This window comes from Erithacus rubecula (genome assembly GCF_903797595.1).
Source record: "Erithacus rubecula genome assembly, contig: SUPER_Z_unloc_4, whole genome shotgun sequence".
In the NCBI taxonomy this organism is placed as follows: domain Eukaryota; kingdom Metazoa; phylum Chordata; class Aves; order Passeriformes; family Muscicapidae; genus Erithacus; species Erithacus rubecula.
In genome coordinates, this window is record NW_027635670.1 from 1,948,104 (window position 1) to 2,092,282 (window position 144,179).

At 40.2% G+C, this 144,179-nt stretch overlaps 4 protein-coding genes and 1 long non-coding RNA gene across 6 annotated transcripts in view; 2 read left to right on the top strand and 3 right to left on the bottom strand.

The window, feature by feature from the left end:
• The first annotated feature begins 1,830 nt into the window (after positions 1–1,830).
• Positions 1,831–16,418, top strand: KLF9 (KLF transcription factor 9). Its single transcript, XM_079331542.1, has 2 exons — positions 1,831–2,916; positions 12,820–16,418. Exons 1-2 carry the CDS (start codon positions 2,448–2,450, stop codon positions 13,050–13,052), a joined length of 702 nt encoding a protein of 233 aa, XP_079187668.1. The 5' UTR covers positions 1,831–2,447; the 3' UTR covers positions 13,053–16,418.
• A 5,371-nt stretch (positions 16,419–21,789) lies between these two features.
• SMC5 (structural maintenance of chromosomes 5) lies at positions 21,790–58,602 on the bottom strand. Its single transcript, XM_079331471.1, has 24 exons — positions 58,481–58,602; positions 57,042–57,183; positions 55,914–55,966; positions 53,643–53,805; positions 52,320–52,454; positions 51,578–51,718; positions 47,540–47,701; positions 43,211–43,282; positions 42,185–42,440; positions 40,874–41,028; positions 38,708–38,821; positions 37,626–37,720; positions 37,300–37,432; positions 36,267–36,440; positions 35,964–36,133; positions 34,969–35,092; positions 33,769–33,891; positions 30,839–30,964; positions 30,122–30,217; positions 29,656–29,760; positions 29,322–29,441; positions 26,384–26,563; positions 26,202–26,297; positions 21,790–23,495 (listed from the first exon to the last, which is right to left on the bottom strand). Exons 1-24 carry the CDS (start codon positions 58,591–58,593, stop codon positions 23,358–23,360), a joined length of 3,186 nt encoding a protein of 1,061 aa, XP_079187597.1. The 5' UTR covers positions 58,594–58,602; the 3' UTR covers positions 21,790–23,357.
• A 306-nt stretch (positions 58,603–58,908) lies between these two features.
• Positions 58,909–60,365, top strand: LOC306814987. The gene is made up of 2 exons (XR_013777296.1): positions 58,909–59,419; positions 59,961–60,365. It is a non-coding gene; the product is annotated as an uncharacterized lncRNA (long non-coding RNA).
• A 1,047-nt stretch (positions 60,366–61,412) lies between these two features.
• MAMDC2 (MAM domain containing 2) lies at positions 61,413–115,965 on the bottom strand. 2 transcript variants are annotated; one of them, XM_079331472.1, is made up of 14 exons: positions 115,569–115,965; positions 115,370–115,483; positions 87,841–88,106; positions 87,079–87,163; positions 86,008–86,145; positions 83,484–83,740; positions 80,784–80,877; positions 78,089–78,235; positions 76,969–77,234; positions 67,360–67,453; positions 65,540–65,692; positions 63,557–63,816; positions 62,656–62,740; positions 61,413–62,359 (listed from the first exon to the last, which is right to left on the bottom strand). In XM_079331472.1, exons 1-14 carry the CDS (start codon positions 115,948–115,950, stop codon positions 62,298–62,300), a joined length of 2,403 nt encoding a protein of 800 aa, XP_079187598.1. In that variant the 5' UTR covers positions 115,951–115,965; the 3' UTR covers positions 61,413–62,297. The 2 variants fall into 2 exon arrangements, with proteins under 2 accessions (XP_079187598.1, XP_079187599.1); XM_079331473.1 differs by lacking the exons at positions 61,413–62,359; positions 62,656–62,740 and having other exon boundaries at positions 63,667–63,816; positions 65,544–65,692.
• Positions 115,966–135,870: 19,905 nt separating this feature from the next.
• Positions 135,871–144,179, bottom strand: part of ATG12 (autophagy related 12) — a 307,791-nt gene continuing 299,482 nt past the window's right edge. The window contains exon 4 of the mRNA XM_079331539.1: positions 135,871–135,927. Coding sequence (XP_079187665.1) covers positions 135,886–135,927 — 42 coding nt within the window. The 3' untranslated portion in view covers positions 135,871–135,885. The remainder of the gene's footprint in view (positions 135,928–144,179) is intronic.

Here is a 144,179-nt window from a genome sequence, read left to right on the forward strand (position 1 = left end):
AGATGAGAATCATGCAACCTGTGAACTTAGATCCTGGATATCCAGATTAATGAACCAGGTTGCAGCAGTGTAAAGGGCTGTTGCCCCTCTGAAGGAAACAGAAGGTTGTAGGCACCAGAACTATACAGAAACCAGACATATATCAACAGCTTTAGTGGTAAAGAAACAACAATACCTTCTGTTCCTCCTTCCTATCAGATCCATCACACCTCTTATTCTGCCTGGTGTCTCTTAAGCATGGGAGGCCAATGGATGCTGGATTAGCTGGGAAAAAATGTTGTGAGAATAGGGTAAGACTGACTTTCAGGCTGACGACTGAGACTTAAAGACCACCTCATTAGGTACATTGCTCTATTCGTGTTCTCTCTTTGGTCTCCACCACCCTACAGATGATTGACTTACAGACCTAGCCTCTAGATCTCTTGCTTTGTTTGTGTGTTTTGGTTTTAGGTTTGTTTTTTGGGGCTTTTTTTCTGAGTTATGCCAGATAAAATTATTTCAGGCTGATGTCAATTATCCATGGCGAAGGATTATTGCTGCTCGAGGTTACACACAGTGATCTAGTGTGCTAGCACACAAAATGGCTGACATCACTAATTTTTATCTCCTGCAGGAAAAGAACAACACTGCCTCATTTCGGTAGCCAACATTTCCTCATCGCTTCCACATTCAGTTAATGAGATTAATAGCAATCCATAAAGCTCTTCACCATTCAGGCCCTGTCTATTTTTGCAAGGAAGGGTGACTGCAGCCAAGGACAGCAAGATTCAGCTAGGGACCCTGTCCTGCCAGGACTCAGTCTCCTTGGGATGCAGATCACAAAAGCAGGGAAAAGCTCCTCTGTCTGACAGGAGTGCTTCTCCGTCTAGATGGTGATTTCAGAGGCACCTGTGTTCCTTTGCCTAATGCTTTAGAGAGGCTCATGTGCATTGTGTCAAAGGCAGAGTCTTTCTGTTACTCTCTCCTGATGCTTGCAAAACAGCAAAACACACTGGCTGACGTACTTCACACTCCAGTACTGCTGGCCCAGGGATGATGGCAACTTCTTTTCCTTCTTTAGATAGTGTTTGATCCAGAACCCAGTTTTTCACTCTTCTCTGGCTGAGCACAGGTCACTTAGCTTTCACAACATCTGCGAGCTTTGCGAGTTCGATGGGACAGAGATGGGGGCGTGTTATTTGGGCAGAGGTGACAGGGATGGGGATTCGTTTAGGCTGGATGGCACTTATTCGGCTACAGCGTAAAGCGTCAACCCGACCTTTATTTTTGCCAACAGTGGCAAAACCGCAGACACTATTAGGTGCCTCTAAAACCCTTCCCCGGTGGCGGTACCGGCCCCGCTCGTCCTGGGGGCACGGAGGGCTCCCCACTGCTCCGCCTCACGGAGCCGCCTGTTCCAACGATGACGCGATGGAGCGCCTAACGCCGCCACCGGGTTTCTCCGGGGGGCTTCGCGGGGTCCTGCTTCCCGCACAGCGCCGGCCCTGCCGTCTCCCGCCCGCGGGTCCCGGTGCCGCGGGCAGGGAAGGGGAGCCAGCCCGGGTTCGCGCCGGGGTCACGGTCACCGGCCCGGGCGGGGCATCCCCGCCGCCGCTCCCGCCCCTCCCGGAGCGCGCGCCCGCCGCTCCCCGCGCCTCCGAGCGCTGCGCACCTTTCGGGGCCGGGCGCTGATTGGCGGAGCGCTGCCAGTGACATCAGCCGGCTCACTTCCCATTGGCCGGCCCGTTGCTGGGACCGTAGGACTTCCAGGGAGCCACTTAACCCGCTCGGCGCCGCCGCCCCGCGCCGCCCCCGCCGCGGGCCCCCGCCCGAGGCCGTCGCCGGCTCCTCCGGGACGCGGCCGGGCCGGCGGCGCGACCCCCGCGGCGGGGAGCGGACCCGCGGCGCCCCCGCCGTCCCGCCCCCGGCGGCGCCCCGGCATCGCTGCTTTAAGCGGTCGCGGCGGGGCGCCCGGAGTAGCACGCGGCCTGGGGAGGGAGCGCGGCGATTGGCGGGGAGGCCGCCCGGCGGACACGCCCCTCCCTAGAAAAGGGGCGCCGTGAGTGGCGGGGGGAGAAAGTAAACACAGCCGGCCGGCCCTGCCCGCGGACCGGCCGGGGCGGGAGGGGCTCCGCGCCTGACGTGATGGGCCCCGGCGCGGCCGCCCCCGGGCAGCAGCACGCGGGGCGCGGGGCGGGCGATCTCCTCTCCCCCGGCCCCTGCGCCGGACCCGGGCTGGCCGCGCGGGCGGCGCTCCCCCCTCGCCGTCTGCGCGCCGCCCCCGGGGGGCGGCGGTGAAGGACCTGCCCGGCGCCCCGCTATTTATTCGCCCCCCACGCCCCCTTCCTCCTCCGCCCCGCTCTTTCCCGCGCCGCGGGCGGGCCATGGCTGGCGGCGGTGCGGTCGGCCCGGCGGACGAGCACTGAGGGCGGACGGAGCCCCCCTTGTCGTCGGGGCGCGGCCGCACCATGTCGGCCGTCGCGTACGTGGACTTCGTGGCGGCGCAGTGCCTGGTCTCCATCTCCAACCGCTCCGCCGTGCCCGAGGCGGCGCGGCTGAAGGTGCCGGACGAGGGGGAGGCGGCCCGGGAGCTGCGCGACCCCCGCGACGCCTGGAAGGACTACTGCGCTCTGCTGGCCATCGCCAAGAGCCTCCTGGAGCTGAACAAGTACCGGCCGCTGCCCGCCCCCTCCGTCTGCAGTGACAGCGTGGAGAGCCCCGACGAGGACGCGGGCTCCGACAGCGACGCGGCCACCGAGCAGGGCTCCAGCCCGCCCCGCAGCCCCCCGCCGGGGCCGCCCCCCCGCCTGCGCGCCGCCGGGGCCGCCCCCAAGGGGAAGCTGGCGGCCGAGAAGCGGCACAAGTGCCCCTACAGCGGCTGCGGCAAGGTCTACGGCAAGTCTTCCCACCTCAAGGCGCACTACCGGGTGCACACAGGTCAGCGGTGGCGGAGGGAAGGGGGCGGGAGCGAGCGCTTGTCCTCGGATGAACCCGGCCGGCGGCGCGCCCGGCATCCCCGCGCGCCCCCGCCGCTCCGGCTGCGGGGCCGGCCCGCGCCCCTCCCTCCTTCACGCCCCCCTTTCCTTGCCCCGGCTCTCGTCGGCGCCCTTGTCCGGCGGGAGCCGGGGCCGTCCCGGGCGGGGCTGCGGCAGCGCCTCCCGCCGCGCCCTGCCCGCCGCCCACCTGCGCGGCCGGGAGCCGGCCCGGGCTCCGCGGGCAGGGCGGGAGGGGGAACTTGGCGTGTCCGGCGCGGCTGGGAGGATGGCGGCGGGGGCCGCCCGCTTCGCCCGGGGTGGCGGCGGGGGAGGCACAGGGGCGGCGGGGTTCGGGTTTCCTGGCGCTGTCGGCGGACGTGCGCCTGCCCCGGGTCAGGACTGGGCACCGGTTCCGCAAGGGAGGCGAGGGCAGCGCAGTCCCCTCCGGTACCCCTCTCGCTGCTCCCGCCGTCGGAACCCGCGAGCTGGCGCCGGGCTCTGGACGCCGCGGGCCATGGCGCCCGAGCAGGGGATGCCGGCTCGGCTCGGCTCGGGCGGGGCGGTGGCGGTGTGTCCCCGAACGTCGGGGAGCTGCTCCTCCGGGACTGCGGACACACCCCCTCCGGCGGGCGGCGCGGCCCGCTCGGGAGCGCACACAGCCGCTGGCGGGCGCTCGGGCTGGCGGGGGAGCCCGAGCCCCGCCGCCGGTCGAGGGCACTGAGGAGCCGTGCCGGCAGAGAGAGCCGACCCCGCTCTGCCCGGCGGCAGCGCCTCGCACTATCGGATGTCGCGATCCAGCTTTGACGCGTCCCACAAGGGCTTCATTCATCGAGCTGTGTGCTCCCATTCCCGGCCCTCGCCTGGGCGCCTCGGAGGGTGTGGCAACATGGAAACCTGGAGATAGACCATATCTGCGGCAGGCTGGCCCCAAGGGGACAGCAGCTGCGGACTTCTCTGTTCGTTTGTTGGTTCTTGTTTTGGTGTTTTTTTGGCTCTTTGTTTGTTTGTTTTTAGACCGTCAGTGCAAGGGATTGAATAAAAACCTTTATGGGTCTGAATTGCTCTTGGGATCATGGTGGAGTACAAAAGGCTGCTTTAAAGATGTTCTGAATTAAAGGGTTGTGTGCAGGAACAGAAAGGAGTGAATCAAAAGAGACAAACACTGCCAAGACGTTTCATGTGCTTCACATCAGTTCTGTCAATGATGGTGCCTTTTGGGTTTTGTCTGTTGGTGGTAATGGTTAGTGGTGTAATACAAAATGAGTTGATCACCCAAGGAATGTACTGTCAGGCATTACCGTAGAATTTAATATGGGTTGGGTAGGATATGACTGCATCTGAGCTCCAGCTCAGCTTCCTCTGCTCCAGCTCACTGCTGTGCCTAGGTGTGCATGCATTGCAGAGGAAGAGACTCGGTGCTGGTTGCCTACCAGTGCCCTACTGGCGCATCTGCTGGGTGCTTAGCTCAGGAGGCTGGACAGGAGGGAGGAGGATTACTGGATATGGCTCAGCAATGAGCTCTGCTGTTAGACTTTCTCTCTGAGCTGGGAAGGCGATGGTCAATAGTGACCCTATGCTGACCTCGTGGCCAGTACCAAGGTGCTTTGTGTTACCAGCTCAGCAACTGCAGCTTGGATGCTCTTTTGGAGGCTGTGTGTAACTGGTGATCTCCAGAATGTTGTCTAATAAGTGACAAAGAAAATGTTAGTATAATTTCCGTTTACTACCCCATGCTCAAATATCCACCCCAAGGAGGGAACCAGAATAGATGTTGGCTGAGGTAGCATTCTGTGTGATGACATGTAAATTAATGTACTGTACAACCCACACAGCTTGCTGCAAGCAGTAGTGTTATAATAAGTACTGCTGAAGTGGTATGAGGTTTAGCATGTGCTGCTCACAAGTGGGTGGCCTTAGCGCCAAGTATGAGCATTTGACTCAGAAACACTGGTGTACTGTCATGGTAGTTCTGTGTGTTCAAAATCACTGCAGACATCCATGAATAATGAACTTTCAGAGCTTCCTAATATGAAGTTAATTGGAGCTAACTGAAATGCTAAACAATACTGATATCATTTTTTTTATAGATGACAACCATTCCATAACAACAGTGGGATTCAATGGGACCTCTGGAGTTATTCATAACTTTATATTGCAGAGCCTTAATGGGCCCTCCTTGCTACCATTTTATTTCCTTTTCTTTCAGATAATGTCTCTCTCATCTAATCTGCTGTTTTTCACCAAGCCACCAACTGGGTTTCTTGCTGCAGTGTAGTCTTTAGTGGAAGTAGGTGCACAGCCACCAGTATAAGCTTCTAGGTCTTAAATTTTAAATATTTAATCCTAGTGTTGGAAAATGGCTTAAGGATTTCTGTTCACACCTTGTGTGAACTTGTGCATACTCACAGTTCTCTTTATTCATGAATCCTAACCAAGAGAGTTGAGAAGCTCTGGATCTTTCTCTTCCCGTGCAGTGGATGGGAACCTAAAAACTCACCAGTTGCAAAGCAGGAAACAAAATATCAAATGAACTAGAAGGATAGAAGGCAAAAACTTGATTCTCAGAGGTTAAAGGTATGGATCTTATTAACAATTCTTGAAACTTGTTGGTTCAAAGGTTCCCTATTTCAAATACTAAAAATATCTGTATAACCATTTGCTTGAAGTTATAACTGTTTGCTTGAAGTTGGGCCTTTGGTGATAATATTAGTTCAATTTCCAGCAGGCCCAAATTAGCCATCCATCAGGAATTGTCTTTTAAGTTGATATTTACAGAAAAGATCAGCAGATGGCACTGCACATCCTACTTGTGCAAACAGCCCTCTTGCTTGTGCTGCTAGCCTGGGTAAGACCCAAGCCCAGGAAGTGGTACAGAGGTCAGTAAAAGGTGAAGGACCCATGGACCAAGAAAAAGACAAGCAACAGCAGAAAAGCAGAGAGTTACCTTCAAAATGCACAGAATTCTCTAAATAGGTGGCTTTAGAGGTTTGATTATGGTGTTGTGTAAGGTTATTATTAGCCTCAAAGATGGAGCATGGGGAACAGCTTAATAGAGAGGGATGTGCAGGCTGGAGGGTTTCCAGGGGAAATGAAGGCATACAAGAACAATCAATCTCAGTCAGGAGGCCTGGCCAGGCAGTGCAGGGCAAAGGGCAGAGAGAGAAACTGTCAGGATAAACAAGCTGTACTAAATTCATGTTTGCTATGGTGGTGTGAATATAATCCAGTTAAAGGGCACATGACCACTGAGACCAGATCTTCCCTGTCCCTCCTTCCTGACCAGGAAGGTACCATAAAAGCAGCTTGTGAGATGCTTCCTCCTACTGGACATGTGGGTGTTTGCTTGCCTGGGGAGGCTGAGGGTTGATGGGAATTTCACATACACATCAGATGCCCTTAATTAACCCAGATGTGGGAAAAGTTCTCCCTCCTCAGCTAGGCTTTTCAGCCATCTGTATTGTCATGTAAACTGGATCCAGACAATGATGAGAGTTCTGTTACACCAGGCAGATGATGCACTTGAGTGCTCCCAGCACTTGGCTCTCACCAGAGCTTGGGAGCAGGGCTTGGGCAGAGTGGGAACCCACAGGCTGGGAGTCTGCACAGGGAAGTGGAGGAGCATTTCCAGTAGAGAGGAAAAACAGGCACTGCTGCTGCCTGTTGCTGCTATCCAGATATCGTGGTGTTGGACCTGCCCCTGTATTGCTTTGGTTCTACTGAACTGCTGTTATTTGTGTTCTAGATTATCTCATTCAACGGACTGTACAGATGCTGCTCTGTTGACAGTCCTCTGCTTGCTGAGATCTTTCTCGGTAGTTTTGTTTGAGCATAATCTGAAATTCAGCATTTTAAGACAGCTCATGCCATGTCACTTAGACAGATCCTTTAGAATAGGACCCAAGAGCAAAAATTGAAGCTGGCGACACATTTTTTGTTGAATTCAGATTGCCATGTGGTTAATGAAAATGCACAAATTGCTGGAGTTCTAATAGCCATGTTTCCAGATCTTGGAGAAGCATGATGATTCTGACTGGGAGACCTTCTAGCTGAGTAAGGTAGGCAGAACTCCTCAAGATTAGGTTCAAAGTTCTCAGTAGTCTTGTTTTTTGGAAAAAAAAAAAAAAAAAATCAGATTTTAGCAGATGTATGTGTCACTTGTGGGAAAGTGCTCCAGAAGAGTTTATTGAGTTAACACCTAAATTGAATCAATATGGCAAAGTTCACATGTAGGAGAGAGCACAACTCCTGCCTCCAGATGGATATATTGAAATTGCACCTTTACAGTTCTGCAGACTGTGCTGTGGCACTGAAGCCCATGTGGTGGATGCCAGTGCTCTTGTTAGCCTATGTTTCTCAGAGCACCAGCTGTTAGGATTGCTGCAGGAACTCCTTTGTTCCTCTTTGTTGGCTCCTGTGTTGTGCACCAGGCTGTTGCTCCTGCATTTCTGGCCTTGAACGCTTTTCAAGCCTGCAGCTGGAAAAGCAGGGAAGGGCCAATTTTAGATTAAAGAAACAAGGTCTGAAGGAGTGATGGCAAAGACTACTTCAGAGAAATAAGCTTCAGACACTTCAATTCACTCGTGGTAGTGCAGTTCACCATCTGTGTTCAGGTTACAATGAATGTGCATAGTCTGAGAGCACTCTATAAATACCTTAAACTTGAGGGAAAAGTCTGTTGAAACACTGGCTAATAAATTCAGAGTAAAATATCAAAAGTTACATTATCTTTCTGAATGCATGGAAAACTGGATTCCTCCTTTCCATGTCGAAGCTGTTTCTTCTTAGTGAGGAAATTTGATTATTCATATAGGACGGGAGCTTTAACCCAATATCCTTTGATCCCAGGTAAGTGCCCTAAGCACCCGGCTAGGAGTTGGTCTCTCTCCATTGTTCAGTGAATATTCAAGCATTTCTGCAAAATGGAGGGAGTTCACACAAAGATAAGCCAGGAAAGAAGAGCTAGGAACCTCTCCCACATATCCAAGACTTTATTGCTGAGGGCTCTCATCTCAGCTACAAAAGTGTAGGTTTAACTCTCTGGTGAGGTTTGGAAAGATCTTTCCCAGGTAGCTTACATGACTGATCTCAATCTCGATATATGTTTGTGTGTATGGAGAGACATCCCTCAGAGAAAGCCTTTTCATAACACAGTCAAGGGGGCTTATGCTCTGACAGAGAAGCTGAAAGGGCATCCCTTACTGTGATACTGTGTCACAGTGGGATAACAGCAAGACAGTTTTCCTGGAATTTAGGCTCGGCAACAGCAGGTTGTAGCACACGGTTTTGCATCTGGGCTTTTGAAAGAGTCTCAAAGCACCTATATGCCCAAGCTGCTGCTGAGTGGTAGTTTTAAGAATGTCAGAACATCCTAAATACTTGCTGAAAGCATCATTTTAATACTTGAATGAACCTGCTGTGTTTAATCCTAAGTCCTATCAGAATAAACCCCTTGCTGGAACCCATCTGTTGCCCATCCCATCTGTTAGATCTGTTGTCTGGTTGGATGACCATGGTTTAGGTGTTCCAGAAAGCATTGCTTAGGCATATGGTCCCTAACATCCTCACTGCTGATCTCTCTCTGCACCAGTATTTGGGTGTTTTAATGATCTGGTTTTGGAATATCTCAGAAGAGGAAAGAGCCTGCTTGAAAGGCCTCTATTCTGTCTTCCCTGGAGATCTATCTTCACCAGAATATCTTGCATGTGGGCAGTAAGTCAAAGTCCAGTGTCCCACAGGAAATGGCTCGTTCAAGGGTGTGTGGGGCAAACAACTGGGGAGAAAAGTGAGAGATCTCTGAGACAGCAGATATTCTGTGTATTAAAGCCACCATGAACTCCAGCTCCTAACCTAAATCTTCCATGCATAAAGCAGCATTTTGTGGTGAGAAGGCAGATGACTAATCAGGATACCACTACTACCTGTACTTATGTTAATCAGTCTGGTAATGCCCACTCTGTATTATATTTTCAGAAGCTCTTTCTGCGTAAGACTGCACTGTAGGAAAATCTGAAGTGTCCCAGGATAGGGAAAAAAAAGATAATTTTTTTGTTTATTCAGAGTAAAATAAAGTGGACCTGCCTCAGGTCATACAAGTAAGCTTGGATATAGAGTTTAAACTTGCACAGAAAGATCAAACTAAACATTTGTCATAGAGGTGGGGAGAAGGAACAAGTTGAAAATGGCAGGTGTAGCAAGAAGGCTAATATTAAAAGGATCTGCAGGGACCTTTACATCCATATGGGATTTGAAATAAGCCAGGGTTCTTTAGACTGTAGAGAACACCTGTGAAGTACCACTGTTAACTTATATATACTGAGAATAAACTGTCTCTCACTATATTTCTGGTGCTGGTTTTCACAGCACAAAGAATGGGAATCTGCAGATGCACCTGTTCCTATTACCTATTAATCAGTTTTTCACTTTTACTACTGTAAGCTGCCCTGAATACATGTGTATATACATATTCATCTTTTTTTTAAAAAAAGAAAATTATTTGTATCTGTATCTGTTGTGTTAGGATCCAATCACACATAATTTCAAATTATCGTGATGTACCATTGACTTTTCCTTCATCTCTTGATGGAAAATCCCACTGGAGGCATAACTTAAAAAGTCACTAGGCCACTAATGGAAACAGAGCATAACAGCACTGTGTGTTTCTGTTTCATTCTGTTTCAAGCTTTAGTATTACTACCCACACAACTAATCAAGAAAAATCATAAGGAAAAGATCCGCCTTGCCTGAGCTGACACACAGTCCATATCTCCAGATGGAGGAAGCACTAGCTTGCACTGCAGCTCTCTAGGCCACTGCCTGCCCAGCAAGCAGTCAGCTGCAAGACTTGTTTTCTCAGAGGGCTCTTCCACCAACATCTCTGCTGCTGCAGTAAGAAAGCGTGTCAAATACAGCAGATACAATCACCAGCTTTGTTGATTGGAGGTTATCACACGCCATCAGCCATCTCTGCCTTGCTTTAAGTGCCTCCTGGGATACACTCCACACCTGCCTTGCACCATGAGGCTGTTACCGTGGTACCATCTCTTTAGGCTGGTGTCATCCCTTACAGCTTTGTGACCAAGGAGAGCAGTGAATTCTCAGGCTTGGAGATGGTCCCTGAGGGCCTGGAAAAGCCTGCCTCCCCCTTGTCTCTGCTCTGAGAAGCATGGAGTTTAATGCATTCAGGGTCAGGGACTGTGCCTGCTTTCATATAGGCACTGCCACAGTGGTGCATCTCTGCACCACGCCAGGCTCCCCCAGCCTTTGTGTCCTCCCCCAGCCGAGCCCAGGGCTGATTCCCTGCAGAGTACAGTTACCAGAGGCACAGCAGGTGTGGAGATCCTCAAGCGATCTGGAGCAAGCTCTGTCTTTCCTGAAAGCTTTGTGGTTACACTGCATAACCTTAGAGTGCTTTCCCCTGGCACACGCAATGGATGTGTGGGGTAGTGATGGTGGAGGTCATGCTGCTCCTGTCATATGTCAGAGGGAATTCCAGAAGCAGAGCTTCATTTTATCTTCCCACGTGAGCTTCCAGGATGGCGTGGGGGAGTTCAGTTTATTAAGGGCTGTTTGAGGCCAGGTTTTAAACATTACTTTTAGACACTCAGGTTGGATACTACCATGCCTAAAATGTAGGTGCTGCTCCCCAAAGACTGATGGTTGTTATCCAGCCTTGGCACTTGTCTCCCTGTTTACAGTTGGGCACTTCTGCAGACTGAAGAGCTGTCCGAGGTAGATGGTTGGAAATGTGGTTTTGGGGGATGAGGCAGGGTGTCTCAGTTGCTCCCACTGCTCTGGGGTGTAAGTGCCTGACACAGAGGTGGTGGTTCCACACGTGCAAGATGCATAGCACTCCCCCCACGCTCCCAGGGGGAGCAAGAAAGCTGTTCTGCACCTCCCACTGCCACCTGCTTCCAGGAGCTCTGACAGAAACCATGAGATAGATTGAAAAGAGCAGCACAAGTGAAATGCTTGCCTCAAATGCTAAGGGCTGGCACTGGGCAATGGTGGTGTTGTGAGGTCTCTGTACAGCTCCTCGTGCTGCTCCACTATGTAGCTGTGGCCGTGGCCTTCATGCACACATGACCCTATGTACTGCTTTAATTAATTTGCTTTATACAGGCGGTGGCTGTTCAGAAGGTCTTCCAGCCATGTGTAAAAGCATATGTCAGGGAGCCAAGAAATGAATTTATAACAAAGAAAATAGCCCTGGCTCATGATGGCTGGCAGCTCTGCCTCCACCAGGCTCGGGCAGGCAGCTGGCTTGGCTTCCTGTGCTCCACCTTCTCCCCTGACTGAGAATCAGCATGGCCAAGAGGCAAAGGAGGCAAGCACAGGGGCAGCAGCACAGGGCACTGCTGTGACCTGTGCAGTCCCACTCGTACAGCTCAGCTCCATGGCACGCTGGTTGGTCTGGAATAGTGCAGCTGCCTGTTAAAGAACATAAAAAATTAAGAGCCCAAACAGCGAAGCATTATTCAGGGAGGCTTACTAGGGCTTTCAGGGCCTACCTCAGCTCACCTGGCTTGTCCTTATCCTTCTTTGGCCTTTTGGCTGCCATCAGTGAGTCCTCCCCTGCAACTCTACCATATTTTTTACTCATTGTTTTCCTCCTGGCTTCAGGGCTGTTCATTCAAGCCTGTAGCTTTTTGTCCCTTGTGTCCCTGTGTCTGGAGATAACTCCAGGACCCTCTTTGTAAATCACTCCTTTTTTGTTGATCTTTGAATTAAAATGAGCTCACCTGTTATGCCAAGCCTCACAGAACTAAGAGATACTGAAGTTCCTGAGTTTCTTTCCAACTCTTCCAAGCTGGAAAACTTCTGGTATAGTTTTATATTTCATAATTGACTGTAAACAGCTGTCAGAGAGCTGCCATTTGTATTCCCTTCAGGAGGCTCTGAAGAAAGTTAAGGCATCAAACCTGCAGCAGTGCATGGAAGAAAGCTTTTGTGTGAACTTAAACACTTGTGTTTCCATCTGTGCTGTGTTCTAGGGTCAGCCTCACTGCTCCGGAGGCTCTGTGTTTGTGAAAGCCACAGAGGTGAACTGTAGGGACATGAAGTGCCAGGAAGATGACGTATAGTGCTTTTCAATCCTTGCACCCTTGTTTTGCAAAAGCAAAGTTACAGTGTTATTTAGTTTAAGGTGCTTGGGTTTGTTTTTCTTTGTTATAGCAAACATTTATTCCGATACAGCGTGAATAACGAGGTGTTTTTCCTGTCTTCAAATCAGCTGTCTAAGAGATAGATACTTACTGGAACACCTTGGATTTCCAGAGGAAGGGGTGAAAGGGGAGCATGGCACTTCTCTCTGCAGGTGCAGCAGTTTTGCCCTATGTGTTTGCAGCCCTGATGCCTCCCTGCTCAATTCTTCCTGGGCTAGAATGACTTGTCCTAAGTGAAGGACTTTCGGTTTTTTTTGGTTGCTTTTTTTTGTTGTTGTTATTATTGGGGTTTTTTTTGTTTTCTGGCATCATTTTCTAACTGTTACAAATAATTCAGTAGAATGGAAGTGTCAGAGGAATAATTCTGGTACAGCTTTCCCAGCTACTGTAGTGAGACCAACAGGAAGAACGTACAGGCACAGGCAGAGCTCATCTGTTGTTTTGACAGTCTTCAGGTCATGCAAGGTTCGCACTAGAATGTAAGTTTCGTGTGTTTGGAGGGGTTTTTGGCTTCTACTGGAGGTGAGACTGAAACCTGATGAAGTAAGTTATCAACAACTCCACAGACGCTGGCACCACGGCAGGAAACAAAAGCAGCTTTTTTCCCTCAGCAGCATGTTCTCTGGCAGCTCAGCAAAGCTGGCATGTGCCGATCTGCATTACCCCCGCCCCCTAAATCTCTCGTCATCCTTTCTTCCCCACAGGTGAGCGGCCATTCCCCTGCACGTGGCCCGACTGCCTTAAGAAGTTCTCCCGCTCGGACGAGCTGACGCGGCACTACCGGACCCACACGGGCGAGAAGCAGTTCCGCTGCCCCCTCTGCGAGAAGCGGTTCATGCGCAGTGACCACCTGACCAAGCACGCCCGCCGCCACACCGAGTTCCACCCCAGCATGATCAAGCGATCCAAAAGGTCCAGCTCCGGCAGCTCCTCATGAAGGCAGGGCTGGCCCTGGGGAGGAGTGGGGAAGAGGCAGGCTGTGGCGAGGATGCAGGCGGTGGTGCTAGAGCACGAGCATCCACTGCGTTGCCGGTCACCCTCGCTGTCCAAAAGCACATGTAGCCGGCATTAAAACAAAAAAGTACTCAGTATCCCCCTCCCCATCTTCCATCTCCTGGCTCTGCCCTGAGACCAGTCTGGAACAAGTGGGCTGTGGGGTGAGAGGAGGGGAGGGGCAGCCAGTGAGGAGGTGACCGCCTCTTCCACTGTCATGCGTTGATACTGGTGTACATACATATGACTGGGCGGTCTGGCCTGTGCCACTACAGTAGCATGACCCCAGAGTCTTTGTGATTGTTGTGTCATGAACATGTTTTGTTGAACAGTGTAATGCTGCTTGTATTTAGTCTGTCGAGTAAAAACACTTTCCGAGTCACATAAATAACTCAGATAAAAACTCCATAGCACATTGTAGAAGTGGGTTTACTTCTGTGTATCTTCTTCAAACCTGCACTTAAAGAGACTATTAAGAGAAACATTACATATGTTACCAATAGTATCTGACTGATATACTGAGATAAGGTGAATTTATACTCAATAAGGCCCATTAAAGTAAATAGGTATTTTTAATTTTTCTTTGTATTAACTATACTTTTGAATATCAGCTGGACTTTTCCAGTAAAAACATGTATGATTCAAGATACTTAAAGAAAAAAACTCCCCATGAAGAGCTCAGTAATTTTCTGAGTGTGTGTGTTGCTCTGTTATTCACTTACCTGGAAAAATACAGCTCAGTCTAGATAATGTGGCAAGTATGTGGGAGCTGAAACATATGTCTCTCATATGATCCTATACTGTACTTGTCAGTAATACAGTACTGTACTAGAAAAATGCCACTAACAGTGCTTTATTCTGATGTCGTTTGTTTAAATGGGTGCACAAAGCAGCTACCAACTTTACAAACTGCTGCTTTTTTAAAGGCTTTTTCTCTTCCTACACTTGCCTTAAAGATTTATTCTCTTCATACCATGGCCTAACTCCCTTGGAGTACAATGGGGGTTGTGTGTGTTTGTGGAGAGGGTAGACCTTTTCTTAAGAGCACTCTACTAATGGAAACACCTAAAATTACTGTAAGGAGCACTTTGGAAGGGCTCCTGTGTCTCTTGATTGCTCTTTCTCTGGAGTATGGGGGAATACCACAAGCTAATTTGAAATACAGAAGGTGTCTTGCAATACTCCTTTATGGCATAAGCTTTTCTTAGTACTTTGTACTTGTGTCGTGCATGGCACGTCAAATGCTGATAAAGGCAATGTTAACTTTTATTTTAAAGCTATTTTTTGATCTCTAAAAGGAGAAGAAATATCACTGAATGAAAACTTTCTGATGTGGTCATTCAATTTTTTTAATGTCAAAAGCATGACATTTAAGAGTTTATAAGTGATATATATTTTTCCCCTCCCCAGCTGCATAAAGGGGGAGAATTCTGTTTACACATTATTTTTTTCCAGAAACATTCTTTGATTTGGTTTGGTTTTTACCCCTTTCTCTAGAAGAGGAAGGGGAGGTGCAGCCCTACTACAGATACTTAGGGCCAAATTAATTTTGTGAGTATTTACACTGAAACCCAAAGTGTCTCCACTGCAGATGAATTTAGGTCATCTTGTAAAATTCTGTACATAAAAGATCTTGTTAGCACATGTGCAATTATATTATCTTATTGTTTTATCTGATAAAAAGCTTGCTTCCTAGAAACAAACATAAGAAATTAACTCGGAGAGTAGAGTGTTTTTCTCTACAATTGTATATGGCTTTCAGCACTAGAAATCAGTTTGCATACTGTGTTTTTACCTGTGTAGTTCATGATAGATTTCGTCTATGTGAAGAGAACTTCTTTTAAAGCATTGGGGATATTGAACAGTCTGTGGAATAAAAAGGGATGTGTTTTCTTCAGTGAAGACATCAGGAAACCAAGCACACTTTCTACCTCCGTTTCAGCCTTTTGAAACATTTGTTTTAGAAACCAAACTTTAATTTCATGTATTCAGATTGAATCATAGGGACATAGGTTCTTTGTAATAAAAAAACTGGTAGTTTGGTGTTTTTATTGGTCTAGAAATACAGAAAGTGTTCTGCTTACCAGTACTGTTAATGCTGCCTTGCGGAGTAGGGTCAGGGCCACGAGCAGCAAATTCTCGAGAATTTGCATGAGATTCACAGGTGCATCTATGTTCATCTTTGTTCTTCTCTCTGAAGATCAAGCTAGATTTCAAGTCTCCATCCTGCAGTCTGGATTGTTGCCATTTTGTGGGACAAATGCAGCACTTGGAAAATTAAAGCCCGATCCTGTGAAATACAAGAGATCCTCACATCTAATCAACCACAACTAGAAGCCACAGCTGATAAGCAGCTCCTAAATTTTGATCACTGAGCTACCAGGATTAACTGATATATGGAAATAAGTGTCCAGCTTTATGGTTTCCATGTTGTGTATTTGGGGTAGAATGCACACTTAAAGAAACGTTCCTGCAAAGTCTGAAATAGGCAGGAGGTACTTTAGTTCATGGGACAATGGGACATGCAAGGCATGTGTCACAACTGCCAGTGACAAGATCCTGTTTCTGCAAAAACCCTTCCTAAATGGTAATGTATGCTGTATTTCAGCATGGGACAGACAGGATTAATGTGATTCATTAATCACTAACAGAATGCATTGGGAATTACCAGGTTTGGGGATATCATTGTACTGTTCTGTTAATTTGGTTTGGTTTATTTTTTTCTTTCAGTAAAAGCAAACAATGGCTTTAACACCTAAAACAAAATGCAGGTTAGATCCTTGCATCTTGAAGTTAAGTTTTGAATAGTGTTGCAAGTGTTGGAAAAGAAAAGGAAAATCAGGTTCTCTAATACTGTATGTACTTGTTGTACTATTTTGAAAGTACTTAATAGCGCTAAAGTTAGGACAGCTCCTTTCCTTGATTAAGAAAGTCCATTAGTGTAGAGAAGTCATGGATTTAAAGGTATAGCTACATAACTTACTACTATTTGAAGTTTTTTCATGACTGACATTACAGATCTGTTTTCAGCTTGCAGATGGACTTAGGCCAGCATACACCAGACTGGACACATACTTCAAAATGCTGTTCTACAAACCAGTGATCTGTAACACTGTAAAATACCAACTCCCAACAGTTTAATCAGTTTTATTTTTGTACAGTATTCGTATTCTTTATAAGTTATTTTGCTGTCCTGTTTTGTAAATCACATGAAATTGTAAAAAAAGGAAAAGAAAAAAAAAGTAGGCATAGGTGTTTTTGTACATATGTATATATATATTGTCCAAATAAAGAAAAAAGGAATAAAAAACCCAGACATTGTCTTGAATGATTGGAGTCAAGCAGTGGTCATGTAAACTAGCCTCAAAGACTAAAAAAAAAAAAAAATACTGCACATTATGAAATTCATAGTTTGAGCAGTGTGTGAACCAGCTTCAAAGGTCTTAGTGTTGCTGGTCATCATTTAGCTTGGGTTGTCTTTCTCTACTTTTCCCAGGTGTTTTCCCAGGCATTCCTTCTACTGATACAGCAGGGAGACAGAGACACAACCTGTACCCAGGAAAAAGTGTCCCATCACTTGCATGCTTCAGCTCCCAAGAAGTCCCACTGCTCCATGGCTTTTGAGTTCAGAGTGGTGCTCTCTCTCCCTCCCTCACACCGTGAGCTCAGTGAGCAAAGGATGCTTCAGCCTGTGCAGCCACACTGCTGCCTTGAGCTTTCCATGGCTTTGGAGGTTTCCCTGGTGCACGGAGATTAGATAAAAAGCATCTGCTTGGCCTCTGAAAGAGGGAAAGGCAAGGTACCCTGTGCCAAAAAGCTCCCTGACATGCACGGCCACTGGCACCACAGTTACTGAAAGCAGCCACTTACAGCAACCTGCTTAACCTGGTACATGGGCATGGTGCTAGGATGTGACTGGATGACAAGATGAGCCCTGGACCCGAGGGAACATGCAACCTTCCAGCAGTGCGGGCAGGGACAAACAGGTGGAAGATTGTCATGTGCAGCTGGAACAAACTTGTTAAGTAGCTTCCAGATTTGACTCAATGCTGAGTTGGAGTTTTTTCTTCTTGTGTTGGATGGCTAAAGGACTGATAAAAAAAAAGTCTCAGCATAATGTTTTCTTTTTTCTTTTTTCAGCTTGTCATTGATTTTATGAAAAAGAGCTGTGGCACTGGCCTCATTCCCTTGCAATCCCCTCATAAAAGACTTTCCACACATTAATTATGCTTCGTCTTAAACCTTTTAATATTTGGTTTTAGTGCTGTAATTTGAACAACTACCAGAATCTGCCTAGTGTAGAGAATGTCTTAGAAGAATGTTTCCAACCACTGAGATATAGTATATTGTACAGAGGGATCTCGCCAGGAGTAGTATAAATTTTGACTAGGAATGGGAATATCATGTGAAGACTTGGGAGCACCACAGAGGTGCTGGCAGTAGTGGCATGGGGAAATGTGACCTGAACACACACCTGCTGATTCTGAGAGCAGAACTTCTACAAGGTTGAAAGGGTTTCCTGTATTTTCATTTTTCCTATCTGCCAAAGATAAAAGAAAGGGAGCACACCACAAAATGTCTTAAAAGTCTAGTTAAATGCCTGGAGAGTTCTTCAGAAAACTGCATACAAGGAAGGTTGGCTTTCTGAATCTGGCTGCTGAGTGACCTGGATAATTTTGATCTCCACAGGAGTCTGTAACAATGTTGTTCAGCACTCACTCTTCCAAAAGGGATAGAGCCTGTGAGGTTTCATTTATGCATCAGAGCTCTATAACCACTACTACTTTCTCAATGATTTCTGCTTTGGAAAAAAGCAGGTTCAGCTCCTCACGCTGCTCCACCACATCAGAAAAACTTCTTCAGCAGTAACTTAATGCTAATGCCCAATTTTCAGAACACTGTACTTACTCAAGTATTTTCTATGGGACTCCCTTAAAGCAGAGGAAGTTTTTCCAATGGCAAGAATTTTTCAGCTACCATGCTCTCACTGCCATGCTCTCCTCAGCTGAGGACCTCTCTGACCCATAAAACACCTCCTCAAACACTTCCACAGGTATTGTGGAAATCTGCCCATTTCAGAAAGAGAAGGTCTTGACTGCCATCAGTTCTAATCCTTGACATTTATTTCTGTATGATTACACACAGTATTTTCTGGTTCATCCATGGCTTTTGGGGTGAGCTAGACTCCCTATTGCTTTCAGCTTGTATTTTTGAAATTGCTACAACTGTTGCTGTAGTTTTACTGGCTTGTGATCTCCAATTGATAAATATCCTATGACTTTTCATATCAAACCCCATCAGTCTCTGTTTCATACTGTTTACTGCCTCTCAGACCACGTAATGCCTGTGTGTGTCCACTGTGAAATACAAGGTGCAAAGGAAAAAGAGTGTGTAAACTACAGCAGAAGGAGAATCACTGAATACATAACGGTAGTTTACCATTACAAAATCCAAAAATGCCCTCTTGGAATTCAGAAGGGATGGAGAAAGAAACCAAAGAGCATAGACAGTATCAGAACCCTTCCAACACTATGCTAAAAAGAAAATCACAGAAAACCTTGGACTTCATCAATGGCATTTTCCTTCTCTTCTGGCTAATGGGCAGGGGCCAGAAGGACAGCAGCAAAAGTTCCAGAAGACACAGATGTGAAGTATATTAGTGCTTCCCAGAAGCACCAGATAGAGCAATGTGGGCTCTTCTGCTGTTAATGATTCCTTTGGTAGCCTTGAACAGCATTTCCAAGCAGAAAGCACATTTTGAGGGCCTATGGAAACCCATGGATAACTACTCTGCCAAAAAATAAAGGGAAAACCACAGCTGTATCACTAGCCTGTGCAATGCTGGTGGGAAATCACTGCCTCTGCTTTCCTGCATTGCATGAAATAAGCTAGTTGTTATCTAGCAGCTAAACTACATTCAACACTTAACACTACTAAGTCATATTTCTTAGGGGTATCACTTTTAAACAAACACTTCAAGGGGAACAGCCTTACTGTAATTTTGTTCAAATTGAAATAAAGCATTCTCTCCAATAGAAGCTACTGAAATGATTTTTCATGAACATACTCATTTGTGACATACTGATGCTTAGGGAATTGCATGCACACTGGCAAGTGTACCACTTAAAATATATTAGCACAAAGCCAGCATATTTTATACAGAAAAGTGTATTTTAAATAATTAAAAAACTCTGACCAGGAAATTGCTTCATGAATGGTACAGTTCAGTTCAGAAGCAAACACAAAGCAGAATCAGATTCCTCAGCAGCTGAGCCCCAGAGAAAATTGTAAAATGTAGCTTTCCAACTGAACAGTCCTTCAAGCACCACTGCAGGAGGACAAAGTGAGGCTGGTACTCCTGGTGGTATCTGAAAAATCCCTTTGCACTCCTTGTACTGATCATCTGCTTTGGATTTACATGGTGTTTGTAATTCCTTAGGAAAATGAACAACAAAAACAACAAAACAAGTAAACCTGCAAAAAACCCCAAACCACCAAACTAACTAAACAAACAGAAAACCCTACAAAACCCAACCATCAAAAAAACCCTTTAACATCTATGAAAATCCTATTTCATGAACCAAACTGAGGTCAACCACTGTTAATGGATTGCAGTTAAGGTCAAGCAGTGTAATGTTCACAGTCTACAGCTTTGGTTATAAATTGGGAAGGGGGAATTGGACATCTTTCCCCTTTAAATTACGTGATTCAGATTCACTTTGAACCATCCATGTTACATGTTACCTACGCACTCTTCAGCTCTCTGCTCTTTTCCATGGCTCCTTGATATCTTCTGCCACCATCTTCTGTGTTACCATCCCTTTCCCCTGTCTTGCTTCCTGCAAAATCAGCTTTGTTCACTACTATGCATGGTTCCTTATCCCCAAAGAAATGAAATCTGTCATTCCTTTCCAGCTAACTTGCCACGTTCTCATCACCACACTTTCCAGAGAGGGCAGTCTGTGAGCAGATGACTTGCTCTTCTATGAATACACATCAAGCCAAGATAATTGCCAAGATCTCCTTTAGCTCCGGGTGCAAAAGTGAGAGATGTAACATCACATTTTGGGACCAACATACAGTCCCCTGTTGTGGGCTAATCCTGGGCAGCACAGGGTCACACAGCCACTCACCCCCTGTGGGATGGGTCAGAGAATCAGAATGGCAAAAGTGAGAAAACTGGGTTGAGATAAAAATAGTTTAATTTGGAAATCAAAAGCTGTGTGCACAAGCAAGGCAAAACAAGGAAGTCATCCATTATTTCCCATCAACAGGCAGGTATTCAGCTATTCCTCAAAAAAAGCAGGGCTTCACCACATATAGCTGTTATTGCAGAGGACATAACTCCAAACATCCCTTCTTCCCATAGCTTTCACTGCTGAGGACAATGTCATACAGCATGACATAGCCCTCTGGTCAGTTGTCCCACCTATGTCCCCTCCCATGTTCTTGTCAACTTCTTGTGCTAGCAGGCAGTGTGAGAAATAGAAAAAGCATCAATGCAGTCCAAAGCACAACCCAGCAGTAGCAAAAACACCCCAATGTAACCAATAGCGTTGTGGTCACAAACCCAAAACATAACCCCATATAAACCTCCATGAAGAAAATTATCCCAGCCAAAACCAGTACAACTGTCAAAAAAACCCCACTGGCCTGGTGGGGGTAGCAGATGAACAGATAAAAGACTGGACAACTGGGGAATTCCCTCCAAGAGTAACAGGGAGCAGATTAGTGGAGAAAAGCTGGAGGAATTTGGTGAGGGAATAACGATGGGAATTGGTGTCAGAGGATTACACCACTTGGAAAGAGCTGAGCCACAGGAGACGTTGGTAGGTAGGCTGCCATAGTGCTGCTTATCACCTATTACTTCTGCCTCTACTGTTGCTAGTGGCCCTTATTTTTCCATGCTTCCCCTGACAGTTTTCCACACTACTACACTCAAGCCTGTAAAGCTTTCAGTGGCTAAAAATATCTGCCTTCTGCACTTACTCCCTACTAATTCAGCTTTGTCAATGGCTGAAGTTAGCACCAACGTAAAATGAAGTTATAACTACTAGATCAGCCCCCGCTACAAAAAATGCCCTTCACCCCAGCTGTTGGAATATGTAAAGGACACTGGATCAATTGAGCCTCACAGAAGAATGGCTTTTGGCAAGCCTAATCTGGGTGCAATAACATAGAAACAGTCGTGATTTTCAGATGTTTAGGCAGAAACAGGTGAAGAATTTTTCTTGGAGCAGAGGAGGATTTAAATCCCTTCCACATTTCCTTTCTCTCACAAACTATAATATACTGAATTGTGGCTTTATTCTTAATTAACAAGGTATGGAGAAAAAAAATGCTTCCAGAACAAAAAGTTCTAGGTAAGTAATTTTGGACACTGTGTTTTAGTGAGTCAGAAGTGAAGAAAGTCATTCTGGCTCAGTTCTTACAGAGAAACTAGAGTGCCAAGGTTCCTCCTCCCCTGCTTCCCATGACGTAGCTCTTCTGTCAGACACCTCCCATCAGAGACTGTGCTGACCAGTCCTGGTTTAGGAAGGGTACTCCCCAGTTCTTGCCCCCACAAGACTCTCCAAACCAGATACTGCTCTCCTGCTCCATCTTCCCCTCCCCCTGCAGTGTGCCGGATAGGAAAACTGGAGGCACAAAAGGCAAACATCATGGGCTGAAAGAAAAACGAGACTATTTATTGCAAACAGTAATGAGATACAAAAACAAACAGTAACTGCAACAACACCAATGACAGAGAGTAAAGGAAAAGAAGCCATTTACATGGAGAAACTCCCCAAAATAGACAATTTTGAAGAACACTTTTAAAACCAAGATCTTTCAATACATGGCACAGACAGATAGGCCTCTAGCCTCAATTAAAGAGATACTCTTTAAGATACTCTGCTGACTGAATTAACTCTGGATCACAGCCTGAGTTTCCACACTTTCATATCTTTTGCTCAGCACTTGTGTTGGGACACTAATCATAGAAATTACTCCAGCAACTCATTTCAGTCAGACAATAACATTGAGCAACACTGGCCTGCAGTAACAAGAATGTGTGGTTTTTCCACTGTACTTTGGGCTTATCTATCTATTCAAAAGAACAATTACAATACTTACCCTTTAATACCTAAAACCTTCTAGATTCCAGCCCCTATCTTGTGTGGTAGGTTATTTTATTTTCAATATGTGAATATCAAAGTTTGACATACAAGTTTCACTAGCAAAGTCCATTGCCAGGATGCTGTTAAGAAAAACATCCACTCAAAAAAAGACATAAAAATGCTGAATTTTACTTATTGAATAGTTAACTTAATAATCAGGACATCATTTTAGGTGCTGAACATTCTGTAGTAACCTGCATTTCCATTTCTGTTGAAAAGCAACTGACTGTACAATCATGCCAATACAGCTGACCCCTTGCAAAATCCTCCTGTGTTTAACTTACATGTCAAATCTGCATCACTATATTCTATATGACCAAAAATGTATCAAGTTTTACTTAGAAAAACAAACACACAAGAAATGATATATTGCTTAGTTTTCCTTCTGCTACCTCACTGTTTCAGGAAGACCTGGAATTCTGTTAGTCCCAGACTTGCTAGACATGCCTTATCCTTCAAACACTACAAAATGAAATGTTATATTTATTTAATAATTTTGAGAGAAAGTATCTACTCAAAAATAACATATTCATAGAATCATATTATTTATATTAAATTTAGATTTATTTTTGCAAAACAAACCATTACAAACTATTCTTTTTCTACAGATCATCTGAATTAGTATTTAAAATTTTCATTTCAATAGGGAAATGGGCTAATACCCATATCTGTGGATATTATTTACCAAAAGCAAATTCCAATTTTTGGAAAAAAAACCCAACCTCTAAAAAACAGTCACAGAATAAGTCCAGGAAAACCTAGAAAAATTACCTGCACTTCTGATGCTGCATTAACTGACAAAAAAAAAAAAAAAAAAAAAAAAAAAAAAAAAAAAAAAAGAAAATTCTTATTTAAACCTACTATTGAGAAAAGTAGGTTACTTGGAAAAAGTGACCACTATGAAAGACTTGAAAAATAAAATCATTCATTTCAAATCTGTCAAACATTTGTGTAAGTTTTAAAGAACCAAAGTTCTCAATTATCAATTCTTTGAGAGTTTTCCTCTTGGACAATTTCTCAATTCTTGAAAGCCATTTGTTTCAAGAAAGATATATATTTCTGTAGAACTATGGATCTATAGCTGTATACCACTAGTCAGTCATCTTTGAAAGCCGCCGTTGCTTTCTCCTGAAGCGCTCTGTGTTCCATTTGAACGTTTCCAGCATAAAAGGTCCATTGTAGACAAACAGCACAGTCATCTTGTCATTGTAAGTGAGATTCTGCAGGAGCTGGTGAAAAACACAGAAACTGAAGTCAGAATAGCTATATGTTCCCCATTATCTAAAAAAAACTGAATAAGATCTACGGAAAACCTTAGATCTCAAAAAGATCACTACACTAGGATTACCCCCTGACAAATGAAGTGCATTTGTTCCTAGAAACCCCCTCAAAAGGACTCATTCTTCAGCCAATTTCCATGCATCCCTATTCTTATTATTCAGAGTCTAATCTATACCTTCTTGCTGCCATCGTTCCCACTGCTTTTTTTGCAATATCCAGAGAGTAACTCCACTCCTCTGTGGGCACAGAATAATGTTTTTCCGTTTTTTCCTCATGGCAGGACAGGAGAGAGCAATTGTACCCAAGCAAATCTATGTCTCTTTTTAGCCTTGTGCTCGTCTGAGCTATGCAATTTCCATTAGTGGAAACTCAGAACAATCAAAATTACTTAGAAGTTGCACTGCACCTTCTGGGGTAATTCCAGTGCCTGCACTACTTTTCTGAAGTATACCAGCCAAAGCTGGATAATCCAAATCTTGCCAAACACAAGCCCAGCAGACAGATGTCATGTAAACTGCAGATTACAAGCACTTGTTCAGTGCTCAAGATGGCATTGAACAAACTACCTGCAAATGATGCTCAACTTGTCACTTCCCTCTCCCCAGTCATTCAGGCACTTATGACTTACACCAGATGCTGTTGCTGATTTTTCGCACTTAATACCAAATTTTATGTTTGTCTGTACTCAAATGAATCCTGTTCCATTAAGAGTTACCTAACCTAAGATTATTTAGAATTCCAATCTTTCTTTACAGCAAAAAAAAAGATTACCTCCCAACAAGGTGATTATCTGTATGTTTAATAAATATAATCTGTTTCTTCACAGATGTGTATTAAAATACTAATTTTCAAACCTAATATTCAGTTAATCTACTCATTACAATAGTGAATCACAACTATTCAAAATACAATATTCCTATACAACTTTACTGAATATTAATTTATACCCATTCCCCTCTGCAGCTTGCTTAAAAAAACAGCCAGGGAGGCATCAACATACTGAGAAAAAGGGTAGCAGTTTTTCCTATATCCAGCGGTACACACATGGAACTTGGTTTAGTATGACAAATTGTTACACTTTCTGGTAGGTGATTACACACTCGCTTTCTAATAAGTGGTGACACAGCACAGGCTCAGGAACTGCAGGTAAGCCATGAACAGCAGAGTCTGGCCTTCTCAGCCTGCTCTGTGCAGCCTTATAATTATCCTCTAATGCAGTCCACACAAACACTCTTAATCATCTAAACCTTTATATGACATGCTTTCTCATTCATTTTTCTTGTGACAGGTCATTATAACTTGCCGTATCACCTGCTTGTGGAAGGAAAAGGGAAGGAGACACAAAGAATATCCTCAGCCACTTCTTCATAACACCGTCTTTTGTTGCTGAATAGTGCTGCCAGTAGTCCTTGAGTTTTCTCTTATCATGATGTTGACTTTTTTTTGTTCTTTAAAGTTCTGAGATTTTTTAAATTCTGATTTTTCATTTTTATTTTGATCTTTCTGGTGAGCTCTGCATATGCAATTTTTCCCTGTCTCTATTCTTAGTAATCTGAAAACAGACTCAATTTTTACAACAGACTTTGGACACCAGACAGCAATTTTCTACAACTCCTTAAATTTGGGAAGCATTAGAGTTAGTTGAGCTACATCTATCTTTCAACACCCAAATCATTCTGTTCTTTCTCTAAGCAGGAGACCACATGGAAGATCTGATTCATTAAGGAGAGGAATCACAAGAAGACAAAAGGGAATAGATAACACAGAAGAACAAAGAGGTAATGTAGTCAGGAAATTACCAAACTGCATGGAGGTAAGCACAAACAAACAAGCATTACCTTCCACTACCTTCCAGTAAGGTAAATGCTATGAGGTAGCTTTACAGTGACCCATCATTTGCTATTTACTGAAAAAACAGGACATACCAGCCAGATTTTCTAAAATACAGTGCATAACAGGATACAGAAGAAATATCTTAATAAAAACCAGTGCACTACTGACTGCTTGTCTCCCTACTTGTGTACAAGTAACCTTTACTGTTGCAATTTGTCTGGGATCAAACTGAACATAACATTTGTCTCTGTTAATGGTACAGGTGAACATCCATCCTATTACCCCTTTCAAGCCTGCATAGTAAGTCAACTACCTTTTTTAAATTTTGACCAAAGAGTACAATTAAACTGGTCACTCTCAGAGCATAGATCTCACGCTTTCTGAGCCTCTAATTCTCAGATTAATACAGGAAAACTATTCAAGTAATCATATAGGACTCCTCTAGTTCTTCTGATGTCAGCAGCACTACCCTGCATCTCCTCCAGTATCATCATCTGACTTGTCTGGTAGTGGGTCTCTGCTACAGTCTGAATTCTGTGTCAGCTAGAGACATTACCTTCTACAGCCTTTTCCATGGTAACCCTGTCCACTGGTGCTTAATACATGATACTTCCAGTGAGGCCACAACTCAGAATGAGTTTCTGCGCCTTGGTCTAAGTTGTCTGAACTCTTGCCTGACTGTCCTTAAAATGGACAAATCCTCTCTTTAATCCAAGGTTCTTAGGTAAAACAGAGGTAGGTTATACAGTGTTTAGCAGTGTATTATCACACAAAAGCCAATTCTCCTACACTTTAAACTTATTTCATTTACTGCCACATACCTTTGGCGTAATGAGGAAGTACTGAGATGTCCTTTTTTTACAAGCAGTTTTCACAACCATTTCAAAAACTCTTCTCTCATTAATTGGATCCATTCCCTGAAAAGAAAAAAAAAGTCTGTTCTCTCCACTATGCCATAAGCATCTATATACAGAAACTGCAATACCACACTATTGATTCTTACCTGATTTATTTCATCAACAACCCTGAAAGGACATCTGTTGAGTTCTTGCAGAGCCATCAGGTATAACATAGTGGAAACAGTTTTCTCACCTCCGCTCTGATGATACGAAGTCAATTCATGAAGTTCAGTGCTATGGTGGAATTTGACTCTAATACGAATTCCATACTTCTCATACTCCTCCTGTGAAAGCCAGTACCTTTTAATCTCATTTTCTTTGTCTTATTGCTTATTTTATGATGACATGCAAGCTACAGGACTTTATACAAATATATACGGGTCTACCAACTACTCAGGTTCAACTCAAAATCAATATATTAACTCTGGTTCATGTATATATATGTTAATTCTGTTTCATCTGTTTTCCTTCACTCTTTTCTACTTTTGCTGGAGAATTTCCAATACCCTTCCCTTTCTATGTCTATGGTTTGTTAATTCTGTTGAGAAAGGCTTTATATGCTGTAAGAACAACAACAGAAAAATAAAAATCTTGGAAAGAAAAAGAAGAAAGCAATGCCCCTATAAATGCCATTAATCAAAAAAAAAAGTCTTAGGATACTATCAATTTGCACAGTGGAGTAATGGTAGCTTGTGTAGGTTGAGTACCAATCTGAACCTCTTCAAGTGCAAGCAGCTCAAAATCTATCAGAACAGCCAATTCCTTTTTATACTCCAGCAGGCAAACCACACACATGGATTCCAACTCTGGCTTTTCTCTAACAGGAAAATGAACTTGTTAGCAGCCTCACCCAATGATGCAAAGTATCAGGATAACACTTGTGGTTCAAAAGAAGGACAATGCAACGATGCAGAATCATACTTTTAAGATGAAAAACAAATCATTAGAGTACTCTCTATTATTCCTGAAGTTGTGTTCAGTGGCCACAGAGTTCACTTGGTTGGTCACAGCAAGAAGCTAACAAAACTGAAGTTGTGGGCTCAATCCCTGTATGTGCCATTTACTTAAGACCTGGTCTTGATGATCCTTGTGAGTTGGTCCAACTTATCTGTGATTCTGTGACTTGCTCTGATCACAACTTCATATAAGGAAAAATGAAACCCAGAATCTAAGGTCTCCAAGCTCACTGCAAATTTCAGATGCATTGGCAAAACTATGTTTGAAAAAGTTAACAAGATACAGGCTAGCAAAACCAAATAAAGAAGATTCATGTGAAACACAGCCATTATGGCATCCATCAGACCTTGACTACTGCCACACTATTTTGAATGCCAGTTTGTATAACCAACAGATGTTCCAAAAACTGACAAAAATGATGCTCAAAACACCTTGTGGTGAATAATCCAGGAATGTGAGAGTTATCATGGCTAGCAGTATGAATTCTGGCCACTAAGTGTTACCAAGGAAACTGTTCACAGAGGCTTCTGCTAGGACGTTAAGGAAAATCTAGCGAAGCGTTTTCACACATAGTAACACAAAAACACTTAGGCTAGAAAAGGCCTCTGAAATCAGAGCCCAACCTATCGTCAAACTCTGACGTGGCAAACAGACCATGGCACAAAGTGCTTTGTCCTTATTATTCCTTAAACACCTCCAGGAGTAGTGACTCCATCACCTCCCTCTTCAGTCCATTCCATATTTAATCACTCTTTCTGTAAAGACATTCCTCCTTATGTCCAGTTCCTCCTATTATCCAATGGTAACAGCAGGTAGAGCCACCAAAGACATCCAGAGATCTCAAAATTCCTAAAATGCAGACTAACAGAGGGTTGAACTCCAGTGTTATAGAAATGTTTCTAATAAAAAGTAATTCTACCTCACAAGTCTCTCTCTTCATATCTACAGGTGAGGTAACAGATTCTCCTACAGAGAACCATAAGGAATACAAACTCGAGAATAGATTATCCACCATTCTTGACTGTAGCTAATTGATCCATTGAGGAAAGAAGTTTTACTCACTGGCACAGTACTGCCAGCTAATCTCTTAAAACAATTTGTGATATTTTTGCTCTAGAAAAGCGAGACCATCCAAAGAGGAGATTCAGAAAGGTACTCCACAGCTTTTGCTTTTAAACTGCTTTACTGTTCCTTCTGTGTTCTCTCTCCACAACAAACTTTTAAGGACAGTTTTTGTGCAATGTAGATCTGTCCAGGCAATTATCAAAATTCCTGAGAAGTGTGTTTTCATGTTCTACTGTTTCATATTATTAGTCTCCAGCTAAACATTTTCATGCAGTTCATATAAAGAGCCTTACCAGTCACTTTTTGCCCTGAGTAATAACTGCCACTGCTATTTTAAGAAAAGCTGCTTGAGTAATTTACAACAGCAAAAAAACAGCCAGGAAAAAAATTATTGTGTTAACTTTCACTATTGTGTAGTCTATGTGTAAACATATGCAAGTCTTGACATTTCAGTGATCAATTTAAAATAAAATACCAAATTTCCCTCTTCTGTCCATTGCACTGAATATTTCTCACCAAATTCTAATGATGCTTTCAACTCTTCACCAGAGGTAAACCCTATCTAAAAAGGTTACTGAGAAGGTAACAGGATGGACCAAATGACGGCTGCTTTCAGAACAGACAAAATGCCCCAGATTCCAGTTGAAACTGAATGTAAAACCAATTCAACACAACACTTAATTCTAGAAGACTTAGATGATAAGAGGGGACAAAAATTAACTGAAAATGCAGAATTAAATAATGAGTTTCAAAAATCTGAGTAACAGCTAAGTAAACACAATGTTTCTAACCATGCTCTGTAAGCTGCAGGCCTATTCCAAAAGTCAGGAGGTGAAGTCCTAGTCATCTGGATAAAGTCTCACTTGCCTTCAAACACACTGATAAGTCAGTTCTAGCACACCAAAAGTTCAGTGTTTTTAAAAAGAACATGTCCACACAACAACTTATTTTTCTCTAGCAATATATGACCAAAACATTATGTAAGAAAACACGAATGTTATACAAAAAAATCAATCATACCTCATTCTCCATGTGAAGATCAACTTCACCAACACACTGCATAGAACTAAAGAATTTACTGAACTTTTCATTAATTTGTTCAATCATCACTTTCAAGAGCTTTAACCACTTTTCTTTGACCTAAAAATAGACATATCCATGTAAAATCAATTTAAGAACTGAATTTTTCCTTTGGAGACAGCATTTACATTGAAAAAACATAGCAATTAGGGAAGTTAACAACTCAGTTTACACCCAAAAGAATCTGAAATGTTACTGTTTATTTCTATACATACATTCCTACAATAAGGTAGAATTATAATAATGATAGAGGAGTGATAACTTGAGCTACTACCTGTGAAATGTTTTGCTTATAGTTATTCAACTCATTTTTCTTTCCTTCTAGAAATTCTGTCAACTGCTGTATTTCTTGAGTTTGCTTATTGTATTCTTCAACAACCTGCCACAATAAAAAACAAGCAGTCAGCAAAATACTTGCTAATTCTAACCCTGGCTGTAAAAAAAACATACTGCACCAATACTGTTCAAACACAATTACATAGATAACTGCACTTCACACTAAACAAGACAGATTTCCAGCTTTAAAGTACGGAAACAGTAAAGCTTTGTTTCTCTCAGATTACTGCAACTTTTTTCTTTAAAAGCACATTTTTTAAAAAAACCTACTTGAAGTCTGAGTAGATGCAGAATCTGACATTTACAGCACATTGTTCCTACTGTCTAGCTTATTATACCAAGAGAGCACAGAGTGGGAAACAAGCACAATGTGGGTGGAGGGGGAGGGAAAGCAGTGAACATACTGAAGCATTGAGGCCTGTGAAACAGGAAGCCCTGGTTCTCTCTTCATTCAGAAGAGCATCAATTTCATCCAATGTGTTTGGAAGAGTATGAAAAATCTGCGAGACAAAGGATTGCACATGTTACAAAGCAATACTAATGACGGACTCAAGTTTTCTTAAAAAAAAATTGGATCAATCATAAACTATATTGTTACTTTTAATCAGGGTGTCACTCAAATTTAATATAGCAAGATTCCCTCACTAACTATTTTGGACAGAGAAAGAAGGTTGGAAATGCTGTTACATAATTGAGATACATAATTACTTGCTACTCAGAGATTCAGTGTAAAACATGGATTATGCTAGAGAAGGCAGAAAAATGAATATTTCTAAGAATGAATACTTCTAAGAGACTGACTGGGTCCAGACCTCAGTTCTTTTGTGTTACTCCATTAGAGCAGGAAGGTGGAAAAACACGGCCTCTATTTATTTCTGTGAACACGAGACTGGATTTCAATTGAATCACAGATCTAATTTTCTCTTCCTTGTGTACAAAACAAAGTTGTAATCAAAGGGTAATCCTGGCACTGTTTCAAAGGTGGTTTAAAAGGCTAATAACAGTGACAGAAGTACACATAATCCTTTACTGGGACCCTTTCTAATAAAAAAGTACACAATATTCTTTGCAGAAGAAGCTGGAAATTCAAGAGGTACGTGAAAATTTCTTTTTGTACATACATCTTGAAATTCTTGTGGAAAATGTTGACCTGGACGCCATCTGCAGACATGCCGAGCTTGTTGAATCAATTCCATGCACTTCTCATAAAGAAGATGCTTCTTATTACCCAGTTCATGAAAACGTTGCTGTTAAAAATATTAGAAAAAAAAAAAAAAAAGATAAAAGATACTTAAAAAAAATCACCATTTTAAAATATTGTCAATTTCCAGAGGTAAGACTAGCACACTAGCAACAAGCCACACCTGAAGCAGAAAAAGTAGACTAAACCAGAATATTAAAATATCAAAAAAATTTCCTTCAATGAACAGAACTCATTTTACCACTCTGCTCAAGTCAACAGATGACAAGGTAAACTGATCAAAAGCAATTTCTTTGGACTCAGCTAAATTTATTGTCTCTCAGCTTAACAAGTGAAGTAGATTCAAGCATTATCTTCCCAAGTTTTACTGTTGTGTATTTTAGTTAAATATAGGAGCCCTCTAGTGGTGAAAAAAATTAAGAAATCATGCAATTAGAGGAATGCTTGTTCCAGAGTTTTAATACATACATTGATAGTAACTCTCATTACTTTCTGTAACTGATCTTTATTCAATAAATACAACAGAAGTAGTAGTAACTGGTATGATCATTAGTGGCATGTCACACTCACAAGAGTCAGGACTGCTGTTCTCAGCAAGTACCAACTTAAAAAAACCTGCTCTTCCCTCCCTCTCCACCAAGCACTACAAAATACATCTCTGGATTGCAGATAAGCATTTCACAATCTCCACAAACACACTGTAAATATATTTCTCTATACTGCGTTGGTGTTTTCAGAAAGATTGGAAAATTTTTAGAAAAGGTCATTTTTAGACCACCCCTTCTACTTCACGAAGTCTATTGCAGAGGAGGGAAATGCCATGTAAGATGCGAGAGCTGTACAGATAGAATAGTAAAGGGAGGATGTTTAAAATAAATACAATGTACAGCACAATAGCTACATTCCACTGGATATCTGCGTATGGCCTGTAATAGTATTTTGGATCCCACAAATTCAACAAAGTCAACTGGCTTCATCTGAAATATTTTGACATTATTAGGAAGACAAAAGAGAAGTGCCTATACCTTTTTTTTTCTACAAGAAGTATAGATTTTATGTGTTTGATCATTTCCAGAGCCCAAATCCATCCTGAATCATCTGAAGTGAGGAATCTCAATTATATACAAAGCTCCCACTTGAAGGGAGCTCTGCAGAACTGCATGAAAAAAGATTTCAAGTTGATCTGTAGGCACTTAAAATCTGAAACAGATTCAATACTGAATATGCCTGGTCCAAGCTAAGGTAAGTAAAATTCTTCAGTGAAGAGGAAATATGTATTTGGCAGGAGAAACTTCAGTATATGACAGAAAAACTAGAAAGCAAGAGATATTTGATGTTACTATGAAAGCATGTACTAGAATAAATGCACTGACTGTTCAACAAGTTTCAATTTTCACCCAACTTTGCCAATTTATTGTCAAAGCTGACATGAAAAATAAAATTTTGACAAATATAGAAAAACCCACACAAGTTTTGTTTTCTTATTTCTTCTATATATTAAGAAGTATGTGGAAATGTTAACGTTTCTGTTGGTTTCCTGAGAGGGCCTCAATGGGACTCCATTTGACTCATGGACTTTACTAGGAAGGAGGCAAATTTTAAGAATTATCAGAATGTTACAAATCACAAATCCTATCTACTGATCTTACCAGACATTTAACGACATACCAGCCCAAGCTGCTCCCTAAATGATGAGTATGTCCACAGAGACAACTAGAAACATTAAAGTAACAACACACACTACTGACATGAGGTTCATGGCTTTAAAATACATTCTTACTCCTTACTGAGCTCCAGCCATGAAATTATTTTCACTGCACTTTGATAAACTGAGCAAAAGATGCATCATCTGTAAGAACTCATGCAACAGTGGTTTCCTAAGGAACATGCTGGACTTGTCTCTGTGTTCAAGTTACTTTCTCCTCCTCTTAAAAAGTTCTCCTCTGCCTAATTTTCCTCCAAGTGATGGTAACTGTAACTGGAGTGGCTTTCTAACTACATGCTAAGACCATTCTTTTTGGAAGTACCCATCCATGCAAAAGAACTACCTCCTCTCAAGCTGCTTTCCAATTTTTACTTTTATCTTTATGATCAAATTGAATTACTAGGCTATAGCAGTAGTGACTGAATTCCTGCAAGACAAAGAAAAAAATCCCTAACTTACAACCCTCTACACTGACAGTTTATTCCCCAGTGCACTAGAATATTGTACTATGTGAACAAATACAAAAATTGACCTTTGCCGTAATCCACAAGCAATGGCAGCACCCCTGCTCTTAGAAACGAGTACTTCCTGTGGAACTAACTGCTCAGACTTTTTACCTGAACAGAGCATAGCTTCTTAACACAATCTATCAAGAGAAGGACCATTCAGCCTCTTTTCTGTCCTCCAAGAAAGGAATTTAATTACAGTATGAAGAAACGAGCTGAAAGAAAGGTAAAATAGCTCCATTATGCTGCTGCACTTTCTGGTTCATCTTGAGCTTGTATTTCCCACGTGGGTTGGAGCTTGTTTACGGACTTGGAAGAAAGTAATCCTCTGAGTAACACCGAAGTGAAATAAAAGTTTACACACTTTTTATTACAATAAAAAGATCCAGGGTAAGATGACTAAATGGCACATTTTCACAGCAGCTTAGCTGTCTTAATTGAGGATGGCAAAGCTACTATTGTGCTTTAAAAGAGCAGGCTGAAGTCAAACGACAGAAATCAAGGCTAAATATTTAACAGTACTAACACCCACTTCTAAACAAAAACACAGAAGCATCCCTTTCAACACCATAAAGGCTTCCCAGTGAGATGTCTCCATAGTAGATACCCCACTATCTACCCCCAAATATTGTTTGTTACCTGTGCAGCTCTTAGCTGTACATTTCCTGCTTTGTATTCTGACTGCAGTTTGTTCTTCTTGGCAGTTGCTCTGGTCAACTGAAGAGACAAAGCTACTTTGACGACGTTGAGTGGTATGATCTTCTACACAGAGGAAAGCAAAGCAGGTTTTTTTTCACCAGACTCAAAACTGATATAATCATTACTTTAGAAACTACCCATTCTTTTAGTCATAACATGCAATCTCACACCACGTTCAGCTCATCAATACTGCTGCCAAATTCAATGAAAAGTGGTGACCCAAGCCCTTCAAGACTTACAGTCCTCATGTACTTTAAGTATACATATGTAATATAATTTCAAATACATATAAATACATATATGTAGATACATACACAAACACACTTTGAACCCACAAGTTTTACGTCACCCTCCCTCCCCCCATTCTCTTTCCTTTCACTATATACCAACATGTGGATTTTGGTGGACATCATATGTCACACATAGAGATGGAAAAAGGTGCAAAAATAAACACAAAAGACATATGCATCTTGTAATGACAATGCAGTTGACTGGCAAGATGTACAGCAACTCTTGTATCTTCTTATATCTGATGTCTTAACTGCAACAGCACATGACAAATGAACAAGTCTGTGTTTGGGAAGTTAAGGAACAGACTTTAGTGATCACTATAATCTGGCTTGACAACATTAAGATGCTTGCTTTTTTTTCCAAATAGGACAGGCTCAGGAACAGTCCAAAGGCTTCAAAACCATCAGAGTGTTTACAGTCTAAAGAGTAGCTACAATTACACGTCATTGAAAGCAACTGTTTGACAAGCATATGATCAGAATATAAATACAAATGAATCCTCTCCCTTAATAAAAGGGAGGGTAAGTTTTCAACTGTAGACCTAGGGGACCTACAAGATAAAATTTTTAGCGTGCTAGCATCTGACTATTTGTCATTTCAACACAATGTTTCTACAGTTTGAAGTTGGACACAGGAAAGTTCATTTGTTTCCAATTGTCTTAAGTGATTTTAAAGTAATTATCAGAAATACAAACTGAAAAAAAAACCAGATGAAAAATGGAAAAAAGTCATGATTACTCAATAATTAAGAAAGCTAGCTTGAAAACAAATGCTGCACGCCTCCTACTTAAATTACAAGAACTGGACTTCTCATAAAAGTGGAACACAAACCACGTTAAAAATACATACCTTCATGAGATGCATCAATTCAGTAACAAGTTCTGATTTCTGTTTATTTATTTCTTTGATCTTTACGTTTGTCAGCTGAAGTTCCTTCTCTAGATCAAGAGCATCCTGTTCCAGCTGTCTTAAACTATGGGAGGAATCAATATTTGATTAATTAATGTGATTAAAAATAAATTGTACTAAAAAAACAAAAATTCTTAATGATAATTCCAGGGGCATAATGGCGAAGGTGATGATGAAGACTTGTCAAGCATGTATGAAGGGCATGTAACTGTAAAACAATGAGGTGACAGGAGATCAAGTGGTTGTCACTTAGGTCACTTTAAGCTTTCTGTTGGGGTACCTGACAAAAGCTCACCTGCACACATACACAAGAGAGACAAGAGCTGGCAGAAGCCCAAATAATACCCTGCATCTTGGCTATACCCAGGCCCACCACAGAAGCCATCGGTCCATGAAATTCCCATCTCCACAAGCCCACAGGAGCACAGGAGCAGATGGGAAGGCAAATTCAGCACTCAGGGAAAGGAACACCTTGTCCCTTTAGTAAACTAATAATTTAGTATTTAGTAAATTAGTAATTAGTATAATTAAATTAGTATTTTAGTAAATAATACTGTGGACAGTTGGGGTCTTACTCAACCCCAGATATTCTTACTTAAGTACCATTTATGCACATTATGGTATTATCTAGCTATGTGCTACGAAGTCAGAGCAATAACCTAATATTTGATATATAAATATCCAGTGATATTTAACTGGAATCCTATGATTCCAGAAAAAAATCTGGAATACCGCTACATGTTGTCTCAGATACTATCGTAATTTCTAAACACCTTCCTTGTCTTGATTACCACCTGAACCTGATGCTGAAGTACTAGTTACTTTTGAAGGGTAAAAGCCCACTGCAGTAAGAGAAATGAAAAATATCTTCGTTCTTAAAATGGTAACATAGATATCATAGATTTTTTTAACAGATAACATAGTTTGTTTCCTACCTATCATACTTCACACCAATTTTTGATTCCAACTGCCTCCTCCGGTTTCCTCTCTCTAAAAGCACCTTCTTCTCTTGCCTGAACATATTGTCCTTGTGTTCCAGAAGTTTCTGTCTGTTGAACAGTGCAGTCAAACGTGCATCCAATGACTTTAATGTATTCCTGATGTGCTGAAATAAAAGAACAAGCACCACTAGCATTCTTACTGCACACCATACTAATATATGCAAGCAGACTCAGCTTAATGCATGATAAAATGGGCAGTAGCTCACAACATATACAGTTACAGAAATAAGTTTCTACCTGTCCTTGGTTTTCCAACTGTCCTCTTTCATCCATATTCACTGAACTAGTGAGATACCGTGCCTCCTTCAAGCAGGTGTTACTAGAGAGGCTTTGTTTTGTGTAAAAAGACAGTTTAATAACATATCTTTCTTCTGCTGTATAAATTTGCTTCAGACCTGTTTCGTGTATAACCTAAGAAATACAGAAAAAATATTAATCTGACAAAAGCATTACTGAAGGCAATACTTATTCAGAACAAATAAATACAGTAGAAAAACTTCAGCTTATGCAAGACCTACTTATTGACAATCTTTGCAAAAAATGCTAAGCATTATACTAGTAATTCAGACTGGTCAGCAAAGAACTGTTGAGTTACTGTCAGAGTGTATTACCATAATATCTTAACAATAAGATATTATTAAGATGTTAAGATATTATTAAGTTACTAAGATATTACAGACACCAATAAAAAATTGCTAGCATTTGTACAGCATAGTGAACAAGGACTAAGTATTTGCTTTAGATAGGTAACACATCACACAAGTATCCTGTGCAACAAAGAAACACAGTACTCAAGATTTAATAGATAAAACCATAAATTGAGTTGTAATGTATTAGTCAAGCAAATGCATCTGCAGGAAAAAAAGAAAGTATAAAAATACCAGAGCTGCTAGTTTTAAATGAGTCATGTCAAAAAGAATACTATAAATAGCCAAAGGTTTACCATAACTCAGAGAAAAAATGTCCAGTAAACCAGAAACAGCAAAAAGCCTCCACAGGATAAGGTACATTTGGCTAAAAACGTTTTTCAGTTTATATATGCAGCATCAGCTACATTCCATCAATTATGTTCAGTGAATAATTAGGTATCAAATTTGTTAAAATGTCTTGCAGTATGTTAGAAGTGTTCCCACTTCTACAGGGCAAATAAGAAAGCATAAATAAAATTGCTAAAGCTATTTTTTGTGTTCTCCACATTTACTTGCCAAATAATTTCTAAAATAAAACTCCATACCACTCAGCTGAGTTTTAGCTTCTTCAGATACCTTACCTTTTCAATCATGTCTCTGGTCTTCTGTGTTCCCACAGGAATATCATGAACACGGTACTGGTAACAAAGGTAATTCATCACAGGAGGAGGAGCATCAAATAACTCTCGTAAATATGAATAAAATCCGTATCGGCTGGAGATAAAAAAAGCATCACAAATCAAATTCAGCAGATAAGCAAGTTGAAGTTCCTGAAGGGTCAGAAAGAAGTCCCACTAACCCAGAATTTAACTGGTGATAACTGATTTGCATAAAAAATTCTAATATATAGCAACTAAACAAACCAACTGCATTTAACACTATTTCCCCGATACAATCAGATACATACTGTAATTCTTCAATAGGTCTTGAAGGTAAAGTTTCAGCATACGATTCAGCAGGTGCACATACAGCATTCACTCTTAGTTTCTGATGATCACGCACCTATATTTAGATTATATTAGACTATTTGGTAAACACCAGAAAAATCCACCATATGCAAATAAAATATTCATTATTGATTCACAAAGTCAGAATTATTTTCAACTGACGACCTCTGGAAGAACTCACAAATTTACTCTGGCTCAGCAATAACCAAGTCCTCTAAAAGTAAACTCTGCTAATGTCCCTGGAAACACTATGTGCTAGAGAAAATAAAAGCAATCCAAGAAATACACAGCCAAGTGCTCGGTGTAAAGAGCTAATCACATAAGTGAAAGATCAGTTGAACTGGTTAAAGCAGCCTTGAACTGAGTTCCACAGCCACACAAGGAAGATAAGCTCCCAGAACCTGAGATATCACCATTAGTGTTCAGGTATAAAAGTGATTAGCTTCCATTAAGAGTGGATGAGTCTTCAGAAATTGCAGGACAGTTTGTCACTAAATACAGTTGTGTTGACTATAGCTGGGAAACATTGTGACAGTTTAATACTCAATCTTCCCTTACTTTCCTCCTGCATCATCTACCTGATGATCCTTCTGCATCATCATCCTTTCAAAAGGAACAATCTTCTCACTGATTCAGGAGACAGCAGTATTATGAAAATACAAACTTGATTCGCTGCTTGGACCACTGCATGTCACAAAAAGAGGCCACTGCTTCTTTAGTCAGAGAGCAATGGAAAATTTTTGAACTTAATTTGTAGATTTCTGCACTAGCCATTTGCTTGTAGACAGTATTTTCTGCTTAAGCAATTATTGCCTTTCTGAAGAAGATAATCTAAAAAGACACATTTTCTTAATATTTCTGCATTCCTCCAGTTAGTCTAAGCTTTAAGAAAACCTTAATTATGAAGAAAATCTTTGAACACTTCATATTGTCTACTTGTTATGATACAGATATTTATCATTATCATACAGATTTATTTGGTAGACTTCCAAGTTCAGGGCTCCTACTTCAGTATTTAATATTAAAATTGGTGCCAACTTGCCTCCACCAGAAATGTTTCCATATCTTCTTGACACTCAAAAACGAAAGCCCTCATGTCATTGTCAGAAATGTGATTTTCAATGTATTTTGCATGTGCACTGTCTTTCACATTGATCTAATAAAGAAAAGTAACAAGCAAGTGATGTAATACAATTCAACTTAATCACCCCCAAAAAACATTTTAAATAGTCAAGATGGTATCTACACCTACATTTAATGAAAACAAGAACTATGTCTTTAAAAATATATTTCCTTGCCTTTTTTCCAAACAAATCTCTCGGGAAGAAACTTATGGTAAGTCACAGATCACTATGCTTGACTTTTAGCCATCCACCTCTCCCTGTTCTGCTCCATCCTGACCTTACAATTGCAACCATCTCCCATCTTATGTCTAATGGCTTTGCTCCAGCACTAGTAAAGGTTATTTCATGAGCAGCAGAAAACACCACACTCCTCAAGCTGAGTTGTTTCTGAATTCCTAAGAAAAAAGCCCCACATACTTCAAATGGATGAAGCTTTCCAAATCTGAATGTAATGTTAATGATTTTGCTTTTCAGTTAACTTTAACTAGATATTATGTCACTATACATGATGCACAAAGGCAAAATTACATAGAACTATACGGTTGGCCATAGAACTATCTCAAGTTGGCCAAAGGCTGGGTACAGTAAACAGCAATTTGAAAGCTGGCATTTTTAAGTACATGAGACTAATTTACATGACACCAAAGTGTACTGGTTTTGGCTGAGGTAGAGTTAATTTTCTCCACAGTGGATAGTATGGGGCTGTGTTTTGGATTTGTGCTGAACAGAGGGCTCATAATACCAAGATGATTGCTATTTCTGAGCAGAGGTAACACAGAGCCAAGGCCTTTTCTACTTTTGGTGCTGCCACAGTGGTAGGGTAGGGGGAAACAGACCCAGAACAGTGACACAAACTGACCAAAGGGATATTCCAGATCATCATGCTCAGTACATAAAGTGAGGGGAAGGAGAAGGAAGAGGGTACACTTGGAGTGATGGCTTTGCAAATGTCATAGTTTAGTAATAGGGTTCTTCAACTTAGAAGACCCATTAAAACCATGCCACTGCTCGCTCCCCATGTCCCCTCCCTGTTTCCTGCTCCCGAATGATGGAATTGAAAACTGGATGAAAAAAAGGTGAATGTCATTGGTTGACATAAGAATAATTTACTGGAAACTGCAGTAAGAGAGCAACCAGTAAATGCAACAATTTTAACAATAAAAGGTGTAAGACTAACGATTTACACCAAAAGCCTCCAACAAATACTGACTGCCTGTTCCCCACTGTGACTTGTCACAACCTGAAAGGGATGCCATTCTCAAAAGCAAGAGTCCCTTTCCCCCACTCACCACACAATGAGGTGAGGTGATATGGAACAAATTAGGGTCTGGTCACACCTCCTCAGGCACACACTGCTGCAAGCACTAGGGAAGTTTAACCTCATCCTCAGCCAAAACCAAGACACCAAGTCACTGTCACACATGATGGGGCCCTGCTCTCCGGGAGATGGTTAGACACCTGTCTGCCCATGGAAAAAGCTGACTTAATTCCTTGTTTTGCTTTCCTCATGTGCATGCTTTTGCTTTCCCTATTAATTTGTCTTTATCTCAAGCCATGAGTTGTTTAAGTTTTTACTCTTCTGATTCTCTACCCAATTCTGCAGATGAGGCAGTGAGACAGCAGCCGCCTAAGGCTTGACTGATGGCTGGATTTATACCCTGCAATAGATTTCTGTGTTTTTAGATGAAACTAGATGCTCTGGGTAGAGCAAATAAAAAAAATATTCAGAGATCACAGAGAGAATGAACCACAGCTGAGCAGGTTCTGCTGTAAGGGGAGATACTCAATTGGTAACTGACAATACTTTTTTAAGTAGCAACTAAGAACTACTTAAGAAGTAAGATTGGATAATAACTGGCTGCACTTTAGAGAAACCTGCAACAGGCACCTTCTTATGGAGGAAAGGAGCCATCCCACAATATCCAATTACTACACTGCCTAAGGAATTCTAATTATGAATATCCTGCATGTACTTGGCAGGATATTCCAAGGTGTGTCTTTAAAGTCTTCCAGTCATTCTTCAAGTCTTGCAAGACATAATAATCTAACCATTAACAGAGTGGTATGCAAGAAAAGCTTCTTACCTCAAGCATCATGGGTTCACAAGTTTGCTTTTTAAACTTGTCTTTGTTGTTTCTTAGCCACATAAGAGCAGTGTGTGTGTCTCGGAATCTCATTTTAAGGTTCTCTTCCTTCATATGCATTATATTATTAAGTTGTCCAAGACGATCAATTATTCCTGTAATTTAAGGTAGTTTCTTAAACAGAGTCCACAGCAAGTACACGTTATAACCAGCATTTTCTGGTATCTACTGACTACACTCCTCAAAACTGTTAGTAAATGATAAGAACTAAGTTTCTCTTTCCAGATTTGAGATGCTGCTACTTCTGAAGAAATCTTAAGAACTATTAAAGCTCAAAATCTAAAACAGAATTAAAAACTTACCCAAAGAATAACAAAATATGGTAGGCATAGTAAAAACATAGGAATTTTGCTCCAAAAGAATGTTGTTTCAACATTTGCTCTACCTTTAACTTAAAAACAAAAGCATCCCTAGAGGAAAGAGACAGTAGGACTAGTAATGTGAAATACCTGTGTTATTTCATGCTGGCAAAAACCAAAATGTGTGACAACAGACTGTGCATGAAACCATCTGCTATTCAGAAGAGATGGAGATGAAAACCTGAGAATTTTGTGCTGTTCAAGATAAAATATACAGTATCTCCTTCCAGGTCACTTGGACTCTCTGCCTCCATTTCTTCTGGGATTCTGTGGCAATTTAAGTGCCAACAGGTATGTGCAAATGAGCAACATTCACTGAGGAATATGCATAAATTACTGCCAGGCTTCAATTTTTAAATTTCAGGCAATTTCTTAGAAAGGACTATTTGCAAATCTCAGAGTAATATAAAGCAAACTCCGAGATTAAGATTAGCTAAAATTAATCTAAGAAGGACAAATGCACTATCAGCAGCTAATATAGTGCATATGATAAATGAAGCAGCTAAAATACTGCTTCCTCAAAGCAAACTGCTTTTGCCATCAGGTTTGGGACTGTTTCTCACAACCTGCTAACTACGCTCCTTCCTTTATAACAAAACAAATCCCCCAAACCTCTGAACTGCCAAAGGAGTGTCCTTACCAGAGATCAGAAATACTGATTCTCTAAAGCAAAGTTTTAAGGTCAGTTGTCACTTCTGAATGTTCTTGTTCGATTTTGAAAGTGGTTGTTACTTTTAATAAAACTGGTAACAAGGAAGAAGAGTGCTATACATGTAAGCCAACTATGAATCTTGAAGTAAACACTTAGAATTACCTCACTACAGCAGGACAACTAGATTCTGCACAAGTAGATTCATTAAAGCAGTAAAATTAATTTTAAAAAAACCCTTACTTTTCTCTTCCTGTTCTTGGCTGGTTTTTTCTGCTCTTAGATCACTGATATCATTATCAATATTTGCCCTTTCTTCTTGTAATTTTTTCAACTCAGTATTAACAGCATCAATTTGTGGCTGAAGATTCTCACGGACTGCCATTGTATCCAGCTCATTCTGCCACTCCTCTATTATTTTTTGAGTTTGTTGTATTTTCTTCTGCCTGTTTGTTTCCTCATCCTTTTTCATTCTGAATGCTTGATTAATTTCTTCAATCTAAAAATTTTTAGTATTTCAAAAAACAAAAATCAGTTTCGTATGAAGAACCTACAACAAATACTTAGGATACCTATGCAACTGTAATTAATGCTGACATAACCCCAAAGAGCCCTAAACCCCAAGAATTTGTTACTGCTCTAACAGCACTATGGCACAGTTCCAATAGCACTATGGCAGTTGAAGATCATAAACAAATACACAATCAAGACTATAAATCAATTCTTGAAGTTCCTTCATTTTCACAAAAGTAGAACCTTAAAGGTTAATAAATTGCTTAACAGTTGCTTAATACAGCTGAAGTTTAGTCTGTGATTAAGTAAAATCTATAAAACTTTGAAGTTTTGACTCTGCATCCTTATACATTACATTTCTACATTTCATGACCAAGTGCTTAGATGAAACTGTTTCACATCAAGGATGTTTCTTATACAAGATGTATATCTTTAGAAGCAATAACCCCTCTCAGGTAGGGGGCATGCTAAGTGCATCACTTTCAGGGAAAGCCTATCACAAAGAGCATGTGGGTCTATATCTCTGTCCATCAATATATACACACACGTATATTTTATTAGGCAACTTATTTTATACAGTATGCACCTCTCTCTTAGTAATTAATGTTTTTAGATTGAATTCTAAAGATACATTGTGTACTGTAAGGAGCGAAGAGTGTAAGCACTTGCAGCATCTTAACAGAAATTTGCTAAGAGAAGAGCAGACAAAAAAACCCAAAAACAAAATCAAGAAAAGTCAGACAGCAAGACTCTTACCTGTTCATCTTTCATCTCCAAAGCATCTTGTTTTTCTCTACATTTCTGGGAAATATTTCTAATTTCAGCAGTCTGCATACAGCAAGATATTTAAATTTACAGTCATAAATTCAGTTATATTTGCAAAAAGTAGTCAGATTTTGAACAGTATCTTGTATATGCATAACTAAGTATTTACTCTGCACTTTACTACTGACAACGTCATACTCACCCATTTTATTCTTCACTGTATCCATAGCATGTATAATTTCAGCAATTTGTGAAAACTTGTATAACAGCATATGTACCATATTTTTCACAATCATTTAGCTATATGTCTGCAAATTCAAGCATGACATATAGAGGAAGTTCCTAATCTGAAATTAAAATAACTCCATCCTTGATTTCAATACAAATGTTACATTCAGATGCCTACAATTATGAAATGTTCTTGCCTCTTTTTCCAAATAAATTTTGAAAAAAAAAAGGTGACACTAAAGAGCAAGCAAGGCACTCCTAGGCAAAGCATGGCCAAACCAGGTTTTGTCCAAGTCACCCTACCTTTGAAACACACTGTGCTAGAGCTAGATCCCACACAACTGAGACTAATAACTTGTTGGCTCATGTGCAGGCATCCATGTCTCTGTTCTTTCTCTATCCTCAGCTTCTATCAAGTGTAATAATAATATAGGTTGGAAGGAATTTCTTGGCATCACCCAGTCTCATCCCTTCTCAGACTATATTTTATTAGGTTAAGTTGCCTAGGCACTCACACAGCTGAGATCTGAACACAGGGGAGGCACACTAGCCTCTCTCTGAAAACTAAGTTTCTCCTTCCCTGAACCCTCAAGGCTGAAGCACTGCAAAGAGAATACTGGAATACTGCAGAGGGATGGAAGGACTGTAAGTCAATTCCAGTACAGACCTGAAAACAAACACAGGACTCTCACTGGAAGAAACATCTTCCTACAGAGAATCATACTGAAAACACTAAGATGCATCGGAAATGGAGAAAATAAAACTGCAGAATTTTTTCCCTACCACAACTTCAAAAAAGCACAAAAATTTTAAGACTCATGCTGGTGGTTTGCATAAAGACAACACAGAAGAAATACATCTAAGGCCTTGTAGTTTACTGGATGAGGTACTGATTCTGTGATTATCTTTTCAAAGAGCTGAGGGAGGAAGAGTTTTCAGAGTCTGAAGAGGAAGCTCTCTCCTAAGAAACTGATGCACAATGTTCACAAAATAATTCTGGAGGCTCTCAAAATTAGGACTCTACTAAGGAACTGGAATTCTGTTTTTCATTTATCATTGTCTTTTCAGCTACATGTTTACATGTAGACCTACCTAAAGAACAGATGAACAACCAGAATTGTCTTTATGATTTTCATTGTACAACCACAAATGACTGCTTTACACAACTAAATACTGCTATAAAATCGCATTGCATAGTTAACTCTGCTTAAATGCCTTTAAAGACCCTGAAGAAACTTGTTCTGAAAATACATTTCATCAAACTTTACGTACAAAATGCGTTTCTTTTCTTTCACATTCTAAACAATACCACTCAATCCACCAAGTTTTACTAAATTTTTTTAATCTAACTCAGAAATTGGAAGGGTTTTAATACAAAGAGACAGGAGAAAAAGTCATGCAATGTCTGAATATATTAATTAAAATATTTCGCAGATTTAATCCATCTTTCCTTGACATTCAGCTCCTTCCAGACTAAACTACAACTTCATATTGGGCTTTCTAGCAACAAAGTTCAAGAAAGACAAAATGTAGAGGTGTTTATTTCTGTTCTCACATATATATCCTCATGTCAAGAGAAAGATCTCAAGAAGCAGTCAGAATTAAAGTAATTTGATAATGGATATAAGCCTGGAGCAAAGGGTCTAAAGAGAATTATATTCCCTACAGGTCTGTGTATCCAGAACAGAGCAGACTTAAAATAATAAACTGTTTTCCCTTAATGCCAAATCGAAACTAATCAACTCTTTCTGGCTTATAGAATAATTTACTGTGAAATTCTCACCAAATGCCTGCATTTGTACAAAGACAAAATTGTAAGTTCCAAAAAATTCAAGCAGTCTATGAAAAGGTGAGGAACTAATTAAGAAAAAGCAGCTTAAGCTATTTTAAGCTTAAATCTTGCACTTTAACATTATGTCAAAACTATCTCCTGACAGTGCAACTAGCACTGATTCTCCCTTCCAAGGACATTTCAACAGCCCAACTCTGAAAGTACACGTGAGGGAAATTAATTTCAGCACCTGAAAGAAATGTACTGTCATGAAAGTTCAAAAAGCAGCAATACACCTCTCAGATCTTTTTGTCTGGTACTTTACAAATAGTTTGTGCCATAACCACATACATAATATATGCCCTTACGTCTGCTTCCCCAATTCTGGACTCCGAGCTCAAGACAAAATAATAATAATTCAAATTAGACTTGGACGCATCATTTAACATCAGAAAAAACAAGTCTGGAAGTGTCTTATTACAATACTACATACAGAATAGTGTCAGTTACAAATAAAATACAAAATTCTAACTATCACTGAAAAGCCATATTAGAGTACCTCAGTAAGTCTTATTTATAAATTACTTATTTCAAATTTATCCTCCCTCCTTATTCGTGTATTTTTGGCTACTGGAACACTGCAGAACAAATGTACCTAATCCAATTTCCAGATACAAATTAAGCAACATCCCAGATTATTATTAACCTTTTGAATATACAGCATGTGAGAGATTTATTCAAAAAGTTTAGATTGAAAAGAAAAATATCTTGATTCAAGAGTATAAATGAACCATCTAGTACATTTTCTCAGGTTTTCTTCCACTCTTTTGTAGGAAGTGCCTATGCTGAGCAAGCTCCCTGCAAGTTAAAACTAAAATGATCACCGTTTGTTCTAGGTTTCTCATAGAAACAAAGTACAACCTTTAACAAGAAAGATTACTTTTATATGAATATGGCCAAGAACAGTGGTACCAATGTAGAAGTAGAACTGTTCCCTGTTCAAAAAAAACCACAGTAGCTTCATACATATGAATAAAACCTAAAGGATAAGATCAAGCAGTGAAAATAAAGTTTAGCAATTCACAGGCATGAGGGCTTTGTTGCATTATGAAAATTAACTTCAAGCTTCCAGACGTTAACTTGCCTTTAAGAAGGTACACTTACCTTAGAACAACAAAAACCTTCTAAACAAACAGTCCAACCACACAAAAAACAGGTGACTGCAGTAAGACTGCAACATTTTGGAACATTTAGGTATTTTGCATCACAGCATAATAAATTCTTGCAATACTATGGGACACAAAACCTAAATGCTTTTTCCAAAGAATTTCTTATAATTATGAGGTACTTGAGTACTTCATATTATTGGTGCAGTGTTAATCATAACAAAACCAACAATGTTGTGAACAACAATCTGTTGGAATTTTTTGTCTTGTGTTTGTGGTTTGGTTTTGGGACAAGGGTGTGTGTATCGACTTGTTTTTTTTTTTTTTTAGAGAAAGCACAAGACTAGTGTTAGCTCAGTGCAGTAAATGCCACAGACCCTCATTCTACAAGATATCCTCTACATGTGTCATGTCTTCACATCAGCTCCTCTGAGTGAGTCACTTACCTTCAAACAGAGCTCACTGCAGCATACAAACATTCCCATGTGATCATTTAACTTTGGTTATCCACTACAAATTTCTGCAGCTTATGCACACAATGACTTTTGCAGTCTGAATAGTAAATAACAGTTAAAATTAAGTACTCTTCTTTTTAACATGGAAATAATATTTTTCCGTAAACCCAGGAAGCACAGCTGTTCAAAAAACTTATGGAAACTGTAACATACAGTTAGGTTTACCATTAAATCCCCTTATGCATAAAAATACCCACAACTGATGGAAGATTACTGTCTAATTAAAAAGTCAAGTCCTACTTATGAAATTATGTTCAATATTAGAGGAATGCTTTAGGCCAGGAAAGTTGTAATATACCTTAAATAAACCATGCTTCAAGAGGATAAGAGGAGTGAGCATCCACAAACTCAAACTACAGAACAGAGGAAAATAGGCATCTAATTCAGTGGAAGCACCTAACTTGGGGAAACTACTAACATTATATCCCAGAAGATTTTTAATGTACAATGAAGAGAAATGTAATAGAAGTATTCCTTGAACAGACAGCAGGCACTGAGAAGGAAGGGCACAGGTGCTTAGGGAAAATTTCTGCTGAAACATCATTATGATATACTAGAAAAAAAGAAGTTATTACTTTACATGTTGCAAAGCTGAACACAAACACCTGAAATATTACCTATGCTAAATTTCAATACCTACATTATCTCTCATTTTCATATCCAGATTCCTTAAATTTTCTTCAACTGCTTGGATTCTTCTTGTCCATGAGTCTTGCATTTCTTTTAGACACTTGAGTTCTTTCTTAACTTGGTTTCGGTACTGTTTCACTTCCTTGTGCTGCTCACGAAATTTTTCATATTCCTTGGAGGAGTTGAAAGTAAAACAATAAAAAATTGCTGTATTCTATTCCAGTGTTTTATACTGTCCAAACATTTCATTTAACTGCTCAAGAGTTTTAGAAAAAAAAACCTCTTACAGAAACTAGAATTAGAGCAACCATAAAAGTAATACTCTTGCTAGTTCCAATGACGAGAAGTTCTAGGGATCATTCAGTTCCCAACGAACAAGGAAACATTATTAATACTTCTTAAATAATATGCAATTCAAGCAGCAGAAATAACAACCCATTTATCTGCAATTACCTTGTTTCTAAGTTCATTTGGGATCGTGGGAAAAAAACCTGTTAGCCCCTCTCTGTTCACAGCTTGCGACTACTTAGACAGGAGCCTAAAGCTAAGGAGCCAATAACCACAGACAATTTTGGGAGAAAGAAAAGGAAAGGAGCCGGACAGATCATCAGAGCAAGTGACAGACACAACCACTGCTGAAGTAAAGGGGATAGAGTGGAACCCACTTCTGGGAAATAAAAACGCCACCATACACCACAAACACCAAAGCCATTGTTATCTAGGAAGTATAACTGAAAATACATTCATGAGAGAAAAGAGATGGTAAGCAGTATGGTGATCTAGAACCTCCACTTCTAGAAGGTGGGAATTTTGTAGAGAAATTAGTTTAAGCTGAAGGAGTCATTATTAGTGATTTTTTGTGTGCGAGCCTTATACTCTCTGGAGAGAAAAAAAAAAATTTAAAAAGGGAACAAGAAGAAGGGGAACTTCTCCCCACCCTCTGCAAACAAAGAAACATAAGATAACAATATATCCTATGACTGTGAAGGATCCATGAGAAAAAAAATTAGGATTTCAGAGGACCAGAGAGAAAAGTCTGTTTAACCTTGTATGCACTTAAAAAAGCCCCTAATTCCAAATATATGCCCAGCTTATTCCAAGCCTTGAAGCTTATTATTACAAGAGCAATAACAATAGAGATAATAATAGTAATAAAAATGATAATAATAATAGTAATAGTGTTACATAAAGACCACCTGGAAGCTATTTGTAACAGGTGACTTGGCTTTATCTTCTACCTCTTTTTTGTAGTTACTTAACTAGCCTAATGAATCACAGAAAATCAAAAGGCTAGAAAATCCAATGTCTTCCTACACAGTACCTTTTCATAAAGTCAAAAAGTATTTTAAGAAAGCTGCTCTGATTCTGTGTAGTCAGCAGCCACTCTTACAAAGTTACAGAGGTAAAGGGATTGTATTTTCACTTAGCTGAACAATCAAGCTTCAAATTTAGCTCTGGTCTAAATAAGGCATTTTCTTTTCAAAATTACAGCAAATGCACACACATACAATTATACTCCAGACTCCTTAGATATAAAGTACAGGCAAGTACCACAGAACTGTCATTATATGATTTTTACACAGCAGATTCTTTCAATTCTTTCAAAGTACACAACTAACTTTGATAATTGTAGTTATGCATTCCACTGAAGACCTGCAGAACTTCCAAAGCAATTCAGCTTTCCCAAGAGATATTTGCATCTCAAAAAAATAATTTTCTTAATTGCAAATGTCAGGGGACAGAAAGAAGAATGGACATGGTTTGACCAAAACATTTTCAAAACTACATGATTCTAGGAACTATGGAATTCTAAGGAACTTAGAGCATATGTTCAAAAACTTATTAGACATAGAAATATGTGAAAATGGTGTATAATCCTCCACATATAGAAGCAGTTATCACGGTCTAGAAAAAAACTGCTTGACAAAAGAATGTTCCTCAGGTGAAAAGCAGTAGAGTCTTCAAAATTAAAATTCACTTCAACAGTGATCAGACCATGAACAATCATCATCCTTAGGCTTCCCCTTTTCCTCTATAATTAAAGTCTAAGTCTATTGTCATATTTGAGTTATCATATTTTCAGGCTGCCTGTTTCTCTATTTCACATCATCATGCAGTGTACATACATCTGCCTTCCAGCTGACTTGAAAGCTCAGCTGTAGCTACTCTGCCTTGTTACAAAGGTAAATTGAACAGGTAGGTACATTTAGTCTTCAAACTGAAATCTGCATTTCGGAGAAGATGGAGCAGATGAAACATCCACAGAAGGAAGAATAAACACCCATACTATTCTCAACTTCGGTGAGCCCCATTTTAAAACACAAAACCACACATTTATTCTTAGAACTAAACAGTGTTAGATCAAAACAACAAAAAAACCCATACTCTTGTAGAACAGTGCAATTCTTCTTTTAGAAACAGCTTGGTATTTTGCAATGTAAGAGAACAGCAGAAGTTCTGTCACAGTTTGACAAATCAGAAAGCAGCAACAGAATGGGAAATTTTATTACAGTCTGTAGTTCAGATGTCCTCTACCTAGTAAAACAATTATATTGATGCCCTTTGATTTCAAATGTAAATTAAGTACATGAAAGATCTCATGTTAAAATTTATTAGAATTTCCCTACAGCCACTGCTACTGGCATCTCTAAAGTACATATTTACCTCCAGTTTCCTTCTCTTTTCCTTGAATACAATACACACTACTGATTCTGTACTGTCAATCAGAACTCCACCAAGGTGTCAAAGCATGCTGTTGATTCTATGGATTCAGTGGCCAAAAAGTTAAATTTAACTGAGTTGAGCCACTAAATGCCTTTAACATAACGAGCAATATAAACTGTCTAGAAGACAGCAGTGGAAGTACAGTCTGATTAAACTTGCTTTAGTAACTTGTTCCCTAACTTATGGAAGGCAACTTAATTGATAGCAGATAAAATCATTAGCTTAGCTTTCATCTGCCAGCATCCAGCAAGCCTTCTGAGTTCTGTATAAGCAAGTACCTCACAGCAGAGAATAATTAATATCAGTCCACATTAATTATGCAACACCAGGCTAACACACATAGTAAGAAAAAACCCAACCATTCAACAAGTACCGACATCACAGAAGGTATACCCTACTTCCTTAACACCCACCACCATCCATTTCAATTGCTACTCCTAAATCCCTCTGCTAGAAGATTTGAAGGCAGTGATGGGATTTCCAATTGCTCAGGATACAAAGGCCATAATGCTCTTAACACAGCCATGTGAGGCTCTGATATAAGCCTCACAAATTTGCAAAAGTAAGTTTTCTGTTTCTTCACAATAGTAAATAATGTTTTCTGAAAGTTTTATACTGTATTTCATTAACTCTATAATTCCGATATATATAGTTAGAATATAATTAACTCTAAGCTTGCAAACAAAACAGCATACTGTTTCAGCACAATGAAATCTCCACTAGTTTAGAGTAATTTAATCTGACTGCTCATTCAACACTAAATGAAGCTAGTTATTAAAGTGCTCCTCAGAAAGACTTACTTTGATTTGTGTAAATGACCTGGTCTTTAGGTTCTTTTAAATGTGATTTAAAATTTTCTGTCCAAATGCTAATATTTTTGAGATTGGCAATTTAAATTCACTGACATGTCTCCCATGCACACTAAACCTCAACTAATAAATTAAGAGGAGCATAACCTCTAAAAAAAATTAACACATTAAAAAAGTTACAGCTGAAGAAGCAAGCAGAGCTGGCTAGAGCTTAAACCAACTGCCTCTGCACAGAATAAAAGGAGTCCTGCTCTTGGCCTGAACTGCTGGCTTTCCTAAAACTGCAGTAACTACCTGAACTACTTCTGAAGCAATTTATTCAGCTAGGTACGCAGCAAACATCACAGTTAGACCAAGAACAGAATTTCAAGACTTGGCCTGTTTGCACTGAGCAATTGTAATGATATTCAATTTACTCCAGTCACACTTCTTCTAAAGCAACTTTTGGCCTATTTCTAATTCCACAGTTTTACAGGAAAGGGTTAGGTGAGAAAACCCCTGCAAATGAAACTTACCACCCATGGCCTTTTCCTCTCAAGCATCTCTATTATGGATACATGGCGCTTGCATTCATGGTATCTTTCAACATCTTGCTTGTACCGTTCAACCCTCTGCTTCATTTTCTCCAACGAGGTGGTTTTTTCTCTGCACAAGTTCTGTAATATATGCTTTCATGTTTTACAGCATCAAAACAGTTCTCAAAAAATAGTCTACATCTCACCTGTACATTAAAGCAGAAATTTAACACTAGAGAAGACATCTTAGCACAGCAGTAACTAGAGGGAAACCATCCAAAAAGACAGGAACAGGAGAATAAAGGATTAAAGGAATGGCCTGTATGGCTAAGGACAGAAATTGTTCCCAGAACTCTGGTCCTTTTCCTTTTTGTCTGTCTCTTCATTTTCAAGGAAGTGAGCAACATTAAAGCAAAGGGCCAGCTTGGTCATAAGCCAATGACTTATAGAAGACATAAAAGATCTGTCTAGGAAAGTTGCTGCTGGTCAAAAATCCCAGAGAAAAAGGAGTACTTGACAACAGGCATCCATTGCCTTTTGGGTCTGGACCATTACACATCTTTGTACTTAGAAGCATATGAGTATCAGAGTAAGTGAGTTGTGACAGAAGATGAGCATTATCTGGTAAAATCAACTTACCACAGACCCTGTAAACAAATACCACTTTCTAATTCTGTAACATGTCAGGGTAAAATTTATTTCACTTTTCCTCCATTCACTGCTCTCTAAAGATTGCATTTACCTCCAGTTCTCTTTCCTTTTCCCTGAAATTTTTCAGCTCACAATGAAACTGGTACATTTCTGGAGAACCTATGGATTTTTCAGTGGCTTCAAGCAACTCAGTCTTACTCAGTTTTGTAAATTCTCCAACTTTGTCCTACAAAATTTTAAAAAGTTATAGGAAAAAATGTTATAGAAAATACAGGATTAGCTGGAACAGTGCAATACAGTAATACCAGATTTATACAGTGAAACATACTTCTCATGAACATCATCTGACTTACAGTTCTATGCTAAATAGCTCTGTCATAGTTAATGACCATCTTATGCAGCGCCAAGCCTCCCAGAACACCTGTTCTAAGGCTGAAGTGACTTTGCAATAAAAATCTTTTGCAGTGTAAATACAATGACTAACTTGAAAGTTAAGCCACACAGAAGTTATTATTAAAGTGGTAGCCAAGGTTATAAGGAAGTACTGCTGTTGAAGGCAGAACAGCTCAAAACTGAGACTGATGCAAGAAGTGTGCTTGTTGTTGATACTCCAGGAGAGAACAAATAAGCCAGAACTATCAACACTGTATTGATTGAACTGACATTTACGTACTAAAGAAAAACAGTTCTTTAAATGCCAAGCTAAGTTACTCTAGAGCATGCTAGAAGCTCTGAACAAATACTGCATCTAAGTGAAAAATGAACCATGAAACACCTGGCATATTTTTGTTTCTGCAGTATTAGCTTTCTAAATACTAATGCTCTTCTACATGTTTCCCTGAATTCAACAATAAGCCCATTGCTAGGCTCTGATAAGGTTTCCTTCTACTACCATTCCTGATGATCCCCATGAACTGGGAAGGAGCCTGTCACAACTTAAAGGTGCAATGTGTGGCAACTTAGCTGCCTACATAGAAATCCTGTCCTGCTTGAACATGCGTTCAAATATGGAATGTGTAGTATTCTTTAATATTCTCTCTCCTTCAAGACTTATTTTCCATTAAGAGGGTTTTACTCTTCCATAATTCAATCTTACACATCTTTAAGCTCTATGCACAACAAACTACTGAAATTACCAGAAAGGCTCTATTAGCAAGCACTGCTACTTGAACATCAAGACAGGGAATGTCAGCATGGCTCCTTTCAGAATCAACAGGTATAAAACTGTCCAATTAGTGAGCTTTTCAGATCACACAGCTCCTCTTTTCTTTCACCACCACATCAGCATGGCTGCCTCATCTCTCTTTTCTTTGTACTGTCCCATCAAACTAGCTGAAGCACTAGCTGCTAAAGCTAACCAGCAACAAAGAACAGCACTTCACTTGCACCCACCATCTTCAAAATTAATTCATACCTGAGGAAGAAATTGGCACAAATTGTCCACCTGGATGTTTAAGTCTGCAATATGTTCTTCTACTGTTTTCAGGGTTGCTGGTTTTCTGTTGATAAACCACACTGATGCATTGTTCACCACATGAATCTCACGTGTGATAGTAATATTTTCTGGTAATTTAAACCTAATTAATAGAAAAAAGTATTTACATTTTCAAGAACATCTGGAAGGTGTTACACTATCAAAAGTAACCAAATGTCAAAGTATTGTGAAAATTTATGGGTAGATAAATATTTAATCTAAATTAACAGGACAGTAGCATCAGTTTCTCATTTTCATAATTCAGAAAACATCCAGTACTTCAGTGATGATTTAAATTCACATGGGAAACATCAAAAATAACCACAAATCTTAACTCACAGAAGTTACTTACATAAATGAGATGGTCGTGCTGAATGTATGAAACACAAATTGTTATAAATGTGGACAGTTTCTATAAAAGCATAATATGTGAGACATTAAGTAAATTTTTAAATTGGTGTGAAGGAGATGCAGTACATCTTTAAGCCTTAGTGCACAGAAATACATCAGTAAACTGTGTATAAATATTCCACTTGAGGAGAAAAAAAAATAGCATACAGCACAAAAAATACTAATTTATTTTCATTTTCTGCTTTTTAGAATCACTAAAGATACATTAAATCTCATTTCATTTTCTAGCTCAATACCTATTTTCAAAAATTTAGTCTGGTTAAGATTCAGCAATAACAACTAAGTCATACTCCTGCAATTTTGGTTTATCATTTTAATTCAGAAATTGTCTAGAGCCTGTTAAACACACTGTTAAGGATGGAGCATATAGGCTTATAGAGTGGCCATGTACCTCAAGACCTTTAGGAATAGAGGTCAATGCAGAAGTGAGCACACTTCTGCTGCTGGTGTTCAGACTAAGTGCCACAGATCCTATAACTTAATTGTTACTGAACTGTTACTTCCTGCATCACCTCATTTTAATTTATGAAACTTCCTTGAAAAGGCCTGCAAAGCCATGCTCCTTTCTTTCATTAAATTAACATCTTTTTACTATCATAACTTGGGTTTAGATACATTTCAAGGGCCAAATTCAATAAATGAAATACATGCCTACAGAACTTCAATTTTTACCTCCTGTCAAAAAAGCAATCTCCTGCATCACTGGTGTCCCATCCTAGATGTTGTATTTAAATATTTTCTACCAATCAGACAAAGGACTCAACTACTCACTGCTACCATGACAGGCTAGGTCTAATGAGCATGAAATGCTACATCTTCACACATTTCAAGATTCCTCCCAGACTAACATCAGAATATATTTATGTTAAAACAACTGCATTGTCTACATGAAAGACATCCTATCTCCTAAACATATTGCTTGGCCAATCTCTAAAGAAGGTCTTACTTGATCACTCCCACAAAAATAAAAATGGACAGGACTTTTTCCAAGGCCTTCCATGGAATTTTTTTGTCCCCTCAATAAAATTTTCTTTGTAGAGAATCTAATCAGGATGGCCAACTGTCAGACAAATTAAAACAACTATCAGCTGACTATTTTCTGTTTGACTCAGGCAAACAGACCAGCCTAAGGGTTATTAAAATAACCTGTGCCATAGCATCCACCAAAAAGGAAGCATGTAATAGTGCACTATGCAGAAGCTACTAATGTAACTTTACAGACCAAATGATTTCCACTTGCTATTTTGCAACAGCTTGCCTACAAGACTGCATTACATGGAATTAGTAAAAACATTTTTCTACTTCTTTTATATCATTATGTGATATTTTCAGTGAGAATCTAGGCAAGCACCTCCTGCTAGCAGTATCAGTATAAGAAAGTGAAGGCAGATTAATCTGTCTTAGACTTTTGTCTTTTCTTCTTCAATAACAAGAACTCCATCCACCATGTAGTGATGGTTGAATTAGTCAGCAAATTTGCTAAATTTAAATCAGCTTAAACATTATCAAAAGCTAAACACACGATATAGAACTATCTTTATCTATGCATTTTTTTGTACCTCAAGACAAGTGAAATGCTTCAGAAAGCAAGATCAAGAGTAGCCATTACTGCTCATTTCTTGCATGATAATTATTTAAACTTTATGTTCTGAAGTCTGGGGGAACTAAAAAAGGATAAATTAATGCACAAGCTTGAAGACAGACCTCTGCACACCAAAATTTTTTCTCATAACTTTGTGAATGACTGTGCAGGGGAATAATCCAGTGAAAAGTGCATGAGGAAATAGGTTTAATACTCACAGTTCAATTTCCACTACGCCTTTCATGCACCCATGCTTCACAAAGAGACCGATCTACAAAATTAATTTACAAGTTGTGATTGCAAAGTAAAATGTATTATCTTATAAGAATATGCATTTGTATAATGGAACTGCTGTAACAGTGTATTTTATTGAAAACTTGCAATTAAAAGCAAAATAAAGCACTACCTAAAGGAAGACACTAGTATTCTCCTCCACCAGCACTAGAACCTCCTCCATAAGTTAACAACTTCTGAACAACTTCAGCCTCCAAAACTGAACAAACTATAATCAGCAGATGCACAGACAAGAAGTTCTCATGAATATGGGGGACAAAGACAAGTGAAAAGACACTGCTGAATATCTGTACTAGAACTGCCAATTCTAATAGTACGAAAATACATCATGAAAAGTAAAGACAAGTACCAACACACAGTACACTTCCATGCAGTCAATTCCTATATTCATACTTGCTTATGACTGAGTAACTACAAGAGAATATGTGCAATCATTTAGGCACTCAATTTCACTGCTCTAAACCTACTCAGAGAAATTGCATCCAAGAATATACAAGAAAGCATGTGCAAAAATCTGAAAATTTCAAAGTATAAACATCCTACTACAGCATCAATGCATAATATCTTGACGGTAAGAAGTGAAAACTGAGTAGAGCAATCCAAATTCCATTTAAATCAAAGATCAGTGCCTCCATCCTTTTAGCTGAATTTTCAAGACATATAAAGAGTACATTATCTCTACAGGTACTATGTATTTTGGAATTTATTTTACACTTCATCTAATTCTCCTTTAGCTGGTACTTCTTATCAAATGCTCAGCCCATTTTCTATCCACTGTAGATGCTTGGCCATTTCCAAACAAAATCTCTAGTCCACTCAGGTTGCACTACAATTTAGGCGTTTCCATTTCATAATTTATACAAGACAGCAAGCAGTTAATTAAGATAATCCCCCCCCCTTTGTCTCTGGGCCAGGTTACTCTTCAATTCAGATGCCTTACTTTTTATAAAATTAAAGTAAATAAAGGAGACAGTATTTCCCCTATCCTCTGCTGGGCAGCACTCTAAATGAAACTCATATTAATTATGAAAATCACAAAAGCTCATAATTACCTTATCAGCTCGACCTAGGAAAGAAGGTTTTCCAGCCAGTCCCAGGCAGATGGCACAAACAATGCTTGACTTGCCTGTGCCATTAGCACCTAGAACCACGTTCAGGTTTGGCCCTGGACGTACTTCACAGATAGAGTATGTTCTGGAAAACACAGCAAATTTTTTTCGTTTTAAAACACTGTATTACCTTTAAAAAAAAAAGGACTTGCTTAGAAACATTTCACGATTTTGTTAAACAGATACAATGACTTCATCTAGACTCAATTGTGAAATATCATTTTGTAAAAAAGTCTCAAGAGTGAAAACTAACATTTCAGTGAACACCATGAAACACATTTCTACCAGCCAGAGCACTCACGAGAACTTTCTTTAAAATCAGCGACTATGAAGAATGAAATCCAGCAATATGATAACTTTTAAAATGAACTTACTAGTGTATAATTTTATTTACAAAAAAAAAAAGAATTTTATTTAAAAATAAAGAAGACAGAGAACCGATCATGCAGTAGCTTTCTTGAGTTACCATATCAGCCCATCCCTAGTGTTTTTTTCTAATGCATTAGACATTTTTCACCATGTGCATCCAGAATGCCTACTGCAATAGTAACCATAGGACCAAACCCATCCATGCAAACTCCTCTCAAGTTAACACCCTAAATTTATAAAGATTCATTTGATGTTCTATACCTGCACTGTGCCAAACAGAGAGATGAAACACTACCACCAAAGCAGGAGTACAAAGAAGTCAATGGCAACACAATATAAACCATGTGTTTGGGAAAGAGAAGGTATATAAACTCATAATAAGGATTTAAACTACTATCTCCTAAGATTTCATTAATATCTAACACGTGACTCATGCACTACACCACTGAAGGTTTTAGAGGCTGGCACGGAGCCGTAAGAAATTGGCCTGACAACTTCTGCTGGTCACCACAATAACTCCAAAAAATAATGGTATTCGCAGCCCACAGTAGCTGGAAAAAACATGTGCAAAGACACGTGTTCCACACACACATTTCATCCTAATGGGTCTCAAGGCCTATCCCCGCTGCCCTACGATCATCTTATGCACTCTGCCCTGCTCCACTGCTTGGCAGGCAGCCGCCTGAGGCACAAAGAGCCCGCAGCGGCTGCAGGGCCGACGGGAGCCCGGCATCACCTCTGGCAAGGCTGGCGGGCACCGGGGAACGCGGCCCCAGCGAAGCGGCACTGCTGACAACCCCAGGGACTCCTAACTCACACAGCAGTGTCTCCGAGCGCCCCACTCCCAGCAAGACACGGCCGTACAGGGAACACCGCATCCAGCACTCGCTCTTCCAGCTCCCGCAACCCCGGGACCCGCGCGACCCCGCTCCGCTGCTTTGCCCTTCCACGGCGCGGCGGAAGGGGCAGGCCGAGGCCGCTCAAGGGAGGAGAAGCGTCTCCCGCTCACTCACAGAAAGTTTTCCATGAGGATCCTGACGATGGAGCCCACCACGAAGGGAGGGTGGGACACACTGTGCCTCCCAGCCTTCAGGACAGCTTTCCGCTTTTCTGGCACCGCCGCCATGGTCCCCCCCAGCCCCTGAGGGCCGCGCTCGCGCCGCTCTTGTTGCGCGAGGGGGCGGGGCTGAGCCGCCCAGAAGCTTCTCATTGGCGTGGGGCGCGCGGCGCCCGCGCCCATTGGCTGGCGGGGCGGGGCGTTGCGGCCGTCGTTGCTGAGGCGGCGCGGCGCCGGCGCCCTGCGTGGGTCGGGCCGGGCCGGCGGCGGGCGGTGCGTTCCCCTGCTCCTACGCCCGTGTATGGCGTTGTGGGCAGCTGAGCGTGCTTAGTTCGGAGAAGACTGGGAGGGAATCTTAATAAGACATACCACTATCTGAAGGCGGTTGCCGAGAGGGTGGTGGTAGACTTTTCATTGGTGCCCTGCGGCAGGATGAGGAGCAATTGCCATAAACTAAAACTCAAGAGGTTCTTCCTCAACATGAGAAGAACCTATTTACGTTGAGAGTTTAGAGCGGTGTAACAGCCTTCCTCTGGAGGTTGTGGAGTCTCCCTGTTTGGAGGTGTTCAAGCCCCAGTTGGACACATTCCTGTGTCGCTTGCTGTAGGTGACCCTGTCTTGGCAGGGTGGGCTGGAAGAGATCCAGAGCTCCCCTCCAGCCCTAACAATTCTGTCATTTCATGATTCAGGCTAATGAGTCAGGTAAATAACATTCCAACATTCCTGTCGGAGAGCTGGTTTGGCAGCAGAAGTTCCCGGGTGTTTCTGGCAAGCTCAAGGGTGAGCCCGGGAGCCCTGGATCCAGGCTGAGGCCTGAGGAGTATTCCCTAGCGGCCCAGGCTGAGGAGTGTGGCCGGGGAATGTACCACAACACACAGCTCGTCTTTTCTTTGAGGTGGGTCGAGAGTCGGGTTTTGTCTTTTCCAAGAGGTGAGCTGTAGAGCAGTGTGGAACACTGCCCTCCCTCTCACATCCAGCGGGATAAAATGCCAGGTCGTTTAGTGCTCGGCTTGAGCTGTCTTTGTGGATCCTCATGATTGTAAAGTGAAGTTTCTGTTAGGTTTATTTTGGTGTAACACCACGGTCAGAATACCATTTCGTTTACTTTAAAAAGAGAGTAAGTGACATTTTATAGCAGTTGTTATTCTGGATTTCTGTTGGCATAAATGAGACATGAATTTGCCTCTCTTTTTGGAAATTAATAAGGATAATGATAAAATGAAGACTAATGCAAAAATATTTAAAGAATAAAAACAGTATTAAACAGGAGGACAATGTTAAATAGGAGACCATTAAAAGGGCTTTCCACTGATCTCAGGACAAGCTGACTTCCAGTCCAGCACAAAGCTACATTTAAAGAAATCAAATACAAGCCCATTACCACTTGAGGCATTATAACTGCTTTCCAAAGTCTCTCTTTCATTTCCCTTTTACAGATTGTGAGACAACTGGGATCAAAGCAATTACTTGTAAGCTCTTCTCTAGCTTTTGAAGAATTTTTCAGGCATTAAACAGGCCTGGTATGGCAAATCTCAGAAGAACTATTCTTTGCCCCATTGTGGTCCTGGTACAGCTACTGCAGCAGTGAAGAAAATTAAAAATAGTAAATAAATATTGATCCAGTACAGAAATTAATTGCGTGAAGTGTTTCTCATTTGGACAGAGGTGATAGAATATTCTTTTATCTCACCATAAAACTGAAGTTTGCCAGTGGAGAAATCTTAATGCACCATACCCAGTTTTCAAATGTACTTTAGTCATTCTTTTGCTAGACTTTGAATTTCCTATTCTATAAACTGATATTCATCAGACACTGAAGTAAATGAAAGCCACCTTTCAAATTTTCTTTCTGTACTTTAATTACTGCAGCAAAAAAATTATTGGAAAGCTGATGTTCCCTACTTAAAGAAGAACTTGGGTGTGTTTTTCGTGGTTTCCTCACCCGCCCTTTTTTAGCCTTTATCTTCTCTCCGCTTCCCCAATCACCCCAATCAGGACAATGCCTCACACCTTGTGGATAAACACTTCCTTCAGCGATACTGATGAAATCACTGAAGCAGTGAGGTCCCTTGAAATCACTCCGTGGTGAGCAGATTAGAGGCCTTCCCTGAGGTGTTTAATTCTAACAGCCTAAATCTGATTATTTTGATGGTGTGAGGCAGAGTTGCATAAATCTTTAGAGATCGAAGCCTAACAGTAGCTGCATTTCATTTACATACGGAGATTCACCAAGCCTGATTATTTTAACTGCTTAATCTTCACTTGTTTTCTGATTAGATAATTTGACCTGTGTATTGATACCAAAGAGTGCACTTTACAGAACTATTGCAAAATTGTATTGATTCATAGGAAACAGTCGCTTATTTTTGCTTGCTTTCATTTTTGAAAGAGTGATATGTTCGTAAGCAGCTGACTAGGAAGACTGTAGGTATCCAGGATAGGCAGATAAGATAGCAATTCCTTTTGGTTCTTCCTCAGTCTCTAGGAAACCAAAAGCAACTTCAATCTGTGTTGCTGAATAAATACATGAGTATTGAATGTATTGCATCGAACAATCTCTTCAATTGTTTCTGTCACCAAAACAAAAATTTAGGAAATATGTAAGGGCCTGGATCATCCGAGATGCTGTTGATCCTTACAGACTGTTAAGAAAAGCATATTATTATCTCTGAAAGTAACAGGATATGGTGGCTGCAAGAATAATTTCTACCACTCAGTGCACAGCATCTCGCAGCAGTTCTGATTACTTTCTGATAGCTTTCTTAGGTGATGTAACCCACACATTTAATTCTCTTCATGTTCAAAATAATGAATTCAGGGTACTTTATTAGGGTCAGTTCTTTCTCCTTACACTTAGTATGAAATCTAGAGCAGACCAATACGATGATAAAGTTACATTTTATTAGGAAGTTATAGTAATAAAAAAACCAAAACAACAAAAACTTACACACAAATACATAAAATCTTAAAAAATAACAACATGTGTGAATTCCATTTCCTGTTAATAAAAATGCAAGACATCTGTGGTTGGGCAAAGTGTAAGTGCATTCTCTGTGAGTGTAAAAACTTATTTAATAAAAAAGCAAACAAGACTCTCATCCAAGGAAACATATGGCTTTAAAGTGTTTCATATCATATAATTCCACAGGTCATCATCTTATACTGAATTATACTGAACACTAGAAGTGAGTTTATTATTGACAAATATATTTGTTATAGTAAAATAATATAATCACATAAAATTGCCAGCAGAGTGTTAAGTTTCCCAGAGAGATTTGTCATTGTGACTAATTGCACTTAACCTGTAAGATAATACTAGTAGCTAAAACTATTTTCTTTGTTATTTCAAAACATTTATAATTTTTTTAACAAAAATCCATTCTATCCCCAACACAAAACATTCACTGAATGCAGATTTAAGGTAACACAATATTGGACTTCAATTGTGCAACTTGAATTTCCTCTTTTTACTTATATACCAGAAATGTTAAAAAAATTAAAAATGAATGATCTGTGCAAAATGGGAAGCCTTTAAGTAATAACTGATATCTCATGGAAAAGAGGAAATAATATCAAAAAATGACGGTCTAAGAAGCCCTGAGTCAGTAATTTCATTTAAAAGGTGAGGAACATAAGTGCTCCAAGTTTTTCCTATGTATTGGTGTGTATTCAAACCAGTCCACTATTTACTTAAAACATACTTTAAAATAGGCAGTTCGTGCAGTTTCTCACATACAGTTCTTCAATGTACTTCATTCTTTTTCAGACTGTATTTAATACTCAATTTCATTTAAGCTGTCGGGGTAGCCTGATGAGAATTGAATTTCTTCCACTTCTGGAATACAAAGAATGAAGCAATACTGTAATTTTATTTTTGTCATACATAAGAATATTTACAGCAGAATTTAATTAGCATGCTGGATGTAAATGGAACTGTCGTGGTTTTTCAAAAGCATACAGCCACTTTACTGTTTGAGATTCTGAGGATGAGCTCACGTCCTATTAGAGAGTAAAGTAACTATCCCAGCAGCCTGATACTAAATTCAAATGGGGACTCAAGGGAAGAATCACCCACCCACAGACAAGAACTGTGAATTTCATGTGTCTCTTAAAAAGTATGTTGAAACTTACCCAAACAAGGTCCTGCCTGGAACAGAATGTCATCGATAGCAGTGTCACTTCTTATTGACACACCCCGGATTGCCTCAAAAATAATCTGTAAAGTAAGACACAAAGTTTCATGAATCCAAATGGTGGAAGGACTGAACAAAATAATAGCCATGCAGCCTATTCAAGGGATGTACTTTAGCTCCTCTCTCCTCTCCTCTCCTCTCCTCTCCTCTCCTCTCCTCTCCTCTCCTCTCCTCTCCTCTCCTCTCCTCTCCTCTCCTCTCCTCTCCTCTCCTCTCCTCTCCTCTCCTCTCCTCTCCTCTCCTCTCCTCTCCTCTCCTCTCCTCTCCTCTCCTCTCCTCTCCTCCTCTCCTCTCCTCTCCTCTCCTCTCCTCTCCTCTCCTCTCCTCTCCTCTCCTCTCCTCTCCTCTCCTCTCCTCTCCTCTCCCCTCCCCTCCCCTCCCTTTTGTTTTCCCCTTTCCTTCGACAGACTTCTGGCTTTGCATCATCCCTTCTTGGTGCCCCCTTATAAAAACCACCCTACAAATCTGGACACGGCTGCAGACAACTAAAGGAAAAGAAATTGCAGGTATGACCTTGACAAAGCCCTACCACTACTGACAAAAAATGATGCCGTTTAAATTTAAATACTTTTCAAAAGCATTTAAAGACTTCAAAAACATTTCAAATTCATAACTATTTTCCTACTTGCAACCTATTCATGGCTTTAATAAATTTCTCTCTAACTTCATTTGTAAAAAAATGCATTATTTCATGTTCTTCAGGTGTCCATTTAATGCTACCTACATTTTAACATATTAGTTGGGGTTTTTTGTATTTTTTTTTACATACAAAACTTGGATTCTAGTACATAGTTCACTTAAATATTTCAATTTTACTGTTTCTTGCTTACTTTTCTTACCTGGTAGTTTGTATCACTTTCATATTCTATCAGTCCCCTTAGCCATGAGATGCTTTGTTCCCCTGTCCTCCTCCACAAAGGTATCTCTTCATCATCCCCTTCCTTTTTTAGATAAACACTTAATAATCCAGTCCCAGCTCCATACATATGATAGAAAAATGTCAGGCACTGTTTTCCAGATGTTCCTCTTAGTAATCTCGAAACTAGGTATGCTCTCTGTCCATAAACCATGTTAGATGCCTCTATATACATGTAGTATCCTTAAAAAAAATGCAAGTAAATATTAGCAAAGTAGGATACATTATGTTGAAATGTTCATTATGCTTAACATGCTCATTATATTAAAAACTTCATGATTGAAACTATTTTGATAAAAATGTATAGACTTCTACATTTTTAAACTGCAATATTTGAGATAGTGTAATAACTGTGTACTGTAGTAATGAGGGGTTTGAATTAATAAAGCCAAGCGATGATCTAGTCTTTCCAACAAGTCTTTAGAGAAAAAGGCAAGTTATTTTATTCTGCTGTAATATGAGTTCTAGGTTTTGATTTTTAACTGAAGAAACTTTTACACATGGTGAACAACAAAGTCTTTGAAATGGATTGCACTAGTTGGTACAAACCAACTTGGAAGTTCTCCAGTACACAGTATGAGTTATGGACCTACAGATGTAGATAATCCTCCTGTTCTCCCTCTCTCGACTGCTGTTTGCCACCAAACTATGGCCTGGCTTAGAGGCAATATCTTCACTAGGGGTTTTAGGACTCTTGAGTATCACAAGAGGCTTTCAAGCATCCACTGGTTGCTGTTGCTGCTCTCAGCATTCTGCCCATCTCACTAATCCTTGGGAATTCCTCTCCCTCTGAAGGCAATCTCGCAGAAGGCAGACCCACAGGACCCGGAGGACTCGTGGTGACAGGCAGGCAGGTAACCCCACAAAAAGGGAGCATTGGAGAGTTCCTGCATTATCTGAGTTCACTGTCTGCTGGCAGAGGATATATCTCAAAACAGAGCAGTTGCTTTTTGCAGCAGATGGGATGTGGGGATGTTCCTCAGTCCTCTGGCACACCTCAGTTTGCTCCAGCTGCTGAGTGATGGAATGAGGGGCATGAATTTGCCTTCCACCGATTAATGGCCTGAACCCTTAAAACTTGGTTATATCTGTTGAAATACACAGGCACAGAAAAGAATACAAAGGAAGAATATACTAAAGCTGCTCTTACACCAGGAATTGCATTCTGATTGAGATTGAGTCATTGGAATTCTGAGACAGCTGCATGTACATCTGGCATGTACATCTGTACATACCTTTAGACTGTGGTTGGTGGTGATGAAGTTTTCTGTGCACTCAAGCTAATGGGAATCCCACCTGCCTAAATACTTGAACTTGCACTAGTGAGCATTTTCAAGATAAAGAGCTTGTGGGATCTTTTTTATTCTTCATGTTTTCTTCTAAGTTTGAGCGCAAAGCTGCTCATGCAGAAGAATCCCAACCACTTGCACAGCTTGTTGCTAAGAGATGAACTAAGGAATAATCATTGTCCCAGACGAGGCTTAAAAGGCTCTCAGTTTTGAAGTCAAGCTATCAGCCTCACTTCTCAGACTACTTAGTGATCCACATAAACGGAAAACAGGTCTAAAGTTAGTTTCAGGGAACATTCACATAAACTGGGAGTTTGGAAAGAGCTTTTTCCATGGGGTGTGGAGAGTCATCCTCTTCTTTTATCTCTCAAGGAAAAGGCTACTTTGGGACATGACAACCAAATTATCCACATTGCCTGTAGATAATTCAGATTAACTGTCATATTCTCAAAACCACTCATGAGACCCTACAGAATGTTCTTACTTCATTTGATTAGTAATTTTTCTGAAAGAAAAGTAAAAACTTTATCTGCGGGGTTCCATTTAAAATATTTAATTAATATTTTTAATTAACTGCCAATCTCTCTTCTGAAAGTTCAATGTGAAACTTAACTCACCTACCCCAGTAGTGTGGTCTCCTCTTGGTCCAGTGTAAGAAGTGGGAGTTGGACCCCTCTTCCTGTGCCAGCTCCCACGACCTCTTTTCTTCTGGGTAAACACACACTCATCTTTTTCAAAAGTGCATTCTCCAGGACTGGGCAGCAACAAATCTGTAAGGAGAGTTTAAAACTTCAAATACATTAGACTGATATATGGAGAAATTACACAAGTAATGTATCGCATTTCCCCACCTGCTGGCATCAATTACATCTACCTGGCAATGCTTACAATAGTCACAAGCTTATACAAAACTACCTTCAAACTGTCATATAAAATGTAATTTAATTTTCTTCACACATTTGGGAAAATCCGTGCCCTAGTCTAGCTCAGTGACTAGGAGTCACTAGTCCTAGGATTCTTTAAAACAGTTTATTAGTCTTCACAACAGTGCTTTGGACTAGATGATTTTATGAGGTCGTTTGGTTTTAATGGTTGGTTTCAGTGATCTTAGAGGTCTTTTCTAACCTTAGCAATTCTATAATTCTATAACAGGCTCTGTTAGAGAATTACCACTGTAATTTTCACTGTTTTGGCACCCCAAGCAGGTTAATAACTCCCGGCATGTATATTGTGCTTAATAAATGAAGTTTCTGTGAACTGAAATCAATACCACATTTAGCTCTCCTCTATTCCTTTGGCACCAGATTCTACTGCGGCCTACAACAGACCACAGAACTGTAATTACTAGAGTATTTTCATTATTTCAATTCTATTAGATCATAGAAAAGGTGATATAATTCAGGTGCATGCCAGGAAGCTTCTGTCAGGTAATCTGAATTTGTCAGTCAGCAGTAAACGTTTTGAGCTGCCTCCACCTTTTGAAGAGGAGGAAGCCTTGATACTTCTGGGGCATTTCTCAGGCATTTATTTTGCTGCCATCTGAGACAAGCCATGGCATGACTATATGCCCAGATACCAGTTCTGCACCTTTGGTTCCTTTTCCAATTACTTACAAACTACAGTGAGGCAAAACAGAAAACTGTTGGAAATAGTTTAGAAAAATGGCATCTTTTTTTGTACTTGTGACTTCTCTCTGTTTTGTAAGCCTGAATGCATGAAATCCAATCAAAAGAGGTAATGAAAAAGCTATTCAAACCATTGCAAAGGCATGGCTTTATTCCAAAAATGAATGGGATTATAGATTGCGGCTGCCTCATGAGAATATTTTTTTTTAAATTAGGATACAATTGTTGTATTGTCAAACTTCGCAAAGCCACAGAAGAGGAAATTTGGTGAGTTCAGAGAGACTAGCCTGGGTATGTCAGAGGGTAAAGTTTTCCTGAAACCATTCGGTTCTTCCCACTACAGAGAGAGTCTTGGACTGCTCTGTCTTCATTAAAGAAGTGCAGCTCATGTAAGGCTGCGTCTTGGCCTTGCACAGCTGTACTTCTTTCTCATCTTAAAAAAAATAATGCTGTGTTTTGAAAAATGTTGCTGGCTTCTTAAAACCCATTTGAAAACTAGTTTTCACTCGGTTGAACTGTGGGTTTATTTTAATGCACTCAAAGGACCATTCACCCATATACAACTGTTCTGGAGTCACTGAAATTTATTAGGAGTTAGCTGGTACTCCTGTGAGCAAAAACTGGTCCTCTCTGGACTATGCTTTCTACTTTGCAAAAATAGGATTTATGCAATTCTTATTGGAAAAAAAGAAAAGAGAAGAAACCACAAAAATATGTAGGCAGATGTTGGATAGGCTTGGGAAATGAAGGTGTATAATGAGCTCTTCTTCAAAAGGATAGAGCTGTTGGATGATAAATACACACGGTCTTACCAGCAGCCTGGCAGCTTCCCAAGCTCAGTGAAACATCATCCAGTGCCACAAGTCCACAGTCCCAGAAGCTTTTACACCAGCTGACAAAGACAACCTGTGATACAGGAAGAAAGTTTCAAATACGAAACCTGGCCCTATTAAGAGTCTGAAATGTTAGTGTTTTTTCCAAATGCAGAACAGGAATAATGGATCCACTTTGTCTTGGCACATTCTGCCAGTGGCTGAAATGTCAATTCCAGTGTGGACTAAATGCATGTTTTCAATCAACAGAAAATATTTTCTCATTTTTGTAGGCAAATTATGTATATCTGTATGTAATTCCCATTTTACTTGAGTATTTTTTTGTCTGTGAGAAAGCATGAGTCGCTGAGGTTGTTGTGAGTTTTTCTTGCCTAACATCAGACATGAACAACTCAAATATCCTCAACTATCTTATACTGAAAACCAGGAGGTTTTACCCATATAAATAAATTTGAAAGAGTAATGCAAAGTGATGGGCGAGAGTGGTTGTGGCAAAAAACAAAGAATAATAGAGATGAACTGATACTAGTTCACAAAATGAGATTATTCATAAATGACTCAGTGCCATGATATTGTAGAGCAGGAGACTTGAAATGTTATGCATAATTCACAATGTTCATCTGAGTTTGTGAAGATTAATAAAAACATCCAAGATCATTGATTTGAGTAAACATTAATTTTGCCATGGAAAATACAAATTACTCATGAGATAATAAAATGTAAAGAAAAACTGTAAGACTCAGTTGCCCTTCTGGCAAGGTTGACACAGATCTCTTTGAATTATAGAAGACACATTAGGATTTTTTTGTCAAAACACTGCTGGTGGTTTTCGTGGCCTAACTACTCCAAACCATCTGTCTGAGCACTGGGGTTATGACCATAATTTGGGAGGAGCTTTTCAAAACAATTCCTTTGTGTTGATGTCTGTGCTAGTGACTGCAGATGGATTAGTGTCACTTCTAACCATTTAATCTTACGGGCAACACCTCAGTTCCATATTTGAGATTAAATGCTGACTGACATTTCATATGGATACAAAAAGGCTTTTAAAAGTTCTTAGAGCATTATTTAGTATGTTCTCTTCTAGTGGGTTTGGTAACACCTCCAATATGGTATCTACATGGTATTTTGCCAGTTTGTTTTGCTACGTAGTATTTATTAACTCATCTGCTTGTAGAACAGCATAACTACACCAAAAACTTAGATGCATGTTTGCATTATGCTGCCCAGGGTGCAGCAATTTTTGAAACTCTTCCATTCAGTGCTACCTATCCTGGTTATTATTTATTATCTGTCTTGTAAACTGCTACTGATATGGAGTTAAGGAGTGCCCCTGCACAGAATGCAAAACACAGTGTACCTGTGGCCTATACACTGCACCTTTCTCTTTTTCCTTCCCACTGTATCTTAGCCTCAAGGTCTAACAGGACAAAAATTGTTTCATACTTGGTAAGTTCATTGTCAGGACAGGACATGGTCAATCCTTTAAAAATGGCAGCATCTCTTGGAAAAAGGTGTAAAATAAGCTAAAGTAAGCATAAAACAAGATACTGACATCAGGTGAATATCATTCACCAGAATTTTAATAAATGCATTCTGGTGAATATTTGTAATGAACTAAAGACACATTATAGCCCTAAATCCATGAATCTTCAGAAAACCACACATGTAAGGGTGAAGTCATCCTCATTTGTGAAACATTTCCACACTGTGGAGTCATGTTTTAAGCCATGCTTTAGTATTGACATCATTGGGAGCAGGATTAAGTTCTTTCTTCTTAGATTGCTGTAATTGTTCCATACAAGGTATGTAACTACCCACTGTATCCTGCAGAAAGCCCTTCATTTCACAAGCCTCACAGCAATAACTGTGGTCTCTCAAAGGCCACTGAAACAGTAATCTGTGTACAACCAAAGGATTGGTCTGATTCAGTGACACAGGTAAACTTGTTCAGCTTTGCCACCAGTATTAAGCTTCACTAATTTTCCACTTGATTTTTGTGGTGCTGAGGGACACACTGCCATGAGCAGACTTCATAATTTCACAGGGATGAAATTACAAAGTCTTCTACTTGGGAGTGCAGAGTTTTTAGTATTGGCAATGGCAAATGCACTGAAATTGTTACAGTCCCCTCAATATATTTTGTTGTTAAATTCTTGATTGACTTTTAGGCAATGGGCTAGAACATTTTTATTCACAGATCAAATTTATTCACTCTTCTTCTGTTTTAAATATCCTTTTTTTGTCATAAAGCAAAGTATTTTAGTATTTGAACTTTACCTACCAAAATTGTATCAACTTGGATTTACTCAACTACTCACTTTCACACTGAGTCAGATCTCTGAATCCTCCCTACAGTCTCAATAGAACTAATCTCAAGATGGTTTCCTTTTGTTCTTGTTTTGAATTAAAATATTTGCAGGGTCAGTTTTTCCAAAATAAAATTTTATGACCTTATCTCATGTCTTGGAGAAGAGAATAGGGGATTCTTTGTGCTCAGCTTTTTTCCTCATAGACCATGGCAGATGAACAACATACTGATTGTTTCAAACTAGGTGACAGATATTCCTGGACTCGCATGCTATTTTGGAGGCTAAATTAAAACATTGTCCAATGCAGGCAGTTGTTCCCCGTGTTGCTGAAAAATGAAACATATCTCTCGTGTCTCTTTTTGTTCCAATAACAGGACACAGCTGGGGCATCAGTTTCTTTCCAAACCATTGCACCAGCTTATTTATCTTAATTATCTTATTTATCTTAATCAATTATCCTGGCCTTCAGTCTCAAAGTACCAATAATCCTTACTTAGCACTTATCCTGGATGATATGAGGTATGAGCAATGCCAGATGAGAACGGCTGCTCAAGCAATCTTCTGCCAAGACATCGTGTTGGGTTGTGCTGCAGATACTGGATGAGCTAGAAGGGACTTCTCATCCTTAGCTCTTGGCAACTCTGCAAGCAGAATGTGACTTAAGACTCACATGCAAATAAAATTAATCTGCTTTTAGAGGAGAAGAAATAGAAGGACATGCAGTAAGGTACCTCCAGTGTAAGGAGGGAATAATGGGGAAGCTTGCTATAGGAAGTTTGGAGGGAGCTAGACCAAGAGGAGGAGAAAAGGAGAGAAGATTCCCTTGGATCCCTGTATGTTCTATGTATTTCTTTCCTTGTTTGTCCCAGAATGTATACATCTTGCTCAGTTAGAGAGCCAGATTGGCCAAACAGAAGAAAAGCACGAAAACAAGCCAATCTGGTAACTTAAAAGCAAGCTATGCCTCTGTAGCAAGGTAATTTATCTTATTCCATCCTATTGAATATTCCTAGGTTTAAATGACACACTATAAATCTGTGTAGACTCGGTCTGTCACTTAGACACATTTAAAGTTCAGTTTCCTAAAGATGTTATAGTGGAGTCTGAGTTGTTTTTTATTTGAAAAGCTACTGCTGTAATTTCCTCACAATGACAAAAAACTCAGTATTATGAAATAAAAAAATTATTTGAACACTAGAAACAAAAGTGTGATCTGACATGAAGAAGCAGTCAAGATGTTTTCACAAGACAGGGAGCCTGACTTTTCAGTCAGTTATGCAAATAAACAGCCATATAAGCATGTAAGCCAAGGACTGACCACACAGGAATGGGAAAACCATTCTGACTGTCTCAGGGCTGTTCAATACAGATGTTTTAAGTGTAGAACAAATTACTCATAGCTAACTTAATAAAACTAGATTTTAAGTGGCTTGTATTTCTTTGACTTAAACAATAAGAAACTCATTTATCAAGAACTCAAATAACTGTTAAGTGAAAATGTGAATATCTGCAAGCTTCTGTCACTTAAAATTAATTGATTTCAAATGGCACTCACCAGGCAAGTTCATATTCTTGCCATGTAAAACGATGAGCTCCTGTGGGAAAAATAATGTGATATGAAAGCTTCTACATAAATAATTGAATAGCATTGGTAATAAGCTTGTGACAGTTGAAAAGGTTTTGAAAGCCCTTCCTGTCCAGGGGCAGAAACAAACAATGAAAGAGAAACATAAAGCTAATAGAATAACCTAGTGCCATGGACTGTTTATCCTATATCTTTTCTTGCTGGATTGCACAACCTAGTAGAGAGCACCGACTGCACACAAATACATACAGGACACCAATATTCCTATCTGTCCCCCACCACTCTCCCAGATTTCCACAAATCTACTGCAAGGGGTCCATCCTCATTCCAGTCAAACAGTTTCCTGTCTGTTAAGGATCAGAGATACCAAAAGGAGATACGTAATATTTCATGCAAGGTGTTACCTTAGCTACTGTGAAGGTGCAAACCACTTAGGGACTTCTTCCTAACCTGACAACTTTGTCAGTTTCCAGTATGCTGTTTCCATAACCATGTATCAAGTACCACAGGAACTGATATTCCCACTTTGCAGCACTGTCCTGCTGTTTCCAAACTCTACCACTCTTATTTTAGAGAGGCATTTCTGGTGACTGTTCTTCAAGAAGTGTCTTATTTTAAAGGTAAGGGAAGGAATGACAGAAGGTTCTATAAAACTGCAGCTTGATCCAGCCTCTTTAGGGTGCATACCTTATTGTGGGAAGACTGATAAAGGTTTTGTTGGAACAGTACCAAAAAGCTCTTTTATTGGACACAAGTGTGAGTTTTTCAAGGGAGGAGGAGGAGGAGGGGGAGGTGAGGATGAGAATGTCTGCCTTCCTCCAGTTGGCACCTGACTGGAGAACTGTGTTTTTCATACCAGTGACTTGATCACAGGGATCTAGGATTTCATTGTTTATCCAAGATAATTTAGTAATTTACCTATTATTTTGGTGGACAAGCAGGAAACACAGAAAAGAGAAATAAATGCTAGAATTATGTAACATTGAGCATCAGTACAGTGATGATGTGAGAAAAAAGACATGCAGATCAAGTACTAGGTGGGCAGCAGAGTAACATCAAATATCTAGGGGAAGTAGCACAAGAAACAAACCAGCATTAAAACTTTTATATTATGTCCAACCCCCAAAAAGCTGAAAAATTTGCTGAACTGGAGGTTCACAATTGAACCACTGTGTTTACAGTCACTGGGAGGTCTATTTTCCACAATTTTTTAAAATCCTTTTTAAAATGTATGGATACTATTGGCCCTCACAGCATTTTGCAGCAAAGTTTCTCAGTGTTGTTTTAAGAAGTCATCTCTTTTCTTTGTTTTAAAACATGTAAATATTCAAGTGCAACATTGAGTCATTTGATTTTCCTTTCTCACAATTGCAACTAAAATTAGTTATGGAGGATGAGTGAAAGCAAACAGATGAACTCAAGTAAAGAAAATGAGGAAAAAAAACATCAAAGAGGAATAAAAGAATATTTAAGGAATGAAAACCCAAAAATGCAGCCACAGCTACTCTGATGAAAATAGGATAGACTGTTATGCCAATTACTTTTCTGAGGATTTGATTTTAAACTCTTTGGGAGGCTCAAGCACTACTTTATCACATAACATTGCAAAAGCTTGCATGATGGATAAAAACCACAAGATGTTTGCTTTCAAAAACCTGAGCCTCAGAATGGTAACCCAAACCTAGCAGGAATGAGCAGAATTGACAAAAGCAGACCCAATTGAACTCAAACCTTCATTTTAATCTAGGTATTTGGACTTAGTTGTGAAGTTGCATAAGAGAAATATTTTTCCATATTGGTGTTTACCCACATACACATGCACACAAACACACACACAATATTAAAATGTAGATTGTTGCTTCAGAGGTCATGTGAGCTTCTCAAGGATGCAAATGATAAGTGAATTTTTCTTTCAGTTAGCTCTTACATTTTCCTGACATGTATTGGCATGGAGGATCAATTTCAATGCATTTAATCAACAGAAAATTATCTACATGTTTAACATTTAAGTTTTCATGCTGCCATTCCAGAGGTTTATACGATAAACCATGAAGGATTTAAGTGATTTCAAAAAATATTAGAATTTTTGTTTTAATTTCTTTCTTCCCACTCTTACTCCTTGGGTACAGCATGAATCAATATATACTGTATGTATATAGGATCATAGTTACTCACACCAACTAGGAGAGATAGTTCTGCAAGTACAAATTAGAAATCAGGATTTTAAATTTCCTGCATTCTCACTAGCATTATCCACATATATATATTTGCAGCATGTGCATGCAAACATGCAAATAAACATAAATATTAAAAAATAAAAATAAAAATAAAAATATACACAAACACCTATAGTTACATATGTATATAAGTAGTTACAGACATTTATGACTTCCTTAGCTGGATCATACCTGCCTTGCCTCTAAAACATTTCATTTTCAAGGTGTCATATTAAAGCCAGCTTCACATTTCCTCCTCACAGAATTCAAGCCTTGTGCCAGACTGCAGTTAGCTAATTCAAAAAGAACTTGCAAAAACCATTACAGAAACCAAGCAATGAAAATCCATGTCTTTTTATTGTCCTGATGCAAACAAATATGCTATCAAAACTAAAAGGTATTAGATGGATTTCATATAATTTTCAAAGCTTTGGGAGTAGTATTCATAGTGAAAGAAAGATTAAGTATGTGAGCAATTAATTTAGAGCAATTGTTTTCTGGCTGAAATATCATTTTGTACTTCAGGACACTTGACTGTGGCTGACTTGACCAGCTGTTAAGGAGCGCCAGGAAACTGTTCACTGTTTCCACAGGGGCTGACCCAATCCAAAAGTCACTCCTGGTAACCAAAAAGCTGCTCAACCAAACTACTGTGCTTGCCTATAACTTCTTATCATCCAGGTCTACATATGATACACCTCAGGAAACAATAAAATAGACACATCAGTCACTACATCTGTATTAGAGGAAAGGTGGCAGCCCTATCTTATTTTGAGACCACCTCTCTCCACTAAAAGATTGTTTTTCACTTGCCTATGACATTGCCAAGACACAATGATTTCAGCTCAGATTTTTCCATGCTAGGTCCTTGCTACAGCCTTGTTTTGGAAGATTTAATCCAAAATAGTTCCATCATTTCTGAGAACAAGGCTAGGAAAAAGTGTTTATTTTGCCCCTATTAAAAAAAAAAAAAAAAAAAAAAAAAAAAAAAAATCAGTGAAAAGCTTGAACACTCCTAGGTTTTGGAGTAGGAGCAGAAAAGTGTCAAGAGTCTGATCTTTATGCCAGTTCTATCTTTTCTGCCAAGTCATTAGTTTTTGAGAAACTAAAATTTGTAGGAAATGAGACAAGCAGGGCAAACAGAATGGAACATGAATAATATTACAGGGAAAAAAAATTGGATTGTCCAGAGCTGAGAGTAATATGAGGACTGGGGTGGGGGGCAGATGGGACAGGTGAGGTAAAATAAAGATGCCTCAGTGAGGATGCAAGAGATACAGAACAGGTGGTGGCAGGACAAGAAAGGTCAAACTTCTGTGATGTTTCTCAGCACTGTCTCCCTCCAGAGCCTGAAGTGTAATCCCTTACTTGCTGGGTCCCACCACTCCTTTCTACCAGCTAGAACATGCTCTGGTGCACCTCCACAGCTGCCCTACATTGCAATGAGTGGTTTTTGCCAGCTGTTTCACTACATTCTAGGCAGACACATCTTCACAGATAACTAACCTGAGTGTTTACACAGTGCCACACAGTAATACTTCGTTTCCTTCTGCTGGCTTGGAAAAGAAAAAACAAACAAAATAAAGCACTGAAATACTTTTCTTAAATATTGAGGTTGAAGAGCTGGGCATGAGATTGCAAGGAAAAGCCAGAATTAAGTTCACCATGCAACTTCATTTGAGCCTACTTCTGAATATTACAAGCAGAGAGTCTGTAACTACAGACCAGGTTTTCACCCTCTGCCTTTAAGCTATTTTTCACCCTCTGCTTAAACTTTGGCAGTATCTGTCTTTTTTATGCTATCTTCCCATCTGTAAACATACCTTGATGTAGTTTCCATATTAATGTGTTTCAGAACTTCACCCATTTTCTTCTGTTTGTCTAAGGAAAACCTTATAAACTGAACCCCTGCCAAATACATAGTTATTTGGCTAGGGGGTGCCTGAATTAATGGTTTGCTGGACACATGCTGGCTTCTGTAAAGCTTAATAAATCTCACATTTTGTGATATTTGAGGAATGCCTCCTCTACAGAAACATTTCACAACTTGTTTCCATGGGAAGGAAGACTTGCACAAGACCTGAAGCACCCAGAGAAGAGAACTCTTTTGAGAACTGCCAGAGGCCAATAAATAGTGCTGCAGAGCCTGATGTTTCTCCCCCTCCTACACATCTTCAGGCTCAAAAACAGTGAGGCAGGCTTCTTCACAACTGTTTTACATATCCTGACTTCTAGGAAGACAAAAATTGTTCTTCACAAATGGAAAAGATTTTCCATGTAAATGTCTGATGCTAAAAAACCTGCCTCCTCCAAGGCTTTCAACCAGTTTTAACAGTCGTGCTCAGATGTCATCACTACTCATGCAGTTGATTTTGCTACATAAGCTACTAAACCTTTCCAGAAGTAATAAATACCTAGACAGGAGATGACAAAAGTAAATTATAAGCTTGCCATTTTCACTTCTCTGCAATATCTTGGGATGATACTATAAGAAGCTTTTCTAGTATGCACTTGCTGGGCACTAATAAAATTTTTTTTTTTTATTCCCTTGAAAGGGAATTATAAATTCTGTTATGTTTTACGGATAAAGTATATAAAGACCCATTGAAACTCTATGGTATCAGGTGTCTTACAAAAAACATTATTCAACAACTAGAACTGAAATTTTAAATGTAAATTTGTCTCTCAACACAGTTAGGCAGCTGGTTTTTTGGTGACCTTTTACAGTCAGTAACTAGTGTTATTTCAAAAACTAATTTGTGGTGGACAAAATATTTTAGGTGTTTGTCTTTAATTTAGAAATACTTAGAGTTGTCATGCAAGCTCCCATTCATATGTTCATTATATTTATACTCTGGTTAACATGTAGTGATCCATCTGGTCCCCCTTAGATGACTCAGAGATAACAAAATGCTCACTATTACAGAAACAAGGGCAGCTACAGAAGTAGTACTTACAGAAATCTGTGTAAAAGTCAATCTTTGTAAAAAGAGTGGAGATGAGGAGTTACAATGGCTTAAGGACTTACTCAGGAGGTGATGTCAAGTACCAATGTGTCATTAACTTGCTGGCACAGCGTAATGACCTCTCCAATGAGACACTGCAAATTCTCAAGTCAATTGCTCTCATTTATACTGACTTCTAGCTTCATATTGTAACCCAACAGTTGAGTTTAGGGAAGTAGGATCAACTCCCAGCTTTGGCCTGACTTTACCATTACTTTTTAGATTATTTAAAATCTGTAATCGAGTATGACAATGATATGACTCACATAGGAAACAAGCAAACAGAAAGGAGAGGTTGTGAAGCATCCACACAACTCATGTCTTGGAGAAACCAAGACACAACTCCCTTTTGTTAGAGCTCCTCCGGTGAAATCACTTTGCAGTTATAATCCCTGTATAACAAAGTACTCTGAAGAAGACAAGGAAAATCTCCTCTCAGAATTCAGTAAATTTGAGGAGTTGGCTCTTACCTTGCAAGGCATAGGCTTTTTGAAGGAGATTTCAGCTTGAGTCCAAACTCCCTTTGGAGAGTCCAAGACAGACCAGATCTTCTCTTGAACAACATGATTCTCCTCAAAGATATAAACTGCAAGAGTGCCACTCATCTTGAAAAACCCATATAAAGCATAATAAAAACGCAGACAAAACTGCAAGTTTCCTGGCAGGGTTGGGCCATACAGACGTCCAATGTACCCAGGCTGTGATGTAAACTTTGTGTTTGCCAACAAATAATAACCTGCAAGACAGCATAATTATTTTATTTAATATGCCATTAGCACAGCTGATTTGTTATTAAAGCAGCTTGTGTTACTGCATTAGACTTGGCTTATAAAAACAGTTCCAACTGGCAAGAAATAGATTATCACACTCTGACGGGAAATAACCATTTTTTTCCGAAAGCATCCTGTCTGGTTCTAGCTACACTGGCACATGGCTAAGTTACCAGAAGTAAGCATTTAGCAAATTTATCCTGAAAAATTCCCTGGTCTCACTGGAAAACCTGCCTTTTTGGGGTTACCACTTTGAGACAAAAAAATAGAGGGTGGGGCACAAGATCCTGCACCAAGTATAAAGAGTTGAGACTGTAGAGCATATGATTAATAACCATGAATACTTTACACAGAGATATCCGAATTTCAGAACTTATTAGCAGTCTTTTCACCATGTGGTTTCACTACACTATATTTCTGTTTTCCCCTAAAAGCACCAACTATCCTAAGCCAAGAAGAGCTAATAGGCCACTTTTCCTCTCCAAAATGAATGCATTAACCTATTATTACATGTACTTCCATATTTTTGTGGATTCATCCCTCCAGAAGCTCCAGAGCATTACAGTCAAGATAGTATGAATTATGGCCCTGCCTGACTATTCAATAGCTTCCTCCTCTACATGTGGGGAAGCACAGCCAGAGTTCCAGGCAAGACCGAGCTGTGAACACTGATTTTTAATGGCAGAGGCAAGCTAACTATTGGGCCACTGATACTACTTAACAGAATGAGCAGTAATACAATAGGTTAACCCTTATATAACCTTTTATATAACATTTATCTATAGTTTGACTCTTCTTGGAAAAAGCAGTTTTGATTCACCGAATCCGGTAGTGTGATCTCCTGCTCTGTACACGTTGCGCTTCACTTTCACTCTGCTCCATCCTGGGCCATCTTTGTCATCTTGGTAAAAATTACACAGATCTTCCTCGAAATTGCAGCCTGCATTGGCAGGATTGAAAAGAGCTCCTAAAAGAAAGATACATATGTTCTGTTAGGATGAGTACAGTGTGATAAGCACAGGCACTTGCTTTTCTTTACAGAAGATAAGCATGCAAAGATGGTATACATATATAGTGCACAGCCAGGATGAAATCAAACTATCAAATTTCTATTGCAAGTCAGTCTTTTTATTCTTATATTATTTGCTGCAGCCAGGAGAAAACCTGCTTCGTAGCCCCCCAAAAACAGAAATAAGCCACAGATATTAAGACCAGATTCTTCCTTCAGGACGTTCACAAAGTCATTCAATCCATTTGTTTTCATCTGCTTCTTCATCCAAGGACGAATCCTTGTTTCAGGATAAAATTACTGTGTCTGTGTGCCCATGGGTGCTCCGAATATAAGCATTTAGTGGTTTTTATAAAAAACACTTTTTATAGTTATGTGTAATGTGTGTGCATATGCATGCTGTAAGCAGGTAAGCAAAAATTTTTAGTTCATGTACCACCTCATGGCTACTTTCCTCCAGACCTTGCCTCACACAGTGCTAACACTGCAGTGAAAGCTGAACCATTTATAGTAAAGTTGATTAAAAGCAAAGCTAATTCCCCTAGCCCTGCTGATAGCTCTCTCTTGACCTGCAGTATGGAATTAATGGGTCAGGACTTGCTTTAGTAAAAAAAAAAAAAAAAGTGACTTTGCTGTATGAGGCATACTAGTAAGTAAAACATTTCTACTTCTTCAAAGGCCTCACCATTCCTTTATAGAAGAGAAGAAGGGGGCACAACCCAAAGCTATCATGAAAATTTTGGCTTTGCCAGGAGTCCAGACACAGGACATTGTGTTCATCAATTCACAGCTGCACACATGACCCTTCTGCCTCGACACTCAGAGAGCTTTTCCAGCAGGGGCAGGTACATAGGCAACAAGCTTTAGCAGAAGAAAAGTGTCTTTGGAGTGATGCCTGGGGTATTTTCAGCCTCAAATAGCCAAATCTAAGTCCTGCCTATGTGTCTTACTCTTCCTGCAGTCATGGCCTCCCACCTCTGCTTTCCTAGTTGAAGAAAAGACAGATGGAATACTGCCATGTAGGATTAAATCCATATTCTGATTCATTCTTTGCTGAGCAGGTTTAGTACTCGGATACCTTTTCTTCCATTTGGCTAACATCAAAACTTTTGTTTAACAAAACTTCCAGAAAAAAAAAGTAAAGAAAAAACTTAATGCTGTTATGTATATTGCTATGGCCAAATTCAAGCAGAATGGAGTGATCTTGCTTTTTAACATCTCTACTCAGAAGAATAGTAGATGATAATAATCGATAAGTCTGAAGGATCAAACAGTATATGTTGTATTTCCACAAAGTACAAAGCAAATAATTTACTTTCATTTCTCAAATAAAAAAAAACACCAAAACCCTAAACAACCACAAAACCAACCTTCAAAATCCAAGTTAGTAGGTGGAGTTCTAGATGAACCTATCATATTTAGAACATATTCTGAACCATTCAGATTAGATCTGAACATCAACCATTGGGGCAGAAAAAGCTATAAAATTTATCCCATTTCTCAACAGATATAAATTGTCTGAAAATTAAAATGGAAAAAAAACAGATAAGCAGCTCCACCCCCTTGAAAATTGCAAATGTAACTTAGGAATTTTTGTTGCAAAATAAAGCAAATACCAAAAAGGTATTGGGGAGATAATAAAACAATGGATTTACTTAGCCGGGAGATGTGGATTATTAATGATTAATGTATCTGGGATCTTCCTCCTTCAACAGTGGCACTTCAGCTGGGAAGGCAGAGCTAGAAGATACTCTGAGATAAAAAGGGGAGGAAACCAGGCTCTTTCGTTGATCAATTTAAAGAATTAGCCAAAAAATAAAACTTATGACCAAAGGAATATATGACATCAGTGGGAAACCACTAATCTACTTTTGACTGGTTTTTAGAGCCATAGTAAAAGCCCAGCAATCGGCTGCTGAGGAGGCTGCATTCACAAATGACAGTCCTTTGTCCCAAGTGCCTCTATATCAGAGGTCCAGGGATTCAGGTGGTGTCTGTTGTGAAAACCTAACAAATACCTGACAGACACCCCACTGCCTGAGATGAGTAATACCTCCTGGAACAGTGAAGACAGGGAGGCAAGGCTCATGTTTTTGCTCTGAACAACATCTCGGGGTATGTGGTATGAACGCTGGTGTTAATGAAAAGCCCAGGGATTTTCTTCCTCACACCATCACACCTGGGAAAAGCCACCCTCTCTTTCTGTGGCAGGCCTGCAAGTGATAATTTCCCAAAACCCATAGTGATGCAAATACAGCATTCAGTCCAGCACTCTGTTTGCAGAACCCCCAGGCAAGGTCTTTGGAAAGGAAGCATTACGGATTGGTTTCTGGAAAAAATGAATGAACAGTGTTATCTGTTGTTATGTCTTCTGAAGGAAGAGGAGCCCAATGGGCTGGTCAGTTGAGAAAGTAGCACCAAAATTGCAAATACTGACAGGCAGCTCTGAGGAGCAAGGCAGAGGGGGAAAACAAGGGAGGTAAATAGCAGTAAGGGCTCATCATACCTGTCTGATTGCTGCAGTAAACTGGAGAGAAAGAAATGTCATCAAGGGCAACATAACCTCCCTTGGCGCTATTGAAAGCAACTTCAAATATTACCTAGAAATTGTAATAAGTTGTTAATCATCTGCCATATAGTCAGGATTAATTTTGGTAGACATATTTGAAATACAGAATTCTGATTGGATGTACCAGACAGACTCCAGCACATCTCATACAGTGTGGCAAATTAAATTCTATCTCTTATTAGGGATATAAATCAAAGCCTGACCTTGGCACTAGATCACTGCTCACTCAAGGGCAAGGAAACAACAAAGGGAACATAGCTCTTCTGCTGTTTTATGAAGCACCACTTTTGAAGATGCATTAAGGCTTTTGCCATTGTATTATACAAAACCACTATTCACAATCATCAGTCTGTAGTGACTAGAGCTCCAATTTTATCTAGAATCTGTCTGGATCAAGAGTTAAAACCCCTCTGTGTTCATTACTCTGCTATTAAAATATTAAATTTTACAGTTTTCTGTAAGCATCCTCAGACATTGAAACCCATACTTGTCAGGGAAGATTTCCTGTAGAGAATTTATTTAAGAACCAGAAAAGCTATTGCTGAGTTTTGTTTACCTAAAAGATCAAACAGTGCTTGTATTTAGTTGTTCCCAGGGGACATAATTTCCTCAAGTAAGTGGAGGGCCATCTATAACTCTTGAGGAAGTGTCCTAAAATTTCTCTTAAGTATCAAAGCTCTGAGATACAGGAAAACTTTGAAAGCCAGTCCCAGGGACAAAGCAAGGAAATAAGAACAAATGCTTTCAGAATGAGATTCTTTTCAGTGAAAGCAATGCCTGTGATGTTTTGCCTGAGGGTGGGAGGCAAACTAGGAGAGCTAGTGAAAGAATCCTAAGCAACCTCCTTTACCTAGGTGAAAGAAAGAGGAAGGCCCTCTTGAAGCAACCAAAGAATTCATGAGTTAAGGTTTAATATTATTTCTATAAAATGATCTCTGAAATAATTACTGTGTTAAATTACATAGAAATTGCTTGAGCAGATTAAAGGCCTGTCTAGCCCAGTCTTTTTTTCCAGCAGAGAGAGCACCTAGAGAAAGAACTGAAGACAGGCCTTCAGTTCTTCTTCCTTTACATTATATTCCAGACGGATTCTTTCTTTCCCATTAATTTTTCTAATCAGTTTTTTAACTGATCTTAACAATGGTATCTACGCTATGATGAGGAAGAAAGTTCTATGGTTGTGTCATATATGAAAAGACCCTCTGTTCATTTTATTTTAAAACTGTTATATGGTAACTAAGAATTTGGAATAGCAATGTAAATTTTAAGAAACAGGGAACAGTTAATCTTCATGACTCTTAAGAACTTCTACTATATTCTACTTCCATCTTTTTTCAATAGAGGCTGAAAACTGTTATTTCATTAACATAACTTCTTCATACATTTAATTATCTGCATCTCCCTCTCGGACAATATTTTTAAATTTTTTAAAAATCTTTTCAAATCTTTGTTTAACTGAGAGAGCTGAAGTTGCATACCCTGCAGAACACAAGGTTTCCCTGTGCATTCACCCAGTGGTACAACATCCTGTGTTTTGTTATCTCTTCCCATATGGATAGTTTCCAACATTCTGGATGGATTTTTGAATGCCACCAGGAAATGAGAGGATATTTTCACAAACTAGGTGACAGTATTGCCAAGCTCTAAGTGATCATTAACTAATTTCCATCAATAGTGCTAGGAATGATTTTCCCCTTTTAGTTTGTATTTACTGAACCAGTAATTCACTTACCATTCTGTATGATGAAGCCTTATAAGAGTTGCCCTCCTTTCCCTTGAAGTCTGATAATTTAAATGGATGATCACTGACTTTATAAAGTGTTAAAGGGCTGTGTAATATCTCATGAAAATTAGCTTTACTCCTAATAATTTCTGGAAAACAGGCTTATGGTGAATTAGCAAATAACTTAGGTAGAATTAAAGCAAGTAGAATTTATTTGTATTCCATGAATTAGAAGTATATATGTATAGAGAGATATATGCGTGTATACATACTACATATATATGTGTAAAATATACATGCAAGTATATATGTGTATATAATAACTACTTCAGTCTTCTAAGTTTGGGGTACTTTTTAGAGAACATTAGGGAATAAAATACTCTTTTTTTTTCTGATAATCTTGAAAGTCATTATAATAACTATCAAGAGCTGTCTTTCATAAATAAGGACAATTGTACTCTTAGGACCCAAGTTTGGATTTTCTCTCAGGAACTTCAGGACCTAAGTAAGGTGGAGAATAGATCTCAATTTTTTTAAAATTTTTCTTATGCAGTATTTTTCTTATGTATTATTTTATAATACTCAGCATCCTCAAAAATGGATCATAGAGTCACAGAAATAGGGGACTGAGAGAACTTTGATATTATTCAGCAACTAAGAAGCCTTCCACCAGTCAAATTTTACAACTCCCTAGGTACTCTGATCAAACTACACCACCTGGCTTCAAAATCAAGCAGGGGTGTGGAAAGTGATCCGCATTTGACCTTTAGGCAAAGGAAATCATAGATCACCACCACAGAGCCATCTCTCAGGCACTGCTGGTCCCTGCCATGTTCCTGGCTTAGCCTGAGCTGGCACTCCTGTCTGAGGGAAGCTGGAAGTGCAGCTGGACTGTGCAGGAAGGATTGCTTTACCTCCATGGGATACGGCGCATTGAAGTCGACCTCTGCCAGTGCCCACTCTGCATTCAGTGCACTGTCTGTTCTCCAGATCTCTTCATAAAAGCCACTCATGTCTCTTAGGTAAACAGTAAAAACAATGCTGCTTTCCTGCTTGAGTTGATAATAAAAAGATAAGCAGCCAGATATTGGGGCTGTGGTCTTTGGTGAGATTAGCTGGGCCACTTCCTGAAAATGTTTGACATAGACAGAGTCCACATACATGTAGTGACCTAGAAGCAGAAAAAAACTTGGAATTAAGGACACTCTCTAAAGAACACTCAGGAAGTTTCAGCAGACAAACAGGGACTAGACATATACATCTATGACCTGGCCAACAATGGTTTCTTCCTAGAAAACTTTAAAAATTCTAAAAGGGTTTTTTTTGCTTTTTTTTCCTCCTATTGTTTGGCTGAGATACCATTGGCAAAATAGTCAGTCTCAGCTCTTTATTTTCTTAAGTCTTTATTATTATTAGAAGTTATACATGTATCTGTATTTGAAATGTAATAAACTCTAAATTTTGGGAGCCATTCATAAAAATGAAAAAATGTGCAGAAACTGTGTAAACTCCCTGCCTCTCAACAGCTCAGAATAGTATTTAGTCTCTCTCAAGTGCAACTTTTATTAAAGCAATCCAAGTAAATGAACAAGATTATTAGCCATGTGTTTTCTCATCTATTATACAGCAGTTCATTTAATATGTCAAGTTATGATCTAATAGCTTTTAGTCCTTACATGTCTGCTCAGTGTATCTAGGATTTGGTTTATAAATGTCTTATTTTTACTGCATGGACTGCAGTTTTTATGTAAAGTCCTTAAAGAAGACTTTTTGGAGATGTTAATGAACAGAAAAATGTATTCCATATGAGGAGAGCAACTTCCCATCATAAATATGAGCCAATATGACCGGCAGCATTTTCTAAGGGTATAGCTTCTAAAACTTGGATTATTTTTTATGCTATCTTAATTTAAACAGGACACATCCATGTTCACAAACATGCTGTGCATTGCAGTTTTCCTTCTTATGCACTCCCAGAAACACAGCATCAAACAGTATTTGATGAACAAAAAAATGGCTCTTCACAAGTAGAAAGCCTGGAGAAAATTGAAGAGTCAGACTGGTGGGGTACTTCAGCATGAACTGTGTGAGAACCACTAGATTAATTAGCACACAGCAGTCTCAGACCTTTAAGTGTCACTTCTCATTTCACTCTTCTGGAAGGAGGCAAAAGGACTTGCTTGGCTGTGGCTCTCCTCCAGGCTGCCCATGGCCAGGGACTGGAGACTTCAGCAATCCTTGCCTGCGAGGCTGTCGGCTTCACTTTTGTTCTGGGGTCTTAGCACATCTCAGAGCTTCACTACAATCTCCCTGGATGATGCAGCTTCACAGCCCAACTCTTGCAAAAAGAAGGCTCTTCCATGACTCTAAGTTTCTTGAGATCCTCTCAGTAAATGGTCAGCAGTGGGGGCTTGGTGTGAAATAGAAATGCTGTGGCTACAAGAAAACACATCCCTAACAGCTGGGAGCATTTCCTGTCACAGTACTTATTTAATAGGCTGATCCACTGTCTGCTGTTGGAGTTGTGGTGAGTTTAAACTTTCATCAAAATTTGACCAACATTTCAGTGACACAGAGGTGGAGTGACACTCTGTACTCAACTCACACAATTGTGAAATAAATAAAAAGGCACAGCGGCATGAGTTAAGGAAAGAGGATCAACCCTGCCTTTCATGAGATGTGATCCTTGCACTGCCACAAGCACCATGCCATCCAAGACACACTGTGTGCAGCCAGATGTTCTGACCATCACCTGCTGTGGTACTTTGTGCAAAGGTGAAGTTATCCCAAAACCCTTCTTCACAGCTGTGTAAAACCCCTTCACTAACTAAGGTATCCAGGACAATCATTTCCTATAAGGCAAGTGCAGAAATTCCAGTAATTGTTCCCAGCATTATGCCTCTGAGAGGCTGTACTAATGGCATTGCATTTTACTGAAAGAAACAAAACTTCTAAACAGGACAGTTTAACCCAAGATTCTCCAAACATGTTTATTAAAATATGCTTGGAAAACCTTAGTTTTCCTACTCAATTTTCTCAATAGCAATGGGAAAGGAAACCCCTGCCACATGTACAGAGCAGCAGAAGAATCTAAAACTTACTGTGGCCCATACATTTAGAATACACAGAAAGTTTTTCAGAAATTTTCCAGCTCTCACATCTAAAATTTTATCCTTCCCTCTGAGTAACTCATTGCTTTTGGATCCTAGAGTGTAACAGCCTTACTATACAGCTTACAGGCAATTTTGTGTAAATTTCTACAAAATCCCCCAAGCTCTTTCTAATCCCCTTTTTTTTCCCATAAATCACTCTTACCATCCCCACCCCAACCCCACAATGGAAAGAACTCACAAAATAATAACTCACAGTGTGAGAGTCATACATGAATCACAGACTCAGATTTTTCCACTATATTTCTGCTCCACATTTGTTGCTTACCCAGTGCACTGTTAAGTGTGTGGTCTTTGGGCAGGATAGACTGAGAATTCCGAATGTTCCCTCCACCAACAAACCAGTTAACGTTAGGATTCCAGCGGTTCATATAGCCACAGAGATGATTTTCTTCAAAGTCACATTCTGCAATTGCAGACAACACCAGATGAGTGCATCCATTCACATATGGCAGAGTAGATAATGCCTGTATTTATAGAACTGGACACAGCATTTAGGGACTCATAATAAATATCAATTTTTTTTTATTAATTTTGGATAAAATTTTAATTTCCATCCTCTTTGGACCAATCTGTCTTTTCATCATTTGCCAGAATAGAACTGCTGTAATTTAGAACCAAATAAAGCAGATTTAAATATACCACCCCTTGTAGTAAATAGCCAAAGCAGAACTTTCACTTGTAAATCAGGGATGGCCAGAAGCAAAGCAGGATAAGTATTTTGTAACAGTAATCCAACTACTTTGTCTCCTTCACAGAGCTAAAGAATTGTGACAACTTGGTTGGACTCCACCAGAGCTCTCCAGAAATGTGATGGTCTCATAGCCTCCTAGACACTGGAATTTTTGAACTTCATTAGCAGTTTCTAGCAAATGTCATAAGGAAATGGCAGTAAGTGTAAATACACATATCAGCAGAGGTTTTTTTTTCTGCAGCCTCAAGATGACACTGTAAGGAAGCCATGAGCAGGCAGAGAGCAGAAATAATCTTGCAGCTGTTATGTCTAGTATTTGAAATAGTGCAAAGCTTTTTTAAAATATAACAGCTGTTCCTGCTTAAAAAATAAATAGATTCCGAATTATATTGCTGTATATAATATGTGTGTGTGTGTATATATATATATATATATATCACAGAGATAGGTGAAAAAAACCCAACTTACTAGGTTATGCACTCTTAGCTTAAAAGTTATCAATATTGAATATGGCAGTGTCCTTTTCAATTAGGAAAAAGCCATTGTCTTTTTTTTAAAACCCAGACCTTCCATCCAGTTTTGAAACTGACAACAAGGCATTCTTTTCTCTGTGGAGAATATGAAGGTTGAGTGTACAGCACTTACCAATACAATATCCAGAAGTTATTTTGATTTCAAAAACTGCTATACTGGTGGATTTATCTTGTCCGATTTCACCTTCCAGTACAAGCTGCACAATATAAACCAAACTGTCAATTTTAGAATTTCATTAGTGCTTTGAATGCTTAAACAGGATAAACAGAGGAAAAAAATTAAATGTTTCCTGGGGAGCCAACATCCTTATAGTCAGGTGTGTTTTGCCAAAGAAGTTGGGCAGAATGCATTAAAGATGGAGCCAGTGTTCCTCTTCAACCACAGAAGACATGCTGAAGGACAGTGAGACAAGGCAAAAAATTCCCTCACTTCATTTAAGGGTATGGAATTCCATATTCCTCAGCTGTGGTTATGCAAGATGTTATTGTGAGTGATGCAACATTATGGTTTCTGGGTAGAAATACTCTTCTGTCAGCATTTGACTCCCTCCAGAAAGGCACAGAGGGCAGGAATAAGTGAGCACAGCTGCAGACCCAGGAGCAGGAGTCCCGTATCTGCCACGTGGCACCTCAACTCCGCTGGGATTCCAGGAGATGAGGCATCCTCCTGGCAGGGCTCAGCTGGCCCTGTGTCCCCTGAGCTGCTCCTGGGTGCTGGGCACAGAGGGCTCGGCTGACTTGTGCTGCCAGCCTTAGAAATGAAAGCCAAGAACGGGATCAAAATAAGTTTGCATATATTAAAAAAAAAAAAAAAGTTTGTGCAGCCCAACAGATGCACCAGAAAGCCTGTGGCATCTTCTAGAACTGGTCTTACCTTGTACTTCTTTGTGCTGTTGGTTAAATCTAAGCTAGCTATGAGCCAGCTGTCTGATGGCTCCTTGGCTGACCACAGCAAACGATCAAAGCTCTCTCCTTCCTGCCTCAGGTACAGGCTGAGCCTGGCAGGGGCAGGGGAGGCATCTGACGCTGTTGCTATCTGATAGATCAGTCTGACACAGCTCCACTCCTCGGAGTACAGGTCAGGGCTGGACAGCACTGCCTTCTCACCCTCGTAAGAGGTGTCCACTGAAATGTAATGTCCTGGGAACAGATACACACCAGAATAATAAATGTCAGGGGTTTCGCTTTTGCATCCCTGGAAAAGTACTAATTTAGGAAGGAATGGTAGTTCTGGGACTAGGTCAGGAGGCTGAGACTGCCACTCATCTGGTAAGCCACTTAACCTTTTGATATCCTACTGTGCTCACACAAATGCGACTTCATGTGTCTCCCACCATTTTTAAACACAATTTCTAAATTACTGGCAAATTTGAGATATTTTATCAGTGTAAAACAGATTATTAAGTAGTACCCTTTAGAACTGATAGCTGTAGATAGACAATTTGATTGACAAGACAATTTGCACACACAGAAATATTTTGCAGGAGTATTTAGCTGTTTTATAGATCAAAACTTTTATTTTCATGTACCTTTAAAAATAATACATAAAACAAGACACTGCAGCAAAAAACTTCCAAAGCACTTCTGGTTTCAAAGAATAAAACTAGAAAGACATTTCTAAGTAGTAAAATTAACATGTTCAAGACTGCTGATTCAAAAAATCGTGAAATGTAAAGCATCATTTAAACATACCAGCAGTCCAAGGTCATTTTAAAATTACTCTCTGGGGCACGGTCTAAAACAGCCTTCTATACAAAAATGAAATGCAATTAAATAAATGAAAATGAAATTTAGCAATGACAAGCTAAAAGTGCATGAGGAGGCAAAAAAAAGTGCAAAAGAAACAATGTGTAGAAAAATAAGACAACAGTAAATAAACTACAGTGAAGCATTAGGATGGTCGTGAAGGCTCTACTAGGACCTAAGATCAAAACCAAGGTCAGGAGAGTAAAATGGACTACAGGAGTTACAGAAACCTGAAATGCAATGCCAGAAACAAGTGATACAAATAATGAAAACTTAAAAATAAGTTTTTAAAACCCAAAATACCACAAAACAAACCAATAAGACAAACTAGGACACCCATGTCTGGAACGTCATCCCACAGACTACCAGGAAAATGATCCTTCTAACCTAGTGTCAATACATATTAGACAAAACCCATTTCTGATACTAATTCTCATCACCCAAGCTGCAAGTATGAGTTAAAAGTGCTGTCAGGGCCTGTGTCAAATTAGCCCTTTATCCAGCAGCACATCACACTTTCCAGAGAATATACTTATTCTTTAATCTCATCTCACTTGACCACAGAGCTTGTCAGTTTCCATGCATATGTGATACTTGGATAACTCAGAAATGTCAGCAGTCACACTGATATTAAATACATTGCTTGCCTTTGAGGCACAAAAATCCCCTCCCAAATTCTGCCTGAATCCTCCCACTCTACCAAGACACTCTGGGGTTGCTTCCCAGAAGCTCCCTTGTTGCCTTTTCAAAAAGTATTCTCTCAATGGAAAAAAAAAATCATCTGCATCATGGAGGGTCATCACACCCTCAAGCACAGGTATAGATCTGCTTTATGAGGTTCCCAAAGTCCTCTCCCATAGACCCCCAGGAAGATGCCAGGAGCAGATAATCACTCTGACAGCACCTGATTCTTTGGGAACTGCATGTTACAGCATCCCCCTGCATCTGCTCCTTTTGCCACCTGCAGACACAGTGCCCAGCAACCCATTTGTACTGCACACTCTGTTTAACTGAGGGAAGATAAATGATTGCTAGGAGATAGCTGCAGCCCTAAGCAGTGTAAGGGGCTGTGCAAATACAGAAAAGCTGCATTCTCTTTCCCTTTTTAGGGAATGGAATTTTTTTTTTGCCTCTTATCATAATTTCTCTTTATATCTACTGTCTGGTTTTAGTCTACTGGGGAAAGATACAAAATCACTGGTTAAGTACAAGTAACTTGTTACTGCAGCAGTATTTGAAAGAAAAATAAACACAGGAATAAATTTTTAAAAATAGGCACCTAATGTGTGTGCCAAATACTTAATCTGCCACTCCATAACATGGGAGTCCACAGCATCCACTTTCATGCATCTGTCCAGTTAGTTCACACAAGTTAGCACAGAGCATTTATCTGCATATAAGCATACACCTGGCCAAGGTACTCATGTTTATTCACAGGAAGGTAGAGGGAAATCACCAAGACTCCATCAGAAGTCAAATGCTTCTTGCACATCTGGTTTTAATTGATGTAATTGATAATATCCTATTCAGATGGAGAATCTATGTTTTCAGGCTAGCCTGAATATGGATCATTTTACTTACAAAGAAACCTACAATTCAGAATCCATGCCTGGCAATTTCAGTTTAGATTGCAGCTGTTTTTGTCTGTACTTCAAGAGAAACCTCACAGAAAACAGATACTTCTTATAATAGTAATTTTCTTTCTTTTTTCTTTTTTTTTTTTTTTTTCCAGAAACAAATAAGCATTGACATAGGAAGATACATTCACATGAAGACCTCAAATTACCAACCATGTGGCTTAAATGGCTGCCAGGTTTTAAAACTTAATTATATGTAGACTAAGGTTTCTTCTACAAAAATAGTGGTTTAAAAGAAAACCTCTTATAATTTCCCATCACAATGATTATGTCAGTGTAAATTTGATTCTGCTGTCTGTGTGTTGTGCACTTGCTTCCACTTTGTCTGATTCACCACAGGTATGAGTGCAAAGATCATGGACTCCCTTTTTAACTGGGGGTGGAGGTCGGTTGCTTTTTCTAAAAAGATTAATTTTACATATTCATTAAATCTCCAGAAACAGAGTGCTCTCACTCCCAACCTAATAATTTTAGCTTCTTTTGAAAATTTAGATGCATACTTGGCTCCACTGAAATCAATGTGAGCTTTATGTGTAAGTTTAAATGCTTTGCTAATCAGGATCAGGGAGCGTGGCACTTGGCAGTACCAAGCACAGAAAATGCCAACGTTAAATTTTTTCCAAATGAATGCCCGTATTGACTAAGTGGCCTTTACCCTAAACTGTGCTTCAGTGACAGCAATGGCATGCCACTGATGCAGAGAGGAAGGTCCCACACTGCAGACCTCAAGGACTGACACAGAGCAATTGTGAGAGCAAAGCCAGCCCAAGGGGGGGTTCCTTGGAGTAAAAAAGCAGACAACTTTCCACACTTGTTTGTGGGAGTAATAGAAGGCTGTTTCCCAGTCTGTGGAGAATCTGATGAATGCATAGTGGTGTAGCCTCTCAAAGATGTGACATGCAGCTTCATTTTGCAGTGAAGCTGCAACCCTCCTGCAAATGCCCATGACAGTTCATCGATAGCAGTCATTCAAGAGTTATCAAGAGAGGGCTACTCTTCAATATCACAGGAAGGCAGATGAGACTAGTCACAAAACTCAAGGAAAAGCCTGATGACACAGAAACACAAGCGTGCAATTCCAGCAATTACTTGATCAGGGGGTAGATGCAGCCCTAAGCAGTGTAAGAGGCTGTGCAAACACAGGAAAGCTGAACTTTTTCATTTTCTGACTCATGACTTCTTGAGTATCATGAAGAGTGGCCTGGCACCGATATAGTCAATTCCCTCAGGACTCTGGGATGCATCAGGTTCCACAGACTTATGTATGTTCAGGCTCCTCAGGTGGCCACAAACCTGATTGTCTCTGAGAGACATGGCTCTCCCAGGCACATTTCACAGTACATTCACTCCAGAGCTGTGGGGAAGACAGGCTGCTAGTGAGGGTTGAGGCAAAAAATTTTTGAGTACCTCAGCCTTCTCCTCATCCTAGTTATCAGTTTGACAGCCTTCCTTATCAAGGGGATAAATGCTTTGAGCTTTTTCTGGCTGACACACCTGTGGAAGCTCTTCACTTTGTTCTTTGTGACCTTTGTGAAGTTCCACTCCAGCTTTGCCTTTGCCTTCCTCATCCATTCCCACACAACTGGGCTATGACCCTACAGTCTTCCCTGGATACCTGCCCTTGCTTCCACTGACTGGATTTCTTTCTTGCCCTTTAGTTTGATCAGCAGATCCTGACTAACCCATGCCATTCTTTTACATTCCTTGCCTGAGCTTTTCCTTCTTTTGCTAGTTCTTGTGCTCTACAGAAAGCATCCTTAAAGATCCACCGGACTTCTTTTGCTCCCTTGTTCCTCAGAGCAGTTTCCCAGAACATTCTATTGACTACATCCCGGGATTTTGCTTTCCTAAAATTCACGGTTCTGACGGCCCAAATTAACTTGTGTTGGTGACCCACAAGTTGGGTCCAGTATCACATCCCCTTGGGTAGGGCTGTCTATAACCTGGCTACAGAAGTTATCCTCCATGCCCCCCTGGAGCCTCCTGGACTGTTTGCCATGCTGCTTGCCCAGCACTGAAGGCCCCTGGCCAGACAAGACCTGCAAGCACAAGCTCCTGCAGCTGGAGTGAGAAGGCTTTGTCAGCAGGCTGCAAAGGCACCTCAGGTGAGCTGTCAGCTCATGCTGCCCTCTTGGAGGAATACTCTCTAATGTCACTGAGATATTTCACTGGTTATCTCAGGATATTTATCTGTTATCTCAGGAGCCCCTCTCTTGTCTCCATAAAATGTGCTCCAGTGTGGACAGCACATCTGAGTGTCCTCACCTACACCCTGTCCTTTTAACCTTGTTACATCATCCCACAGTTTGTCAAGGGCAAGCCTTCCCTGACACATCTAGTTTAAAGCTCTGTCACTGAGCTAGTTCCTGAGCAAAGACAACCTTCTGCAGACATGACAAAAGCCAGGGATTGCTAAGTTTGACTGCTAGCAGCCAGCAGATGCCTGGTGAAGGCAACATACAGCCAAGACAAGAGATGGGAGAAAGCAGACTCAGATATTTCCCTCACCACTCTCTCACTAATCAGGCTAGTGAGTAATTCCCTTTTTACTCACATTTGTATGACAATATTTTACCTACCATTTAACTTGTCTTCTGCTTGATAGCTGAATCAAACTTTACAGGACCAAGCATGCGTTCATTTTACATTCCTCCATGTCCAAAAAAACCACTGGGCCCAGGGGGAATTAGGACAATGTGTTTCAAGCCTATCCCTCCTCAATGCAACTATGCACTGCAGAAGCAAGACTGATTAAATGAGATCTTTAAAATTCCTCTGTACAAATGTCTGTCATCTTGCTACTCTAATAAGCAGTTCTGCACAGAGCTTCTCTCAATTACAGCTGGTGATGCATTAACTCCATGAGTCATTCACCCAAGTGTTCCAAAAATATATTTGTAAAGGTGGGCACCAGTAGATCAGTCAGCAATAGTTGTATCAATAGCTAAGGAATAAGGGCTGCTGAGATCAGAAATAGTGCTTTTTCCAAAAAAAAGCACAGAAACTAGACTGATTGCTTTCTCTGTAAATAGCACAAACAAGACAAAAAGCCAGATGCTGGTTAATAAACTAAAACAAATGACATTGAGAAAAATGGGAAAAAAAAACCCCAAACAACCACTGAGATAAATAAAATTACCAGTTAGCTTTTCAATGATACATTTCCTCTGTAAAAATTTGGAAGGGTAACCACAGAGTTGTTCTGGCTATTTATGGAGTTTATGTCTGACACAGCTGTTCACTTAGCTCAGCCACAGTACAGCATTACAAGAAATACTGAATATAAGCAGCAAGCTCCAAGAGAAACAATAATAAAGAATTATGAAGCAGGAAAATTTTGAGAATTTACATTTTATTAGGTACTTATTTATACAGAAAAATTGCAAGAAATGTCTTGCAATTCCTGTTTTGATTTTCTCTGTATTTGCCATACAAAACCAGGGCTCCTTAGTACAAAAATTGCCTTCTGTGCAATCTCAGAATCTCAGTTTTGGGTCTTGGCTTTAGTTCAGCGATTTCTCTTTATATATATTTGATTATATATAAAAAAAAAAAAAAAAAAAAAGGTAGAAAAGCAGTACATTTCTGAGACCTATGAATTCTTGTTACACCTCCAGAAAAAGTTAGTTGGAAGTACTAACAATAGAGCCAGAGGGACAAAATTTTGCAAATGAAGTTTGCACGTGGGGGCCCATGCCCTCTTCCCCAGCAGGATCCTGCAGGTAAGAAAACGAAGCAACAGTGTGGTGGATAACCCAAAATGTTATTTTATTCCACATCTATCTGCAAAACATGGGCCAGCAGCCAGGGTTGCCCAAGCAGAGCTCTCTTGCCTCTAGGCTCTGACTCAAGCCAGGGGCTCCCTTTCATGGGTTTTGGGGTTTTTTTTTTTGTTTCCTTCTTGCCTTCAGAGGGGGTTGCTTTGGGCAAGTTTGTGGACTCACAACAGCAGCAACCTGAAAAGCTTCAATTCACATTCAAAACATGTTTCAGAGTGAATTTTGCAGTCTGGGGCTAGGGCCAGAGGGGCTGGATTTTCAGTGCCTGGGGAGGTGGTTTCTTCCCCCCACATACCCATGGCTTGGGAAGAGCACCAGTGGAGTTCAGCAGAAGGCAGCAACACAGCACCAGCACCCAGTGACCCGAGGCTGAGATCGTGGGGATGGAGTGTCCTGGCTGCACCAGCAATTCTGCCACCAGCACTGCTTTCTAAGCTCCTGCCTTCCCAGGGTGTGTCTGCTTTATGTCCCCAGACAGCGCAATTTTCCCTTAGGAGGGCACTGGATTTGGAGGGGGTGTCACTCCCCATTTTGAGTTTATTGCTGCCCAGGAGTCAGTGAGATTACAGCACCTTTGTAACTAGTGACTATTAGTGTTATTTTTTGCCTGTTGCAATTTTGTTTGTTAGTAAACTGTTCTTTACGTACATCTACTCATATTTGTTTCTTCTCATTGGTAGATAGGGATTGATTTAAACTGTAAGGACAAATAACTCATTTCAGAGTATCCACTAAAAACATTGTCTTAAGAGAAGACAGACAGTGATCTGCTTTTGCCAGAGCTGGTGTTTAATCCATTCCCCTTGGCTCTTGGGAGACTTGCAGCAGCAGTTTCTCCCGTGGACAGATGGATGCACTCACAACACACGCAAGGCTGAGTGAAAAAGCCTGGCTCACATTAATGAACATGGAGACTCAGTCCCAAAACATTCAGGGTGGTGCTATGATTAAAGCTACTTGATGCTGCAGGGTATAACTGGCGTTGTCATTCCCATCAAGCAACAGATAATTTTATTTCTGGTAAACTGAAAGATTCACACCTACATGGTATACCCTGGGACTAATCAGTGCTGTCATCACTGAAAAAACATTCTGTTCTTTAAGCCTCTTTGTCTCCTCCATGGTTTCTTAGAAGTAACTCTGTGAAAATAGCTGAGGGATGGCGAAGCAGGAGCTGGGTATTCTGTGTTTGTTGTCTGCAGTGACTGACATGCACTGTATTGTCAAGGTTTTTCCTCCTCTTCTGTGCCTACAGGGTCAGCAACAGTTTCAAGCCTAAAGCTGTCACTTCTATGCAGAAAAAATCTGTGGTCACTCCTGGCCACTGCTAGCTGCCCTTCCAGGCAGGGAGGGAACCTGAACACCCCACTAGATCTGCCCCTCTGCTAGTCATCTTCTTCAGGGAGTCAACAAGGTTTCCAGGTAACTCTCACAAAGCTGAGTAGTATTTATTAAAAACAAAATATTTTTTTAGAAAAGCACAGCCTGATGTGATGAACGCCCAGGCAGTTCATCCAGGTAGTCACCCATCTTCCTCTGGCCGAATGGACAAACCTGACAACAGGAGTTTCTCCAGCAGCCTTCTCTCCAGCTCACCTTACTTTAAGAACTGAGTCTCCCTGCAGGGACTGAGATTAATGAATTGATCTTTTTCTTGCCATATTCACCAGACCAGGCCAGAGAATTCCTGTTTGCCAGCCCTGGGCATAAATTTCCAAGGCTCCTTTCCCAAAGGACGGCTTTGTGAATTAACTACCAGCTCCATCTCCTGCCCTGGCCTTTGCTCCCACAGGAAGTTCAGAAATACAGCTGTTAGCAAGCCTGTCAAAACTAATACAATTAGCCCTGAAACACTCTGTGACTGCAGCATCTGCTTGCAGCTACTCACCACCCTGGAAAAGCCTTCCAGGCTCCATCCATCAGCTTGCCTGTGAAGGTCTGGCAAGCGTCCAGCCTCAGCTGCTGTCTTCTGCTTCTGATTTAGAGGAGCTGATCCACTGCACTGGGGATGCCTCCTCTCCTTGTTCTCCTTCAAGTCCCAAGGTCCTTACATCATGCACCAGATCTCCTGTTTGTCCCAAGCCACAAGCATGTGGGTTTTTCCTTTCACAGTGACCTCAATAATTTTTATCCACTTTCAAATTTTATTTCTGTTGTTCCAACCAACCTGTCAGTCTCAGTATTCTGCTGCTCACACCACTCTCATTTTCATGCTACTCATTACATAATTTCAACAATTTTTCATCTGCTGACACAAAGGCTGCCAAGTTTTTATTGGGTATCTCTGAGTTTCCTTGAAACAGCACTTTCCAAAAGATATCTCCATGACTTCTGTTAGCTGGTATACATCAATAGAACATACGTAATATTTGGAAACACAAGATTTTCTGCTGTGGATTTCTGGATGGGAAATGATTAAAAAAAGGCTTTTTCTTTATTCTTTGGCATCCTAAATGAATTTCTGTTGCTCCAAGTGCACAGGGAATATTAAAGATAAAAGCAGATACAGTAGAAATTACCAGGCATCTATTTTTTCACAGTTCTCATCTCTTTCATTACTAGCTCTATTTCTTTGCTAATTCATGTTTCAGGATGAAGCACACAAGGGAATGCACTGTGACATCTCTTCCAGCACAGCTGCTTGCCCTGATGGAGTGCATTTCTCCTTCAGCAGAAAAATACAATTCACTCATTTGCATTATTATGTTATCTATTTACTTTGCTCATCACTTCCTTTATTTTGCTACACAGGTGCATGTGATGTGATTACAAGCTCGTATTACCAGCTCTGCTCTGTATTGTGTGCACAAAATGTGCTCTGTGATATGAGCACATCTCAGCCTGGCCAAGGCAAACCTGGCCACTGCAGTCCACACAGCTTTGGTGGCACATTTTTGAAGAAAAAACTATCAAATTTGCAATGCACATCAAACTGTAGGCCAGCACCCCACAGGAAGCCAACACAAGGAATTTAGTGAGCCAGACCATGAAACAAGGGGCTTCTTGTTGTGTTTTAAAAGAGGGCATTTATGAGGCCACACTTGTCCTTGGATCAGTGACAAGAACAGCCATGGGGAGTAAGAGTTTAAGAAAGACAAGAAAGAGATACTTCAACCCAGTCAACACTATTTTGGATTCTGTATGTCTGGATTTCCATCATCTGGAAGATCAGGCTTTTTGTACGTCAAAAGTAAAGATTTCTTGGTTGAGTAATATCTTGGGAGTACTGCAAAGAGGTTAAACTAAAAGTCCGTGGTGCTCACCATCTAAGCCAAGCTCTGAAGCAATCGTGGACTCAGGGAAGCAGGAGGACTCTGGTCACAGGAAGCAGTGGCCCTGGGAGGGAGAGGAGGAAGCTTTGGAGTTGGCATAAGCAGGGAACAGAACAGGACCCATCATGACTTGGCTTTCAGGCATGACAGAGCAGGGTCACAGTATGCACGGGAGGTCTTGGACCAGACTTTTTCTTGGGGAAATAAAAAATCCTCAACTGGTTGCCTTCTGGAGTGCATTTGCAAGCCATGTGTATACACTAAATGCAAGATTATAAAATCTAAACTTTTCTACTGCCTGGATCTGCTCTCTCAGCATCTGCCAAATCACTTGGTCTACTGCATTACTCTGGAAAAGAGCTCATCTGCCTGAACACTTGTCTGTCTCTCCCAGCTACATTAGATCATCTAAAAGGTAACCTTTGTCCAAAAGCTTTATCTCTCCAAGGCTTGGTTGTAGAAATTACATTTATTCTGATACTCGGCTGGGCCTACACAGATGGGAAAAAAATACTTGAAATATATATTTGGGTTCACTGGAATGAGAAGTTGAACTTACATGAGTTCAGTTTCCTGATTTATGTAAGCTCTGTGGCTTCACACTCTTTTTTATAGTAGAATCATTGGGATAACTGGCAGGCTCATGGTGGACTGAGCAATGATCTAACATCAAAAATGCAAACAGAAATGCAGACAGGTGAGCCACATATTTATACACATGAGCTGAAAAAGCTGGCTATAGAAAGAGCTTACAGGTGAGCTTATCAGACCCTGATGAGTGCTGGCAGTGACCTGTTCACCTGAAGGACCTGGCCTAGCCACACCATCAGTTTCCAAACACTGCTGGAGATCCCTGTCTTGTAATGAGTTTATCACTGGCTGCAGCCCCTTAGCTCCTGCTCTGCTCACTCAATGGACACCCTTGAGTAACCAACACTAAGCAAGAAAGCAGCTGCAGTGACTAATTTTCTGCTCCAGCAAGCTTCATCCCGGACCAGGCACATGCAATGGTGAAGATCCAGAATGCACAATCACAAAACCTGCAGTCAAGGACCACATCTATTGATGCCAAACATCACAACCACCAGCCCCAGTCCAGGCTACCATTTCCTGGAGTTCTGAAAAATTGCATCCATCAATTAACCTTTTCAAATATTGGCTTCATTTTATTAGGGATGCTTCTAGGCTTGCAGTCCTGTGCACCATCCATGCCTGGCAGGGGCTGGTAGCAACTGAGGGTGTGTATGAGGTGCAGACAGACTAAGCCAAATCTGCAACATTGGAGGTGGGTTTATCAAAACAGTCCCAAGATACATGACTGCTATCTCCAGAACATCTTAGACACACAGTGGTGAATTTACTGATGGTCTCAAATATCCACAAAATTCACAAAATACTTTACAGGATGCTCTGAGCCTCTCTGAAGAGAGGTTGATGCCCTAGGATTCTCTCCCCTGTCCCTGAGTAGTTGCAGTTCCTAGAACCACTGGAAGAAGATTCAGTCATGGAGCTTCTGCTCCAAGCAGGATAATGGAAGTATCCAAAATTAGTGAGGATCACTTAGTATCGAAAGCAAAAGACAATTCCTTGTGTATACTCTGATATAAGGAACAGAAAGAGAGAGATGCCAGTGCATGGTATTAATGTTTAGTCATTTAGGAGATTCAAGAAGCAGCGTTTGGCTTTTTATGGCATATCTAACTGCTGATTGTAAGCAACTGAATTTTGATATATTTTAGCTTCTCTAGGTTTTATTTTAATAAAAATAGCTAGTCAAATCCTTCTTTGTCCAGCTCAGTGAAGCACCTAACACACCTGAATTCATCTCGGGTCATTGGATGTCACCAGGCACAGGGCTCTGCCAGCTTTGTCCCAGTCCAGTCGTCACACGTCTGTCACATTGTGGTGGCCTCTGCTTCCCCTCACTAGGCAACAGTCAACAAATTAATTCCTTCAGGCATCCCCTTCAAATTCTCCCCAGCTGCCCTGGGACACTTGTCATCACGGATGCTAAGACTTCATTTATAACACAAGCCTCAAATATTTCCATTTCACTTTCTAGATTACTTTGAAGTGAAAAGCTCACAAGAATGTTGGTGAATTTTAGCACTTTCTGCAATGTCATTCCAGTGAACACCTAGTATTTTCCTCAAGCAATTGCTCACAAAGGAATTCAGCATACCCCACTTGAGCTGTAAGACATATTTATCAAGACTGAAGTAAAACCTGAGATATAAAAACAAGTAATTGAATAAAATCTATCAATCTGACCCTGCCAGTTCATGACACTGTTTTCTCCAAGTCCTCACTGACTCCTGTTTCACAGTCAAAGTACAAGCTTGTCAAAACTTTCCAAAGTCATTGAGTTTATAAACTCTCATTACATTTTTTTTATTATTATATTGTTATTATTCCCCCTAAGGGATCACTAAGGCCATTAGGCCATACTTTACTTGTTTTATATCCTAAAAGAGCAGATAGCCCAGAGAGGAGGAGACTGAGGGGAGGCATTATTGTGCTCTTCAACACCCTCACAGGAGGAAGCAGAAAAACTGATCTCTGCACCCTTGAGACCAGTGAGAGGACTCAAGAAAACAGCAGGAATCTGAGTCAGGGGAGGTTTAGGCTGGGTATCAGCAATAGGTTTTTCATCCAGAGGGTGTTTGGGCACTGAACAGGCTCCCCAGGGAAATGATCACAGCACCAAGCCTGACAGAGTTCCAGAAGAGTTTGGACAATGCTCTCAGGCACATGGTGAGACTCTTGGAGTGTCCTGAGCAGGGCTACAATGATCCCAATTGGCCCCTTTCAATATTCTGTGATTCTGTGATCCTAGGGTGGTCAAACAGACATCAATGAACTTTATGTAGATCCATAAAACACTATTTAAATTAATTAAACTTGGTGTGCTAAATCTCATTGGGCATTTAGCACTATCCCAAAGGAGTGGTTCTCTTGCAAATGTGCACCCTACACTTGAATGTTGCTCACAATGCAGTTTAAGAACCCCAAAAATGTGCCAGCAGGCTGTCAGTAGCCAAGCGTGGGCTCAGATGGATGCTCAGGTATGAACAAAGTGTAGAATAAGCACACTGTGACAGTACCCTCCTGTTGCCTCCCAGTTCCTGCTGCCATTTCTCAGTGTGGAGGCTTGCCTCTGCTGCTTGTGGTATCAAATGTATGAACACACAAGCCTAACCAAGCAGCATGTGCCTCACATTTATTCTGAATAAAAACAAACTATGCAGAAAATAAACCCTGCAGAAATAACTTTGCTATATCTGCCAATCTTTGTGTGGTCTTTCTAAAAACAGTCCTTAGTCCATGTTTTCTGAGAATGCTTTTTAGTGTCATATTTGCCATAAAGTATAACTCAGAAGTTGAGACAAGACAAATGCTGGAATGCTCAAAGGCGTTAACCAAAGTTCATACAGCATCAACAAACACATTCAGTGCTGATCCCAACACATGTTCTCTGCGTCTGCAGCTTCCCCAGGAAGAGCAAATTCTCTGTTGCAAAAATATTTTCTGCAAACACGTGTCCCTTGAGGGGAAATGGGAGCCAGGAGCTCTCACTGGGCACATGTGAGCGCTCCCATACACTACTCACAGCACCAACAGGAGTGCTGGCATGTCTGGCTGTCACTGGCAAAGACTCACTGCTTTGTTTCTAGTGAAACAATTCCAGAAAGAGACTTTCAAGCCTGTCCCTGCGGCTGGTCCCGCCAGTTTTGCCTGTTACCCTGCAGAGTGTTCTGCGGAAACTTTTGCTGCTCATTGTTTACTGGAGAAATCTGCAGTTGTGCTCATCCAAGAAGTATCAATGGACATCTCTGGGAATACAGAGATATTTACTTCCTTATTAAATGTTAATGAGAGATTAGACAAGCTGGACAACCGTTACTTTGGGTTTGAATTTCATACACAGGCTGCTTGACTCTTAAGAGTAAAAAGGTGCAGGAATGTCTTTTCCAGCCTCTGCTCCAAGCTACAGACTCAAACAAATAGCATCAGCAGCAGCTGCTTCACAGCACACACAAACAAGAGACATTTGCCATGAAACACGGTATCAGAGCTGCCTTCTGACACGGTCCCCAGCCTGTCTCCCTGCTGTGAAGCAGGAGAGAGACCCACTTCCAGAGCACACAGAGGGAAACCCAGAACTGTTGCTCCTCCACACCTCAAAAGCTGAGAGTAAACTAGGCCACGAGAGTAGATGCTTGCCAAGTTTTATCTTGGAAAACAAGGGAAACATTTATAACTACTGGGAACTCGGGAAAAACAAAATAGACAACTTTTCAATCCATGGTACTGAAATAACCCGGTGTGTTTGTCCCTGACCTCCTGTATAAACACACAGCAATGGGTTTTGGATAAAGGGGTAGGGTAAAAGAGAAGGGGGAGAGAAATGTTAATTAAGGAGGGAGACAGAGAGAGAGAAAGGAAGAAAGGAAGAGACCAGTCCTGGCTCTCATATTGAACCAACTGGGGTGTCCAGGGTCCTGGAAGTGCCCAAGCACCCGGGCTTTGTTGAGTTACCTTTCTACAGGTAAGTTATCCCTGACCTGGAGATAAGTTTCTTGCCTTCTATGCAAGTACACACAGTACATTCTTTTAGATCATTGTAGAAATAATTCAGAGGGCTTCAATAGTTTTTGGTGGTCTTGATTTCCCCCTATGGTCTTGGCCTCACTTGGCCCACTTCCTGGGCTCAATTCTGTGCCTGCACTGTACTCTGTTGTGTTTATCTCCACATTATTATTATTATTAAATATTATGCAATTGCACAATAAGCTGGTGAGATAGGAGGATAAAGAAGTAAGGACAGAGTAGTTCATTACAGTTGGTGTTTTAAAAGCAATTAATTTAATTAACTGCTTAATTGAAAATTAAAAATACATCATAACTGGAGAAAAGAGCTAAATTAATTAATTGGAGTATTACCTATATAATCAGTTTGATTTTTATCTGACCAGGGAATAATTTAATGCAGAATAAAAGTTTGGAACTGAACAACCCATCTTGTGCTCATTTCTGATGCTCACTGAAGTTGTCACAGTACTGGTCCATTTTCCCTCACAGTTTATATCTCTTTGGTTGTGGATGCTTGTAGACTGTTGCTGACATAAGACTTTTGGTATCAGCTAGAGATGATGGGTAGCAGAAGTAGTTGATAATGGATTGACGGAGGTTTTGATATTTCATAATTTTTATAATTCTCTCAGCTTTCTGGAAAAATGTTAATTTATCGTTTGGCAATATACTGTTATAAAAAGTTGGAAGAGATAAAATGATTGGAAGGCAGAGCCATGGCATGTGGATAAATTTTGAAACCCCATGTTGTGTATTAATTTCTCTTTGACCTGGACTCCTTCAGCACCCTTTTTAACAGATTTACTGTGGTCTATCTGATGCATTTATGGCTTTGGACAATCTAACACTCCTAAACTCTCATCCATGTCTTTGCAGGGCTGTTTCCTGTCACCTCAGGGGACAAGAGTGGCCACAGGAGGACCAATGGAAACTGCAGCAGATTCCCTGGGCACACCACACAACCTCCTCACTGACTTGTGCTTAAATGAACAGGTGCCCTGGCCAGGTAAAGCCTGCAAACACCTCTCCCAAAAGACCTTACAAGGCTGCCTTCTTCCATCAGGCTAGAGCAAATCACCCCTGTGAGGCCCCTTCCATCTGCCACCCTTCCCTGCCAGGGGGTACACTGCAGTACAAATCAGCTCATACACACACTGTGCAAAATCAGACGGTACAAGCACTGAATTAGAAAAAATCTTATGAGGATGATTCAGCTAGTGCAGATGTCCAGCCGGCAACAATTTCCTTTTCCAGCAAGTTTCAAAGATAAAGTAAGGTTTTTGTGTCTTTTCACAGAATTGTTTAAATATTTTCAGGCTGTGGACTTCTGTTGAGACTTCTTACTGTCCTGGGCTTCAGTTTATCTCAGTGGACTAACCTGCAGGTCAACCATAGGCAGAGCAATGAAACTCCCTTCTAGATGCATAACTAACAGGAAACACAAAATGGTGTCTCTCAAAAAAACCAGCACAAAACCTAAGCAACCATGAAAAGAGAACTTTTTAACTAACAGAAAAATATCTATCTGACCCAACACAGGAAAAGATTCTCATTCCTGTGTTGGTAAGGCAAGATTGATTATGTAACCCTATTTTTGGCTTCAACACCCATTAGCTGTGAATTTATATTCATTTTATATTCACTCCAAATTTATATAAAAACAAACACTGATTACAGCTCTCTGGTTTTTACCTACATGTGGTAGTCCAAACTACACATACCACTCATCTTATTTCCATATAAGACAACTTCACTGTGCAATGTTCTCTCTTCTTTTTCAAACAAACTACAGTTACTGCCCTAATAACTCTCCAGTTTGACACTCAGTTTAAAATAACAACTAGAAGTGGCTATATTTAGAGAACAATCTGGTATTGGTATAAAGCCTCTCATGTTTCCACTCAAGCACACAAGCATATCCTTGGAAGAAATCCCTCTGTGAAAGATCTTGTAAGAATTGAAGTGCAGAGCAATGACTGTATAGGAATTAGAAAACACTCATTCATTTGAATTCCTCGTGCTTGTTAGTGAGCTTCAACTAAGCTTCTACAAAGCACGTCTTAGATTAGCACTGCCTAGCTATATGGACACATATATAACATGTTAAAGGTCACCTTACTTGAAATGCTATAAACAACATCTTAACTTGAAGCATTCCTATAGCTACATGCAAGTTTTTCAAGCTGTGAAGATGTTAATACCTGACAGTAGCACTGTGAAACTCAGTATTAAGCTGCAGATGCAAACATTAAGCAAATGTATATTGACACAGACTAGAAAACATGCTTTATTCTGTATAATGTCAGATTTTATCTTTACTTGTGCCCAGATTATCATGTCTCTAAGTCCTACCTCTAAGGGATGAAAAGACCTAGTATATCCAGTTTTCTTTAAAAAAATTATTGCTGCTATGTTTGTTACACTTTTAAAATCCAGGTACCAGGATAGCTGCATTTGCAGTTTGGGTATCTCTGTGCAGCACTCAAGGCACACTTTACTTTCCTTAAGAACTCAAGTATTTACACAATCAAAAAGTCGTTTACACTCTGGAAAATCATATCCAAATTTGTTCACAGTTAGGGGAGTAAACTAAGCCAGAGCAATGCTAAAAGTTTCTCATTTTCTTGCAGTCTGTATTAAGTAAATCTTCAGAACTGAACAGTCAAGGATGACACCAAACTGTCAGGCTCTATAATGGAAAATTATTTACTTTTTATTTTTAAAGGCAAAATATAAAAACAATGGCATCAGAACTCCAATTCTGATATGGATTCTCACAGCTGTTGTATTGCAATCATACAGGACAAAACTGACTATCACCTGACACTTGGGTACACAAATATGTTCTCCTGGGATAAAAAAATATCTCAGGAAGACTGTGAAGCATGAAGAAATGTGTCACCAGGTACCTGGTCTGCTGGCTCCAGCTCCTACCTAGAGCTAGAGTAAATGACTGTAATTGTTTGCCACAGGTGTTTACATGCCTAAGGCAGGGAATAAACCTTGCTGTACACCAGGCAACTGGCACTCAGGGGAAGGAGAGAAGAAGGGATTTGCTAGGAGCAGACAACAGTAATAAATACTGATAATGAGCTGCAGGTCAGCTTGAGGATACATGGCTTGGGAGAATTAAAGACTCTATTTCCCAAACAGATGCAAGGGAGAGAGCACAGACATCTACATTTGTTTCATCACTTGCCTGAACCATGTCTGATGAGCTGAGAGCAGCTCAGAGTCAATATCCATTCATTCATCTGCTTCCCTGCTGGCTCCAGTAAACAATTATGCCAATTACTATCAACTCTCTCATATGGCCTAAAATGAACTCAATTCACTTTGGCCAAACAGCTGCAAAACTATGGTCTCAGTCAAGGAGGTTCATGTGCAGAATGATCTGCCAAGAGTGATTAGATGCAGCACAACTATTTTGCTAAAACTTCCTCAGGATAACAACCATGTCTAAAACAGAGCATGCCAAAGACAAGCTTTCAAAAGGAAATTACTAAAAATGTAGGAAGTTATAAAGACCAGATCCTGTCACAAAATGCATCATAGTGCTCTACACTTTAACCTATCTGCTTCCTATGAAATTCTGCCATAAGCCATAAGCATTAGAAACATTAGTTTGATTAGACAATCAAGCTCCAAAGATACCAGTAAATAGTAAGCTCTCCATATCCTGCTTACAACTAAGAGATCATTCATCTAACAGGATCTACAACAAACTCATTTCTTCTCTTGCATGAGGATGCAGAGATTTCATATATACATACATATAAATGGATCAGGCATCTACACATAATATGTGACTATTCTGTTTCTTTAAAAGGAACCAGAAATTCTTATGTTCTTTTACTGTTCACGAGGATATCTCTGAAGGACCACTGCAACAGGGCTTTTATAACTTTTAGACAAAAATACAAAGATACCACAGAATCACAGAACAGCTGAGGTTGGAAGACATCTCAGTAATCATCTGTTCTGACTCTCCTGCTCCAGCAGGGCCACCTACAGCCAGTTGCTGAGGACTGTGTGCAGACAACTTTATAATGTCTGCAGGCATAGAGACTCCACAGCCTCCCAGTCACCCTTCACAGTGAAAAAGTGCTTCCTAATGTTCAGAGGGAACATTCTGTGCTGCAGTGTATCCCATTGCCTCTGGTCCTGTCACTGGGTACCACTGGAAAGAGCCTGGCACTGTTCCCTTTGCACCCTCCTTTCAGGTCCTTCTATTTTTTTATAATATAAACCTCCCCCCCAAGCCCTCTTTTCACCAGTCTGAACAGTTTCAGCCCTTGCAGACTTTTCTCACAGGAGAGATGCTCCACTCCTTTAATCATCCTCACAATCCTTCACTGGGCTCTCTCCAGTATGTCCATGTCTCTCTTCTACTGGGAAGGCCAGAACTGGATAGAATTCCACCCAGGGCTGAGCAGAGGAGGGGGTCACTCCCGAGCTGCTGGCAGCACTGCTAATGCAGCCCAGGACACCACTAGCTGCCCTTGCCACCAGGGCACACAGCTGGCTCCTGTCCAGCCTGGTGTCCCCAAGGCCCCAGGGCTTTTCTGCCTAGCTATTTCTATCTAGGCCACAGTATAAAAAACATGGAATGCTCTCCCAAAAGATCCTCCATTACCCACAAGTCTGGTAGTGTCCATAAAGATTTTAAGTCATTGGTGACTTTGCCTTACAGGTACCTAGAATTCTATGAGGCTGGTTGGATCTTTACAGCCAGACACCAACCTCATCATCTGGAGTGAACAGACAGATGTTAAAGTGGTTTGCTGCATTCCACAGCTCTCTGGCCCAGAGAAAGTACTCATCCCACCTGCTGATTCCAGCCTTTTTCAAGGGCCTTCTCAAGTATGTTCATGGTGATTTGTGAAAAGCAAGAAACTATGTTCCAGGCTGGAATAAACACTGTTTAGCAAACATGAAAGAGGCCTGTGAAGGGAGTCACATTTTCATTGCCAAATCTACAAATGAATTACTAAGTACATTGGACAATTAAGGTTCCCCATCTATGTATCAGATGAGGATTTCTACTGCATGAGGAAAGTGCTTTGTGGAATGCTTAGAATTTTACTAAAGAGAAGTGTTTGCAGAGTAAATCTAAATTTTGTTCAGTGCGTTAGAACATGATGTTTAACTTTATATTATAAAACAGGGAAATCTGTTTATTCACAGATCAGGTATGATAGTCTGGCTTCCAGTTGCCCTCCAGACATAACATCTTGCCACAAATGCATAAGCACTTCCCTAGACTCCAGACTGTCATGCAGAAACCTGCTCCAATCTTTTTGAACCATGAGAGATAGACAACAGTCTCCCAGAATTGATCAATTGTTAGTTATGTAACATCCAAAAAATAAGACAATCTGAAAGATGAATAATTACTTCCTTCAATAGCTTTGCATCTCACTACAGTTCTCTGTACAACAGCTGTGACCTGCCCTTCCATTTCTGTAGCTCTTTATGCATTTTTAATAGCAAATACAATCTGTGGGCCAGGAAATTTGAAGAAGCTTGGCACATCACAACAGTCACTCCTAAAACATTTTAACGGTTTGCTAATTGAAAACTGTGAAGACCATGTTTCCTAAAAGACTTTGGCTAATGTTTCAAGTAGAGATCTAATTACCATGATTCATGGTTATTTTCATACTAGATTTACAAGGTTTTCAGAATAGAGCGAAGTGCTAGTAACATGTAGCTCATACTTTATCAGAGAATATATCTATTTAAAACAGCATTCAAAGTACACCAACACAATTACTCACACTTGTGGAGCAATCTCAAATACTGATCTTCAGCCACATTTGGCAAAGAAAAATGTGTTGGGGGAAAGGAACAGCCACATAATGCAGAAGACACACCATTAATCAAAGACCACTATATGATTACATAAAATTTTAGGAATCTTTGGCTTGATTATGATGTGAAGAGGGACTACAGTAATCATACTTTAATCTCTGGCTCTCTAGAGACACAGTGAAGGATGGGGCAAAAGAGGCTTGCTCTTTTCAATGGGAGCAATAAAATTCTTCAAATTATATGTAAAGCATTCTAAGCAATCAAAGCATTATATAAAATTACATGGATGAATATGGCCTTTTATCTGGCCTTTACCTGGCCTTCTGTAGCATAACTGCTAAAAGGTATTATTAAGACAAGAAAAACTCAAACATTAAAGGAAAATCTCTCTAATTTTTAAAGTATATTTTCTTGAGATATAACCATAGAAGATTTGGGCCTATTTGCTAAGTTTAATCAGTCAAGCAATTATAACTTTGCTTGTACTGCTCTTGCACATGGTAGCTGGGATGAAATGTCTCAGAAGGTAATGCAATGAGAGAACTCCAGAAAAAGTAAACAAAAACAACTAGATAACTGGTCTGGACTTACTCTTTTAATAAGCTTCCAAATATTTCTACTCAATAGTATCCTATATAATAAGAACATTAGGGCATTTTCAGGCTGATTCTATTAAAGTTTTGAACAGTCTGTACCATGTGCAAGGTGAAAAAGTTCTTCTTTACTAGCAGAATTGCTTCTGGAGTGTCTGTGATCACCCTTTCAGCACACATGCAGGCTTACTTTTCCTCAATACAGATCTTGACTCACATTGGATCTTGCCCAAAATTTATAGTGAAAATTTCTTCCCTTCCCTCCAAACAATGAACTGGCAAATGATTGGCTTTCTTCTTCATTTTTCAAATGATTATGGATGCAGTATAATGGGTGCAACAACCACAAAGTACTGCCTGACACATTTACTGATAAAAAATTCATGCCATGCTGCATCTTGAAATTCCTGAAAGAATTCATTTGCATCTTTCATTATTTTTCAGAAAGCTGAAAATATTTCTAGCAGTTTTCAGCAAGTTTTGCATGTCTGTACTTGAATTTTAGCAAACTTCAATAATGTCTGCAAGGCTGGGGGTTACATGCAAGTGATTTTTTGACTGTGGTGATTTCACCTCCATCACAGCTCCCAAATACTTTTGCTGTCCGACAGTTCTTCCTTCTTCTATTTTATTTTTAAATCCAAATGGCAAATTGCCTATTTTCATGCAGGTTTTTCATGCAAAACAAAGTCCAGCCTATTGTCAGAAGTGCAAGGTATATTCAGTTTGCAAGAATTTTCCAAGAGTCATCCTCCCTTTCTTGTGGCCAAGTTCCATGGCTCAGTTAAAGCCCTACATGGGGCTTTACAGCCCTACAGTCCAACCCTACTACAGCAGTTGTTGATTCTATAAGCACTGAATCAGTAACAGCTGTATGTGAAAAAGCACTTTTGAGAACGTTACTATTCTGTGGAGAAGAGGAATGCTTTGAAACTCATCTCTCATGCAGTGACTCACTGACAACAATTTAGGCTTTGTTTGTTTCTCTGCTGCAAATGGAAAGGCCAGACTTATCACAAGTGTCATCATGCATAGGGAACTGCTGCTGAACCTCTTGATGGACATAAAGTGCTCTTGGCTTTTTTTTTTTTTTTTTTCACAAAATTTCCCTCTGAAGATGGGGAAAAAAGTATGCAAATAACTGTAATGTGGGCATAGTTCAATAAAAATGCTATTACCAGAAGCCTGAGATGGAAGTTATACCCGGGCAAGCAAAATGTAAGATTTCATAGTAAGATCAGCAAGACAAGGGATAGGCTGGAGCAAGAAGGAATGCTCCTCACACATAGTACTACTATTAAGCTGCCAGTGACAGCCTGAACAGGGAAATACTACAAAGAAATGAGTTGCTAACTCAAGAGTGGTGGCTGAGTAGTCAAAGCTGAGTGTACAGGAGAACTGGGACCAGAAGTAAAGGAAAACAAGAAGAACGTGAGATTCTAAGTGTAAGAGGAGTGTGTGAGTCAGCCTTTCTTTCACCCTCTTCAGGAAGGGCAGTTGTCACTCCAAACTATGGCTAGGAACACCAACGTTTTAATTATCAGGTCAAGGTAAAACAGACCATGAGCCATTCTAAGGGCTGCTGCCCTCCATCAAACAGCACTCAGTGCAGAGATGCCCTGGCTTCAGGTTCGGAAATCACAAACCAATAAGCTTCTGTGGCAGGGTGAATTAATCAGCTCAGAACTTGCCAGCAAACAAGCACTGGGATATGCCCAGCCTGGTTCAGCTGCAGCTAGGTACAAGCTGGTGCAAATCTCCTTGACTCCAAGTACACAATGATTTCCCAACAAGCATGTGAGACCACTTGTCACAGCTCGAGAACTGTACAAAGCCAGCATTAACTGCATGTTACCAGCAATGTTACAACTTTGTTTACATTTTTCCAATTATGTACTTCCCAATGTACAGAAAGTACTGTAGATAAATGGAAAAAAACCTAAGACTTCATATGTGCTAATTTATTTGCCTGTAGGTTTGTAATGGAGCATGACAGAGCACACATCAGACATGAACTGCGTTTGCTGTGCCACAAAATCTAGGATTGCCAATTATCACCTGCTTCATTACTCTGCATATTACTACCACATGATGTGACATTCAAGATCAGAGAGCTCAGATCAAAAGAGGTCAATTTTAAGTCATATGGCACAGCTGTAAATACAAGCTATTTAAATGGTATGCAGGCAATGTTTAGATTTGAGATTCCTTATGTTGCTGCTCTCACGCCTGACTTATCTGATGGCCTGCAATAGCTGTCCCTGTCTCTTGAAATTATTTTCCGTAGATATATAAGTGTAGCTATGTGATAAATACTTTCCAAAAAACAATCTTCAGTTTCCTGAAACTGTTATTAGTGATGTTGCTTGTTCACTGGCTTTCCAGAAATTGTTACCTGATGGATGCCTGTTTGGAGTGTATCACAGGAACAGTGTCTTGGAATAATGCAGCAAAAATTGGCATATGCTTTAAGAATAAGAAAATAAGGCCATATTTGTATGTAATTTAATCTAGTACATCACTCTTCTGAGTGAAACGGATCTATTTTCCTTCAAAATACTGCAGAAAGAGAAAACATTATTAAAATCCCTGGAATGTGTGCTATTAACATGTATCCTTGGTGATATGAGATATGAAGAAATATACACTTCCAGAATTTTTGAAAGAAAGCAACACTCACAAGAATATCCATTTGAAGCTGTCAGTTATCCTATGACACCAGGTGCATCCAGCTGTATCAACAACTGGTCATAGCTTTAGTGTTTCAGTGCCACAAAACTCATTAGACAATGAATGGGCACATTAAACAATACCACTTGCTTTTTAGAGCACATTGTTAATATAAACAATCTCTCTTCCCTATAGGTTGCTGTCATAACAGACAAGTTTCTTATCTAGTGCTTAAATCCAGATGCAGCATAGCAAACTCCATTAGGGCAGATTTAAACTGACAGTGAAAATGCAGATTATTTTTAGCACTATTAAACTAGTCTCTCTTAGAGTGAAGGGCAATGGAAAACAAAACATACCCACAGTTCACACAAAGGGCTGTACAGATATTCTAAGCAAAAATGTAAACATTGCCCAGAGTCACAGAAAAGACATGCCATAGTTATTGTGTCTAATGAAATTTATCTGTAATAATGTTGTGAGCAGGATATTCTTGGCATCAGGTTATGGCCAGTTCTGTGCTGGACATGGCTAAGAGGAATGCAAAAAATGCCCAAACCTAACACTTTAGAATGGCTACAATTGACCTGAGGCTGTTTTTCTTACTGCTGTTCTAAGTGGGTCTGCATGGTTTTATTTATTACTCTACTCAGGATTACAGCCTATCACACACAGCATCTCCCTTTGTTTCAAAGACCATTTTGCATTTGCAAAGCATGCAAATATTGAAATACTCTGAAATACTTGTGCAATTTGGTTAAAGAAAATCTCAAGGTTATTTGATTAGTCTTACCCTACAGAGTTTCACAGTATGCATTAGAATTAACTGGTGTTTCTCTTGCCCATATATATGCTGCTGACAAATAAGTGAAATCTTCTGGAAATCAGCCCCCATGCATCTGCAAAGCTTTATGCCCCAAAACAATTGAACATGAACTTTTACTCTGTACACCTGCATGTCTTAGTAGGACTACCATGGTATACAAACTCCTCAACTATCTCTAACTACTATAGATATGATGAATATAGACGTGATTTCTAAATTTCCTCGATGGTTGAGTCCAAGAGTTTAATCCTTGCCTTATGTTCTGAACTTAAAGATAAATTACCTGTTCAGAGGCATCATGACTGCATGACCATTTCTGGGGGCATGCCTACTGGTGATGGACCATTTCATGACACCAATGAAAATGGATCATTGTCCCCTCTCTTTATGGATAGAAAGAATTTGCATAAAGGTTTCAGACCTTAACACTGGTAACATACAAACTAACCTGTTGCTCGTTTCCGAACCAGGATTACATTATGATAATGTCCTTCTGAGCAGCAACATTACTGAGTTTCTTGTGTAGCTGGTATCCTATGTTTGCATGCTGCAACAACAGGTTGCATGGAATTTCCCATGCTACCCTGAGGACAGAACTGGCTCATTAGGGAGCATGAGTACAGCCTGATGCTGTTCTGACCCAGCCTGGGCCATGAACTCAGCTGGGTGTGCTTCCCAGCCATAGCAAGGGGCACTAGAAATTCATATCCACAGCTTTCTCTGTATGTCATACTTTTCTTTGCACGGTGTTTGTCTGCTAAAATCATTATAGTTCTAAATGGCAAACACCAAGCTGACTGAAAAACCTGACAGTTAAAAAAAGCACCCTGATATGCTTTAAGGTCTTATTCCAGAATCCATAGTCATGTGAGAGAGCTGAGAAAGGTGAAGCACTAAAGCAGAGATTTTATGGGAGCACAGGTCAGCTGGACAGATGCCTGAATAGTTTCTTGTGTAGCTGTTCCTACAAACAGCAGCCTCACTAGGGTCTGATTTGCCAGTCTTGAGCCAAGCACAAGTGGAACAGCTATCCTTCATAGCATTGAGTATTTTCCTTTGATTTGCACTTGATTAAATTGGGCCCTAAAATGCCAGTTACAGGTATTGAAACTTTAGCTTAAAAAAAAATAAATACTTTCAATTATAAAAATTCTAAAATTAAAAAAAAAATTGTATGCTAGAACTACCATAACACTGAAGAGAAGCCAGAAACATTTAAAACAGCAGCTGAACCTTAGAAACATATTCATTTTAGTGGGACTGTGTAGCTGTAAACAAAACCAAAACTTATTCTCACACTTCCTTTCTGTGTGCCTGGCCCATCAGAAGGTACTGGCTTCCTTGGCAACCGGGCAAAATACTTTCAAGTATGGAGTGGAAATTTCTGGGCACAGTTTTAGTTATATTTACATCACCTTGACAGTTTGGCAATGATGACACTATTGAGAGATTTATAAGATGCAAGAACTTGCACTGCAAGTCAGATAATCCCTGTGAAAGGTCCACTGAATGTAATTCTATACCACAAATAACATTTTAAAATAATAAAGCAACTTTGAAGCAATGCAAGGGGAAGTGGAACAATTCAAAGCTAAGCTGTCTCTCCCATTCCTGACTTCCTCTGTTGTCCCAGCAAATTACCACATGTACATATGCTGACCAGCAAATACCAGGACACAGTGCTGCCAAAAGGGGCATGGTTTTTTAAGACAAAAGAATGAAAGAGCATCTAAGGAAGACTAATTCTGCACACCTGTTGTGTAGATTTGAATGAATTATGTTCAGCTAGATTTAGCTGTGATTCTATGAATGTATTTCTGAGGAGACACATATACCATCTTGTGTGCCAAATGTTTGCACAGAATGTCTTGCTATGATCAAATTACAGACTGCAGAAAAACTGTTTATAATGGAAATGCTGACAGAATTATGCCTATTACGAGAGCTGGTATACCACACATTCTCCTGGAGTCTAACAGTTCAATGAAGTATCTCTGAAAGTTAGATGTGCAACAACAGAAGCTGCACAGCCACTGGAATGTTTGTACAGAACGATCAAACTACAGCAACAAAAATTGTGTTCTGTGCACCAAAAAAAGCAGGATGCTGCTGATCCCAACCCCTAGTCAAATGTCCTTATATCTTGAAGCACTGTAGTGTGGATGTGCACAGCATGATACACACCCATTTCTGCAGGTTTTGCTCTCAGCAGCTCACAGTCCCTTGGAGCTGAATCAATGCCACTGCCATGAGGCTCTCTGTAAATCACAAGGAGGAAATAAGTGCTGCTTTGCAGACAGATAGACTAAGACAGCATGGTGCTAGGAGGCATAGCTGGGACAGCAAAAGTGGTTACTACATTTCCACTAGTACCTTCAAAAATACAGGAAAATCTATGTATGTTTAAATAAATAAATCAACCAAGAAATACACATCAAATAAATAAGAGAAAAAGCAAGTATTTCAATTATGGCATCCTTGCAGGCTTTTTAAAGTTAGGAGTTATAGTACATTTTCAAAGCACACTGACTAATCTAAAAGGTAGCAATGAAGGCGATTTATTTTGTATAGGTGAGAACTAGGTACAAATCGGGGGGGAGGGGGGGTGGAAATAATTTTTCTCAACTGAGAGACAAGTGGAATACCAAACTGAAGGGAACACTGATTAGCGGGTTCTGTGGGGGTGTCTATGTCTTTGTATCTGTACTCACCTCTTCATTATCACTGGCACCTGTTTTGGGGCTTATAAACTTTAAAAAGACATAGTCCCTTTTTCTCTGTGAGCACAGCTTCCACTTCATGAATGGCAATTTGGTGAACACATAATTAAAATTATTTTATTACCCAATTACAACCATGCTGTGCATATTTTTGTTTAGTCTTTTGTTCACGTAGATTCTGTCAAAAATTGGAGCCCACACTGAAAACTTACTAAGAAGTAGTTACAGTTGTGTGGAAACTCTGTGCAGTGATTGGATTTTGTTCTCTTTTCAATAGCATTAAGTCTTGTAAAGCCTAACACAACTTTCTGAAAGATTTGACTTTGTTGTACTGGAGATACTATAAAACGGAGAAGAGTATTAACTGAACACGTTGTAAAGATACTCTTTCCAAAGGCTGTCTCCTGCCCTAGAAATGCATTCACTTTTAGAGTAGAACCCAAAATACATTTAGGAAAAAAACCCGCAGCTTAATAGGAATGTGACAGGTATAAGGAGTATTTTGGGAAGAGGATTTGGTAAAAGAGACCTTTTCCCAGGAAAAAAAGTGAAAGACAAAGAAAGGAGATTTCCGAGGCTTCCCGCAGAGACCTGCAGAGATGCCCGTGCCGGGGGAGCGCAGCCTCCGCGCAGGGCCGGCCCATCAGCGGCTGCCAGGGCACTGTCCCGCACTCGGGAGGAGCCCGGCTGGGCTGTTCCCCGGGAACACCCCGAGATGCCGGGAGGTGAGCGGGGGAGCCGCAGCGCTCTCACCTTCCCCGTGCAGCGTCCAGGGCAGATGCGCGTAGTCCCACTGGTAGCCGCAGGCGCTGTCCTCGAAGGTGCACGACCCGGGCGAGAGCAAGGCCGCCCCGGCGAGCCGTAGAGCTGCAAGGACAAAACGAGCCGCGGTCACGGCGAGCCCGGCCCGGAGCAGCGCCCGGGCGGGAGGAGGCGGCCCCGCCGCTCTTACCGTGCGCGGCGAGCAGGCAGAGCCGCAGCATCTTCCGCGCCGGGGCCGGGCCGGGAGAGCGGCGGGGCCGGAGAGCGACGGGAGCGCTCGGTGTGCGCGGCTTGGAGAGCGCGGCCGCCCCGGCGGGGCGCGGGGAGGGCAGCCGGCCGGGCAGGCAGGGGAGGGACGGGGAGGGCCCGCGGACAGCGGCGGTGGGCGGCCCGTCCCTCTCCCGCGCGGAGCAGGGTCGGCCCCGGACGGTGTCCCCCGGCCGGAGTGGCTGAGGCTGGAGTGGTGTCCGGAGTGGGGGTGCCGCCTCCTCTCCCGGCAGCCTGCGGAGGAGCATCACCCCCAGCTCAGCGAAAGTGTTCTTTCTCATGTTTCTTGTACACAGAGCGTTCATCCCGTCACTGCGTACCAGCCCTGGGTACCACCCCGAAGAGCTTGGCTCTGTCTCATGTCCTCTCTGTCAGGTGTTTGTACACAACGGCAAGATGTCTACTCAAACTCATCTGCAGAGGACAAAGGGGCTCCCACCCCACCGGAGCTCCTGGTTACCACAGCTTACCCTTCCGTCCTTCCCTTTCACCAAACCTGCCCTTCCAGAGAACCATAGCAGGGTACCCTGGCACTTTTTGCCAAGAATGGTCCAGCATCTGCTGAGATGCTCCAAGTACTGTAGTTGATAGGCTTATGGCATAACTCAGGACTGGACCACGAGAGATACCCAGACCAAACCCTGCCCAAATCAGAGCCAGCTTTAAGCTCAGATCAGGTTGCTCAGCTGGAGTTTGACAACCTCCAAGGCTGGTGATGTCACAGCCTGCGTGGGTCCTGGTTGCAATCCTGGGCTGCTTCTGTGGGGAAGATGTGAATGCTCTGAATTTCTTTGTGAATGCTCTGAATTTCCACTGTTTCAGCTGTGCTGAACCCTCTCACCCTCCAACCGTGCACTACTCTGACAAGCCCTGATGCTGTGTTTCCTCTGTCCCTTTCCTGTCCATACCAGGACTCCTGTTGGGTGTTGCCAAAGTCATCTGTCTTCCCAGCTGAGCCAGACCTGATTCTGCAGCCTCTACTCACAGAACAGCATCTCCAGGCCTGCTGCCTCAGTGGCCTTCCCTCATTTCACATCTGAAAGAGATTAAGATCACTTAATTTGTTGCATTGCTAATACTGAAATTCTGAATTATTTGCCTATCAGGGCTACAGAACAGCTTACTTTTTAGATCTGACTGGTGGCACACAGTAGTACTTAGAACACAGACTTGCATTTTATTACTATGCTTTAATATCAAAGAATTCAGTGAATAGAGACCAGAGACCCCTTTTATTACTCTCTAGGACCATAAGAGGATTCCAGCAGGAGTTGAATGCATGCAAATGATTTCTAAGGAAGTGAGGCTTATGTGTTAAATAAGAAGCACATTTTAAAGAGTAAATATGATTAGGATAGATAAAACCCTTGTAAAGTCTCACCTCACACAGAGAATGAGGAGAGTTTGATCCTCTGTGTGTCCTGTGCAGGTAAACAATGCCTGCTTTCTAATGCTTCAAATTGTGTTGGAAAGTTTATTCTGGCCAACTTCAGTATCTCCATGAATTAATTTCAGTACTAAAGTACTTGATTGGCTACATTTCTCCAGCAGCTTTTGACACATGGCCATTTTTACATAGAATTGAGTATGGTCATTATCGAGAATACACCACTTCTGATGAGCTGATGGCACAAATAGGCAGCTGATACTGATGACTCACCCACATAAGCACTCACTAGGAACAGCTGAAGTGGCTAATGCCCTCAGTTTTTTCCTTCCTGTTATCCATGATGTTACACCTCTTTGCAGAGATGGCTTAACTGCACGTCAGCCTCCAAAGTTCACTGGTATAAACCAGTTTTTAAACTGACACCTCCAGCTTGCTGCAACCTCTCAGGAGTCAAGGAAGTAACAGATGTGTGTGAATGAGACAACATTAAGTACCTGAAACTGATGTAAAACCTCAGAATGGCCCATCACATTCTTTTCCAAGAATTGTATAGAAGGTATTTTCCTTAATAATGAATTTGTAAAAGCATTTTACCCCTTATTGACACATTTTTCCTGAACTCTCAGCCCATCCTTTCCTGCTGCTGATGAAATCAGGTTGTCCTCTTCATATCAAGGAGTAACATAATCAAGACCAACCAGGCAATCTCACAAGGGAAAACAAATGTCAGAAGCATCATTATATAGGAGTATTTAAGAGGTAGAAGAGGCTTCTACAGATGGCAGGGTTTAATTCCATAGGCGCTTGCCCAGTGAGTTCCTGACCAGGCAGGAAATGCGTACGCCACATTTGTCCTTACTGCCTTTTGAGACAGAGAATGCAGAGATCTAGGACAAGGCAGAGGGCCAGTTCCACCTCCTGTTGATTCCTGTTAGTAAGTGAGCTTGGTTTAACCACAAAGTTAATCCACCGGCTGCCATTTGACTTTCATCAATTTGACTCCTTTCATTTTTGCAGATTAACTGCAGCACTGGGGAAGCAGAAGAGCAGCAATTAAAGTCTGAGCTTTTCTGAATTCTGTGCAAGCCTACAGATATTGTCCTTTCCAGTGTTTTGCTTTGAAATCCTGGAAAATACACTTAATAAAAAGACCTCTTTGCATGCCTAGGCACATCCAAATTTTCCACTAGTTCTCAAACATTGGACACTGGTACTGTTCTCAGTTGGAAAAGGACATAGGACTGGAAAAGGAAATGAGGTTTTGTAGTACCTTTCAGTATTCAAACTTCTGTCTTCTCATATATATGTCTTAATATTATTATTTTATTCTTTATATTCTTTAATGAATCTATAATCATGCGTGACATTTTACAAGTATACTTAGCAGGAAGTCCTGGCATCTTTTTCATTTTATATTTATCTTACATAAGAAAAATACAGATAATTTGAGCTGAGTTCATCTAATCTAACTTTGCTTTGCTATATCCATATTTCTTTTGCCCATTGTGACCTGTGCTTCACAACTCCAGTTGATTCTGATCTTGCCCATGAGCCAGTTTCTGCACTCTTCTCCATTCTCTGGAAGTGTGAATACTTCCACTGGTAAGGCAGAAGGTACTAGCAGCCAGTGACTGTGCTGGATGTTTCTGCTCCCATACGGTTTACCATTTGAGGGTGGGGTAAGAGAAGAAATGTACCCATGGGATGAGCAGGAAAAACTCCTGGCAGTATTATTTCATTTTTCAGTACTTCATTGTACTGTTAGCAGCAAACTGCAACTGGCAGCAGAGGCAGTGGGAAGAGTTCTTCTACTGCTGTCTGTGGCATGAGCCACACACGTGCATCAGCAAAGCAGGTATCTCTGTGTGCTTTGGGGGTGGCTCAGAGAGGAAATTGCTTTACATTCTGTTGAACTGGTTCTGTGCAATGCTTCAGAATGTCCTGCTCCTCCCAGCCCAACATGGTTCACTCCTAACAAAGTGCACGTGCTTATCACATCATTCCAACTTACTGTGTCTTCATTCTGTGGATCCTGTGCACTGAAGATGCACCTGCTAATTGATGTTCTGAAAACCACACATGGAAACCCATGGAGCTCTCCCCTATTTCTAGTTTGCTGAGGGTTGGTGACTGATCTTTAAGAGCACCTGACTTTGTTAATGGAAATTGCTAATGGAAATTTAGTCCAGTACAGGGTCATCTCCTGAGGCTCAGTGAAGAGAATCCTGTTGTGACTGGGCTTGCCAAGACTGGCTGCTGCTGGGGGTTGTGGTACAGAGCCACAACAACAGACAGGAGGGGGCTGATCTGATTTAGATATCAAGTCAGCATTTGCTTTATAAATACATATATATATATATATATGTATGAGATACATATATGTCTGTAAGTAGTGCTGTACTTACAGATAAGAACTTTATTAGTGGCTGAACTGAGAATTCATTAAAAAAAATCAATCTTTCTGAAATATGCAGACTATTCATATTAGGGAAAAGACCAGGAGGCTAATCTCAGAATTAAAGCTGGGCATGAAGGCACCACCCAGTAAAGCTGACTCTTTGTGTGGGGCAAAAAAGAGACTATAGGAACCCTCTCTTACATTAAAAGTACTCTCTTACATTAAAAGAATCAGGCTACTCTTTATAACTATGGTATTATTTTACTAAGATTATACTTTTCAGACCTTGTTTAATTTGTAAAGGAAAGCCAGCTGTTTAAATGAAGTGGGCTCTTGCTGTGCATTATCATATTTTTCATGAAAATGAGTAAAAGGAACAGTCAAGAATGACACCTGCATGTGAAATTAAACAAGTTAAATCCCAGTGATGTGTCACTTAATAAAATCTCTTCTGGCACCAGCAAACTGCAGCTTCCTCTTTCCAGAAGAATAAAGGAAAAAGGAAAAAAAGGCAACATCCAGGTGCCAGAGAAATAGCTAGACACAAATTGCTCAGTTTAATAGCTAATGAATGTTCTCCTGCTCTCACATCTGAGTTCTATGTTTTTAGTTTTCATGTTTGTTTTTCTTTAAACCAGACAGATATCAGGTTATTGGAAACGGTTGATTCACCATCCCTGGAGGAATTTAAAAGCATTGTAGATGTAGCTCTTTGGGACATGGTTTAGCCAAGGACCTGGCAGAGTTAGGTTAGTGCTAGGTTACTTAGGGTGATCTTAGAGGTGTTTTCCAGCCACAGCCATCTATTATTCTGTGAATCTGTGGCTGGACTGTACAGTATCTAAACATTGACTACAAGGCTGAGAAGGGGCCTGCTGGCCAGGTACTGGCCCCTGAAGGCCACTGGATATTGCTTTCAGCTGTAAATACTGTCCTTTTCAGTCAGCAGAGGGTGTGCAAGACACTGATCTTGGAGTTGGTGTAAGTGACCAGGAATGTCACAAAAATACCCATGCTTGATCCATCCTAGGAAATACAGTTCTACAAGAGTCTCTTCTACATCCTCACACCACCTGGTCAGCCTTGTGGAGAAAAGGAAGCCAAGCATGTGGGAGCTGGAGCAGCCCCGTCCTTGGCAAAGCAGGAGAGCCAAAGTGAGATGGACAAGCTCACAGTCATGAGAGCTGCAGATGAAAAAGTAGAAGAAAAAAGTAGCCTCTCCACATGCATGCATGTTAAGGAGTTTCTTGGCATAAATCCAAGCTACAGTATCTTGCTTCACTAGCAAGAGACAGGAACCACCACAAGAGAAGACCTCACAAGGCAAAGCTGAGCCCTTCTGTGCTAGAATTCCCCTGATGCTCTGCTAGAGATGAATAGCTAGGAAATTAACTTAGGAAGATGAAGAAAGAAATATTAATATTCCATATTTTGGGGTTTGAGGATCAATATTCAAGGAGATTTTAACTCCTGGAGGAACCCACAGAACTACAGTAAGGTTCAGGAATTTTAGTGACTGTTTCAGCTACTAGGGTGAGAACAAAAATAAATGCTTCAATTAAAGCTGTCCTGTGAGTTTCCAGTTACTGAAGGTTACTTATATCTGGATGAAAAAGCAGCCTTTGCTGTTCTACATGAAAAGATGAGTTTAACTAAGTACAGACACCTGTTGTGACTCTTGGGGTGTCCTGTGCAGGGTCAGGACCCGGACTCCACGATCCTTGTGGGTCCCTTCCAACTCACTATATTCTGTGATTCTGTGAAATATAGAACAGGGACTACTTGCAAAAATATAGCCTAAATACTAATTACAACACAAGTATATTTTTCATTTTAAAAGGGATTCACAGTACCCTGAAACAAGATATACTAGAGCAGGCAGTGTAACTCTAGCTTGTAAATTGTGAAGTTTTCCCATGAAGACAAAATTCCAGGAAAATCCAGGTGAGCACAGGGTAGAAGGACATCATATATTTTGAACTGAATAAGTTTATCATTTATTCTGCAGAAAACTAGAGTTAGGATTTGGTTTAGGGGCAGGGAAATCAAAGACCTCAGAGTTGAAATGCCATCAATATCTCATTCAGCTTGAAGACCTGGGTTGGTAGCTGGGCTCGGGACAAAGCTGTAACTCAGTACACATCTGGAATCATGAACAGGTGTTATCCCCTGCAAGGATGGCCAGTTCAAAGATAGGGCCTGGGTTTATCATCTGAGGACCACATTGGAGCAGCATCCAATTAGCCAAAGTAAACTGTCCTTTCCAATACAGACTACACGTATTCTGCTGCAAATTTTAGCTCTGAAAATAGAAAAGTATTTTTTTGCTCAAAAAATCATTCAAGTGCCATTATCCTCTTTGGACATTGCAGAATAAATCAGGTGAGATAAAAAAAATTGTAAACAAGAATTTGTAATCCAGAAATAACAAAACACCATGGGCAGTAATTTGTACCAGATGCTGAAGTAGAGATGTAAAAGTAAATATAATTAGGCCTATAGCACCAAATATGAGCAAAATAACATCACTGACTGTTTTAAAATAAGTAACTCTTACTTATTGTAATGAACAAAAGCCACTGACAAGTGCAGAAAACCTTTCCTATGGATGATATCCCTTTTCTTTATTTGTTCTGTGTTTGTAACAATATACTTCAAAAATTTCTTTGAGGTATCAGCTGCAGAAGAAGGAGAGGAATGCCCAGCTGTTCAAAAGCGATTTCATGATACAGAGGGCTGCACAATGAAAAAAAATTAGGGTTGCCATGGTAAAATATTATTTGTGTACAAATAAATGCCCTGCAGACAGTTTCTCCCTCAGATGACATTACTTTTGCAGAACTTTGTAGAAAACAGAGGCCAAAGCCAAATATGACGATATGTGCAGAGATGGAAAACGGGGCGGGGGGGGGGGTAAAAAGGAAGTGAGACAAGAAAAGCAAGATTTATTCAGTGCTGCTGAAAATCATTAGTGCCTATGTTCCAGAATTCAGTGAAGTGAACCTGCATGTGCCTTATCTTGCTATAAAGTAGCTTTCCAGAGGCTTCTTGATACTGAAATAGAGAAATTAATCCCCTGTCAGGAGCTAAATTTCTGCCCAAAAATGTAGCAGAATACTGCAAAGAGAGTTGCCCTCTTGAAGAGAGACCTCCTGTGACAGAACTAATTCAGCTGTGTCAGGACTTTTCTGTGTCCCAAGTCAGCAAAGAGCTAGCAGACACCATGTCAGCATTGTATCCTTGGGGTTAGGAGTCCTACAGCTGGAAGGTACTGCACTGACCTGGCTGCTGGGCTGGAATTATGTGTGACTTGAAGTCACACAGTACTCCAGCTCCTAGCTGGGTATTTCCTCCTGCCTGTGTCAGAGCTTTCTCTTTGCCAGCACTGAACCATCTCTTCTGCCGCAACATGCTGAATACAGCAAGGATATGTACATATGTGCACAGATGAAAGACATGCTCACAGCAACAGCAGCCCCAGTTGCAACATCAGATAGGAAGTGTATGAGATTTAAAAATAAAAACAAAACAAACAAAAAACAACCAACCCACCACCACAAAAACAAGAGAGCTAACATACATATGGCAATTTTGTCTGAAGGAACTATGGATGCAGTTTTACAAATTCATAACAAAGTGAAGAATACTCTTTATTGTAGAACAACTGCGAAGGAAATCAGAACACGCACTCAACTAGCTAGAGATTGCTGAGTATCACAAAAAATATAGCCTGACTTTTACATCCTCCAAGGAGGCAGCTGCTCATTGTTTTTCTATTTGATATATAGCATAAATATCTGAGCCACAAGATAAACATACATTTAAAGCTGTACAGGCAGGTATTGCCACAGGGTACCACAGCCCACTCACATTAAATGCCAGCATTTCAACAGATTACATGCAACAAAGAAAAATCTCTGTAATGTATTGCTTACTGTGATTACAGGTCATAGCTTGCTAGCTACCTGATTAAAAACCTGAATGGCAGCTCCATAGTGTTCCTGCATAGCCAGTTGATCTGACTTTCACCTTGTTTCATGGGCAAAACTGACCTCTTGTTTCCCTGCTACACCAATTTGTTCTTATCTGCAAATGTTGTGGCACTCAAGCATTGTTGAAAATCTTGAGTGAAGCATTTATTGCAGTAGTAGGAGAAAGGAAATTGCTGGAACAAGAAAGGAGAGAGATGAACAGAGTGGTTGTTTGTTGTTAGGAATCACCCATTTCATTCCTCAACAAGAAGGCAGCATGCTGATAAGCTCAAATGTTTATACTTTTAGCGTTGTCTAAACAGGTAAGACCTGGATGTCATTTCATATCCCAGTTTTATACTTCAGTCTACCTCTTCGTGGTTTACCCTGGGGCTAGTGTGAGAGCAAGGTTGTGTTTGGCTTCTCAAACTGAAATGTTACGTAGCCAAAGTTAAGGAGTATAGGATCCAAGTGATGAACACAAGGAATGTAAACCAGAGGTAGAGAAAAATCCCTTTATATTCTGTTCTTTAGAAGTTAATTTGCAAGAAAGACAGAGCATCACTTTGTCATTCCTTATTTGCTTTCCAACCAAAAAGCCTGACCAATCTGCAAATCTGCAAGGACAAAAATATCTTCCACAGATTAAAATATTTGTTACCTAGGAATTATTAGGGACTATTGGGCATTATGAATGCTTCTAGCTTGGCAGAAGAAATGACTGACTCACACTGATCACTCCAAACAAAAAAAATTAAATCTAGAAACTTTCGAAGTTCTTCCTGCTTTTAAAGTTAATAAACAGATGAGACTAATTCTTCTCAAGATTTTTACTTAGACAAAAAAGAAAAGCCAAAATTACACCCCTTCTTGTGGCTGTGGTTTTGCCCTGTCTGCTGATCTGATAATGTCTCTGACAATCTGTGTGTGCACCCTAGCTATCTCACACCAGATGAACTGTCAGATGAGCAAGTAGTGCTCTTTGCACCAAAAGCTGCACATTACAGTAAACAAGTAAATTTCATTTGTCAACAGAGCTACAATTTTGTACCTTTCTTAAAACCATGTAGAGACAAAAGCAGCGAGTGAGGATTACAGTATATGGGAAGGTCCAAGGAGGGAAATGACTAATAATTAATGACAGTGGATATGAGGTTTCCACAACAATCTGCTGTCGTGGACTGGGTCCTGTGACTGACTTACACAATACATGTATATGCTTCTGAGTTGTGTTGTCTTCTGGTTAGGAATAGTTCATTTTTAGTGCTAGCACCATGACAGGATGGGTTCAATAACTAGCAAGCTGCCAGATCCCCTGTTCTCATCAGTTTCTACACATCAACTGTTGGTTGTTCTGAGAAGTACAGGATTGCCTAAACTGGGTTTTTTTTCCAAGGTAAAATCTCCCAGGGAGGTTTATGGTTATATTGTGCCAATATCTGTAGCCACCTAGGGAGCAAACCAGAGTAGGGGTTGAGAAGCTCAGTTACAGGTGGGCTGACAAGAATTGTTCTGCTGCAGAGTAGATCTCACACAGATCTTACAGCTGTCACTGTGACATAGCAACCACTTCATCAGCTTCCTCAGACTGACTGAGCCACTGCTCATCACTGCTCCACCTCCCCTAAGCCCTGGGTTATTCACTTCTTTGTCCAGACCTGGTGTTATGAGAAGGGAGAGCTGGGCATTGTCCACACATCATCTCTAATTAACTCTGTATTGATCTCCTTCATACCTGTCTGACAGTCTGAAAACCATCACCCCAATTAACAGCTTGTGAATAATAGTATTAATTGATGGTGCACATTAGTCCCAGTTAAGTGACAGCTGATTGTGACACTTAGCTCATCTTCTGCGCAGCAGTGATGCCATGGGCTGAAAGAGCTACAGAAGTGATGAAAGAATAAATAATAGCCTGTTCTACTTCTATTTGCATGACAGTGTGCATAACAGGCTAAAGAAATCTGATGCTCCTGTATTTTAAAAAAAGAATGCTTTCAAATTGATTTGTCAGCTAGGATTCTTCCTGTAATTTCTTTATGAATAAGCCTTTCTAAAATTTACCATGAAATGTGCTTTGGAATACATTTTTATCACAGGTTCACCTTACAGAAAGTCTGGCAGGTATCTGTGGAAGTCATTTAGTCCAAACTTCTGCTCAAGCAGTATCAGCAAGTTTACCAGGACAGTTGTTCAACTGGGTTTCAAATATCTCTAAGAATGGAGGCTCCACCACCTGCCTAAGACACTTGATACACTGTTTAATTGTCCAAACTAAAAATCTTTTTCTTCTCCTTAAGTAAAATTTCCCATATTTCTCTTTTTCTCTTGTCCTGTCACCAGGCACCATTAAGAGAGTCTGGATTTATCTTCTTTATTTCTCCCATCAGGTATTTGTACACATTGAGCTATCCTGTCTTGTGGTAACTGCAGCCGTGGCTCCTCCCAACATTCACATTCACAACCAGTTTTTCTGTGAAATTAACAGAAACAACAGAACTTCTTTGGCTTTTCAGACACTGATGTCAGGAAATCATCATCAGTGGAGTCCAGAACGTTCCTGAATTACTTGTGCTCTACTGCATTAACTCTGCAGCAGATACCAGGGTGGCTGAAGAGCCCCCTGAGGGCAGGGCAGGTGAAAGTGAAGTTTCTCCCAGCTGTCTGAAAACCTCATCTGAAGATTTTCAGATCTTCCCTAAGCAGGTCCTCTTTTTCCCAAGCATGTCTTCTGTAGAAGACACCTCCCCAACACCCCTCATGGCCTGTTCCATCCCAAGACAGTGCTCCATGAGCTCCTGCTGCTCCTTTGTGTGGAAGGCAGCTCCATCTCCTCACTCTCCCAGCTTGTCCTTCCTAATGAATGTTTCCATCCATCACAGCACTCCAGCCCTGTGAGCCATCCCAGTACACCAAGATGACTGCAGTGAGACTGTAACCCTGCAAATGCACATAGATTTCTAATTCCTGCTACTTGCTCCCCAAGATGCAATAGATAATTAAATAGTAGTTGGCACTTGAAACTTAACTTACGAATTCCAAAAGACAGGGTGAAAAAAATAATCTCATTTTAACCTCTATTTCATCTTCTACTATACAGTCCTTTAGGAATAAACATACTCCAACCAAAAAAAAACCAAGAAGTTGAGATCTTTTCCCCAGCTTAATCCAAAGACCTGTGGAAGTACTAGGCTTTAGATGGAAACAGCAAAGAATGCAAGGGAATGACTGAGCACTACAGCAAATTACTTCTTTAGTTTTCCCTAGTAACTTCTTTTGTGGAAAACACTTTGTTTCAGTTTTAAGTAATGCTGAAAGAATATGTTGAGTCTGACTTCTGTTTTGGTGGCAGTCAGAAAAGGGTAGGGAGAAAGGAAACTCCATGCTTGCTCATGGCTGTAAGCCAGGGAAGAATTTCAGGACCCTGGGAACCAAAGCAGTACTGCTGCAAGCTGAGGTGCCCAAGGGGATGGTGACATAGACACAATGACACCAGGTCGTGCCACAAACCCTTTCCCACATGGACTAGGGAGTCACTTAAGGCAAAGGGAGGAGCTGTGCTGCCCTTGGGAGGTGGAAGAAGCAGCAGGCATCTTTGTCCACAAGGCATTTCAAACACCTCCCTGGTGTTATCATGCATTGGTCAGTGACTTCATGCGATTGCAAGGAACAGGCAGAGAGAAAGAAAACTGTTAGAAAAAAGGAGGAATACAAAGTAGTAAGATGGCCTGGGAGGTCTACCTCTACAGGACAGCAGAGCCAGAAGAAGATGAGACTGGCTGCAGGAACAAAGAAATCCAAGCATGTAATGCAGCTATTATTCATGAGTAATAACCACTGGTGTATATAATCCCTTGTTATGTCAGCTGGAAAATTGTGATATTTGCAAAATAAAACCTCAGACTAGCTTTTGAACAACTATGAAAATTAAGATATTTCTGTTGTAATGGAAAATTTTAAGCTTGCAAAAGAAACTTGGGCCACAACAGTAGCAAATGTGAGCAAAAGCAGATGGGGAATAATGCTGAAAGGCAAGTTTCATTCATACAACCACCAGAGGTTAAGCTATCTTAGATGACCATAGGGACCATTTAACGATGCCCAGTTTTAAAAATCAATAAATCTTAGTTATTTTTGTAATCCAATAACTTCTTGCTTACATCTGGTTAACCCGTAAAGATTTACAATCAACTCACCTGACAATTCTGTTTATTTGCTCTTGTTTCCTTTGGTGCTTCTGTTAATTTTAATTTTGATCTCTATGCTTTTCACTTGAAAATTTGTCTTACCTTTTTCATAATACATTATGATACCACATCAAAATTTTAAATGGCTGTTATGGATACCTCTATAACATAAAAAACAGTCTGTGAAGCAAAACATGAGTGATTGAGCTCAGTTTAATTGGAGACTCTAGGAAAGGCAAGCACAGAATGACAGAGCCTTAGACTGACTGAGGCTGAAAGGGACCTCTGTAGGTCCAGCCCCCTTGCTCAGTCAGGGCCACAAAGAGCCCAGGACCATGTCTAGATGACTTCTGAATGTTGACTCCAGAGCCTCTCTGAGCAGCCTGTGCCAATGCTTGGTCACCCTCTCAGTGATAAAGGGTTTCCTGCTGTTGGCAGGGAATTACCTGTGTTTCAGTGTCACTGGGCTTGTCTGGAAAGAGTCTGGCTCCCTCCTCTGTGTGCACTCCCTTCAGGTATTGTACACCTTAATAACATCCCCCCTGAGCCTTGGAGCTCAGAACAGCCCCAGCTCTCTCTGACTCTCCCCAGAGGGATCACACACCACACAGGGACTGAAAACACGACACACAGCCTGTTTTTATATTGAGCTTAGAAATCACTACATTTTTCATCCCTAAAATGAGATGTTCTGTTCATGGCCTGATGGTGCACTGTGATTTCCTATTATGCTATAGGTAAGTATATTAAAGAAAACACAGCAGTACTTATCCACCAAGCAGTTGGCACAAGTAAACACTTGCAGATTTTGGTCATAACAAGTACAGAATCGGTAGAAATAGAGATGAAATACCAGTATCCAAAATTATAGAGTGGGTTAAAATAAAAAGGAATCATGTTTAAAAGATCTAACGCCATGCAATGATGCTGACAAGATTATGGCCAGCTCAATACTCAGCATGGATGTTGTAGCAATAATGTAAAATGGTAATTAGAATCTACATTGTACATGCAAAGTGAGTGTATTTCTACTGAGAAGAGCTGTCCCAGTTAGAAGAAGCCAAAAATTTCATGGAAAAGACATGGAAATCTGTGCCAAAAAGGTATGCCATGATCAACAAAGTCTTCCTACTTGGAATCCCCTGATTCAGTCCTGCCAGGAGTTTTTCATAAGTGGTGCAGGCAGCTTCACATAGAACATGATTGTGAAAGCAGCAGCTATTCCTTACTGCAGGCCTGTGATTTTATGTGATACCTTTCAGAAAAGCACAAAATTTTTGTATGAAAGAGATTATTCAGAACAACATTACAAAATTCTTCATTGAAATAATTTGTGGTTAAGAACTATCTGTTTTGGTTTTCTTGAAATAAAGAAATTCCTAAACACCACCAGAAGTGGAGACTGTGAGTAGGAGAACTGAAAACATCTGGTTTTAAAGACAGACATATAGTAAATGATTTTTCAGACATTTGTGCAATTATACAGATCATAATTCAAATCTCCAGTATATTCAAAAAAACAAGGAAAGGGTCCCTGACCAAGTGGAACTACACTCCATGAGGACATTCAATTTAATATGGAAATGCAAGTTTGATGCTCTAAAACAGCTGGTGAGCATCAGGCCTGTTGAATTCAGACCACAAACTCATTACAGCAGGAACTGCTCCTTTGTTTGTGGCTGGTGTCTTATTTCTTAATTGGCAGTGTTATTACAAAATGAGAGTAGAAGGAAAAGCTATGATTCTTGCTAATTCAAACCAGAACTAGAATGACATCAGTTTGTTAGTGTTGGAAGCTAAATTTTGACATGCATAAATGAGAGAAAACCAATTATAGTATGTCAAGCACTAGAGTCCAGTGGTGTTTGACTTCGCTATGGTCACACACTCTGTTCAACACACAATCCCCTGCTTTTAAAAATAGAATTAACCCTTCATGTTTCCCATGTAGATTTAATGCAGTTTCAGAATATCTTGATGAAAATAGAAGCAAAAAACACCAGTGTTGAAAAAAACACACTTCTGAAATGCTGGCACAGGCAGAATTGAATACTCAGCTTACCTCAACCTGTCTCATAGTGATGTATTTCCCTGGTTTTGTTTGTAATACTATCCAAATATTATTAACTAAATCTTTCCACTGACAGTTCTTGTGCAAAACAACAAACTGAATTTTGAATACAGAAAAACAGCATAGTAGAAGGCCAGAGAACAATAAAATTGATATTTATTAATTTCCACAATAGACATGAGGAGGAAAAAGTAAAAAGTGAAAGAAAACAGCATCAGACATTGCTTTCAAGAAACTGTATGTAATGACTCAATTGTGCTCCCCCTGAAGGAAGAAAAAGACCTTCACTTGACATTAATGGAAATAGGCAAAAGTTTTCAGTCACCTAGAGATGCTGCAAGCTGAAAAGATGTGGATCCTTGAACACTATGCTGGAGATAAAGAGAACATTACACTTTATTTTGTTCAATGTTATTTGGCCCCAGAAATAGAATGATAGTCTCAACAGCAGTATAAACCTAGAACATCCAAACACAGTATTAAAGGTATTTATTAATTCTTTTCTCTGGTTATGAAAAGTTATGAAAGGCATCTTACCTTAGCTCATCCCGCACATCACAATAGAGGGAAAAGATTTCTACTTTCAGAACAGAAACAAACCAGTACTTTAAAAAATTATTCAGTGTATGAATAGGCTATTTCCTTTGCCTCTGTGTGTATTTATTTATAAATATGCTTGAGATTCAAATTTTGTAATACACTGTAAAACTCCCCAGAACACTAGATTAAATACTCTTCTCCTTTTTCTTGCCACAGTATGTAGATTCCTGTTCAAATGTCAGTTCAGCTGTAGGTAAAACAGATGCTAGTTACCAGAGGAAAGCTTAAATCCATTTCTTGTTCATTTACACCCCTCTTTTCTCCATGACAGAAAGGTGCATGTAAGAGGCCATGGGTCAAATCCTAGTCTCATCCAATCAGACATAAAAGTCAGCAAACACCCATGAAATCAAGGCAGGAAGAATAACATGCAAAAGAAGCTAAGTCTTTTAAGCAAGAGCACTAATCTGTCTGCAAAACAGCCTTGCCCACTTTTTCCTTTTCATATAGTTCCTGCACAGCTGTGAGACTTATTTACCATTTCTGTCCCTGCTTGTCTTCAGGGCAAAGATTTGTTGGTACAAAGAACCTCTGCCCCCTCCACCTTCCCCAGCTGGGATTGTACTCCCAGCCACCCCACTGTATCCATCTGGTTCCTTGGCAAACTTCCCCTTAGGAGTGGTGGCCCAAGGACCAGCTTTTGATTTGCACTTGACAAGCTCATCTCTGTTAAAAGAATTTGTAGCATGTTCACAACTGAGGGCAACTTGCTTTTGAAGCCAATGACTGCATACACAGCTTCAGACATATCTTGGGTTTTCAAAGCCTTTAATGCTAATCCCAGAATAACTGTCAGCATTTGTAACGGTGATTTCTGACACGCCACTGGGGATTGTTTCATAATCAGAAAGAGGAGAAAAAGAACCACAAAAGTAAAAGTTCTGCCAGAAAAGTAGACCAAAGCAGACAGATGGTTCATGTTAACTGAAAGGGCATCCAGATTTGTGATTTTCTTTTTCCTTAACAGCAATATCAACAAACAAATCCAGAGAGTTCATAATACTTCTTTAATTAACCGTTCCAACACTTAGTATTCATTAGGGGACCATCAGCACCATCAGCTTCATCTCACATACAGACAGGCTAACTGGGGGTAGGTGGAGATCTCACCCTGTTCTGAAGACTTTTTAGTCACAAATTGTGCACAAAACCAAAAGGCAGAGGGAAAGCCCTGCCATAGAGTAAAAAGGAAACATCATGCTACTGATATATTTTGCCTGTCCTAGCACAGGGCATGCAGAATGCAGTGACCTCCCAGGACTGTATGTGGTGAGAGAAGCCACACACAGTGCAAGGTGTGTTTGTACTGCAAACATCTGTGTATTGAAACACCCAGACAGATCTGCCCCTGTTTCCCTTGCCCCACCTCAGAGCACACCAGCACAAGTCCATCTTGAGTGATAAACCACAGGAAAAAGTCCCACAGCAAAACAGTGATTACAATAAACTGTCTACTTACTCTCCAGTGGCAAAGAAAATTATGTCAAGAAAGCTCATCTATGTGTTTTTGTTTCTCCTATATTAGTCCATTTTGTAACTAGGTCCCCAAGAGGCTTTTTTCTTCTTGATGCTCAAGTTTCCACTCAAAACCTAAAATTTGTGGCCACTAGACTATTATCTTCAGGCTTGGGAGCCATCTGTCTTTCTTCTTGGGTGGCTTCCACATTCGTATACTATAATCAGGATCAATTATGTATTTATTTCTGACGAAGAACAGCCACTTCTCATGGTTTCCTCCACCTCTCCAGACAGTGATTGAGATAATTCTCAATTCCCCTTCAAACAGAAGAGGAATTCTTACAAAATAAGCAGGAAAATATTTAGTAGACAGAATTTATTGGAAATAGTTCTTCCATACAGCAGGTCACAACACAGGCAAAATTTTTCATTAGAACATTACTACTAGGTCATATGAAACCCTCTGAAAATGTTAGGGCAGCCTCTGTAAAAAATCTTACAAAACATCTGAAGGTGACACTGAGCATTAGACAAGAGAAGTATATACATGATGCAAAGAAGAAAGAAGGAGCAAAGCTTATCCTTTTTGTACATGAAATTTTGTCTGTGCAGTGAATAGAGAAGCAGAGGGAGAAGTTCCTCCTGCTGAGTTCCCTCAACAAAACCTGAATTATCAACATGCACAAAAAAACAGGTCCATGTTGAACAGCTCTTGGCTGAAAGAGCACCTTACCCTTGTAAATAATGGTCAACAAAACGGTCAACAAAAAAAAAAGGCAGCCAGGCTACATCATTCCTTTTCCTCCCACTCAGAAGCAGATCCCATCAGTTCTGCTATGCTGGACATATGCCCCTCAGGGTACAGAGCCAAAGTAACTGTGAGTGCCTTCCTGCAGCCCACACTGCTGCACTGCACCCCAGCCTGAGGAACAATGGGAAATGTGTCTCCTGGGCCAGCATCTCAACAGACCCAGCTGAGCCAGCATCCATGGCAGGCACCAGAAGAGAGACTCCAGACCCATGGTACCATCAGCACAGCTGTTCAGGATATCAGGTATCAGTGTTCTGGAGGTTTTATTTGTCATTATTGCCAGATGTCAAAGGAATTACTAACCTAGATGATAGTGGTATCTGAGATGCCTGCAGCAAGGTTATGGTGACCCATATAAAAGTCTCAGCTCACATTCCTGTGGTCTGGGGTTTCAGATGAGTCCTATTTGCAGATGATTCGTACATTAAGTAAGTGTCTATTTGTTTCTAATTGTACTTGAAGCTCCAGCTAACAGACCATAACTATGAGACTTTTAAAAGCATGACCCAGTAAACCATCAGTAAACCAGAACAATGCAAAGCCCTTTACAGCCATATCACACTTTAAACTGAAAAAATATATTTAAGGCTTGCAGCATTGTTCTAGTTTCCCCAGGAAATAAAAATCTATTCTTCAGTTGATTTAAAAAGAGGTAACTGAAGTAATAACCACTTTCCTTCAACACCTCTTGATTTTGGGGTAAGGAAATTAAGACACAAAAGAGGCAGGGATCTTTCACTATTGGTGTGATTTGGTCTGCACTTTTCATACTGTGTAACAGTAATGTGACTCAATAACTCTAACACATCCCTTTGAGAGAAAAGCTTTCATTTTGAAACTTTCTACAGTAAAAACTAACAGAAGGATGAGGATTTGGTGTCCCCAAAATTGACAGATTGCAAAAATTCAGTTTTACGTAGAAAATGTGTTTTGCTGCTAACTCACCTCCTTCATCTGCATGGGTGTTTTATGTGCCATTAGCATAAATATTTTATTTGCAGTTATTGATGAAATGTGAAACAGGAAAAGTCTGATGAAACACAACAGAATGGTGAGAATGGACACTGAGATGGTTTTGAGACCTTCCTTCTGTCTACATCATATCTGGAAGAGCTGTTCTTCCATGGGCTGTCAGCATAACCATTAATTGCTTTTTATAAAACAGTACCTTAAAGAGCAATAAACTGATATTCTGGCAAGAATATTCAGATGTGATTAAGCTCTACTTGAAAGAGAAATTAAACCTATGATGTAGCAATGATAGGAAATTTTCAACTACAGTACCTTTAGGAACTTCATTGACAATCTAGAGGAAGACTAAGAAAATTATATCCTAATCCTGTGCAATATTTTCTCAAAAGTAGCTTCTATCTTTTTGTCTCAACTTGATTTTTGACAAAGACATACAGAAGAAATGAACCTGTAAATAAAATTCACACTTCTAAAACCAAATACATCTGTGAAGAGAAGACTGAACTTTGTATCATTTTACAGTCTATCCCAAACCTCTGACTACTTCTTTGTTTGTTTTTGCTTACACTTTTTCACTGAAATCTGTCTAATTATGAATATATTTAGTAACTTAATTTCACCATTTAAATCCATAATTACATACAGAAGGAATACCTTACCCAGAAGATGTACAGTCATCAAGAGGCCTAATTAGATACTGAATGCAGATCCCAAGTGCTGTCCTAAATGATTTCAGCCAAGAATTTGTTACTTCTTTTTCAGACTTCATGTGTCTGAAAACTTTCTTTTGACAGCCTAATTATTATGTAACCCTCTACAAATTAGCTTCCACTCTTCTAAATCTTCTGTTAATAAAATTATCTTAAGAAAGTGCTCACATGCTTAACAGTTTGTGTATTTTTTTTCTGCTAAATAACCTGGTCTAAGTAGTATGTTTTATCACCTATCTGTTTCTTTATTTGTCTCTCCTTAGATCACCAGAGCTAAAACAATACTATCACTAAAAGAGCAATTCATTCCTTAGATGTGCTATTTTGCAGCTATGACACTTGTCAGCTGTGAATTGCTGAAATTAACACATAAGATTTTCAAAAGCACTTGCCATTATTTAGTACTGATCCTGTAGAAGCCTTAGGGTTTACCTTTGGATGGGTCAACCCTGGATGAGTGTATGGACTGGGAACAAGAGGCTGGAAAGCAGCATCACGGAAAAGACCTGAAATCCTGGCTGATGGCAAGGTGAGCCTGAGGCAGCAGTACCCTGGCACCAGGAGGGCCAAGAGTGTCCCGGGAGCATCAGGCACAGCATCAGAGCCGGGCAAGGGAGGGGATTGTCCTGCTCTGCTCTGAGCTGGGGCAGCCTCACCTCCAGTGCTGGGGCAGCTCTGGGGCCACAACACACCAAAGACACTGAGCTGTGAGAGTGTCCAAAGGAGCCATGAGGGGGTGAAGGGTTTGCAGGGGAAGCTGTGAGGAGTGGCTGAGGGCACTTGGTCTGTTCAACCTGGAGGAGACTGAGGGGAGACCTCAGTGCAGCCACAGCTTCTTGTGAGGGGACAGGAGGGGCAGGCACTGATCCCTGCTCTCTGGGGACAGGGACAGGATATGTGGGAATAGCTGAAGTTGTGCCAGGAGAAGTTTAGGTTGAACCTTAGGGAAAGGTTTTTTCACCCAGAGGGTGACTAGGTACTGGAACAGGCTCCCTAGGGAAGTGGTCACAGCACCGAGCCTGATGAGAGTTTGAAAATCATTTGGACAATGATCTCAGCCACTGGATGTGCCTCTTGGGGTACCCTGTGTAGAGCCAGGAGTGGGACTCAATGATCCTGATGGGCCCCTTTCAATTCAGCATATGCTGTGATTTAATGATTTACAGGAGAGCCATTGATTTTAAGGGAAAAAATAGAACCAGAACTAAAACCCTTCAGATATCAGCCTTTTGACCCAACTCATGTTGAAAGCAAATGGCTCAGTAAGAGTTAGGTAGGTAGTAACTTTGAGGTGTATCTGATTAGTTATGCTCTTTCTTCCTGCTACTCTATGTTGCTGCTGAGCAAAGATTATGTAAGACCTGGCTCTTATTAATCTTTTTGTAAGAACAAAAATATCAGCTGTCTCTCCTGGTGGGATTTGTCACTATTAATAGTCTTGTTACTAGGATACTCCCACAGGCTTAGGTTCTTATCTTGTACTTGACACACACAATAGGCATGATGCAGACTCACCTTTACACTTGTACTTCCTCTTTTTCTATACTGTTTGCAAAACAGACTTTAACCAGCTTAAACATAACAAAATTATCAGAGAAGCGGTATATAGCCCTGAAAATATAGTCTTCATCATGATATGAGCCTAATGCAAATGTAACAAAACAAGAGCCCTTTATAAAAGCAGGACAGGCTTATTACATAAGCTTCCAAAACAGCCTCTGCAAAACCCAAAATCTGAATCCAGATGTAGCTTTGCTTCTAGGTCCAACAAAATGTATGGGGTTTTTTTTCCTGTTTTCTTCTCTTCCGGGATCCACCTCCAAATTAATCCAGGAAAGGAAAACAGAAACATAAAACCCTTACCTGTGGGTAAGAGTTTATTTTCCAGGTATGCCTTAGCAAATACATGACTGATAACATTCCTTCGTTGCCTAAGATGGTAATTTCTTAAGAAACACCTAGAGGTATACATCAGTTCAATATTTCTCCATGTTGGCTTACCTATACTTACTTTTTCTACAACTTGATATTATAGAGCAATAGTTGCAAACTTTTTCTTAATGTTTTATTTGGACTCCATGAATTTATCAACATAAACTATTTACACAGCTTATTGTGACCTCTTGTTGATCTATGAAAATTAATGGATAGTACAAACACTATGGGTTTTCCTCATTCAAAAAAAATTCAGAAGCGGTATGCAAGTAAATAAAGATGAAGTAAAAGGTGTTCCATCTGCTACTGAGATTTTCTCCCCAGCAACAAATTATTTCAATAACTGGGCTAGATCTAAAACACAGAAATACCACAGAAATATGAAAGACATATACCATGCACAGAATTACTAAATATGATTACCACTGTGACTAATTCAACTATAAGAAATCCCAAACAAATTAATACTAATAAGATGATTTAAATGAAATGTTACTCTGAGTTTTTCTAGGTTCATATACAATGGAAGCAACTATTTAACACATGGAATATTTGGTGGTAAGAGGACAGACATTATCTTGAGGGAGGAACAATTAAAAATGTTCTACTTGAAATGTTACACTGTTTTGTGGAAACTTTAGCCATGCTTGGAAAAGCTCCAGTGATTTGACACAACCACATCTAGACCTCTCAAGGTTTCATATGAGTGCACTGCTATATGGTGACTTCTTACAGAAAGAACTGCAATGAAAACAAAAAAGATGAAAAGAACATTTGGAGTGCTTCCACATCTCCAGACATATATTAAAAAATTAGATTCTACCTTATTTTTGTTGGCAGACTAATTTATCTTCTTTGAGGTTTCAGTTACAAGGAAGGAAACTAAATAATGAATAGGAGAATAATTTTTTTTATATTAAAATCTCCCAATAAAACCTACAATTTGTAATTTAGAGTGGTCAGTGCTTGGGCCAGTGTCCCAAAATTAAACCTACAAATTGTAACTCACAGTGGGCAGTTTCAGGGATGGGGGCTATAGTGATTTTTAAAATAACTTCCAAAAAAAAATCCTGAGAAGATTGCATTTTCTGGGGACCAGATGAGAATTTTACTGTTTATCACCTTGACTCAACGCTCTCCATTTGGTTCTGACATGAGACAGTGGAAAAAAAAACAAAACCAAAATTATCTGCCTTTGGTAACACATCTGGTTTTATGATGTTCTATGGACTACAGTTGCAAAGAAAAAAAACCCCAACAAACCAAACACTGGAAAAATAAAAGAAGAAAACCCAAGACTACATAATTTCAGAAAAATGTGCCTTGAAAATTCTTTCCCAATAAGCCAAGAATTGTGGCTGCCTGGAGCTGGAGAAGCATTACAAGACACGTTCTTGCTGGCCTTTACAGCTGGACGGGGTAATGCATACACCAGACTTGGGTGTCCATTTAGATGATGGTTCATTTGGGAAACAGAGACAGATTTTGTATTTTCTACGGTTTTCTGAAGTTTTCTAATGATCAGGACATTCAAGTTTGACCACCTTTGAATTAACAAGATCATGAAATTTTGTCAACAGTCAAATAAGAACAACTGCTATGTCTGCAGATTCTCATTTAATAAGAACCATTTTATCTCTGTTGGCTTCAGTGAGATTACTTGTGAGGCATTTAAAGACACTGTCTCAATATGTCAGAATAGTTTTAAGACATAGCTGTCAATACTCAGAGTATTTAACATGGTGATCTAAATATAATGTAAATGTCAGAGGAATCTTAAACTGATTTGGTATTTAACTGTGGTATGGACTTACTCAACTCCTCACTTCAGCTCCTACACTTGAAATTCTGCAAATAAAAGACTGAAAATCAAAAAATGTGTACAGCTTCAAAGCTCATATGGGTCAGAGAACTGGGTGTAGCTAGAGGAAGAGTGGCTCTGAAATATTACTGAGGACAAATCCTTAATTAGAGTAAAACTCTTTGTTTCAGGTGGCACTAACACGTTGACCACCTCCAGAGTGAAGTGCTTTATCCAAGAGTATGCAACAGCCTGCATGTTTTCAACCCTGTCAGCCTCTTTTTAAGTACTGTATTTTAAGTGTATTTCCAGAGATGACTGAAAACTGCCTTCCAACATTCGCCTACAGAAAAATTACAAAACAGGAGGACAAAGAAGAAAAAAAAAACCCACACCTTTATTTGTAAAATGTAATATGAGGTACTAAGTCATCTCTGTCAAGAGCTGCACCTGATGGCTGACATGCAGTTGTAGAGCTTGGCTATCCTCAGCTATACTTGCAACGAAAGATCAAAGGACCTGAAAAGCAAAAAAGGAGTAAAATACAAACACAGGCCCTCCCTCTGCCAGCTACATTGTGTCCTCTAGCATCTGAGTTTTCACTTAAACAGCCTTTCCATATTCCACCTATGCTTTTCTAGGATAAATATCTGGGAGAATCAGTTTGGATGTCAACATCATTTTACTCTTTATTTCCAATCCTGGAAGACAGACTTGACATACTGACAATCAAGCGCAGAATAAAAAGCAATTCTGAAATATACTGTGTTGAAGTTTGTTCAATCTTCCCAAACTTCTTCCTCTGCTATGAATATATTACACCGTACAGATCTGCAATGTTCTTTACCTGAAATAATAAAAAGTAAAATCATGAATATTTTAAAGTGATCTGTATGACAGCCTGAGAAAACAGCTACAGAGTGTATAAGACATTTTGTCAGTTTCCTGAAAAGCAATCACTATTAGTTTGAGGTTCCAGACTTAACTGCATTCCATCTGCTATGAAGAAATCTTTCAATAGTAAGCAATTAATGAAAGAAAACTGATATGAATCAAACAGTTTTACAGGAATTTTTTAGAGGTTCACAGCATTTCCTACATTCAGGGAAGGTTGTTGCTGAAGAATTAATAGTACAACTCTGTCACAAAATATTGCTTCTCTTGCTTTCCACAGCCAAAAAATGGTATAAAAATCTGCAAAGCAAATTAAGCAGTACCGTCTTCAGCATGCATTATCTCATTTACTATTTAAATAGTTGTTTTCCAACAGTCCCTCCTCCCAGCTTCTCTATATATAGAGAAAGCTTTTTATTTGAAAGAATCAGATTACACTTTAATCATATTTGTGTCATATGATGCTATATGTATTTTCAGGCCATATGCATTCTCCTCCCCTTCAGGCCCCCTCCATCAGAACGGCTTTAGTTCAGGGATTAAAGGCCTGGATTGATCAGGGGAAAATCCTAAAAATTAAGTCCTTCAGACATCAGATTGAAGGGGTTGTTCCAGTTTATCATGCTACAAATTTTATTTTACAACTCTAGTTCTGAGTTCAGTTCTGTATCACATACAGAGATAAATGCTCATTATGGTACCAGAAATGACACAAAAATTCCTCATTCCATTAGTGTGGTCTTCTAGAGGTTTTACATATAATTTCCTTATATCACATAATTATAATAAGCTGAGAAAGATGAACTAGATAGGTGATGATTCAAGGAAGCAGAAGAAAACTCTTTCAGTTTCCACTGGAATGTTCCTAGACCATGCAGCAGTACCACATCAGCCCCTAAAATACATGACATTGCCCACCTCTTTGCCATTTGTTGCACTTTTATTTCCTTCTCACACTACAGTGGCTGCTGTGAGCTTACTGTTTCTGGGCCAGCCCTCCACAAGCACCTGTGGCTTTTCATCACACATTGTGCTTATCCCTTCTAATGACTCAGCACAATAATACACACTGAATTCCATTGCTACTTCAAGTGAATACCATCAAGGAATGGGGCAGATTCAGGTCCACTCGTTATGGGATTAATCAGTGTAAACTAAGTTTTCTCTTACAAACATAAAGTTCCTGGAGGACTTCAAATAACATCTTTATCACTGCTTCATCCTTCAGCAAGCAAGCAAAAAAGCAAAACTATTTGGTGCAGAGAAAGGTGCAGTATTTTTTTTTTAATACAGGACAAGGTCTAGGCAGTATGAAAACCACTGCACATTTTTATGTTGTTTTGGATTTAGGACTAGGATTCCAACTTTATTCCATCTTAAAAATCCACAGGCAGTACTCTAGACAGCATGAGTGTGTTTCAGCCGCAGCATTTTCTTGGCACAGCCACAGAGAGGGAATCCATCCATCCATCCATCCATCCATCCATCCATCCATCCATCCATCCATCCATCCATCCATCCATCCATCCATCCATCCATCCATCCATCCATCCATCCATCCATCCATCCATCCATCCATCCATCCATCCATCCATCCATCCATCCATCCATCCCGCAATCCCAGGCGGGTTTTCCAAACCCAAAGCACCAGGACAAGGTGTCACCGCGCCCCCTGCTGTCCCCGGCCAGGCTCTGGGACCCACTCGGGTCCCGATCCTCTAAGATGTCCCTGCCTTCCTTTCTAATCATTTTCCTGCAGCTACAGCCGAACTAGAATATTAAAACAAAATACGTGAAGTGCTAGTGCTTTTTATAATAAAAGCCTCTTGATTTTAATCCCTTTTTTTTCTTCAGACTGCATTAAAATGTCGTTGCTACCTTCGCCATCACACGGAAGCCTGGAGTGACTGCTGCTCAAAGTAAGCAGTGAGGAGTTAGTCCAAAACCACAACCTCACAACACGGTTAAGCCCCAGTCCTAAGAGGTCTGAAAAATGAGGTTAAGTTCTACTATGCAGGAAATTAACTACAGATCAGAAATCCATGTGCTATCTCTGTTTGTTCTGCATTTGAGAAACTTCTAATCTCTCCTTTCTGCAGTGAGTGTCAACTCCTTTTTTTATGAGTCAGATACTTAAATCTGAAATGGGGCTTTGTCAGCCCCACATGAGATATGAAGTCAAAACAACGGCGACATCATCTCAACTAATGATGGAGCAAAATAAAACGGCTCCCCCATTACACTTTACCACCACTCACATATTCTTAGCACATTTTCCAAGCATTCAGGAACAGGAAGGTGTTTAATTAAAAGTTTCGCCATGGAGAATCACTGTACAAATGGAATAAAGTGACAGTAAGTATGTCAGAACAGTAAGTCTAAGTAAGAACAACATAATTCCATAATTTTTTGGTTTAAACACTTGTCTTCTATAAAGAATGACAATGTTGCTAAGGAGTGGTTTTAAGTATTCTTCCGTATTGTAAGCAGACATTTGCAGCATTGTTTTTTAATGTGTGGAAAGCTTTCCACATTAAGTAACAGTGGCTGTGTTTTAAATTTGTTACACAGGTCCAGCGCAACACAGAATCTGTCACTTTGGAAGCCTCTCACACCTACTGCAGGTTTACTAATATCCTTCATATTTCCCATATTACTAATCTGTGTGACAGCTTTAACACTCAGATATAAACAACCCAAATAAACAAACCCAAACACAGTAAGGTATATTACTTCAAAATAAAAGATTGATTAGGACATATTCTCACAAGTACACGTATTTAATTTGCATGCGAGTATTATTGGAACTGGGTTTGTGAAGACAAGCTGGAGGAGGGGTTAGGAAGTCCCACACATACCTGATGTAGAAGTGTAGTCTCTTCTTGATTCTATTCTAAAAATGCTTTTCAATCTTAGTTTTTCACAGAAAACACTTCAATTCTTCTACAATTCAGAAACTGTAGAAGCTTGACACTTTTGAATTACTGTATTTCAGATATGTGAATGGTTCTAAAAATAAGAACATCATTACATATCTTGCCTTTGTAGTTCACTGAATAAAATGACAGCTAGTTTATCCAAAGTTTTCTAGCAAAAAATGTAAAATGCGTAGGTGATAAAGAATCAAAGTATGTTTTACTTTAGACTTAGGCTGCTGAACTGGTTTAGTTTCATTATTTATAAGATGTCTAATAGAACAGTAGCAGCTTTCACTTGATACCTTAATTCACTGACCTTAAGAGATCCACCAAGTAACTCAGAAGAAAAAAACCCCAGAGATAGTCTCAGGGTGTTGTTGTCTTGGAAACTGCAGCCTATCTGACTACAGTCCTTGGAGAAAGATGTCTATAAGAATACTTTTGTTTAGCGTAACTGCATTGTATTTATCTCCAGTTGAAGCAGAGCTGTACAGTTAGCCAGCATGGAATGATACAGACCTCTTCTTCATTTTGCCTTTGTGACATTCCTATGACCCACCAGATCTGACCCAGAAAATACACAACTATGCCTGCTAGACTTGATTTGATTCACTAAGTGAATACATCTTTAGTCTGTTACACAAAGAGGAAAAGCTATCTACTTTAACTGAAGTGAATTTGAATTTAACTTCTCAATGGAAAATGCACATTTAAATGTTATGTTTGCCAAAAAAACTAAACCTAAAGGGTACGAAGATGCATGTTTCATTAGTTAAAGCTAAAAGACCTCACAGATGTGTGCACTTCAATTTCTGAGCTATAATAAACAAGGTGGCACAGTTACTTCCTTGTATCAAATAAATTCAAAGGAACTTAATTTTATCGTAGTCTTTTGAGATCAGCCTCTTCGTGCCAAGGCATGGCAAGGAGAAAGGTCACAAAAAGTACAAGTCACATTTTTGCAAAGCCAGAGTGAGACATTCTCCAGTTTCAGAATAAAGGCTAAATACCTGTATTATCTTTAGGACTATTTTCCAACGCTCTCTGCTGCCACCTTTAATTCACATGTTTACAATTGTATCTCATTACATTTGAGAGATGGCAAGTAAGATCTATACCACCCCTTCAAACCAAAAAAACCCAAACCAACCCAAAACATTCCAACACACAGTGTTTTGTGCACTAAAGAATAAGAAAAGGTCAAAATTGTTTCCTGATCACTACACTAATACTAAACTAAATAGCAACAAAACTAGCTGAGATATATGCAGCTGTAGCACATTTCCAGAACTATCATAACTCTTCTTTACCTACATTAATGCGCACATAGTAGAGTTCCCTCCTAGCAGCCCTTTAAACCTTCTCCAGATCAACAACTGTCCTCTCCTATTAACCACCTCCAAGATATTTTATCTTCATAAGATATATTCAGAATGTGAGTCATCAACAACTCCACAAAAATATCACTGAAAGACAAAAACTGCATGAACAACTGCAGATACTGAAACCACAAACATATTCTGGGATTCCCCCTATTTGCTTCCCAGACTTCAAAATAAAGATGAAACTTCAACCTATGGCTCCTTATATATTTTCCCATCATCTTAACTAAAAATGGGATTTCATCACTTACAGAATGGAGGAACAAGCAAGTGCCTGATTCTCTTTTGCAATCCATGTTAATATGTACATAATGTGATAGAGCATGTTAAGCTACAGGTACCAGGACTGAGTGTTGCAGGATCTGAAGGCTTCAGAGTTGTTATTCTCAGTTTCTTTCTGCTGATTCTGTTTTTCCATTATCTAGCTTGACTAAACTGAGACTTGCATGCATTACCTTTAAACAAAATTGTTCCCTTTTATCAAGTCAATATATTTTTTAAAGTTTCAATCTCATCCCAGGAAGAGGGACAGAGGGAGGAAATGAGGGCTTAAAAACATCTGTTACTCCTTTTTATTGCAGGACTGCTGTGAAGAAAAATTAGTTAGAATACATAAATATACACCAAAAGGAAATTAGGCAGTCACAAAGTTTCATTCTCTGCCATTCTTATTGTAAATCAAAAACAATGCTATTATATATAAAATCAGTTTTCTTACACTATAAGGAAAAACTCTTGAGACTGAACTTTGTCCTACACTGGAAAATGAGAAAGCATTCTCAAAAGTAATCTAAGGCTGCATTTAGCAGCAAGCACAAGCACTGAAGATATTCTGAACACAACACAAAATATGGTCATTTACAAAAACAATCATCCCACATTCTGCTATTATAGGAAGGAAAATGAAAGTCTTATTTATTACTTCTCTGAATCACTCTGATGACTGTAAGCAAAATCATGCTGAAATTACATTTACATAGGGAAAGAGTTTCAACATGGGTCTCCTGATACGGAAATTTTAAAGAAATCTCAACAT

Coding starts and splice junctions, on each gene's coding strand:
- KLF9 (XM_079331542.1), top strand. CDS start 2,448: ATGTCGGCCGTCGCGTACGTGGACTTCGTGGCGGCGCAGTGCCTGGTC. Junction 2,917..12,819: donor GCACTACCGGGTGCACACAG/GTCAGCGGTGGC, acceptor TCTTCCCCACAG/GTGAGCGGCCATTCCCCTGC.
- SMC5 (XM_079331471.1), bottom strand. CDS start 58,593: ATGGCGGCGGTGCCAGAAAAGCGGAAAGCTGTCCTGAAGGCTGGGAGG. Junction 55,967..57,041: donor TCCTAGGTCGAGCTGATAAG/GTAATTATGAGC, acceptor TTAATTTTGTAG/ATCGGTCTCTTTGTGAAGCA. Junction 47,702..51,577: donor AGAGGAAAAGGCCATGGGTG/GTAAGTTTCATT, acceptor AACTCCTCCAAG/GAATATGAAAAATTTCGTGA.
- MAMDC2 (XM_079331472.1), bottom strand. CDS start 115,950: ATGAACGCTCTGTGTACAAGAAACATGAGAAAGAACACTTTCGCTGAG. Junction 86,146..87,078: donor AACTTCTGGATATTGTATTG/GTAAGTGCTGTA, acceptor CTGCAATTGCAG/AATGTGACTTTGAAGAAAAT. Junction 62,360..62,655: donor CCAGGCAGGACCTTGTTTGG/GTAAGTTTCAAC, acceptor TTTGTATTCCAG/AAGTGGAAGAAATTCAATTC.